Source organism: Dipteris shenzhenensis, chromosome 11 (assembly GCF_047967505.1).
Source record: "Dipteris shenzhenensis isolate YYH24624 ecotype China chromosome 11, Dip_SZ_1.0, whole genome shotgun sequence".
Classification (NCBI taxonomy): Eukaryota; Viridiplantae; Streptophyta; class Polypodiopsida; order Gleicheniales; family Dipteridaceae; genus Dipteris; species Dipteris shenzhenensis.
Window position 1 is genome coordinate 55,450,967 of NC_141606.1, and position 144,179 is coordinate 55,595,145.

A 144,179-nucleotide genomic window follows, 5' to 3' on the forward strand; every position below is an offset into this window, starting at 1 on the left:
CCCTCCCTTCTAGCTATGTGTTTTTCCATCACCCTCCCTTCTAGCTGGGTGGTTAGCCCCCTTTGTCCTCTTCAATGCTGCTTGCAGCATAGGCCTGGGGTAGACAGCCCATTGTTAGGCCAATTTTTGTACATGGTCTCTTTTTTTTTTCTCAGGGCTGATCACACTCTTAATATATTCGACATTAAAAAAAAAACACTTGTACTTTTTACAAGTAAGTGATTTGCTACTCATAAATCAATTTGGAGTGTTCTTTATCTTTTGTATTGTCAACACCCACCCATGAGCATTGATGAGCACTAATTTCGATGCATAGAAACTAGCTTGGCGCCTCTTTATGAGTCTCTTTCTTTTTGTAAGGTGGTTGTACTAGTAAAGTGTAGATTGAGTTGATGGGAAGATGTAGCAAGGTTATGATGACAATCCATTGGAAGCCATGCAAAGAGAGATGTGTTATTAAAGCGTGAATCTAGGTTCACATGACTTTTTCTTGGTTGTTGACATTTTTAAAGCGAGCCGACTCTTGGACATTAGGCATTTGCAATTAACCTTAGTGTCATTCTTGATACTTGAGGTTGAGTGGACAACAAATACAACGAAAGAAAGAAAAATTATACTCCGAGAGACCAGTCTTCCTCCTGCCATCACAGCTGCTTATGGGGAGCATGGACGCGCCACAGCTTTTGCAACAGGACGCGGCACGTTGGAGCGGCATTAGAATGCATCAGAACGGCTTTCCAGCACCCAGTCTGCGTCTGCCAACGGGTGTGTTTCAGTCCTAACAGCACTTTAATTTCTTCTTCCGTTCATTTGTTGTTTTGGGGTTCGCATCACACGCGATGTTTTATCGTTGCTGGGGCCTGTTTGGGTCGTCTAAACTCAGTGCGCCGTGTGTGGTCGGTGCAAGGGATGTTCTTTCTGTGGTCTGCCTTCGGTTGCATGCTCCGTATTCCATTATTTGGGGCAGAAATGAAGAATCTTTGATGGTGGGTTTTGGAGTGAAGATCGATGACAATGTGGGACTTCGCATTGTGTAATGTGAGGGGCGAGAGGCAGTATTTGGGACTCTTGAAGGGAATAGGGAACCCTGGAAGGTTATGATGCCTGCTATGGCACGAGTAACCGATCTGATGCTTCTCCCGAGGTAGTAAAGGGACTGTGGGAGGGCTTTGCACTGATGTCTTCTTCATTTGCACTTTAAAATGGGACAAGAACTGCATTTGACTGCCACTTGGGGTTTTCACAAAATGTAACTGCTATAGCATATAAACTTCTGTAGTTAAGGATGAGGCCCCGTTGGAACCTTCTTCAATCGTAAATCACTACCCTGCACTAACGGCTTCATGAGGGAGATCATCTATTGTCCATGCGTTGGCTGATATTGAACCTGTTCCTCAGTAGATACAAGCAGCCATTACTTGGAGATGTTTTGAAGCACATATATGTTCATTGCAGTTGTTTGGCTGCTGGCTTTTGGACTGTTGTTACAGTTTTATTTTAGCAGGGATTTTTATTGTAGATAGCTCTAGGATGTTCAACCATGTATTCCAAACACCACGGCTTTGGATATGTTGGAAAGGTCACCTCCTCATCTGTAAGCCCCCATATGAGGAGAGCATGGGGGAGGTGGACCTGGGTCCTGAGAGAAGGCCACATGGGCAGCACTATGGCTGCCATGGGGTCGGAGAGAAAAAGGCCAAGCACCCGGAGCTCTAGAGGCTGCATCAGATGGCGCCTTTGTGCAGAGAAGGTGGCAGGGGCATCATGCCCTGGATCTGACCTGGCAGGAGGCTACTGATGAGCAGCAAGATGGCTGGGCATCCTGGGGGAAAGGCGCCTACAAGATGGAGCTGTTAGAGCAGGTTCTGAGGGCTGGAACAGGCCTGAACAGGGGCAGGACCAGCAGGACAGAAGGGGAAGAGAAAGGAGCAAAGGGGGACTGGTCCCTTGCCCTGTTATAGGGGCTGGTTGGGCTGAGCCAACCAGGTCGGTTGGGCTAGCCAAGCAAGTTGGCCCAACAGACCAGCAAAGGGGCTGGGCCTCTGCATAGAAAAGAGGGCCTAAGGCCCGGTTTTGAGTGCCCTTAAGGGCGGGACCTGCAGCACACTGGTCGGGCAGAATGAGGCTGACTGTTGGTATTTTGGCAGCCCCTCAGGGGCCTGTAAAAGGAGGGCCTTTGTGCCCTCATAACTCATCTTCTGGAGCAGCCTTCACACAAGCAGCAAGGAGCAGACTTCCACCCATCTTGGAGCCTATACCCTGGAGGACCAAGAGACCTGGAGCTGCAGACTAAGCTAGAAGGGTTGCCCACCTAGGCTGATATATAGACAGCAAGGTGGAGAGGACCATTCTGGACAGAGAGTCCACATAAGCTCGAGGTGGAGCACGTGGGCTCAATGTTCCAGAGATATCCAGCAGATAGTGTTCGAAATCGACCAACAGAGGGTACACACAGCAGAAGACTGATAGAATAGTCCAGGAGCTCACACAGTGTGTGTGGGGAGTGGAATCACAAAGTTCTTAAACTTATGTAGCTTGTGGTAAGATCAAAGGACGGGACTTTGGATTTCTTTCTTTTGTATTGTGTCCATAGCTTTGGACGGAAATATATTCTTTTGGTGGTTTCTATATCTGGCTGGATCATTGTCTATTTACTAATCTGCACATCTATTTGATGCACTTCTACTATCTGCCGGATATCTCTAGAACACTGAGCCCGAATGCTCCACCTCGAGCTTATGTGGACTCTCTGTCCTGAATGATCCTCTCCACCTTACTGTCTGTGTAGTTGGGCAGCACCCTTGCTGAGCTGGGTCTGCAGCTCTGCAGCCTGTGTGTCCTTCTGGATGTATGCTCATAGGTTGCTGGTCTGCTGCTCCTTCTGCTTCCTGAATTGCTACTGCAAGTGATAAATGAATGAGGCTTAATGGCCTCTTTATATAGGCCCAAGGCCTGCTCCAAAAAACCGCCTCTGGCCGAGCCAATCAGGCCGACCAGGCCCTGGCCTGGTCTGCTCTATAAATGCCCCTTGGGGACTCTCATTTCTAGGGCCTTTGGCCCACACTTCCAAGCATGGTCTGGGCCTGGTCTGCTCTATAAATGCCCCTTGGGGACTCTCATTTCTAGGGCCTTTGGCCCACACTTCCAAGCATGGTCTGGCCTATATATGCAGGGTCTAGCCCCCCCTTTGTGCAGCCCTGTTAGACTGGCTGTGACCAGCCCTATCATCCTTCCAAACAGCCGACCAAGGTGCTGGCTCCCTTCGCCATTTGTGTGCCACTTCTAGGGCTTGCTGCAGGTCACTTTCCTGCCCACAATCCTTGCCATTTGGCTCACCACCTAGACGCCTACTGCCGAGAGACTCCCTGCCCTGCTGCGCCTCCTGCCAGGCCAGATCCAAGGGCTTTTTCCCTTGCCACCCTTCCTGTACATGGTTGCCATCTGAGATAGCTTCTGGAGCTCCAGGTATCTTTCTATCCTTTCTTTGATTCCTGCCCACATGGCAGTCACTACCCTGCTCATGCATCAGTCTCTCAAACCCTAGGTTCACCCCGCCCATGCTCTTCTCATATGGGGGCTTACAGAGGGGGAGTTAACCTTTCCAACAGATAGTAGAAGTACCTTGTGGTAAGATCAAAGGACCACGCCCTGGTGGGACTTTTGGATCTCTCTCTTTTGTATTGTGTCCATAGCTTTGGACAGAAATATATTCTTTTGGTGCTGGATCATTGTCTATTTACTAGTCCACACATCTATTTGATGTGCATAAGTTTAAGAAGTTTGTGATTCCACTCCCACATACACACAGTGTGAGCTCCTGGGCGATGCTTGGGCATTAGTGAGCCCAAAGGGCATTATCAAGTACTTGTCAAGCGTCTTTCAAGCCAAAATGCAGTCCTGCCCCGCCCCCCCCCAAAAAAAAGAAAAGAAGAAGAAGAAGAGTACCATCTAATAAAACCGGATAACAATACAAAGAGTCCGCTGTCCATAAGGTGCTGAGAAAGATGGCTGCCTTGCAGCCTGCTTCTTGTAGTCCCCCCCCCCCCCCATCCTTGCGCTTTCTTTCCCCCCTCGAAAGCAATACAAAGAGCCAGCATTCCATAAGTCGCTGAGAAAGACTAGCTGTTGAAATAAGGGCAGCATCCATGGGGTAGAGAAGGAACGGTTTATTAACCCAAGGGGAACCCTCAAGTATGCATCCAATTGGATTTAGCTGAAGATCTTCCCTCTGCACTTGTCCTACGCTCTGGGAATGGACAAATGTTTCGGGAGCAACCTCTATCTACAAAAACTAACTCTGCCTTTCCAGCCACATAGTCAAAAAGTGTGCAGGGAGCAATCTTGCTGAAAATCTTCCCTCTTCATTTCTCATATGCTGTAGCAAGGGCCTTAGCGCGCCCTTTGCTCTAGCCCTTTGTGGCTTGTATGAGTTTTTCCCTTTTGGTGTACTTTGCACTTTGTCCCATAGGCCTCCTGCGGACATTTCTATATCTTTCTTTTCTTTCTTTCTAGGAAGGGACAAGTGTGTAGGGAGCTTTCTAGGAATGGACAAGTGTGTAGGGAGCCTACAAAGACTAACTCTGCCTTTCCAGCCACATAGTCAAAAAATGTACACAAAAAAGGACTAAGCCAATGCCTGCCTAGCCCCAAACGGCCCAGAAGAAGCATTGGGCCCCTGAAAACTCTCAGAGTCAAATCTAAATATTTATATTTAGATGCTCGTTTGGGAGAGACTAAAATGAAATCGTTTAGACTTGACAAGCAGTTGTAGCTTGAATGAAGAGATTTGGACTACTTTTTCATTAGCCTTCTCCTTTAGTGCTAGCCTTCATCATGGCTGAGTTTGCCCTTCACCTCCGGAGTGTCGACAGAACTCAGTACGAAGACTTTGTATGAATGGATGCTCAAGTATGTGTGGGTGTGTGGATTTGTATGTGAGAGATCATACTTTTATACTATGGTCTACACCCATTGTTGGGCGCTGATGACGTCAGTGGGGATGTCATAGTAGCTAGTCCCTGCTATGCGTGATGGAGTGTATGGTTTTCAATCTTATGAGTGACTCTCGTGAGATTGAAACTGCACTATGTTGTGTTTTTAGAGGATGAGTTTGGGAATGTTCCTGGATTCATCTAGGTATATGGTTCTGCCGTATTAGCGGACATGCAAATTTCACCTTGTGAAGTTTTCGTCCAAGTTGCGGCCTGTTGGTATTGCGATAATTCTTTCTATCTTAAATGGTGCGTCGCCCTACCAGCTAGATTTATATTTAGATGCTCGTTTGGGAGAGACTAAAATGAAATCGTTTAGACTTCACAAGCAGTTGTAGCTTGAATGAAGAGATTTGGACTACTTTTTGATTAGCCTTCTCCTTTAGTGCTAGCCTTCATCATGGCTGAGCTTGCCCTTCACCTCCGGAGTGCCGACAAAAACTCAGTACGAAGACTTTGTATAAATGGATGCTCAAGTATGTGTGGGTGTGTGGATTTGTATGTGTGAGAGCATACTTTTATACTATGGTCTACACCCATTGTTGGGCGCTGATGACGTCGGTGGGGATGTCATAGTAGCTAGTCCTTGCTATGCGTGATGGAGTTTATGGTTTTCAATCTTATGAGTGACTCTCGTGAGATTGAAACTGCACTATGTTGTGTTTTTAGAGGATGAGTTTATAAAGAAAATACTTGGAGACAAATAAAACAATACTGAAGACAATCAATGGCTGAAGAAGATATATATATCACAAACGGAACTTAGTACAAGTGAAGAGAAGCTCTGGAGGAAACAAACTTCAGTCCTGACAACTGTAGTGGACTTCTGCACTAGCTCCACAAGTTGGAACTGAACCAAATCTGAGACAGCAAACTAATGAAGGGGTTGCTGCAGATTTGGAATACAAAGAACAGAATCTGGAGCGGAAGTTGTAGGTAGATCTGTAGCAGAAGTTGAGGGCAGATCTTGGAGCAGAAGTTGGAGCTGATCTGATGCAGAAAGGAGAGCAGAACTGAAGCAGAAAGGAAGGCTGTTCTGGAGCAGAAAAGAGGGCAGATCTGGAGCTGAAAAAGGGGACAGATCTGGAGCAGAAAGGAGGACAGATCTGAGCAGAAAGGAGGGGCAGATCTGGGGCAGAAAAGAGGGCAGATCTGGAGCTGTAAAAGGGGACAGATCTGGAGCAGAAAGGAGGACAGATCTGAGCAGAAAGAAGGGGCAGATCTGGGGCAGAAAAGAGGGCAGCAGAGGAGGCAGCCAGGAGGCAGAAGTGGCTCAGGGTGTGTAGGAACCTCTGGAGCTGGAGGAGAGATAATATGTGAATACCTAGCCCCCCCCCCCCTTTAAATAGGAAGGGGCAGAAAAAGTCGGTCAACCTGCAGGTTGACCGATCTGGTCAGATTTGACCGACCAGGTCAATCTGGTCGGCCAGATCTGGTCAGGCCAGAAAAAAAACATTTTTTAAATAATTTTTTTATTTTGTTTCTCCTCTGCACCGGGGCTTTTGACATTTCTTTGGTTGTGGTTTTGGCCTCCGATTCGGGGTTTCTTTGACAGGATTTGGAGAGGCACCAGTGGTGTTTGTAACTATTTATCTGGTCCTGGAGAATTGGAGATTGCCTAGCTTAACACCCCCTCTCAATGTCCAATGCAGACAGGAGAAGCAAAGAGGTGTTCCATGAGTGATCTATCATCTTCATCAGCCTTCTTTTTAAAAAAAATAAAAAAAATAAAGGGGTTTTCATTTAGATGGAGATGCCTACAGAGTAGGTTTTCATCTTCATCTAAATGCCCAGATGATGGTACAAAAAAGAAAGAAAGACTTGAAGGAGTGCCGTCGCAGGGGATTTGTTCACTTCCTTAAGTACACAAAGAGAAAAAAAAACTGTTAAAGAGGAGGAGGTAAACCAATCCCCAACCGTGGGCAGAGATGCTCAAGAGTAGGACGATTAACCGGCTTGGTAAGAATATCAGCATGATTATCGGCAGCTGGAACATAGATCAACCGAATAGTACCTAATTTCACTTGCTCGCGAGTAAAATGAAAGTGAACACCGACATGTTTGGTGCGGTTGGAAAAAATGGGATTGCCTGCGAGAGCAATGGCACTTTTGTTGTCGACGTAGAGGATCGTGGGTTCAGTACAAGGAAAGTGCAATTCTGCCAAAAACTGTCGGAGATATATGGCCTCTGTGGTACAATCATACAAGGCCCGGTATTCAGCCTCAGTAGAAGAACCAGCAACAGTCTCTTGTTTACGGCTAGACCAAGGAACAGGTGCCGAGCCAAACGAGAAAATATAGCCGCCATGAGAACGACGATTGTCCGGGTCACCAGCCCAATCGGAATCAGTGTATCCCTGTAGGGTTAGTCCTGGTCTGAAATGTAAACCATAAGAGTAAGTACCACGAATGAACCGCAAGATACGAATACATGCATGCCAATGAGTGAGCTTGGGTTCATTAAAATACTGACTGAGAATAGAGACGGAGTAAGCAAGATCAGGACGAGTGTGAAGGAGCCAGAGGAGTTTGCCAACAACCTGGCGATAGAGATGTTCATCAAAGGGAGGAGACTCCAAGTCTTTTGAGAGCTTTACGGTGGGATCTAAGGGAGTGGCAGCCAGCTTAGGCTCATGAGGAATGATTTGATCAAGGAGTTGAAGAGCATATTTCTGTTGAGAAACAAAAATACCACCAGAATGTTGTACAACTTCCATGCCTAAGAAATAGGAGAGCCGACCAAGATCAGTCATTTCAAAAGTGATGCTGAGTTGAGTTTTAATGTACTGAAGTGTAGTGGGAGTGGAGCCTAAAAGCAAAAGATCATCGACATAGAGTAAAATAAAGCAGACCCCCTCTGACGAATGATGGATATATAAATTTGGATCAAAGGGAGTAGAATGAAAACCATTAGTTTTGAGGAAGGTGTCTATCCGGTGGAACCATGATCGAGGTGCTTGTTTGAGACCATAAAGAGCTTTGCGGAGACGGAAAACCTTATTTTCATGGCCAGGAGGAGAAAAACCTGGTGGGGGAGTCACATAGACTTCTTCATCAAGGTAGCCATTGAGAAAGGCACTCTTGACATCCATTTGATAGATAGTCCAGTGGTGATGAGCAGCTAAGGCAAGAAGAAGACGAAAGGAAGTTAACCGAGCAGTAGGGGCAAAGGTTTCCTCATAATCGATACCATGTTTTTGGCGGAATCCTTGCACTACTAAGCGGGCTTTGTATTTGTCCAGGGTGCCATCGGCTTTGAGTTTTGTTCGGCCACTTGGTTCCGATGACCTTTTTGTGAGTGGGTCGATTGACCAAGATCCAGGTCTGATTGCGATCAATACTTTCAAGCTCCTGTTCCATAGCACGATGCCACGCAGGATTTTTAACTGCTTCCTGCCAAGTGGCAGGTTCAGAATGTATGATATAGGCCGTGGTAAAAAAAGAGGCAGTGGCAGTAGAAGAAGTTATTCGAGTAGAGCGGCGAGGACCAGAAGGAGGAAGTTCGACAGGAATAATCCCGGAATCCTTCATAGTTTGACGATACCAGCGTGGCAGTGGGTCGTGAGGAGAAGCAATGGGTGGGGGGAGAGATGTTTCGGGAGGAGAGGAAGGAATTTCGGGTGGAGAATTGTCGGAGGGAACTGGAGTGGAGACGTCATCAGTAGAGAGAATAGAGGAATTTTTAAGCACTGCTCTTTCATCGAAGACCACATCTCGGCGAACCAAAACTTTGTTTGTACGAGGATCAAATAATCGATAAGCTTTGGCTTCTGCCGAGTAGCCAACTAGAAGACAAAGTTCAGCACGAGGTTCGAGTTTACCGCGAGTATCATTGGGAGTATGAGTGTACGCGCGGCAACCAAAGATTCGAAGATGAGAAATAGAAGGACGATAGCCATAAAAGGCCTCAAAAGGCGTCATGTTCAGGATGGGTTGAGTAGGACAGCGATTAAGTATATAGACAGAAGTATTGACGGCTTCAGGCCAGAGACGTTCAGGCAACTCGGCTGCAAAAAGCATGGAACGGGCCATGTTCATGACAGTACGTTGTCGCCGTTCGACACGAGCATTTTGGGAAGGCGAATTTGGAGATGTAAGATGGCGTTGGATGCCATGCTCTTGAAGGAATTGAGTGAATTCATGGGAAATGAATTCACCACCATTATCACTACGAGCAATCCCAATAGACTTGCCTGTTTGGTTCATAACCAAGCGAGCCCAAGTAGCAAAGAAAGAAAAAGTGTCGGATTTCTCTTTCATGAAAAACACCCATTGATAGCGAGAGTAATCATCCACAATTAAGAGAAATAATGTGAACCATTGAGGGAAGGAACAGGAGATTTGCCACTAATATCGAGATGAATTAGACGCAAAATCTCACTGGCTCGAGAAGTGGAATGAGAAGGAAAAGGAGTGCGGCTTTGTTTACCTAATTGACAGGGATGACAAATATCTTTAGCGCGCGATAATTTAGGTAAGCCATCAACTAGATGATCCCGAGACATTTCATATAAAGAGTCATAGGACAAATGTCCCAGACGATAATGCCATAATCGTTCTGTGTCAGTTGGATCTTTTAGGGTAGCATTACCGTAAAGCCGATGAAACTCAGAACCGCAAGGGGAGGGAGTCGCAAGAAATTGATTTATAAAGTACAGACCATTAGGCTGAGCATCACCTCGAGCTAGAAGGAGTCCCGAGGACTCATCTATGATGTCAACATGCATCTTTGTAAATAGCACTGTGCGACTAAGGAGGCAAAGTTGATGAACAGAAAGAAGATTGACCCCTAATTGGGGCACATAAAACACTTGATCCAATTGAGCAAGTTTGGGACCTTTGTCAGTATCAAAAGTTATTGAACCAACACCATGAATAGTAGCAACAGAGTTATTGCCACAACGAACTCCCCCTGTTGCCGGTTGGCGAGAAATGAAGAGATCAGGATGAGGGGTCATATGATGAGTGGCTCCACTATCCACAATCCAAGAAGATTTAGAGTCACATGAAAGAGTATGAAAAGCTGACCCAGATAAGGAAGAGGAGGAGTCAAGCTCGGTGATATGGATCAAGGCTTGAGAAGTGAAGTCTAGAGAATCTCCGGTGGACCAGTCAGACAGACCTTCAGGAGTTATAAAGGGAGGAGAAGGAGTGAAGTGATTAGTGACATGGCCCTGGGGTCTCCAGAGACCAGTGTTCGAAGGAGGAGGAGGAGGACCACCCCTAGGACGCCAACGAGGTGGCTGAGGAGTCGTGGTAGGGGGCTGTGGAGTCCAACGGGGTGGTTGAGGAGTCATGGTGGGAGGCTGAGGAAGAAGGCCTTTGGCTTTGGAGCGACATTCATCGTCAATATGCCCAACTCTCTGGCAATGCTGACAAAACCTATTCTTTTTGGGAAGGGAGTGCCAGGCGGGTTTACTACTAGAGGGGTTAGGAGTAGGAGAGGGCTTTCCGGAGCTAGGTTGATCTTTTGGAATCCCGGAGAGAAGAGCCCCCTCTGAAGCATGAATGCTATGTTTTTGGTGGACCTGAGAGTAAAGACGAGCATAACGCAAAAGTTGACATTCAAACTCATAAAAAGTAGGAAGAGAAGGTTGAGAAATGATTTGTTGCATAAAACTGAAATACTTGGGCGGAAGTTTATTTAAAAAGAAAGTAACTTGGTCATCCTCGGATTTGGGAGGACCAGTTGTGGCAAATTCAGCAACTAACCGCCGGTAATCGGCTAGTTTAACCTTGAGATCATCGTCAGCAAGAATCTAGAATTGTTGGAGATCATGGTCAAGATTGATACGACGAGTACGATCTCGAGCTGCATAGCGGTCAGTGAGATGTGCCCATCGCTCAGAGGCAAGATCAAAATGCTGTAATTGAGAGTGAAATTCAGGTAAAAGACCTTGCATAATTTCAACAATGGCAGTGGCATTACGATGTCGCCACGAACGAACTACCTGAGGAGGATAAACATGAGGATCAGGTGGCGATTCGGTACCTTGAACGAGTTCCCATAGGTCTTGAGAATCAAGCACATGGCGCATAAGATTTGACCATGTGGTATAATTAGACCCATTAAAACGAGTCATATCAGTGAAAGCATGTTTGGCTGTTGCAGAGACAAGGTGAGGGGAAGAAATAGAATGATAGGGAGAAGCAACCGGTGGAGGCAGAAGAGAATTGGGAATAGTAGCAGAGTGAGAAGAAGGGAGAGGTGGCATCACCGGAGGAATAAAGGAATTTGAAAAAGGTCCTGAGGGGGAGGGATGAATATGAGAGGCGGGATAAGACATGAGAGGTGAAAAAGAGGCAGCGGGAGAGATAGAGGGAAATAAACTATAGGAATCCAGTGGCATGGGAGAAGGAGGAGGATGAGAAACCACTGGAGGAAAGATGGCAGCGGAAGAGATGAGAGGGAAGGGAGGGAGGGAGGGATGTGAACCGAAAGCAAACTCATTGTCAGACGCATTTCTCCCTTCTCGTCTGCGAGTGTTCACATGCATGTATGGATCTGTGTCCTCGTGATTACTTGTTCCTATGCCTTGCATAACAGAAGGAGTTGCACTAAGGGAATAGGGCATCATACCTTGCACTGATTCTTGTGGAATAGGCACTGTCGAATAATCCAATGTTCTCATGCCGGCCTGTCCTCTTTCGTCAGGGGATACTTGTTCTTCGTTGGCACCGAACTTGAGATGTTGCTCAGCTTCTTCTGAGTTGAATAGAGGTCCTTGTTGACGTATTGGAGAGAACCGTGGAGAGGTAGAGGCACGAGGTGTGCGGGTACCTGCTTCAAGTTCCTTCCATTTCTGGAATTCAGCAAATTCTTTAAAGAGTTTGGAGAGGTATTCATCACCTTCAATCCTAGCAGACTCTCTCTCGACATATGTCGAAGGTGATGGTTGAATAGAGGTTAATTCAGGCTGAGATCGCTTCGGAGAAGAGGGAGAAGACATCTTCAGGTGATGATTTATCTTCCAAGCTTTCCAGATCAAGGCTCAGGTGTCGATTGGCACACCTGGCTCTGATACCATATAAAGAAAATACTTGGAGACAAATAAAACAATACTGAAGACAATCAATGGCTGAAGAAGATATATATATCACAAACGGAACTTAGTACAAGTGAAGAGAAGCTCTGGAGGAAACAAACTTCAGTCCTGACAACTGTAGTGGACTTCTGCACTAGCTCCACAAGTTGGAACTGAACCAAATCTGAGACAGCAAACTAATGAAGGGGTTGCTGCAGATTTGGAATAGAAAGAACAGAATCTGGAGCGGAAGTTGGAGGTAGATCTGGAGCAGAAGTTGAGGGCAGATCTTGGAGCAGAAGTTGGAGCTGATCTGATGCAGAAAGGAGAGCAGAACTCAAGCAGAAAGGAAGGCTGTTCTGGAGCAGAGGGCAGATCTGGAGCTGAAAAAGGGGACAGATCTGGAGCAGAAAGGAGGACAGATCTGAGCAGAAAGGAGGGGCAGATCTGGGGCAGAAAAGAGGGCAGATCTGGAGCTGTAAAAGGGGACAGATCTGGAGCAGAAAGGAGGACAGATCTGAGCAGAAAGAAGGGGCAGATCTGGGGCAGAAAAGAGGGCAGCAGAGGAGGCAGCCAGGAGGCAGAAGTTGAGGCAGCAGAGGAGGCAGCCAGGAGGCAGAAGTGGCTCAGGGTGTGCAGGAACCTCTGGAGCTGGAGGAGAGATAATATGTGAATACCTAGCCCCCCCCCCCCTTTAAATAGGAAGGGGCAGAAAAAGGGTTGACCGACCTGGTCAGATTTGACCGACCAGGTCAATCTGGTTGGCCAGATCTGGTCGGCCAGATCTGGTCAGACCAGAAAAAAAACATTTTTTAAATAATTTTTTTATTTTGTTTCTCCTCTGCACCGGGGCTTTTGACATTTCTTTGGTTGTGGTTTTGGCCTCCGATTCGGGGTTTCTTTGACAGGATTTGGAGAGGCACCAGTGGTGTTTGTACCTGTTTATCTGGTCCTGGAGAATTGGAGATTGCCTGGCTTAACAGAGTTTGGGAATGTTCCTGGATTCATCTAGGTATATGGTTTTGCCGTAGTAGCGGACATGCTAATTTCACCTTGTGAAGTTTTCGTCCAAGTTGCGGCTTGCTAGTGTTGCGATAATTCTTTCTATCTTAAATGGTGCGTTGCCCTACCAGCTAGATTTATATTTAGATGCTCGTTTAGGAGAGACTAAAATGAAATCGTTTAGACTTATGAGTGACTCTCGTGAGATTGAAACTGCACTATGTTGTGTTTTTAGGGGATGAGTTTGGGAATCTAGGTATATAAAATCTTATTAAGGAGACTGCACAAGCAAGGAATGACTTAGGTTCTCCGTAGAAATTTGCTTCCTAGAGAGAATTGACAAGATAGTCTCTAGAAATGCCTTTGATGTGTAGAATAGTGTGCATAAAGAAACAGAGGAATGGCGTCAAGCCGCTTTGAACAAAGAGGAGGTCTTAGCTTTCAAGAGGGGTGGTCAAAGGAGTTTGAGATGATATCGACAAAGAAGCATCATATGAGAGGATTTGAGGCGGAGGACTTGTCCAATTGTCTTCTAGATGCCAAAGACTTCCCTGTTTTATATAAAGTAGAAGTTAGCTTGCAGAACAAGAGAAGATGGGGACACCAATTCAAGTGGCAAGTCCTAGAAAGAAGAAGAAAAAGAATGATAAGTAAAGGTATAGCATGCTTGACCTTTAATGTTTGTGGGCTAATGGATCCTAGTAGAAGCTTGGAGCTTGCGAGTTGGCTAACAAGCAACACACTATCTCTTACTTTCTTAGCGCTTCAAGAAGTTAAACGTAAGGATGATGTGTTGATTCAGAGACTAAGGAATGTAGATGGAAGAAGGAAATGGTTTTTTACTAATCATGAGGAAGGAAAGGGAGGTATCTCATAGGTATTCTCCTGCCAATCCGTGTGGTGTAGGAAAAGAAGGGCACCTCGTCGACTTGCTCGGCAAGGTTGCCCCTGGAGGGCCAGAACCACTCTCCTGGATCCCACTGAACCTCCCTCAAGGGCCTACCCTCCCAAAGCCAGAGGCGCCATCTAGGGCCAGCTTGCTCTGGGATACTGGGAGGATCAATGTGCCACTCCTTCCCCAAACGCTCCACCACTCTGATCATCTACCAATGAATCCCATCGAGACTCCCATCCATCTATGGGTCTCTCTCAGTGAGTGCTTGGAGTAGGCCTCCAGGTCCTACACGAAAAAAACTAGGCTACGTGCTGCCTCGCTACATCATCATCCTCAAGGGGACACCGGTCCGAGAAAACTGACCCAACCATCTGCTGTCCATCCACACGCAAAGTCCCTTCCACTAGGACCCAGGGATGGCTAGGTCAATCTCTCTCATCCACTGCCCTGCCCCTCGCAAATGCTCTAAGGCGCTGCCGCTGCCTCCATGGGTAATCTGCTCCATTTGCCAAAGGAGCCGGTGTCCACTGTCCCAATGTGCCCAACCAATGTGAGCCTGCTACCCGAGCATGCGCCCATCCTGATCCTTGATCTCCGAGTGCCAAACAAGGGGCTGATGCTCGAACTCCTCTCTGCATCGGGACGGAGCATGAATGAGACCCCCTGCTAATCTTTGCCAGACCCTATGGAGGCTTCTCATCAAGGGGGAACCCTTCCCCGTAAGGGGGGCCTTTGAGAGGATCCATCTATGTGAATGCTGCTACAGCCCCCTAGTGTGTGGGGTGGTCCTGAGAAGCCCTCGTTGTAAGAGGAGCTTCCGAGGCTTTGCACTTGGGGTGAGGCCGCGCACAACCAACTTGCCTAAGAGGTCTGTGCTCTGCATTTCCGGATCAATGATATCGAAGCCTCCCAATGCCTGCAGCATGATCACCGTTTGCCAAGCGACCTAGGCTCTAGTATTCCTCGTGCCGTCCGATCCTGCCCAAAGGAAGTTCCGAACCAACCGTCGGAGCTGCCTAATGCACCCTTTCTGTTTGAGAGTTGTTCAAAAATTAAATTTATAGTGTAGAAATCAAGGGGAGTCTGAAAGAAGGCAGCCTCTCTAACATCATGCCCTCTTCTAGCTGTGATTGGTGCTGGAAGTGAATGGCAGAGTATTGAATAGCTGGAATGAGTGAGATATGATGGTGGAAGCATTTATTGGAATAACAGGGAAAGGAATGGAGATGGATGTACAGGGAGACTTAAGGAGGCAAAGGGCTGCCGATTTGACGTTGATAGTGTCTGATGGAAGGACAGCTCCCATATTTTCAGATGTCTGCTTGAGTGTCTTCTATCTTGGGAGGTGAGAGAGGCAGGGTTGTGGTTGGGTTAGGGTGTGCTGCACATGGATTGGTGGAGATGGAGGAATGGGTGTGGCTAGTGATCTTCTTGTGGATGCATCTTGTTTGATCTCATGTGTTGCGGACTGTGTATTGTGCATATGGATTTGAGAGAGTGATTCATTTGGAATGTCTTTAGTTCATTGAATTTTTGTGTGCATGTGGGGAAGAATGAGTGGAATGGACTTATTCTAGTCTTACAAAGGTATATAAGGATGAGTGGAATGTTGGCTTGCTGCCATTTCTAATGCATGCCGCATGTTTTTTTTGGCTGCAGGTGCATAGGAAGGCTTGCAGGGATTTTGTTTGCAGATGCGTACATTTGCTATCTTTTACAGCCTGCTCCTTGGCGATTGATGCTCGGAGGCTGGTGTTGTGTTCTGTAGCCACCAAGTTGAATGCCCCACACCCGCTGCCAAGTTGTGGCTTAAAATTTGCAGGCGTGCGGCTATCGTCCCCTTATCCTAATGAACAGTGTTCTTCAGTGGCAGGGAGTTATAGACAGAGGATAGGGCTGTGGATATGAAGAGCATAGAAGTGCTAAGAGAAAGCTTTTCTTCAGGTACGTACACACACACATACGCGTGCACACACTCTTTTTTTAAATAAAAAATTTGGGGTGAAAATTTTGATGCTTTATATTACAAAATAGATTCCCCTGATAAGGGGAAATCAAGAGTACATCAGCTGAAAATTTCAGTATATGACAAGTATACATTGTAATCTACGTAATGAATTTGCAGGCAATCAAAGAGAGATTGCTGCAAAGATCATCAGAAAAAAAGAAAAGTAGAAAAGGTAGGATCACCAAAGACTCTGTGGTCTCTATCTTTCCAGAGAGTGCAGAGTGCCCAGTAGGGAACCCATGAAAATAACAACTCAAACTCCGCTTGGCAAGGATAACCCCGAAAGGCCAAAAAGACTTGCCAAAGGTAGCATGAGGAATTCTCAATCGCAACCGTTGCCAAAGAAGGCCCAAGAAGTCACGGGTGGCGGGTAAGTGCCAAGAAATACGAGACACAGACTCCCTCGGAGCCAAACAACGACGACACTTTGTTGGAGCAATACGTCGGCATGCTAGACCCCAAGAGAATGCGCCAAAAAAAGACCTGTTGTCAAAGAGAGGCCTTGGAATGCCACATCTGCCTCAATCTTTTCTGCCACCATTTGGCCGGACGATCCAAACGCCAAATCTGATTTGCCTGAGCTACAGCCCATGGTGGAGGCAATAGAACTTTATATAGAGAGGACCCTGTAATATTGGATAGCTTCAAAGGACGAATGGCCGAGTGTGATGAAAGAAGAGTCCAATCCTGAAGCCGGCCCTGAAGCCCTAGAGGCGGTACCGGCTGAAAAAGCAAGAGCATACGAGTAATAGCCTCCCATACAGGGCGATGGTGCATCTCTAAACCATACTTTCCAGCAGCCAAAGGAAAGGAAAGGAGAGTGCCATCATCATGAATGACATCAGCCACATAATAGATCCCTTTGGAATTAAGGAAATATGAACGTCGAGGCTCTTGCAAGGCCAACGGTGGGGAAAAAACCCACGACTAGTGGATGCTCTTAGCTCTCAAAGAGTTGGCCTGCAACAACCAAATGTAAAAGAATATGCTTGCATTCTGAAAACATTCGAGAAACAAGAGGGCAACATTTGACCTTGCCTTCAATATGACCTAGAAGAAAGTCCCATTGAGTAGGCCGCCGGCAACCAAAAGGAGGGGTGGTGATTTGTAGAAGCAAAAAGCGCATCATAGCAGCCCAAGGGTGATCACCATGTAAGAATTGTAGCATCCATTTCCCCTTTATGAGCAAGAATATGCACGTGAATATTAAGAATATTCAGCCCCCCATGCATCTTTGGCGAACCTAACTGCTTTACTGGAAGCATGTGCAAGCTTTTCCTGCCATGTTTGGAACGCCAAAAAATTTCCATGATGATGGAGATAAAGGAGGAAATTGTTAGAATTATTGTTATAATTTAGCAGTGACCAATGTAATGTAATAAGTAGGTTAGGGGCACTTTTCCCTCACTTAGAGGTTTTTCCCCCTAAGCACAGTTAGTTCACTAACTACGGTTAGTGAAGTATAAGGTTTTGTCACTTAGACAAAACCTATCACTCTCTTCAGTTGTAACACTCTTCTATTGCAACTATCGTTTTCAGCTCTCACTCTCTTGCTCTCTCCCTTTCACTCACATTTGGTATTAGAGCGGGTTGACTCTGCTCCGTGCTTTCTTGCTCGCAATCTCCCTGCTCCAAGCTCAACAGCTTGCTGCCCATCCTTACCAGCTCCTGCACCGTGCAGCTTCTGTCCGTACAACCGTACAGTTCGTCGCTAGCCCATACAGACGCCGTACCATTCCGTACAGTTGCCCGTGAATAAGTCCGTATAGCCATCGTTGGCTGTTTCGTACGTCCGTACCAGCTCGTCGTTAGCTCGTATAGTTCGCCGTACAGCCCCAGCCCATACAGCTTCCGTACATTTCGTCAGCCCGTCCAGCTGTCGTACGCTTGTCCGTACTTGCACGTGTTGATAGCGCCATTCGTACCTGCACGTGATCCGTACATTCGCACGGATCTGAGGCGGCGTCCGTACAATTTGCCAGTCCGTACCCCGTCGTACAGTTCGTAGACGGTACAACCGTACAACTCGTCCGTACAGCTGTCAGATCCGTGCATTCGTCAGATCCGTACACCATACTGTACGCAACCTGTCCGTACAGCCTGATTGTACATTCCGTACAGTTCCGTACATTTGTACGGAGTGTGTTGTTCGAGGTAGATTTTTGCTTTGCAGGCCATTTTGTGGGCAGATTTGGACACATTTTGTGTATTGGGAATTTTGTCAAATTTGCGGCTTTTGCATTTGTTATAGAGATTGCAAAAATTTGGGGCTTTTGCAATCACACTGCAATTTTGCAGTGAAATTTGCGGCTTTTGCAGGCACAGAGTAATTTGTGCAACATTTGGGGCTTTCAGACCATTTGCCCCTTTCTGGTTGCAATTTCAAGCCACAAATTGGGGCTTTTGTGTTGGGAGAGCAATTTTGCAGGTTTCAGTTCACACTACCTTTCTGTAAGTGTTTTGAAGCACTTTTGGCAGGTTTTGGGAGAGATTGGATGCTCTGGCAGATTTTTGACAAAGACATTACAGAGATTTGAGTTGCATTTTTAGCCAGTGTTTGGCTGTATTTTTTGGGAATTGTGCACTCCATTCCCAGCAAGGGAATTCAGATTTGCATTTGCTGTATTTTCTTTCTCAGACATGGCCCATCAAAATTAGAATGATTCCCAGTTCAGTGGTCTCACAAGAGGATAAGCTGGATGGTACTAACTACTCCCTCTGGAGTTTTATGGTACGCAATATTCTGATTTCTCGTAATTTGTGGGACTATGTAAATGGGGATGAGATCCGGCCAGCAAATGTGGCACCTAATACCCCTCCCCAGCAAGGAGGAGGCAGAGGTCGTGCACAGGGTACAGCTGCAGCACAAGTTATTGGTGCAGTTATACCTAACACTCCAGAGCAAAAGAGATGGGATTCACGTGATGCTTTAGCTTTGTCATGTATTTCTCTTTCAGTTAAAAGATTCATCATTCCGCATATCTGGTCGTGTAAGACCTCAAAGGCAGCATGGGATATTTTGGAGAGCATGTATGCAGCTCGGAATGATGCCAGGGTGTCTTTTTTGAAAAGAGAATTGTCTCATACACATATGGAAGAGGGTGACTCCATGTCAGTGCACCTCACAAAGCTACAGGATTTACGAGAGCAATGATGCCAGGGTGTCTTTTTTGAAAAGACCATTGTCTCATACACATATGGAAGAGGGTGACTCCATGTCAGTGCACCTCACAAAGCTACAGGATTTACGAGAGCAATTGCTGAATATAGATGAGATCATTCCTGATTCACAGATGATTACCACTACTTTGAATTCTCTTCCTCAGTCTTATCTCAGCTTTCATACCTCGCTGAATTTGTCATTGAGGGGGGGTGCAAATTCTCTCAATTTTCACGAGTTGATAGGACTTCTGTTGCAGGAAGAGCAGACCAGGAAAAACATGGCTTCACAAGCAGGTGAACATGCCATGCTTTCAAAATTCAAGCCTAAAGTAAAGGGACAGGCAAAGACATCAGCAAATCAGCCTTCCAGTGGTTCAGGACAGCCTTCTCAAAAGGCTAAGGGTGATGTAGGTAAACCCAAGAAGAGGGGAATATGTCATTACTGCAAAAAGCCAGGTCACTACATTGGAGAAAGCAAGAAAAGGCTTGCAAAAGAAAAGAAAAACAGCTCCGGTATGGCTGTTTCAGATTCAGCTCCTCATGCATCTAACAATGAGCAAGCTACAGCCAACTTTGTGGAGCACGACTATGCCTTCTTGTCTTGCATTTCAGACTCTCAGTTGGCTGCTCCGGATAGTACAGCCACTTGTAATGATGACTCTTATGCTTTTCTGACATGCAGTTATGATTCTTCCAAGGATGCATCAGCTTTCAGTGTCAATGAGACACAAAATACATGGTATTTTGATAGCGGTGCCTCAAAGCATATCACTTCCAGGAAGTGTCTTTTTAGATCTCTGCATCCACCACCCGTTGGTAAAAAGGTCACATGTGCCAACAAGTCCTCCTATTCAGTTCGTGGTACAGGAGAAGTTGAACTTACAGCCATTGATGGCTCAATATTGAAAATTTCTGATGTCTTGTATGTGCCTGGTATAACAAAAAATCTACTTGCAGTGTCCACTCTTAACAGAGCTGGATTTCAGGTCATTTTTGAAGATGACAAGTGTGCAGTCCATGACAGAGAGCATGACTATGCCTCGAGATTGTCTAGCACTTTGTTATGTGGTCTTTTTCAGCTTGACATGTATGATAGAAGACCAGCAGATGCTCTTGCAGTTTCCACTCCTATTGCTGCTATGCAGAATGCAGAGTGATGGCATGCCAAATATGGACACATGCATTATGGCAGCTTGATGACGCTTCAAAAACATGCTATGGTTGATGCCTTGCCCCCTCTTGAAACACCTCCTCCACATGCCTGTGAAGGGTGCATTCTTGGTAAAATGCATAGATTTCTTTTCAAGAAGGATGGATCAGCATAGATTTCTTTTCAAGAAGGATGGATCAGTAAAAGCTGTTCAAAAATTACCTTCCGTTATTTGTAAGGTACCAAGTCTTTTGGCTTGATGTTTCCCAGGGGGGGGTGACTTGCACATGCATGCCTACAGTGACTCAGATTCGGTTGGAGACTATGACACTAGGCAGTCCACAAGTGGCAATTGTTTCTTTTTGGGCAAAGCTTGTATTTCTTGGTTAAGCAAGAAACAATATAGTGGCTACCTCTTCATGTGAAGCTGAGTACAGAATTTGAAATAAAGTACAAGGTAAAGCAAATGGCCCAAGAGAAGACACCAAGACCTGACACGTTCCCTGTGGAATTCTTTCAACATTAGTCACTCATAAGGTTGAAAACCATAAACTCCATCACGCATAGCAGGGAGTAGCTACTATGACATCCCCACTGAGGTCATCAGCGCCCAACAGTGGGTGTAGACCATAGTATAAAAATATGCTCTTGTTAGAATTATTGCTATAATTTAGCAGTGACCAATGTAATGTAATAAGTAGGTTAGGGGCACTTTTCCCTCACTTAGAGGTTTTTCCCCCTAACCACAGTTAGTTCACTAACTATGGTTAGTGAAGGATAAGGTTTTGTCACTTAGACAAAACCTTAAGTGACAAAACCTATCACTCCATTCAGTTGTAATACACTCTCATCTAATTGCAACTACGTTTTCAACTCTCACACTCTCCTGCTCTTGTTCTCACCTTTGCTCTCTCTCTCCCATTCTCACATTTGGTATCAGAGCAGGTTGACCCTGCTCTCTGCTTCCTGCTTCCAGCTCTAGCACGCAAGCTCCATCTGTTCACCTTCCGTACAGATTGTCCGTACAATTCGTACGGACTAATACCGTACATTCCGTACTGTACCTATGACGCCTATACCAGCACCTCCTGCATCATCGCCGGACAACCTCTACGTGCATACCCGTTCCGTACAGACCTGCGTCGTACTGCAATTCCTACGCAGTATTTGTCCGTACGTTCGTCGTACATTCCGTACAGCTCGAAACAATCCGTGGAGCACCATCCGTACCAACGCTCCGTACGCTGTATCGTCGTACCTGCTCTGCTCGTCATCCGTACCTTGTACGGATTTCATACGCTGTCGTACAACTCTATGCACTAGCTCCGTACTGGTTCGCCGTACAGTCCGTATAGCTCGTTCAGCCTCTTTTGTATAATACATCGTCGCCAGCCGTACATCGTCCGTACCGCACGTGTGGCGCCGTACATACCGTACAACCTACAGCAGACATATCGTCCGTACAGTACGATCATCCGTACTTCTATCGTGCAGTCACCGTACCAGCAGGGCCTTCTTCAGCAGAGGATTCTTTGCAAGGGCCACTTTGCAAGCGTAGTTTGCACTTTGCATTTTGTGGATTGGACAAATATTCCAGGAAGATTGCAAATTTATCAAGGTTTTGGGGCTTTTGTAAAAATTTTGGCACACATTGCAAGCAAATTGCAAAGATTGGCCAAGAAATTGGGGCTTTTGCAGGAGATTAACTATTTGGGTGAAATTTGGCTCAATTTCAACTCCAAATTTAGGGCTTTTGTTCAGAAATTGCAGATTTGGGGCTTTATGTAAATTTGCTTATTTTTGGTTGCAATTTCAAGCCACAAATTGGGGCTTTTGTGTTGGGAGAGCAATTTGACAGGTTTCAGTTCACTCTGCCTTTCTGTACTTTGAAGCGCTTTTGGCAGGTTTTGGGAGAGATTGGATGCTTTGGCAGATTTTTTGATAGAGACATTACAGAGATTTGAGTTGCATTTTTAGCCAGTGTTTGGCTGTATTTTTTTGGGATTTGTGCACTCCATTCCCAGCAAGGGAATTCAGATTTGCATTTGCTGTATTTTCTTTCTTAGACATGGCCTAGCAAAATCAGAATGATTTCGGTTTCAGTGGTCTCTCACAAGAGGATAAGCTGGATGGTACCAACTACTCCCTCTGGAGTTTTATGGTACGCAATATTCTGATTTCTCGTAATTTATGGGACTATGTAAGTGGGGATGAGTTCCGGCCAGCAAATGTGGCACCTAATACCCCTCCCCAACAAGGAGGAGGCAGAGGTCGTGCACAGGGTACAGCTGCAACACAAGTTATTGGTGCAGTTATACCTACCACTCCAGAGCAGAAGAGATGGGATTCACGTGATGCTTTAGCTTTGTTGTGTATTTCTCTTTCAGTGAAAAGATTCATCATTCCACATATCCGGTCGTGTAAGACCTCAAAGGTAGCATGGGATATTTTGGAGAGCATGTATGCAGCTCGGAATGATGCCAGGGTGTCTTTTTTGAAAAGAGAATTGTCTCATACACATATGGAAGAGGGTGACTCCATGTCAGTGCACCTCACAAAGCTACAGGACTTACGAGAGCAGTTGCTGAATATTGATGAGATCATTCCTGATTTAGAGATGATAACCACTACTCTGAATTCTCTTCATGAGTCTTATCTCAGTTTTCATACCTCGCTAAATTTGTCTTTGAGGGGGGGTGCAAATCCTCTCACTTTTCAGGAGTTGATAGGACTTCTGCTGCAGCAAGAGCAGACCAGGAAAAAAATGGCTTCACGAGCAGGTGAACATGCTATGCTCTCAAAATTCAAGCCTAAAGTAAAGGGACAGGCAAAGACTTCAGCAAATCAGCCTTCCAGTGGTTCAGGACAGCCTTCTCAAAAGGCTAAGGGTGATGCAGGTAAACCAAAGAAGAAGGGAATATGTCATTACTGCAAAAAGCCAGGTCACTACATTGGAGAATGCAAGAAAAGGCTTGCAAAAGAAAAGAAAAACAGCTCCAGTATGGCTGTCTCAGATTCAGCTCCTCATGCATCTGACAATGAGCAAGCTACAGCCAATTTTGTGGAGCACGACTATGCCTTCCTGTCTTGCATTTCAGACTCTCAGTTGGCTGCTCGGGATAGTACAGCCAATTGTAATGATGACACTTATGCTTTTCTGACATGCAGTTATGATTCTTCCAAGGATGCATCAGCTTTCAGTGTCAATGAGACACATAATACATGGTATTTTGACAGCGGTGCCTCAAAGCATATCACTTCCAGGAATTGTCTCTTCACATCTCTGCAACCACCACCTGTTGGTAAAAAGGTCACATGTGCCAACAAGTCCTCCTATTCAGTTCGTGGTACAGGAGAAGTTGAACTTACAGCCATTGATGGCTCAACATTCAGAATTTATGATGTCTTGTATGTGCCTGGTATCACAAAAAATCTACTCTCAATGTCCACTCTTAACAGAGCTGGATTTCAGGTCATTTTTGAAGATGACAAGTGTGCAGTCCATGATAGAGAGCATGACTATGCCTTGAGATTGTCTGGCACTCTGTTGCGTGGTCTTTTTCAGCTTGACATGTATGAGAAAAGACCAGCACATGCTCTTACAGTTTCCACTCCTACTGCTGCTATGCAGAATGCGGAGTTATGGCACGCGAGATATGGACACATGCATTATGGCAGCTTGATGACGCTTCAAAAACATGCCATGGTTGATGCGTTGCCTCCTCTTGAAACACCTCCTCCACATGCCTGTGAAGGGTGCATTCTTGGTAAAATGCACAGATCTCCTTTTAAGAAGGATGGATTAGTAAAAGTTGTTCGAAAATTACAGCTTATACATAGTGATGTCTGTGGTCCCATGAGGACTCCATCATTGGGTGGTCATCTTTACTTTGTCACTTTTATAGATGACTACTCCAACTACACTTGGGTTTATGGGCTGAAACGCAAATCAGAAGTGTTTATGGTCTTCAAACACTTTGCAGCCATGGTTGAGAATGAATCCGGACTCAAGATACAGACATTACGCAGAAATAGAGGAGGGGAGTACTTGTCTGTAGATTTTGATGCTTTTTTGAAAGACAAGGGCATTGTACATCAGCTTACAGTGAGGCTAACTCCTCAGCAAAATGGGAAAGCTGACAGAAAGAATCGTACTCTTATGGAGATGGATAGATGTATGCTCAAAAGCAAAAAATTGCCTCACAAATTTTGGCTTGAAGGTCTCATGTGTGGCAATTATGTTTTGAATCGGGCACCCACAAAAGCTTTGAAGACCAAGACTCCCTATGAAGTTTGGCAAGGGAGAAAGCCTTTTGTGGATCATTTCCGTGTCTTTGGATGCCCTGCATATGCTCATGTGCCTGTTGAGTTCCGGCATAAATTGTCTGATAAGGCAATCAAATGCATTTTTGTTGGGTATAGTGCAGAGAGCAAGGGCTACCGTCTCTACAATCCTGTCACACGCAAGATCATTGTCAGTGGAGATGTAATATTTTGAGAAAATTCAGCTCACACTCAAGCTGAATTTGATATGCCTTCTTCTTCCGGTGATGTCTTTGAGGGGTTACTATCCATTGCCTTGGGTTCCCCTACTGATATATCTGATGAAAATCAGAATTTTCAGATATCTCCACATGCTCCGATTCAGCCACAGGATGCCATACCACCTCCACAAGCTGTGGAAGAGGTTGTTCAGCAAGAAATTGTAGATATACATGCAGCAAAAACAGTCCCAAATTGGCTGTTACAGACTCCCATGGAGAGTAAAATTGATGCTCCATTACCTGGCAGAACTCAGAGTGCAGTAAGGCATGGGGGAGGTGCTCTTTCAGTTGAATCATCTTATGCAGGTACTCTTCTTGATGAAGAGGAACTTGAGACATTTGAAGAGGCACAGGATAATGTGCATTGGATGAATGCCATGCACGATGAGTTGCAGTCCATTAAGAAAAATCAGACATGGGAAGTTATCGATTTGCCACCAGGTAAACATGCCATAGGTACACGGTGGGTTTTCTAAGTTAAAAGAAAGCCAGTTGGCATTATTGATAGGTACAAGGCAAGCCTGGTCGCAAAAGCATATGCTCAGAAAAAGGGCATAGACTATGAGGAGACTTTTGCTCCTACATCCAGAATGACAACCATCCGGTTAGTTATTGCAATGGTTGCAAATTTTCAGTGGAATGTTCATCAGTTGGACATAAAAACAGCCTTCCTTAATGGAGACTTGTTGGAAGAGGTTTATGTCAAACAACCTCCAGGCTTTGAAATTTCAGGAAATGCACTTTAGGTATGCAAGCTAAATAAAGCTTTGTATGGGCTGAAACAGGCCCCACGTGCATGGTATGCAAAGATTCATGCCTTTCTGACCAGCAAGGGGCTGCACAACAGTCCAACTGAAAGCACCCTCTACATCAAGAAGGATGGGGGGGATATTTTAGTCATCATTCTTTATGTAGATGACTTACTGCTCACAGGGTCAAATGAAGATAATATTGCAGATTTTAAAGCTGAATTGCAGACCACTTTTGACATGTCAGATTTGGGGCTGCTACACTTTTATTTGGGGATCCAGTTCACTCAAGAGCAAAGTGGCATCGGTATGTCTCAATCCAAGTATGTGCAAAAACTCTTGGAGAGATTCAACATGCAGGATTGTAAGCCCATAGCTACTCCCATGGAGCCGGGGCTGAAGCTTACAATGCATGAAGCAGGTGAATCATTTGATGTCACACTCTACAGTCAGGCTGTTGGATGCCTCATTTATCTCTGCAATACACGACCTGATATTCAGTTTGCAGTTTCTCAGGTGAGCAGATATATGCACAGCCCAAAGACTATGCATTGGCAGGCTGTAAAACGCATCTTCCGTTATTTGCAAGGTACCAAGTCTTTTGGCTTGATGTTTCCTAGGAGGGGTGACTTGCAGATGCATGCCTACAGTGACTCAAATTGGGTTGGAGATTATGACACTAGGCAGTCCACAAGTGGCAATTGTTTCTTTTTGGGCAAAGCTTGTATTTCTTGGTTGAGCAAGAAACAATCTACAGTGGCTACCTCTTCATGTGAAGCTGAGTACAGGGCAGCTTTCACAGCGACAGTTGAATGTGTTTGGCTGCGTCGTTTATTTGCTGATCTTCATCTTTCATTGGAGGGTCCTTCTCCAATTCTCACTGATAGTCAGAGTGCTATTGTAGTGGCAAAGAATCCTGTGTTTCATGCTCGCACGAAGCACATTGAGGTTCACTATCACTACATCAGAGAGAAGTTGCATGCAGGAGAGATCAGTATGATCTATGTGTCAACACATGACAATGTTGCAGACATTTTCACCAAAGCACTTCCACGTGAAAAGTTTGAGGCATTTCGGAGTGCCCTGAACTTATCTCCTTTTGGTGATTGATCATTTCCTTGTACATGACATTGGCATTGCAGGGGGGTGTTAGAATTATTGTTATAATCTAGCAGGGACCAATGTAATGTAATAAGTAGGTTAGGGGCACTTTTTTCTCACTTAGAGGTTTTTCCTCCTAACCACAGTTAGTTCACTAACTATGGTTAGTGAAGGATAAGGTTTTGTCACTTAGACAAAACTTATCACTCTCTTCAGTTGTAACAGACACCTCTGCAATCCAAGGCACCTTGCGTAATCTTACAGCTGATGCCTCGGGACCCGGATGATGGAATTCATCACGCCTACGTCTTGGACTAGCGCCAATCTGAATTTGAATTGGCCCTTCTCTTCTGTGATCTCTCAACGAGTAGAAATCTTCGTCAGAGGTGTCCTGCGCTGGTCACTGCAATGAGGCACCAGGCCTACTAGCCAACACTTCTTGTGCCCACGTCATTGCCATCATACACTAGAGATTTGCTCGTGATTCCAGAGAGGAAAAATCCCGCACAATTGAAATACCAATTGATGCTCACGTTGCTCCCACAAGAAACACCAAAGATACACCTTTGAACTTCCATGCAACTTACTTGATCGTCATAGCTTCAGAAAACTGTGAAGCCATGCTCTGATACCGATTGAAACCTTTCTCATTATTGCAACCTTCCTTTACTGCTAAACAGCTCTCTATCTCTCGCTTCCTTCACTCTCTCACACAGCATGCTAGGGTGCAGGACAACTGTCGGGTTGGACCCCCCCAAAGGACTTTATTAGTTGAAAAATTTTGAGTACAGAGAGTTTAGCGTAGAGCTGTTGTTACAAAATTCAAAATGTGAATACTTCTACAAAGAGCTCAAGGCTCATTCATTTGGCAAGTTGCTACTTCCTCCTCCTTTAGTTCCTTTAACTTCCTCAGTTCCAAGAGGTTTTGCTTCTCGAGACTATAAAAGAAGACTACTCTACCTAGATAGATTAATGTCACTAGGTCTTTTTTCAATAAAAGTTTTTGAAAAATATAATGTCAAAGTTCTTTTTAAACTTCAATACACCTTGGAAAACTTCTCTTTTGAGGATTTGAATCTAAATAAGCTCCATTATATACAACTTAAAACTTCGTTGGATCGCTTCTTAAAAGTAAAAGCTTCCTTTCAAAGCAAAGAAGTCTATCTAAATAATGAACTCTTGATTTGTATTTTTACTTCTCCCTCACTTGACAAGATAGGCTTAAACTCCATTTTGAAGTCTCCTGAAGTAATGGATTCTCTCCCTCATTTTGTGAGAAGAATTTGGAAGCATCCAGTAGTAGCTTGGAAGTATGTAAAAACTTTAGGACAAAAGGCTTTCAACTATGGAGAGATAGGTAAAAGGCTTTCAGAGCATTCAAAATCTTCTATCCTTAAAGAACCTTGTTGTTGCAAAAGTAAGAGATTACAAAGCTTTATTGATGCTGATTTAGGACATGTAGTCACAGCTGATACCTCAGTTTTGCTTTCTAGTAACCTAAGAGACCTTTTCATGAAAGGCACAAAATTTCGATTGTACTCTTTTAAAGAGTCTTGCCTTTTAAAAGCTATCGATAAGGGAATCTCAAAGTTTGTTTTGCAATTAGAAGAATGTTTAGGAGTTAAAAATATCTTATCAGAATGGAAAGGGAAGATTTTGAAGAAAGTTGCTTTGAAACTAGAAGGAGTCCCTTCGGTTAATTGCTCAAAGAAAAGTAACCATCTTTCTAAAGAAGATGAAACTCTTCTTTGAAAACTCCATAGGAATTTTGTCATTTCTTATGTGGACAAATGTTCCAATAACTTTGTTTTTATTTGCAAAAGTTTTACTTAGATGACTTTTGAGAGAAGGGAACTCGTCTGCCAAAACTTACGCCCCTGCCTTAGTTTCTCAAAAGGATTTGATCTCAAAACATCAAAGTTTTTGCAAGTCTTTTGGGTTTGTTTGCAATCCAAGCATACCTTTTCTTTGTGCTGCTTGGAAGTTTCACAAAACTCCAAAAAAGCCAAGATTTATTGCAGCTGCTTGTGAGACTACTTTGACGGATGTCTCTAAATGGCTAAGCTACTGCTTTAAAGCCATGTTGCCTAGTGTCCATGAACTTTGGAGGGACTTATTAAAAGAGGCAGATGTCCCCTCGCACTCAAGCTGGATTTTAGATGACTCTGTAGGAGTCATTCCTGACGTAAAATTTTTTAATTCCTCTCGAAGCATTTAAAAAAGAGAGTCTTCTATTCTCCTTCAAACCTATGATTTTACCACTCTTTACACAAAGATCGAGCTGGAAGACCTGAAGTTTAGAATTAAAAAGCTAGTGGCTGAAGTTTTCAAGCTGAGATTTGACAAAGATAGATGCAACGTGCTAAAAGTTGAGAAAACAGCCTTATGCTTTGACTTTTTGTGGCTAAAAAATAAAGATCATGACATAGGTTCTAAAAAGAAAAGTTACACAAAGGTAGTAAGTGTGGAAGATGTTTGCTCTTGGATAGATTTTCTTTTAGATAATCTTTACATCACAATAGGTGATTCTTTGTTTCAACAAGTTATAGGAATCCCCATGGGCACTAATTGTGCCGTCTTTTTAGCAAACTTTTATCTTTTCACTTATGAATTTGAGTTTATGCAACGTCTTATTTCTATCAATACCTGCCCTATCATTTTACATAAGCTTAGTCAAGTTAGGCGTTTTATAGATGATTTATTTGTACCAGATGTTCCTAACTTTCAAGACTTTATGTACAAAGACGCTAGAGCTTTTGGAGAAGGAATCTATCCTCGTGACTCTTGTGAACTGAACTGCACTTCAAGAGGGGATTCTTGTGTTTTCTTAGATCTTAGACTTTCTCAATCTACCATAGGATTAGAGGTTGATATATATGATAAACGTGAACAACGTGAATATAGTGGTTTACACATTATAAAAATGCCTTACATTGACTCAAACATTTCTGATTTGGCAAAATATGGAGTCATTTCTTCCCAATTCCATAGATTTTCTCGCCTTTGTACAACTAAGGAGTCTTTTATCACTCAATATAGTAATTTGATCACTTTACTATTACACAAGAGGTATAATCCAAGGAAAATAAGGAAAAAAGTTCGCACATTCTTAGATATGAAGTCTTTTATCTATGGTGTATCGGCCTTAGGTATGTTTAGAATGATTCAACATAAGCTGAAAACAAAAAGCGGGGAGCTGAATAGCCCGTTTTTCTTTTAGTTTTAAAAGAGAGTTTGTTTGAGTATGCTTGTGCTTTCTAAGTTAGAAATGCATTTTTGCCTCTTTGTAGAAACGATACATAAGTGTAAAGGGCCATTTAGCTTTTTATGTTTTAAATAAGAGAGAGAGTTTCTAGTTTTTTGGAAGATTTTGTTTCTTGACTTGCTTGTTTATTTTTGCTTAGTCACTTGCTTCGTTTTCTCTTTATTTCTTGTTTTCATTCTCTTTTGTTTATTTGACGTATTTTAGTAAGCACTGGGTTTGCCCAAGAGACTCTGCGGGTCTTTAGAATAGCTGCTTATGCTTGGGCACTGACGACGACATAAGTGTTGCTTTGCTTGCTAAGTATGTCTTCCTTTTGTTTTTCATAAAAGTTTTTGTTTACCTCTTTTTTCTTCTCTTTCATTTTCTCTTTTATATTCTTTGTAGATTTTTGATCTTTAGAACAACAAAAATTCTAAATTTGTATGATTGGACTTATTCTAGTCTTACAAAGGTATATATAGTTCTAATCCCATGTCCATGGGTAAGGTCTTCTGGGGTCGTCTTTGCACTGGGTCACATGAATAGCTCCTAGTTGCTCGCGAGGCTTTCGAATGCCCAAATCTAGAACCTTTCTTATACCTGCAACAATTAAATAAAGCGCATAACCATGGCACCCATTAATTGTTAGCGCTTCGCATGCAAAATAATAATCTTTGGACTAATCCTAGTCACTATGGGCGTCCCCATTGAACACATGTGCACACATAACAAATATATATATATGTGTGTGTGTGTGTGTGTGTGTGTGTGTGTGTGTGTGTGGATAGCATGCTTCTCTCTGTGCAGGCTGAAGATTTATGGCTTCTTCTACAAGGGTCAGTGCCCGGATATACTTTCCATCATAATGCATTTACCACATACTGGGCAAGGCTTGACAGATGGTATCTGTTCTATCCACAACAATATGCAGATTTCAGCCTTCATCTCCTCATAGATTTCTCATTGGGATTGTCAGATCATGCCCCATTATGGTTAAATTTGCAATTTGGTATGCCACTGGATGATTTGCCGACTCTCTCCAGCAGATTACTGCATGTTAATCAGGCTTATTTTCGACATCAATATTTCCAGCAAATGATCAGAGTTGCAATTCATCCCTTGCTTTTGCATGCTCAGGAGGACATGAATTATGCTTGGGACAGCTTTGTCTCTCGTATACAGAATGTCATTAGGGACTATGGAAAATGGCACATGGCTACATGGAGGAATGAGGTCAAATGGGCAAAAAGGACAGCACAACAGCTGACTGAATTTTCACATTTAAGGCCTCTTTCTGAATCAGAAAATGATTCCCTCTCACAAGCCCGGATTAAACTGACTGACAATGATCAGCAGAAATTGAACAAATGGCAGATTAGAGCAAGAATGAAACCCCTCATGGATAAGGGCTGCTCATCAAAAGCCTTCTTCAAGGGCCTGCATGCCACTCGAAAGAAAAACTCATGTCTAAGGGTCAGGAAACTAGATGGATCTTGGACGCACTCTTTCTCTGATCTCCAAGATGAATGCCAAAATTACTTCCAGACACTGTTCTCTACCCCTGGATCCCCATCAAATCAAATGATTGATGCAAGGACTGAATTTCTTCAATATGTTTTTGGGATAGTGAAAATGGATGATGCTCTATTATTTGACAGATCTTTTACTGACACGGAACTTGAGAATGCATTGTCCCATCTCGGCAAATACAAGTCCCCTGGCTGGGACGGTCTTACGGTGGAATTTTATATTTCTTTTTGGGATGATTTGAAAGATGTTCTCTTACAAATGATCAATGTTGCCTGGCAAGAAAATCAATTGCCGCACCTCTGGAAGCATGGCATAATCAAACTTGTGCCAAAAAAAAATCTTTGTGATCATATGTCAGATTGGAGGCCTATTACTTTGATGCCTGTAGTTTACAAACTCATTGCCAAAATGATTGTGTATAGGCTTCAAGGGACTCTGAATGCGGGCCTTCATCCTCATCAGTATGGATTTGTGCCGCGAAGACAAATTCATGACAATATCTCCAATGCATTGACTGCAATTGAATATGCTAAATACTCGAATCAAGATGTGCTCATATTGCAGGTAGATATCGCTAAGGCATTTGATACTGTACAATGGGATTTTATCTCTCAAACCATGACAAAGTTGGGATTTGGTCCCAAGATTGCAAATGCAATTTATTGGCTTTATTCTGGCTCTACTTCTCAGTGCATTCTCGGAAGCCATCTATCTCGGTCATGGACATTGGGTAGATCAGTCAGACAGGGCTGCCCCCTTAGTGCTCTTTTCTATGCCATTGCGACTCATCCCCTCCTGATGTATCTTGATCACCTTACAAGCATAGGACAGATGACTGGTCTTAAAATCCCTGGGGCTGCATCCTTTTTGGCACATGCATATGCTGATGATTCCTTTTTTATGCCACAGAACTCTCCTCGGAAAGTCCGCATGCTTATGGCTACATTATCATTGTATGGATTAGCAGCGGGATTGCATATCAATTTTGACAAATCTAAATTGCTTCCACTGAAACAATGTGACTGGCATTCTATTCTCTGGCCTGGTCAGATAGTGCATTCCAAAGAGGTTGTCAGGCATTTGGGATATCCTATAGGATGGCATATCACCAGGAAGCAGCAGCTAAAATGGATCTTCCAAAGACTTCAACATAAATTGGACTATTGGAAAATTTCTACTTGGCCACTTCATGTTAGGCTCAGAATAGTCCAGTCTATTGTAATGTCTTATGTTCAGTTCTTCTTGCCTTTACTACATTGGTCCTTTAGAGATATCTCAGCTTTTATGTCTCAAGCTATGGAGCTGTTATGGAAGACAAAAACTGCTGTGAAAGCATTGAGACTGCTGAAGATGGAAATGGTGTGCTCCCCTAAGATGCATGGAGGACTTAATGTTCTAAATATCAGATATCATGTACTTGCAAGGAAGGCGACTATGCTCAATACCTTTTTCCGTTAAAAACAGCCATGGACTTGTATGATAGCATCCATGTGTGTCAACATGAGGACAAATGCTTATGGCCATTGGACTACTGATCATTGGGAGATTTGTAGGGAAGATTTCTGGATGCCCTTTCTCTACTGCTCTGATACTAGACTGGAAACAAGTGCTTTCTAAAGTCAAATGGACTCCTGATAATCATTCGGGGACAAACTCAATGCGGAAAGAAAGTATTCATTGGAGTGCCATCTTTGACACTCCACTTGCTTTACAGGAACCGGTTAGGGCATATAATCTCATGAAATCGGGAATCAGATACATCAATGACGTGGTAGATGATCATGGCCATATTTTATCTTTTCCTCAGGCCTCTGCCACTTATGCATTGGGAATGCACCACAGGTTGATATGGAAGAAAATTGCTGATCTCTTGCATCCTTTCCTACCTATTCCCCCTGTGGCTGACACAGACAGGCTTATGGATTGGAAATTGTACCCCACTGCTACATGCTCTCGTCCTATTCCTCTGTCCGTTTTGACCTCCATCAAAGTCTACAAGCTTCTTCAGCCTGCCCCTTGGATTCAATATGCTAATACTCTGTGGCATATCAGACGGCCTCTTTCATGGTGGCGGAAGAATCTCCGACTAATATGGAGGTGTAAAATGCCTTTGAAACAAAGACTTTTTCTTTGGAGATGCTTGACTGGCACACTGTCAGTGGGAATCACACTTGCTAAACGTCACATTGCTTCACCCACTTGCCTACGGTGTCACGCTCCTTCAGAGACTGTCCTTCATCTACTTTGGCATTGTCAGTCTACTCGGAACATCGTGGGGGAAATTTCAGATCATCTTCGCCTCCGTTTCCCGAGTCACATATTTGGGAAACTTTTTTGGTTATTTGGCAGATTTAGGACGTCTTTATCTCAATACTCACTCTTTTTCTCATGGGTGAGATATTGGGCTCTTTGGACAATCTGGGAAGAACATAATTTGGCATATTTGGGCCGTCAGTTTCAAAAGTCATATGAATCCTTTAGAGCCTCATTACGGCAATCTTTATATGATGCCTGCCATGAGGGTGATATACATGCATCTTGCATTGAGCTTTTCTTTTTATGCTTCTGATCTGTGGAATACTCTCTATCTTGGAGACTTTCCCTCTTGTAAAGTTATGACATTATAAATACACAGCATTGGATTTTACTTAAAAAAAAAGTGTGTGTGTGTATGTTTGTGTATGTGTATATATATGTATATATATATTCTCTGGTTGAGCGGAGTCAACGCTCTTGATGATAATCAAGGGGACTTTGACCAATAGTGGTGGAGGCGCCTTAATTATGGCCAAGTCTCTCCAACCGAAGTTGGCACATCTCTCCAACCGAAGTTGGCACAACTCGCTTAATTGTAGTTAACCCTCTTGGCACATGCCAAGTCTCGTTGACCGAAGTCAACCCTGTTTGACCGTAGTCAACTTTGTGGTTCTCTGGTTAATCGTAGTTACCCCTTCGGTAATAAACTAAGTCTCCCTGACCGAAATCAGACTTACTTGACCAGAGTCAAGTATCTTTGACCATTAAAGGAACTCTTTGACCATAATTAACGCAAATGGAAAACTATTTAATTATGATCAAATAAATGGTTAACTCAATACTTTGACTTAGGATATTTACAGCTTGGTGACATAGTGCTTCTCTGTCCTTCCTTCACGTCCCCTCTTTCATAGATGCATTGTAATGTGGTTGAGGCCTTCTTTTTCCTGTTTCTTGCAACTTGAGGTGCTTTCTTGGAGCAAATGGATCGAGGTGTGGAGGTGCAGTGAATGGCGGAGTGAGCCGAGGATCTGGGGAGCTGTCTGAGGGTTGGTGGAGGTGGCAAATGGCTAGCGGGGTGGATTGAGGGGGTAGCGGAGTGGAGAGGTAAGCTGAGGCGGAAAGGCAAGGCAGGGCGGGGAGGCAAGGCGAAGGGGGGCAGAAAGAGAGAGCGGAGCAGCAAGGAACGGCCGCGGTGTAGCAAGGTGCAACGGTGGAGCAGAGGCAGAGTAGTGAGTTGGGGTAGCGGAGTAGCAACTAGGAGCAGCGGGACAATGGCGCATCAGAGAGGGGCAACAGCGTCGAGTGGGGCAGAGAGAGAGAGAGAGAGAGAGAGAGAGAGAGATTAACGTCTGTGGAATGCCTCACGGGCCTATGAGCGAGGCAGCAGCAGCGTCGAGCGGAGTAGCAACGTACAGAGAGAGAGAGAGAGAGAGAGAGAGAGAGAGAGAGAGAGAGAGAGAGAGAGAGAGAGAGAGAGATTAATGTCTGCAAGAGGCCTCACGGGCCTATGAGACAAAGTACGAATCCAAGAAGTACAAGCCACTGAGGGCTGAAGCAAAGGGTTCACTAAGACCCTTGCTAAGAACTAAAAGCTGAAAAACTGAAAGCAAAAGCTAAAATGCTAACATGCTCAGCTAGTGAACAAAATACTAGAGTGGCAAAGTAACATGAGCGTGTCAGGCGCTCAGGGCTAGCACTCGTAGTGCGTGCTCAGGTTCCATATATCCAAGTAACTTGGTGGCACTTTGATGAGATTTGAGAAGCTCTCGTATCTGTGTTTGTCGAGTTGTCTCACGACGTGGGGGAGGGCGTGGTCTCCTCGATCTCTGAATCTGGTGTGCTACGTCAAGGGTGATGCCTCGTCTCTGGCGGTCACCTCTGAGAAGGGATGAGATAGACCAGACCTCGATCGTGTGTACTCTGGGCTCTTTGCGTGTCGCACGTGGAGTGTGTGTCCCTCATTCACCTCTACCGCTGATCCATGATGCTCTCATCTTATCAAGCTCCTCTCCCTCGGCTAAGCTGGCAGCTGACTCAGATGCAGAGAGAGAGAGAGAGAGAGAGAGAGAGAGAGAGAGAGAGAGAGAGAAGTAGAAGTAGAGTCTATTAACGTCCTCAGGGGGCCAAAAATGACCCATGGGACCCGTCTCAATACAATGTAAAATAGAGTGTCCTCAAGGAGAGGGGTCAGGAGTCTATGAGTTCCTGACGCCAGGTAAAAAGACGAGTGATAAAAGATCCCAATGCTGTCGGAGAGGCAGTAGAGAGAACTGATGTCAGCTGAGCGGAGTCCTTCAGTATCTGTTGGTAGTCCTCCCTGATATGTGCATATCGAGGGCACTGTAGAGCCACATGTGCCTCCGTCTCAACTGTCTGCATGTCACAAAGGGTACAGTCTCTAGCATGTTTGGGCTGATGCATCCAAGCTCCCTTCTCAGTTGCAAATGTATGAGATCTGGTACGAAACCTGGCTATGTTTTGCGATATAGAAGGGGGATAGGTGTGCTAATATAAGGCTGAGCATGAGTTTCTTCGGACATGTATGTAGACCAACATGTGGGATTTATATTGTCTTGGTAATATTCCAGCTTTACCCTCTTTTCACTTGTCAGCCAGTGAGTTTGCAAAGTGCTCAGTAAAGACAGTTGAAACTCTTGCATGGTGACCTTTTTTGGCGGCGTGGTCAAATATGCTTCCACTTTCCATCTGCTGAACCATTTTCTTATGTCGGTTGGCCATCTTGTACAGATGATCTTACTTTTGTGGTTATTTTGAAGCTTTGTGCTGGCATTCCATGCTTTATGAGGCAACCTATCAGGTTGCATTTGCTGCACCTCTATTAGGTATTGCATAACTCTGATCAGTGCATGAAATTCAATCGGCCTCCTTCCCGTTTCCAACCAAAGTAATGAGTATGGAGTAGTGGGTTTGACACCAAGGTGTCGCCGTAAGAAAGCCTTTTGCATTTTCTCAATATCATTCCATGTAGAGGCTGAAATACTGCCTCCCCATACTTCCACTCCATATAATACTGTCTGTACTACATATGCATCAAACAATACATTTCGAATTTTCCAGTTCCTGGTGTCAGTGTGCCTGTAGTCATTCTCAAACTGGTAGTACCTCCCCCAGCCAGTGTCCATCCTTCTGTGTATACATTGCTACCATGTGTGATCTGCCGGAATATCAACCCCTAAGTATTTGAGGGTGCTGACATCCTCAATAATGTCCATCAAAGGTGATCTCAAGGGGATATTCTGGCTGATTGGTACAGACTGCCATCATCTTTGTTTTTTCGACATTCACTTGCAGCCCACTTTCCCTACAGGATGTCTTGAGCACTTGTAAAAGTTTGTGCATAGAGTCCGGATCGTATGCAAAAAGAACTACATCATCTGCGTATAGCAACAATAGCACTGTCCATAGTCCCAATTGCGGTCCTTGCAACCCTTCCTCTGTTGCAAATTCATTGACGAGTTCCTCCAGTTGATCAATGCATATTCCAAACAAGGTAGGTGATAGAGGGCAGCCTTGTTTCACTCCCATATTGTTCTCAAACACATCTGACATACCCTGTGCTTGTTTGAGTCGGCATAATACCTTTTCATAGATACGAGAGATGCCTACTCTCAAGGCCAATGGGACTCCTATTGCTTGCATTCTCTTCCATAGTCCTCCTCTTGGAACTGTGTCAAATGCTTTCTTGAAATCCACAAAGCAACAAAATAAAGTGCGTCCTCTCAATCTGCACTCATCCATGAGGACTCTCAAGGTAATAAGGTGGTCGGCTGTCCTGTGCTCCTTGCGAAAGCCTGCTTGTCCAGTGGCCCTTTTTCTGGGCCTCTTCTGCCCATGAGCTGATTTTCATTTCAAGCACCATACTAAAGAGCTTGGCCAATGTAGAGCTGACCATTATAGTTCTGTAATTTATGTCTGAATTTTTGTCTCCACCCTTGTGTAAAGGCTGGACCCAATTTTCTTGCCATTCCTGAGGAAAACCATGGTGTAGAGTATGTGTTAGGATGTGTGAGAGCCATGTTCTTGCTCGGTCTCCTGTCCATTTCACAAATTTAGCTTGTATCTTCATGTGATCGGAGGCTTTGCCATTATGTCTCAGGATCTTTGTCTGTCATGTCTTTTGTCTTGTCTCTCAGTCTATCAGTCTTTATGTCTGTCTTCTAGTCTTGTCTTTCTGTCTTACTCCTAGTGTCCACTTAAGGAGGGTGTTGGAGATAAGTGCACACTAAGTGTACTATTTCCCTAGTCTACATTTGTCTAGTCTAGTCTAGTCTTTGTGTCTTGAGTGTGTGCCATGTGGCACCTCTACAATTATCCCATAAGCACTCTTGCTTTATGTCTTGTACTTTGGCCCATATATTCATGGGTCACATCATTGCAATCAATCTAGCTTGTCTCTTGTCTACACTCATCTACAAGGTAACTCTTTGTCTGTCTTTCAATCTTGTTCTTATTTTACTTCTAGTTTTCTAGTTTCTAGTTCTTTCTTTTATATTCCTACATGGTATACAGAGCTAGGTTGATCCCTCTTCTCTCCCAAGTCTGCTGTAGCCATAGCCGCCTCTTCTCAGATTTCTGCCCCGCTCAGCTGGTCGCCATCTCCATCTTCTGCCCGTCTTCTCCACGCTGCTGCCGTTCCTGTTCAGGTTGCCGCTGCAGATCTGCCCGCCTCTTTCTGCCCTGCCATCTCTCTGCCAGATCTGCGCCACCACATCATGCCACCGCTTCTCTCTGCCAGATCTGCGCGCCAGATCTGCATGCCATTGCGCTGCCAGATCTGCTGCGCACCATCTCTGCCAGATCTGCGCGCCATTGCTGCGCAGTTCCGCTCTCTGCCAGATCTGCACGTCCATCAGCTCTTGGCCCTGCTGTAGCTCCCGCTCCTGCTGTCGCTCCTGCACCTGCATCAACGTACGTACAACTCGAAGTACAGCCAAGACTGTCCGTACAGTCCGTATGACTGTACGGAATCTGTACCTGCACGTACCATCGCTGTTTGTATCTGCAACAGGCTGCACCTCTCCAGCTGCTGTTCGTGATCTGCGCCATCTTCTCCTTTGATGCTCAAAGTCTTGCCGCTGCGAACCACGATTTTCTGAAGCTGCTGCCCGTACCTTTTCTGTTCGAAACAAAGGAGGAGCTGAAGCTGTTCTATCTCTGCCCAACCTGCATTCAGTTATCTTGAAGAGTCTACAAGGTACTGTGCATTGTCTCTTTCAGTTTGCTGAGCAATCTTTTTTTATCCTCATATCTGCAAACTGCTTATTGGAGAGAGAGCCGGCTTCTTGGATCTCCTCTTTCATTTCTGCAATCTTGTAAGGGAATAGACACTGCCCTTGCATCTTAGCAAGAGGTAAGACCTTCCCACATGGGCTCTTCTACTCATTCTCTCATGTCTATTGACAAATTTAATGGGTCCAACTTTCATACTTGGCAAATCAAAATCAAGTGCCATCTTATGAAAGAAGGTCTTTGGGACATTGTTCACCGTGCTGCTCCCGGAGACCCCGACATTGAGCAAGTTGTTACTGCCAAGAACGACAAAGCCTATGCTATCATCTTGCTCGGTCTTGGAGATGATTACATTCATCACATCTCCGACATACAGTTTGCTCCTCAAGCATGGATCACTTTGGATACCCTTTTTGGACCCCGATCTAAAAACTCTAAGATTGCACTTATGATCTCATTCTTTGATTTACATATGCAGGAAGGAGCTACTATAGCCTCTCATATCAATTATCTTCGTAGTCTTATGGTTCAGCTTGCATCAGTAAAGTCTCCCATCTCCGAAGATATTGCTATTGCTGTGCTTCTCAAAAGCTTACCTGACACCTATGCTACTCTTGTCACTACCTTCAAGTATCACAATAATCCTTCTCTTGAAGGTATCATCAATGCTCTCCAAGAGGAAGAAAGAACTCAACGACGAAAGGTAACTGACACTGCATTTTTAGCAAAGAAAGGAAGTTCTAAGGTAAGAAAGCCTTGCACCCATCGTGGCAAAACTAATCATATGGAGAAGGACTGTTTCAAGGCTCATCCTTGCACCATTTGTGGCCGTGATAATCACCGGGAGAGGGACTGCTACTCCAAACCCTCTACATCAGCCCCTGCATCTACCTCAGCCCATGTTGATGCAACATCTCCATAAGCAGATCCTGCTGTTCCTTTCTCATATGATGAGAAGTGGGCTTTCTGATTACTTCATATTTCTTGTCTACCACTTTGACCACCGATGATGTAGGTCAAGGGGTTCTAGTGTCTTACTCATTCTGCTTGTGGACCTGAAGAGGGAATGTCTCCAAGGTTTATCTGTTTGTCTACAGTCAGTCTTCTGTCTATCTAGTCTTGTTTGTCTATTTGTCTATCAATCTGACTGTGTTTTGTTTTAAGATCCATCTTGTCCCTACCCTTGTGGACCCATATGAGGATATCACTTGAGGAGGGGTGTCTCAGGATCTTTGTCTGTCATGTCTTTTGTCTTGTCTCTCAGTCTATCAGTCTTTATGTCTGTCTTCTAGTCTTGTCTTTGTGTCTTACTCCTAGTGTCCACTTAAGGAGGGTGTTGGAGATAAGTGCACACTAAGTGTACTATTTTCCTAGTCTACATTTGTTTAGTCTAGTCTAGTCTTTGTGTCTTGAGTGTGTGCCGTGTGGCACCTCTACAATTATCCCATAAGCACTCTTGCTTTATGTCTCGTACTTTGGCCCATATATTCATGGGTCACATCATTGCAATCAATCTAGCTTGTGTCTTGTCTACATTCATCTACAAGGTAACTCTTTGTCTGTCTTTCAATCTTGTTCTTATTTTACTTCTAGTTTTCTAGTTTCTAGTTCTTCCTTTTATATTCCTACATGGTATCAGAGCCAGGTTGATCCCTCTTCTCTCCCAAGTCTGCAATGGCGTGCAGATCTGGCAGAGAGAAGCGGTGGCGTGATGTGGTGGCGCACATCTGGCAGAGAGATGGTGGGGCAGATCTGCAGCGGCAACCTGAACAGGAACGGCAGCAGCGTGGAGAAGACGGGCAGAAGATGGAGATGGCGATCATTTGAGCGGGGCAAAAATGTGAGAAGAGGCGGCTATGGCTACAGCAGACTTGGGAGAGAAGAGGGATCAACCTGGCTCTGATACCATGTAAGAATATAAAAGGAAGAACTAGAAACTAGAAAACTAGAAGTAAAATAAGAACAAGATTGAAAGACAGACAAAGAGTTACCTTGTAGATGAGTGTAGACAAGACACAAGCTAGATTGATTGCAATGATGTGACCCATGAATATATGGGCCAAAGTACAAGACATAAAGCAAGAGTGCTTATGGGATAATTGTAGAGGTGCCACATGGCACACACTCAAGACACAAAGACTAGACTAGACTAGACAAATGTAGACTAGGGAAATAGTACACTTAGTGTGTGCACTTATCTCCAACACATTAGCCATCTTCTTTAGTCCAGCTTCAATGTCTTCAAAGGTAAAAGGACTAGTACATGTGACCGACAGATCCTCCTTCCCCATTTCAGTGGCATGTGCATGATTGTACAACTTGGTAACATAATCAAGCATGGTTGCATCTGATATATCCCGTGTTACCTGTTTCCGTCAGCCTTTCACTTGTTTCCAGCCCTTTCTTGGATTTTTTATGAAAGTAATCAAATCAGATTTCTCTCTTTCTAGAATGTCTTCTTGTGCTTTCCATACGTGGTGGGCTGCATATTCAGTCACTTCAGGCATTGCAAAGTGTTCTGAAAAAAATTCAGTCACCTCTTTGGCTAGAGCCAGAGGGGTTTCCTTTTCCATCTCCGGTAGACCACGGATAACAATGTTCTGAGACCTCCTATCTCTTTCTCTCTGTTCATGGGCATCCTCTTGATTTGGGATTGAGGGACGACCTCTTATCTCTTTCTCTCTGTTCATGGGCATCCTCTTGATTTGAGATTGAGGGATGCGGCGGTACTTGAGCTGATTTCGATGGCTCTTCAACATGTTCTGCACTGGCATCTTTCTTGGAGACTATTTCAGTCCACTTCTTCCCTTCTTGCAGATTCTTTGCATCTCGTTCGACAGGCGTGGTTTGCATAAACTTTTGCATCTGTTGGCATCCATTATCCATTGTGTTCTCTAGGGCATCCACTCTTCTTTGGAGTTGCATGACAGTTTTTTGGAGCTGGAAATTCTCAGCTTGTAACTCGATCAACATATTCATGAGCATGTTTAATTTCTTGCTGTTCTTCGTGCCATACACTTTCCCAAAAGGAGTATTTAGGCCTGGGTGTTTGTTCAACTTGAAAGGGGTCTGAAATGATCCCATGTTTCCTGCGCTTCTTGAAGTTCTGTGTGGATGTAAATGCTTGTCCTCGGCACTGGAATCTTGACTGCACGCAGGTGACGAAGAAGAGGTTCGTTGATGATTGTCAGGTACGTTTCTTGGTTTACGAATTATTGTAGTCGGACTGGTTCTCAAGCAGGTGTTCAGTTGTCTCAGGTGTAGGCATGGGGGCCGCGTGATTGTCTCTGAGGCTGGGCGTGGGGTCGCGTAGGTGTCTTTGAGGTTGATTGTGATGTCACACAGGTGTCTCGAGGCTGCACACGGGGGTCACATGATTGTCTCTGAGGCTGGACGTGAGGTTGTCTCTGAGGCTGGACGTGAGGTCTCGTACGTGTCTCTGAGGACTGAATGTGATGCTGCGCAGATGTATCCAGGGTTGAGCGTAAGGGCAAGGATGAGATGTAGTGTCTCACTTGCTGCTACACGCAGGTGTCTCGAGGCTACACACGGGGTTGCGAGGCAGATACGCGCAGGGGCTGTGCAAACCATGTGCTGGCAGCGAGGAGCTGCAAAGCACGAGCACGATCACGAAGCTATGAAAGGGGGCAGCGAGGAGCTGCCGGCAGAGAGAGAGAGAGAGAGAGAGAAGAAGAAGAAGAATGTATTACCGTCCTCTGGGGGCCGAGAAACCGACCCATGGGACCCATGAAAATCACAATACAAGTGTCTCCCTTCTTTTATGGAAGGGGTAGGAAAACAACTATTCTGAAATACATTGAGTAATACAACATTCCCGATATTGAAGAATCTTGGCAATAAAATTGCCCAGAGTGGCTATATGGGTATGTGAAAGCAAGCTTGCGAGGGTGTCGTGTTCCTTTGTAATGTTGTTAAAGTCCCTCCTTATGCATGCATATCGTGGGCATGTAAGGAGGACATGTGCCTCTGTCTCTACTTGTTCTTGGTCACATAACTTGCAAAATCTTTGTTCCCTTGAGACATCTCCCCAAGCACCTTTCTCTACCTCCAAAGTGTGTGATCGGGTGCGGATGAGTGCAATACTTCTTCTTGCATTTGCAGGTATGGGTATAGTTATGTACTTTTGTGCATTATCTTCCTCCTTGGAGTAGGTGTCCCAATAGATGGGATTGATATGTGTACAATAGTACTCATACTTAGCCCTTTTCTCAGCTGATTGCCATTTTTGTTGCAATATTCCCAACAAAGCTTTATGAAATGCCTTCTCATCCATTTCCCCGGATGACATCTCAAGGTAGGATGTTACTCTCCATCTTTGGAACCATCTTTGAATGTCTTCGGAAGACCGATGGGTCTATGAGACTGAAAGAAAACCTGATACAAATCACAGAGAGAGAGGGAGGGAGGGAGGGAGGGAAGGAGGGAGAGTTTGAAAACTTCTATTGAAAATGTTGTAGGTTTTCCTCAGCCTACTGGCCTCATTGAGGAAGCATCTTTATACTTTGCAAAAGTCTCTTCCTCTCCAAGGTATGATTCACGGTGGGCTTCTGCAGAACTGAGGACTGCAGAACTTCTCTCTCGCATCCAACCAAATGGACACTCGGAAAAACGAAGAAGAGCAGTAGCTGATTATGTCAAGAGGCTCATCCACAGATGTTTTGATTGTCAGGTAAGATCTTTGTATACTTCAAAAACTGCAGGAATCAATAGTAAATGTTATTTGTAACAGGATTCTTTTTCGCTTCTCTATGGGAGATTCTTTTTAGGCTTCAAAGCTTCCATTGGATTTTGCCCCATGTTATTAAAGGAGTCGTTTCAAGTTTCTTAGAGGAGACTTTTGTTTTGCTTCCAATTTATGCTTGGCTTCGTTTTATCTTATGACATTACTTTTAGGGTCTGTTTCGTGCTTAACTAGAATAGAACTCCATATGAAGACAACAAGTGTGTATTGTGGTTGAGTTCTATGCTTTCAATTGGATTATATCTTTGAAGGAAGTTTGTTTTCCATCTATTATATAATAGCTCATAACACAAGTGTGGTTTTGTTTCCTCTAAGATCTGACTTTCTTATGGTGTCGGGATGTTGGAAAGGTCACCTCCCCATCTGTAAGTCCCCGAATGAGGAGAGCGTGGGGGAGGGAGACCTAGGGCAGAACATGCCCAGAAAAGAGAGAGAGGGGGTTGCCACATTGGCAGCACCTCACAGGAGATGAAGCAACAGATGGTGCCTGAGATAATGCAGAAGGCGGGGTATCCAAGGGATGGAACGGGCCTGCAAAAGGGCAGATCTGGAGCAGCAGGTAAGCACCTATCGGCAGGTGAAAGGCCTGCAGGAGGGCCTGGCAGCAGCACAGCAGATGGCAAGGGAAGGGAGGGACTGCAGTGGGCAGCACCCTGCCCTTATATAGAGCCAAGGAGCTGGCCTTTCGGCCATATGGCCCAGCACACAGTCCCAGGAGGGGGCCAGCCACCAGCCAGTCGGCTGGCACACACAACAGAGGGGGGGCTGGGCCCCTACTTATAAGCAATAGGAGTGGTCGGCTGAGGGCCTGATAGGTATTTTGAGGGCCCTAGAGGCATATAAAAGGAGCCCAAAGCAGGGCATTCAACTATCCAGCAAACCAGCAAGTGTTGGAGAAGCGGTTCACACATCCTCAGGTCTACTTCTAGGAGGCAGAGGAGTACAAGAGAGGCTGCAGACTGAGCTCTACTTGGGCTGGTACCTTGGCTGTCTCCTAGGGCAGCAAGAAGCTGAGGTCAAAAGGACAGAGAGTCTACATACGCTCGAGGTGGAGCACGCGGGTGCAAGTTCTAGAGATAGCCGGCAGATACAGGACAGAGGACCAAAACCTCAGACTTTTGAGGAGTTGGGTCTAGTACTGCTGCAAGAAGAAGCTCTACAACAATGACAACGATGACAAGGTGTTGTTGGCAAAGGATAACACTGGCAAAGGAAAGGGCAAGCCTAAAGGTGGCAAGCCCAAGAAGTATGACTCTGGAGATGACGAGGACACTTCCAAGAAGAAGAAGCGAAAGAAAAAGTGTTTCGATTGTGACACACCAGGCCATTTTGCGAATGATTGTTGAAAGAAGAAGGCAGATCAGAAGCACAAGGAGTCCAACTAAGATTCAGATGGTGACACAAAAGCCAAAGCTAATGTGGTAATGGAGAATTGTTCTTGGTGACATCCCCATGTGTTACCGAGGTAAGATATGCCAACCTAGAAGCCATAGTAAAGATGTCTGAAATTGAGATGTGGGCCGACGGGGAGTCAGAGATCTTTGTGAAGGTGAAGGACAGCATGGAGTGCTTGGAATCTTCCAGGTGTGTGGCTGTTGATATTGACACGAGGGTGGATTCCATGGAGTGTCCTAGGGTTTCATGTGCAGATTGTTGCTGTAATTGAGAAGGGAGCATTATAGGATTATACAAGTTATTGGTATGTGCCTCCATGAGGTGCATGGTTTGCGTTCACAGCAAGCACATAGGCAGTACGAGGTTCTGGTATGTACTTGATTTATGCCTTTATAGCATGCTATTGAGAGAATCTGCTCTTCATATATTTCAAGTAATGCGGGATTGGAAGGAATGGGCCTTCTTTGAAGGCAGAAGGCGGAGTGTGGGTGCTTCTTCAAATCTCGGACGCAGGTTGCTGGAAGGTGATTATGGACAAGGTGTACTAAAGCCAAAAGAGAACTTGCTTGAGAGCTCAGTAAGAGTTCGTGGTCCAGGTTATTTGGAAATATTCTTGGGATTTCATTGGAAACCACAGCATGCCACACCTGTTGACAGATGTTAGCGTCCCATCACAAGTTTTATGCCATCACAGCAGGTAACGCACCCCTAATTTGGGGCTGTGTGCTGGGCCATATGGCCGACCAACCAGCTCCTTGGCCCTATATAAGGGCAGGGTGCTGCTCACCGCAGCCCCTCCCTTCCATTGCCATCTATAGTGTTGCGGCGCAGCCCTCTTGCAGGCCTTTCACCTGCCCATAGACCTGTTCTTACCTGCTGCTCCAGATCTGCCCTTTTGCAGGCCCGTTCCTTCCCTTGGATGCCCTATGCCCTGCCTTCTACACTGTCTCTCTCGCCATCTGTTGCAGCCTTCGTCTCATGTGAGGTGCTGCCCATGTAGCAGCCCCATCTCTTTCTCTTTTTTGGGCATGTTCTGCCCTAGACCTCCCTCCCCCACGCTCTCCTTATTTGGGGGCTTACAAATGGGGAGGTGAGCTTTCCAACACCCCCTCTCATCGACACATCTTGGCCCAATGCCAACACATCGATGACATTGCTCCAGCAGCTCCCAACATGGAATACTTTGGAACAATTCGGTGTCGATTCCGGTTCCTGGCTTTTCAACCAGTCGCTCCTACTCCTCTAGGTCCGGTCCTGCACAAGCAAACCATCCCGGTACACAGGTCCATCCTCGGTAGCACCAAATGGCACCACAACTTCAGTCACATTTTAGATTTCTAACTCGAGCAATCCAGATGCCTCAATCTTCCAGTTGTCCCCCTCATAATGAGTGAACAACCTTGAGTCTTGTAGGCACCGTGCTCTGAGGGTCTGTTTCAACCTGTGCTTCCTCTGGCAAGATCCGCAACAAAAGAATCATCTCGAGGTGGCTATGGCCCTGAGGTGAGCAAGCACCACTGTCACCCCTATGGGTCGTGTCTCCGGTCTAGTGAGCATGGAGGGAAGGTCTCCTAATACGATCCATATCTCAATTTGCTGACGAGTCTGTCACATCTTGGGCTTGGGTCCTTGCGTCCGCCGTTTCCGTAAGTCTTGGTGGTTGGCTCCATATGGCTAGTAAAACTGAGTGATCATGCTTTGAGAGGAGTTTGGTTGTACCTTGATCTCTCCTACGTGTCCGGAGCAACGACTCCCTGGCTTCATGAATGAAGGATGCCAAGCATATCAGGTCTTGGTAGGAGAGGAGTTTGGATAGCGGTCCGAAACCATCCCTTAGAGGTAGTGATAATGACCTCTGATCTGATAGTACATGGGGAATCTAAAGGCAAGGTGCTCCTCTGAATTAATCTCCCAGTGATCGCATAGGGTGCAGAGGCGACCCTCTTTGGGTATGCCCTCTGCCCGACAACTCTCAATGCGGGGGCAGTGTGATGAGATGCGGAAATGTCGGATCGATATCCTCAAGGAGTGGAGGAGTTGGATCCGTGTATATCTTGGTGGATTGGATGAAATCCCTCATCTGTACCGAGGTGCTAACCAAGTCTTAAAATTTTTTTGGAAGCAGGCTTCCAAAAAACCATATGTTGCATTTCTCTAGGATAAAAATACTTGATTAGACCCTTCTTGTGTCGTAGTTAGGTTGTACTAGTGTTAATAAGGATAATAAATATTAAGGGTAACTTAAACCCAACCTTAATGTTGGTCCTAAATAATTTTGTTATATCCTCTCAAACGACTTGGTTCACCTCGTGATATGTAAGCGGGATAGAAGGGGCCTCGATGATGTACGGGAAGGGAGGTCACCTGTCTAAGTGTAGCCCCAACCTCTCAAACCATTTGCATGTGCGTGCATACCAACACCTCTGGTCACCCTTTGACGCTTGTGCCATGGATGAGGACAAGGCCAGCCAAGGAAGTCTATGCGCTCTGTGGTGCAGGAGCATGTTGTCTAATACGGTAGAGATACGTGATAACTTGAAACGCTACATCGAGCTATAGTGAGGATGCTTTGAACCCAGCCAAGACTATTTGAGTCCACAACAAGGGCTGCCATACGTGCGTGCTGGTCTTCAAAAGACTGAAGGGTCTTTGGGATGAAAAAAACCATATACAATGAGCTTAACAGGTGGAGCCACTACAAGTATGAATCCTAAATATCTAAACCCATGGGGGAAAATCTGTAGGCCATTCTATGGGCTATCCATGGGTGCCACTAATTCCTTGGTATGTGCCTTGTAGGCCTAGTTATAGTCAATCAGGTTAGTTGGTATAGTTAGTACATGTATCACTTAGGACAGTTAGGCTTACTCAGAGGATTTGGAACTTATTTTGTGAACTTTCCTTGTTGAAGGTCAGTGTAGTTGTTTCAGGACATGAAGAATTTGCTACTAACACGTTGTTGGAGTTTTTTGGCTCCTCTCGCTAGAGGTTGGTCTTTGGTAATAGACAGTGTACCGATGCACAAGAACTCTCGAAGCTTTTATTTGAACTTTTCCACCTACGAATGGTTCTAAACTTTTTATTTGCAACTTACGAGATTGAAAGTATTGTGAGATATAATTTTTGAGAAATATTGAGCATGAAATGACAGTTCTATCTGTTTCCTCCCCCTTCTACAACTCCAGTATTGAGATTCAATGGTTGATTAAATAACGGCTATGAAGTCACAGAACTTAAAAACTGTCCGATCCCGAGGCTTCCTTACCAATATTCTGTGCACACATAATAAATGCTTTTCTTTGTACATATGCATAACAAGGTAATTTAACAATTGCAATGCCGAAGCTTTTTTCATCTTAAGACTAAATTGTTTGGTTGGATGAAGGTTTATTTGTTTTTCACATAGAAGCACTTTTTGCAAGGCACCTGTTTATCTGTTATTTGAATTACTTTATATCACTCATTGAATGCGCACACACAATTGATATTGTATGCATAAATTCTATTTCAGGTCTTCACTTTTGGTTCAGTGCCACTCAAAACTTATCTTCCGGATGGAGACATTGACGTGACAGCGTTTAGCAGACATCAGCGTCTCAAAGACACATGGGCAAATGATGTGCAATCCATCCTTGAGCATGAAGAACAGAGGAAAGATGCAGAGTTTTGTGTTAGGGAAGTGCAATGCATTTATGCAGAGGTGCCGGATTTTCTTTCTCTCATTTATAAAGGATGCTTGTACTCATCATAAACAATCATGAGTCGTCCTTAAATTTGCGGCCGCATCTTTTTGCTCTTCATTCTGTTTCGGTTTCTGACCTTCACAGACCCATTTTTTCTGCCATAGCTGTAAATCTCTTTATCTCACTGCAACATATTTATCATAGATAATAGAAGCATACATGCACAAGCTTTGGTGCATTTTATATCATGCACACAATTTAACCACAGTAAGGACGGATCCCTGACCAAAGTAATGTCTTGCCCTTATTTTTGGACAATTAGAACCAGGGAAGATTGGTCGAAACCTGGATGGCTGCAATGTGTATCAGATCAACAAAGAAATTCGATTGGCTGGTTTATTAAGGCAAAATCAAGTTTCCATTGCTACGAAATGATTGTGTAAAACACAGCAAGTTGTATGTGATTGAATAAGTAATTTTGGGAATTGCAGAGTCACAAAATAGAAATTACTCTAAATTGGCCCTCCAATGGGAGAAGAGCGAATTCCTGAGGTAATTTGTTGCTCCATTGCTATGGAATGATCTTGTAAACCACAGAAAATGTGTATGTGATTGAATGGAGAGTGGTGCCAAGCAAATCGGGGATCCCTGTACAGAATCTGGGCAGTTTTGATGGTGAATAATTGGATCACAAAAACACCACATCTACAGATTCCACCTCTTGGATATGACCAGGCCTGCGTGGACCCCATCTTGGATCTTATATGGAGGCACCAATGACTGCTTTGCCACTTAGCCGGATAGTACGGTTTGCTGAATTTACTTGGGAGATTGAGATGCAAGAGGTTGGAGAATTCATCATTCAAGGCCGCTGCCATTGAAGCTCCTTTGACCAGATCCCTAGGGCTCACCTGTCTAATTATCTTGATAACTTTTTTTTTACAAAAGAAAGGAACCTTCTATAAATGCTTGAAAGATTTCATACAAGACAGCAGCCCCGAAGGTGCTGAGTATGGGAAAAAACCGGAAAAGGCTGAAAGAAAAACCGGCCTGTTCCTGAGAAACCCCAGCTCACTGCCTAGGGGATCTCTGGAACTGGGGCTAACAGCCAACTGGGGGGACTATACAGCCAGCAAATCCCTCGCGGAGTGAAGATGTAGAAAACACCTGTAGGCCAAGCCTTGCAGAGACGAGCACACCTCTCGATAGTCGCCTTGGATCCTGGAGTCCCGTGCTCCCTGGTGGATCGTAGAGTGTGGATGATATCTTGCCATATGGCAACTAGGGTAGCCGCACGTGGAACCGGGTGCTCACCCATCACAAGACTGCAGTGAGCGACCCAAATGTTCCAAGCCGTGATGCTGGCTACCACCTCCCAAACACTGTCCTCCTTAGGAGGAGGAGGAGCTAGACTGTCAGGGGGGGCTGCCTCGTGGAGTGCGATCCTCTGGATGTTCTGACCCTGTATCCGGTAGGTTGGGGAGATCTCATCAATCTGAAACGCGTGTCCTCCCTCTGTCAACCAAGCCACCATCCCCTAGTTATAGTCTCTATGAAGAAGTGTGCCCAACCAATGTGAGTCCGCTGTCCGAGCATACAGCCCTCTTGATCTCTGATCTCTGGGTGCCACATAAGGGGCTGGTGCTCAAACTCCTCTCTGTACTGGGCGGAGCACAGATGAGACCCCCTGCCAGTCTCTGCCATACTATGTGAAGACTCCTCATCAGGGGGGAGCCCTTCCCCGTAAGGGGGGCCTCTGAGAAGATCCATCGATGTGAAGGCTGCCAATGTCCCCCAGTGCGTGGGGTGTTCCTCAGAAGCCCTCACTGTAAGAGGAGCTTCCAAGGCTCTGTACCGGGGGTGAGGCCACGAACCACAAACTTGCCCAGAAGGGCCTTGCTCTGCATCTCGGGATCAATGACACCCAAGCCTCCTAGTGCCTGTGGCATGATCACTGTTTGCCAAGTTACTCGGGCCCTAGTGTTCTTGGTGCCATCTGAACCTGCCCAAAGGAAGTTCCGTACCAACCGTCGGAGCTGCCCAATGCAACCTCTCTGAAAGCACTAGCAGGAGGTGATATACCAGGCCGTGGCAAGGACCTGATTTGCCACTAAGGTGTGATCTGCTAAGGAGAGTTTGGTCGAGCTCCAATAGAGAAGCTTGCGCCGAACACTCTCAAGGATCAGGGCAATCTGCTGCTCTGCTGTAATGTGAATACCGACCTGGCATCCGAGGTCTCTCACTGTCTGGCCCCGCGGTATCCATCTGAAGCCAAAGTCACTCCCCCACTCACGGATCTCCTGTGTCTCCTCAAAGCCTGTGAAGAAACCTATAGATTTCGTCCAGTTGATTCGTGCTCCCGAGGCCTCACAATAAATAGCTAGGGCGCCCCTGACTCTCTCCAGACTCGCTGTGGTGCCCTCAACATACAAGGCCGTGTCGTCTGCAAACTCCGAGTCAAGTAGCTCCTCCTCTTGTCTGATTGGGAGCTTCAACCCTGTGAGACCTGCCACCTGTGATCTCAAATAGTAGCCCAAAGCCTTCGCCACAAACAAGAAGAGGAAGGGAGCGAGTGGGCAGGCGGACTGAGCGAGAGAGAGGAAAGGCCTCGCCTGTGTGTCCTCCGATAAGCATTTGGCTAGAGCTCCCTGCATATAGCGCTGAAACTCCTCTGACCCATCTGTCTGAGAAACCCAATCTTCTCATAGTGCCCTCCAAGAAAGACCACTCCACCCTGTTGTAGGCCTTCTCAAAGTCCAAGAGAAGGATGGCCAACGGCTGTGACTCCTCCCTGGACCAATCCAGTGCCTCCCAGAAGGTGAAGATGTTGTACAGGATGCTACGCTCTTGGACAAACCCAGTCTGTGTGTCATGGATGATGTCGGTAAGATGGGGCCGTAATCGCAAACTCAAGACCTTGGCGAGGATCTTGTGTGTAGTATCAAGCAGTGATCGGCCTCCACTGTCGGATGTCTGACCTATCTCCCCCTTTCGGGAACAAACAAATCCACCCCCTGCTTAAAGACTGAGGGAGAAGGCCTGTGTCAAAAATATCCTGGCAAGCTAGACGGAAAGGGGTGGAGATAATCTCCCAGAAGTTCTGGAAGAAGGCCGGAGTCAAGCCATCCCCACCCGGACACTTCTGGGTCGGGAAAGCCTTGAGGGCTTCCTAGAGCTCCTCATCTGTGAAAGGCTCCTCAAGTCTGATGCATAAGTCCAGTGAGACTACTGGCGGGACGTGATTTCAAACTAGCTCTCGGCTCCCAACCACCTTTGTAAAGAAAATTTACTTAAAAAAAAAAATCCTCGCCATCTTAGCCTCTCCTCCTTTCCACCTCTTGGCTGCCTCTCCACTTCAGGCTTCCGCACTACCTCTCCACCACCTCGCACTGGACGTGCCTCCCATTATGGGGGGGGAACCGGTGCTCCCGCTCCCGGCTGAACATTAACACTAAGATCTGCACCCACACCCCAAGAGAATGGGGGACAAAGCCAAGAAAGACGAAAATAACAACAAAAAAAAGCAAACGACACAACTGAATTTGGGGGATGTGAACACACGTTACAACCGAAGTGGACTCGGGGTAAACATCAAGGCAAAGGTAGGACCCGCCTCAGCTTCTTCAGCATTTATCTCTACCTCAACCTCAACCTCAACTCCCGCTACAGTGTCAGTTTCGTTTTCAGCTCCAACCTCAGCTCCCTCTATCTCTATCTCTACTTCGACTTCAGTCCCCGCTTCAGGCCGAGCTCTAGTTCGAGTCTCAGCTCCATCTACATCTACGATCAGTGACATACTCATGCCCATGGCGCCGGTTGTTGTTCCCTTTCCCTCTTCTCCTGTTACAGCTCTCGCACAGCTTATGACACCTACTTCGGAGGTGTCATACACTGTGCCGCATTACGCTTCACTCTCCCCTCTCCCTCTCAGTCAGCCCACCCTCCCACACCCCGTTGGGACTGCCTCATCCATTCCACTGTCATCTCCGTTCCTCACTCAGCCACCGTCCAGTTTTCGGACTCAATCCCACTCTTTCATGCCACAGTCACCACAGTTTTAGCATGGACATGGGTGGACTGACATACCAGAGGCCCGTGAGACCCTACTCATGGAGATACATAGTTTTCGTGAGCGTGAGATGGAGCTGGCTCGCTTCACACGGGAACAGGTCCACTTCAACCAGGAGCAGAGCCGCATCATACAGGAGCAGGCTAGGGCCATTTGGGAGCAGGCGGGTCTTATTCAGGGAGTCAGACATGATATCATGCAGCTCCGACAGGAGGTCACAGCCATACACACTGCCCCAAGGAGTACCCTGGTGGTCGAGGCATAGATTGCGAGCATGCAATCTGCTATTGAGGAGACTTCCATATGGGTTGATGTGGCCAAACGGGAACCCGCAAGGGTCACCGTTTCGGCTACCCTCATGGAGCAGCAACAGAGAGCCAGTAAGGCTCTCAACATCAGAGTACGCGGGATCCCATGCACTGAGGCTACACCGATGGTAGATGCGACTGCGTTCGTGACTGCTACCCTGGGTGTGGCTGAGCACAGGATAGAGAGGGCATGGCGGGTGGGGAGAGATCCCAACCGAGAGCAACCGCTGATCATACGATTTCATGACACTCAGGCACGATTTTCAGCTCTACAATGGAGGTCAGTCCTTCGAGATCAGCCAGTGATCTCTATGGATGAGGACCTCACACCTCTACAGGTTGAGGAGAGGCGCTCTTTGCTGCAGCAGCGGGATCATGCTCGAAAGGAGGGGAAGTGGGCAGTGGTACGAGAGGGACGACTTCTTACAGGCCCCCGTAGGACACCTGGCTCCTCCCCTACATATGGGAAGCGGGGCCTAAGAGACTCAGATATCCGAGACCCTGTCCTGCACCATTTGGAACTGTAATGGTACCTTATGGTCAGAACTAGGGAACTTCTCGGAATCCTATACAGGCCACGTCATAGTCTTCTATACAGAGACACATCAGAGTTCAGAGCGCCCTCTCCCAATAGTCAGCGGATATACATGGGAGTCTGCCTATAGAGATGAGACGAGGGATACAGGAGGAGTTCGAGGTTCAGGTGGAGTTGCAGTCCTTTTCAGATCCACACTTCGGGGGATCATTTCAGTAGAGCAGAGAGATACACATTCGAGATTTCTTTGGATCCGGATACGACACATGGACAGCCAAGATCTGTTTGTCGCAGTTTGCTACTTTCCCCCAGAGACCTTCCACTTTGCCAGAGATATTCGAGGTGATGATGAGCAGTCCAGATGGGTCCATGGCTGCCAGAGAGCTACACAAAGCCCACCCCGCTCCGAATCCCCAACACAGAGACGCAATCAAAAGTGGTGAAGGAAGAGCTGTAAGAGCCTCTATTAGCCTTGCCTCCAAGCAGTCACACAGTCAAGGTGGCGAAGGAGGAACCGTACGAGCTGATAAAGCAAGAACCAATGGAGACGGAGCAAACACAAATGGCAATGGTCTGCCCTCAGCCAGTGGAGGCTCTTCAAGTAAAAACCAACGAGGAGATAGGAGAGATATTAGGAATACTCTGGGAGATTCAAGGCTACCAATGACCTGCGAGGAAGAGACTGAGGACATCCTGTTGGGATATCTCAAGGTGTATGCCTCAGGCACACTTTGGTTTCTATGTGTGAGTGCTAGAGGCACAGTTAGGTGGTGGTAAGCCACATAGGATGATTGAGAGAATCTAGGAGCAGATTGAGGAGATGATTGTGGAGCTCTGAAGTCATCAGTGAGCATGTAAGAGGTGCCTACATAAGGACCTCAGTCTTCTTCATTCTATATGCAAGTATTCTAAGTTTATGTTCACTCTATTCTTTCTTTTCAGTCTACCAACATGGTATCAGAGCCCTTTGATCCCCCTTGATCCCATTTCTGTCACATCATCATCTTCTTCTTCATCTTCTTCTTCACCATCTCTTCCCCTTCTTCCCAAATCTTGCTAAAGCCTGTTCTCCTCCGTTTCTCTGCCATTCTCGAAGCCCTTCCTGCTGGAGATACATCTCAAAGGGGCGAACCTCTGCCTGCAACGAATTGAAGTTTCATCGCCTCTGCTCGACGACATTGCATGAAATCGGCGACTCTCTTTCCTGCGTTTTCTCCGATACTGCTTCATATTTCTCTAATCCCTTTCAGAGGGAGCTTCTCCATCCTTGAGCTATCATGTGCTGAAATCTGACCAGCAATGGTTGCATATTTTTTCTAGCCGCGGAGAAGTCCTAGTACCACTTCTTGATTTCAGAGATGATTCCACTCTACTAGCAGATGTTGACCTTCAGGAGGCAGGTATGCTATGAGTTTTGGCTGACAGGCGAGGTCCACTCTCATCCTATGGACAGGCCCTATTAGACCTAGGCAGAATACATGATCTCATTATCTATAATGGTCTTGATAGATGGCCTGCTTCAGGTGGTTTCACATGCTTTCCACATGGGGGGGGCTCCAGTGGTGTTGATTACATCATGGGATCCCCTGTCTTCACATCTTGCATTACTGACTTCACTGTAGCACCTCTCGCCCCAGGGGCTGATCATACATACCTTTTCTTTCGCATCTCCACTTCCCTTCGCACAGCACCTTCCACCCCACTCAGTGCTTACTCCACCTACCATGATATACGCTTTGATCGAGATCACTCACCTTCTTACTCTAGCCGTTTGTACATACTTCTCGCTTATATTGACTTCATACCCCTTTTAGAGGATCGTGCTGCCCTTGTCACCCGCTCACTATACACGAGGCTACCATTCACGCTTTTTTCCGCTCCACCCACCCACCAACCCCTGGAACCGTACCCTGTAATACTTGGTACGATGATGAGTGTAAGGCCTTACGCCGTCAACTCAGATTCGAAACCAAAAACAGTCTTCCGAGCGCACCAGATACGCTACGTGAATACCGTGGATTGGTACGGAGGAAGAAACTAGACTTCGTTCGTCGAAACGAGGAGGAGCTATTGAACATTTTGTTTAGTAACAACTCTAAGGACTTCTGGCGGAGATTTCTAGAAGGACGGTCCCCTCCGCCACTCACTAACACCCAGATCTGGTTTGATTATGCACGCATTGTTGGGGGTAAAGGCACATTGCCAACCCTTAATTAAAGAATTAAAGATAGGACACCTATGACTGTCTTAAGACAGTCATAGGGTAAACCTAATCCTAATAAAAACATAAGTGAGTTTGTGGTGTGGCTTACTATCACTTCACACCTGCACTACTGTGTCACTCTCTCTCACTCTCACTCTCTTGCTCCCTTCCACTACTCTTCCCCCTCTCAACTGGTATCAGAGCTTCCTCTCCCAAGCCCCCTCTTCCTTGCCTATCCCTTTCCGTACGGACGTACGGCCAGATCCGTACGGCCGTACGTCGTCCGTACAACTGTACGGACTGACTGTGACAGCGCAGGCGGCGACGGACGGCGACAGCGCAGGCGCGGGTCAGATCGACGTTGCGGGCGTGGTCACGGCGGTGGTCGCTGGTCGCGGGTATTCGTGCACAGGAGCTGCTAGCTGCAGCTCGAGGCACCGCATCCAGCAAGCAGCCAGCAGCTGCATAGCAGCTGCTACTAGCTGCTAGGCCTTTCGAGGCATTGTGAGGGCGCAGGGCAGCAGATCAGGGCGTCATCGGGTCGCAAGACTGCATCAGTCCGCTCCATAGCTGTGGGCGCAGCTACTCGACGTCATCTGTACGGACTGCCCGTACAGTCGTACGGACAGCCGTACCACTGTACGGACGACAGTCCTTCACAGCAGGGTACGGACGACAGTCCATCTGCAGGTACACTAGGTTGGCGTCGACAGCAGGGTACAGAAGTACAGCAGGACTTGTTTGTTTTGCTGCAAAGTCTCAACTCGTTTTTTTTTGGGGGGAAGCGTGCTGCTGCGAGGACAGAAGTACAGCAGGAGCTTCTATGCATTTACTGAGTGCAATTCTCAGTTTTGGGTGACCTTATCAAAGGGCTTTTGCCTGGATGTGTTTGCAGTATATGCCTTGAGGCAGTGTGTAGCCAGGGAGCACACATTTGCTTTATTTCCGCAGTGCATTTGGTGACATTTGTTGCAGGTCACATTCTTTGTACGCACTTTGAAAATCTCAGTTGAGCCACGCTTGGTCAGGGCGCATCGAGTTTACTCGGTCCCTAACTGCCCATCGTTGACAGTGCTCAAAAGATTTTCTTCTTGGTGTCTGTACGTTGTGATTTGTGTTGTTACTGAGTACACAGGGGCAGTCTATGCATTGCACATTGTCAGGTACAAGTGTCAGAGAGATTTCATATTGCATGCTACCTCAGTGTTGAGGTGTTCTCCACTTGATTCAGGTGTCAGATCAAGGGGCTTTTGCCCAGACTTTGTTTGATAGCACTTGGGTTACCGACAGAGATCTTCAGATGCATTTTCTCCCCTTGGTCTAAGGGTGATTGCTTGGGATTTATCCCATTTACTGTTGCAGGTTTTGTGACAGGCTGAAGGGTCATTTACTGTTTTTTGGGGTGTTTGTCAAGTGGTTTCTGCAATTTAACTCAGTGCCATACCTCATCTGAGGTGGGAGAAGTGATCAGTGCAATTTAACTCAGTGCCATACCTCATCTGAGGTGGGAGAAGTGATCAGTACAGTCAGTACAGCAGTGTTTACAGCAGTGTTGGTGGTTTTGTCAGATGATTGTGCACTGTTAAGCACTTGTTGAGCAGCAACAGCAGTCTGAAATCACTGTTTTTATGCCTTTTTGAGCTCAGAACAGTTTGTCAGAAGGTACAGTATTTGCAGGGACATTTACTGTTTTGCTGCAGATTTTACTGACAGTAAAAACAGCACCATTGAGAGTGCTTCTGGCTCTTGAATAGAGCAGGCTTTTCTGAGAAATCAGAACTTTTATTCAGTCTTTTTACTTCCAGGGAGTCAGGTACTTTCCTCATCTGATATGGCATCAGGAGGAGGTGATTCTCCAATTCTGAACATAAAGAAACTGGAAGGAGCACATAACTATGCATTATGGGCAGAACAGTGCTTGAATGTACTTCTGTTAAAGAAGATTGCTAAGCCCATAAGGGTAAAGGGTGTCAAGCCATCTGATATGGCAGCTGATGACTGGGAAGAGCTTGATTTGTCCGCGAGGGCAGCTATCATGCTCACTATTTCAGACACTCTTGTGTTCAATGTACAGGCTGAAAAGACCTCTTATGGTCTATGGCAAAGACTAGAAGAATTATATGCCCAAAAGAGCTCAGCCAGTAAGGTTTATTGGCTGAAGAAGCTGGTTGATCTTCGCATGAAGGAAGGTACAGCTATGACCTCACACTTGAGTGAGTTCAATGCTATCTTTACACAGCTGATTGCACAGGGGTTGAACCTTGATGAGGAGTTCAAGGCTACTTTCTTGCTGTGTACCCTCCCTGAGAGTTGGGACACTTTCAAGACCACCCTGTCAAACTCAAATGACACTCTTATTTATGCTGATGTAGAGAGCTCTCTCCTTATGGAGGAGATGAGCAGGAAGAATAATGCGGGCAGCAAGTCTTCAAATGCTTTGCAGGTCCAGGACAGAGGCAGGACTCAGCAGAAGGGGAGATCTGCTAGTAAGTCCAAATCCCGCAGTCAGTCCCGTGGCAAAAAGGACATTGAATGCTTTTCTTGTGGCAAGAAGGGACATGTGAAGTCGAAGTGCTTCAAGTTCATACGGGATCAGAAAGCCAAGAAGGCTGAAACAAAGGATGCAGGAAATGCAAGCAAAGGCAAAGGCAAGGCCAAGGCAGATGACTTGGATGCAGTGAATGTTGCAGCAGAGGACAGTGACAGTGACATACATGATGTTTTATGCTCTTCTGCTGTAATAGCACATGCTTTGGTTATTGATGGCCATGACATGCACACCTGGCTCTTGGATTCAGGTGCCTTTTTTCATGTTACTCCTCATAGGGAGTGGTTTACTTCCTACACAGGTACTCATGGAGTTGTTCATCTTGGGAACAACTATGCATGTCAGATTGCAGGGATTGGCAGCATACAGATAGTATTTCCTGATGGACAGTCATTTATGCTTGATGGTGTTCGCCATGTGCCGCAAATCAAGAAAAATCTGATTAGCACTGGCTTATTAGATGACAGTGGTTACCACACCACATTTGGGGATTCCAAATGGGTGATTACTGATGGCCAGACTGTAGTGGCTGAGGGTTTTAAGAGTGATACCTTGTACCCTCTTTATGTTTCCAGTGTGGGTAATCATGTTGTTGCCATAACCGAGCTGCCAAAGGTTTCATTGTGGCATAGCCGGTTGGGACACATGTCTGTTAAAGGAATGCAAGAACTGTCACGTTTGGGTTATCTGCCACCTCTCTCTTTTTCAGATTTGCCTACTTGTGATCATTGTATTTTTGGCAAGCATTCTGTGACTCCTCATAAGAGGAGATCTCCCCAGAATAGAGCACCACTTGATCTAGTGCACACTGATTTGTGTGAGATGCCACAGTTATCACTAGGGGGTGCAAAATATTTTATTACTTTCATTGATGATGCCACACGTAAGGTGTGGGTCTATTTCTTGAAGCATAAGGGAGATGCCCTAGATGCTTTCAAGAGGTTTGTCGCTCAGGTTGAGAATCGGACAGGTCGTAGGCTGAAATGCCTCAGATCCGATAATGGGGGTGAGTATGTGTCACATGCTTTTGTGCAGTTTTGCCAAGCTAAGGGCATCAAACAGGAACTCACAGCCCCTCATAATGCATCTCAAAATGGTGCAAGTGAGCGGATGAATCGAACTATTCAGGAGAAGGTTCGATGTATGTTGTCTTATGCTGCATTACCCCATGGCTTTTGGGCAGAAGCCGTGCAAACAGCAGTTCACATTATTAACAGGTCACCAAATAAGGCTTTGGAGTTGAAAGTGCCAGAGGAGGTGTGGTCTGGCAAGCCTCCCTCATATAAGCACTTACGTGTATTTGGCTGCGAGTGCTTTGCTCATGTACGCAAAGATCTACGCACCAAACTGGATCCAAAGTCTATCAGATGCATCTTTATGGGATATGGTGACGAAGGTGAAATGGGGTACAGGTTATGGGATCCCGTTAAACGGAAGATTATACGCAGCAATGATGTCATCTTTAAAGAAGATAGTGTACACAAGGAACCCGTGCAACCTGTGGAATATAGGAGGGTTATTTATGATGATGTTGGACAGCAAAGAATGCCCATTTATATGCAGCAGCAGCCTGCTGCAGATCACCCTGTTCAAGAGGGTATACAGGCTGAAAATCAGCCAGATAATTTTGCCAATGATGCACCACTGGATGTGCCAACAGATGGGGCTGTAGAACAGCCAGATATGGTGGTACAGCCACCCGTCATGCATGAAGAACAGGCTGGACAGCAGCCTAATCCGGAACATTTTGTGAGGAGGATCACCCGTGCACAACGGCCTCCTGCCAGGTTCGTTCCAGGAGCCAATAATGTGGCTGATTTTATCATGCTGACAGATTGTGGTGAGCCTTCCAGCTTCAAGGAAGCTATGGGAAGAACAGAGAAAAAGAAGTGGGAGAAAGCCATGCAGTCAGAAATGGACTCCCTACTTCAGAATGATACATGGGACTTGGTGCAGTTACCTGCAGGCAGAAAGGTTTTGCCATGCAAGTGGGTTTACAAAGTCAAAGTGGATTCAAATGCTTTACCTCGGTATAAGGCCAGATTGGTTGCCAAGGGATTTAAGCAGGAAAAGGGCATTGACTTTGATGAGATTTTTTCCCCTGTAGTCAAGATGACTACTTTGAGAGCAGTGTTAGCTCTTGTTGCTCATGATGACATGGATTTATGTCAGATGGATGTGAAGACAGCTTTTCTTCACGGAGATCTTCATGATGAGATCTATATGAGTCAGCCAGAGGGATATGCTGTTAAAGGGAAAGAACAGCTTGTGTGTAAGCTCAAGAGGAGCTTGTATGGACTCAAGCAGGCGCCAAGGGAATGGTACAAGAAGTTTGATGCCTTCATGCAGTCCCAAGGGTATCATCGGTGTGAGACCGATCATTGCTTGTACACCAAACGGGCAAAGGATGGCAGTTTGATGCTACTCATTCTATATGTGGATGACATGCTTATTGCCAGTAAATCTCAGCATGAGATTAGTGCTTTGAAGAAACAACTGCATAAGTCTTTTGACATGAAAGACTTGGGTGATGCAAATCATATTCTTGGCATGCGTATTACTCGTGACAGGTCCAAGGGACTTTTGTTTCTGTCACAGAAAGAGTATATTGACAAAGTACTGCAGAGGTTTAAAATGGAGGGGGGGAAGTCCATTAGTACCCCGTTGCCTCCACATTTAAAACTCAGCAGTAAGGACAGCCCCAGATCAGATGATGATAAGGCTGAAATGGCCAAAGTTCCGTATGCATCTGCAGTTGGATCTTTGATGTATGCCATGGTTGCCGCTCGTCCGGATATTGCTTTTGCGGTGGGAGTCATCAGCAGGTATATGGCAAATCCAGGCAAGCGGCATTGGGTAGCAGTGAAAGGTGTCTTGAGATATCTCAAAGGTACCAAAGACTTGTGCATATGCTATGGTAGGCAGGATGCATTGGTGCATGGTTTTACAGATTCAGACTATGCAGGGAATGCAGATAACCGGAAGTCTACTACCGGTTATATTTTCACATTTGCAGGAGGTGCTATATCATGGGTGTCTCGGTTGCAGAAATGCGTTGCATTGTCAACCACAGAAGCTGAATATGTTGCAGCCACTGAGGCTTGCAAGGAAGCAATATGGCTTACTCGGCTGGTGGGAGATTTGGGCATTACAGGAGATATGCCAGTTTTGCATTGTGATAGTCAGAGTGCTATCATGTTGGCAAAGAATCCGGTCTTTCATCAGAAGACCAAGCACATAGAAGTGAAATATCATTTCATCAGGGAGGTATTGGAAGACAAGCGACTTGAGCTTGTGAAAGTGCACACTGATGATAATCCTGCAGATTTGCTCACTAAGAGCTTGCCTACAGAGCGGTTTGCACATTGCCGCCACATCATGGGATTAGGATGAGACCATTCTTACTTTATGGTCTTGTATACAGTAACTGTATATTGCTGTAATTTTTTATTCTTTTCTCCCCTTTAGGCACATTGGCCTTTAGGTGGGAGGTTGTTGGGGGTAAAGGCACATTGCCAACCCTTAATTAAAGAATTAAAGATAGGACACCTATGACTGTCTTAAGACAGTCATAGGGTAAACCTAATCCTAATAAAAACATAAGTGAGTTTGTGGTGTGGCTTACTATCACTTCACACCCGCACTAGTGTGTCACTCTCTCTCACTCTCACTCTCACTCTCTTGCTCCCTTCCACTACTCTTCCCCCTCTCACGCATACTTTATGACATCCCAAATCAGCCAGTCCCTAGCCTCTCACACATGCCTCGTCCCACATCTTGCACCCTCTTCACTAGAGGAGGGGTAAAGGATGCTGTAATGAAACTTCATAATGGCCGAGCGAAGGATCATGAGGGACTATGCACTGAGTTCATTGCATATGGGATTAACCTCCTAGCCCCAATCTTAGCAAAGCTTTTTAATAAAGCAATTTGTTTGGGATTTCCACACACTTGGACCATTAACACTATCTCACCCATCCACAAGGCAGGGGATCCCATGAGCCCGGAGAACTACAAGACCGTCATGTCATGTCCAAGATTTATGCATCAGTACTTGACTCTGAGGTTAGCAGACTTGCAGAGTGTCGAGGACTCAGAGCAGCAGGACAGGCCAGATTTCGGCGTGATCATGGAACCATGGACCACATTTTGACGCTCAGATGTATCATTGAGGAGGCGAGGTCACGGAAGCAGAGGGTTTATTGTTGCTTTGTGGATTTTCGCAAGGCATTTGACACGGTCCCGAGAGCCCGCCTCATACGGCGCCTACAAGACTTGGGTTATGATCAGGAGATCATTTGGGCTATCATGGCACTTTACGAGAGAGTTTCTGGTAGAGTTCGGGTAGGATCTGGGTGGACAGACAAGATCATGAATATCATCGGGGTCAAACAAGGGTGTCCTTTGTCGCCTACCTTGTTTGGACTCTACATTGACGAGCTTGAGATAGTGATGCAGACAGAGGGGGATGTAGGTTGCTCTCTTGCGGGCACGCTGATCTAGATTTTGCTCTATGTAGATGACGTGGCTCTCTTGTCTTCCTCAGCAGAGGAGCTTCAGAGACACCTAGATGCACTACAGTCCTTTTGTGAGTCTCATGATTTGAAGGTCAACCTGGTTAAAACCAAGGTCATGATCTTCAATACATCTCGAGCCATCATGCGTCAGGAGCAGTTCACATTTGCGGGGTCATCTGCTGAGATAGTTTCATCATACACTTATCTTGGGGTTATCTTCTCCGGACCGAGCTTCACTATGAGACCCGCGATGTAGGCACGCTTGAGTAGAGGGTATGCCTCATTGGCCAGGCTAGAGAGGCAGTGCTTCCGCTCACACTTTCAAGATCCACGCACCAAGGGGTTGCTTTTTGACTCCTTGGCTCGCTGGGCGGGGATGTACGGCAGTCCTTGTTGGGGTCAGACTTGTCGGATACAGAGTGGGCCCGTGTGGAGCGGCTACAGGCTCTCATGCTATCACGGATGACTCGTGGTAAGTCATCCGTTCCTCACCAGATCATTCAGGCTGAGTTTGGGTCACCCCCTTTACAGCTAGATGCTGCATTTTAGGTCATCACATATCTGTACCGAGTTAGGGAATATGGGGATTATACCTCGGGGCGTAACAGGCTACCATGGATAGCTCTATCCTCTTCTATGGCACTTGCAGCAGGAGGAGATCAGAGGTGCTGGTATGCACGTACAGAGAGATGGTTTGAGCGACTGGGGCTCCTCATGGATAGACTACCTCCCTTCCAGTATAGCATGGATGCTCCGTTCTCTCCCCTCTTATCACACGAGGTCAACCAGGTTATCTGTGAGGATCTACTACAGCTATACACTTTTCGGAGCTAGTTGGAACCGAGTGAACTCCCAGTGAAGCTTAGCTTCTACAGAGATCACTTCTTACATATCACAGCAGAGGGTTTCATTGACCCACCAGGATACACACAGATTCACCTACCCCACTCGATGAGGATCTCTCTTGGGCAGTTCCGGGTCTCTTCACACAGACTTCGCATCGAGATCGGCAGAGCAGAGCTACTAACTAGGAAGCAGCGCATATGCACTCTATGTGACATACATGAGGTTGAGACAAAGGAGCATTTCATCTTCAGGTGTCCTGTGTACTATGAGATCCGAGGACCTTTCCACTGCCTCTTCAGAGATAGTTATGGGATTTTAGCCCATTTCCTCTCCTACCCAGACCATCGGTGTTTGGCAGGTTTCATTCATGAGGCACTTAGACACCGCGAGAGGATACTCCGAGCACGGAGATAGGAGCAGACTTCTTCCTCGGTTGATCCCTCTCAGAGCTCTATCACGGTGTTCTTTCAGCTAGATCACATGGACCCCAACGAGACGAGGCCTCGACATCACCGTGACCTGGAGCCCGTGACCCGACAGCTCAGACAGAGGGTCGACACACAGATCACACTTGGAGACATCCCCTCCTTGTTTAGAGTTGGAGCCCGACCGACAGGGGTCACAGCAGTCTTGGTTAGACGCAGAGCTACGACCAGGAGACGTGCTAGGACCGCACCTCTGAGTGGCCGACAGCACTCTATTGCCGACTTCATGCCTCCACTGCCTCATCCATCCTGATATCTTGCTGTTGCTGGGGATGATGATGATATTGATGATGATGCTGAGATTGATATATAGTCGACCATCGACATGACTATGTTGTACTTAGGACTTAGTACTGCCATTCTGCATTTTTTGCATTTTTTGCAATTTATATTTTGCATTGGTATGGGACGCTCGTTTAGTAGCTCCACTACCATAGCTCGTTGTATCAGGATTTTCACAGTCTCATAGACCCATCGGTCTTCCGAAGACTTTAATAAACTTTCTTTCTTTTCTTTCTCCGTCTGAAAGAGCTGGCTGTTAAAACCAGTGGTCATGTCCAGAATCTCCTGCGGGTCAGTGTGCATGATGGCCTGCGAGTCCCTGAGACGCTGTAGCTGTGTGCCTGTCGATCGGGGCCTAGTGGTCTAAAAGAATTGCTTTGTCATCTTGTCCCCCTGCTGCATCCATCGGGCCCGGGAGGAATGATAGGAGAACTCAGCCCGCCGCACCTCCGTGTCCTGGAGCTTGATACGAGCACTCTCGAATCTATCACTAAGCCACTGAGACACTGGGTCCTACTCTCGGAGCCTCTCGATGGAGGCGAGGTCTCTCCTCAAAGCCCGCTCACGCAAGTGCTACGCTCTGCTGCTGGCATCTCAGGAAAAGAGGCTCTGCCCTACTTGTCTTCCCCAAACTCCAAGTTGTTGAAGTCACCTCCAACAATCCAGGAGTCTACATCCGGAAGACACTCTGATAGCCTCCTCCAAAAGGCCTGGCGGTGCTGTCTTCACGCTAGGGCATACACGTTCAGGATCCCGATCCTGGACTCTCCCGTCCGAACTCCCATCTAAATTGCCCGTCCTGGAATGAGCTCGCCCTGATTGTAGACCTCTGGGGCCAAAGTCTGTGAGATTGAGATGCAGACCCCTCCACTCCGTCCTACCACAGGGAACCACTCCTCTGGACCTCTCCCTGGGAGAAGGTGGTGTCGTCGTCTGATGTCTGAAGCTGAAAACATGTGCTCCTGAATCATAAGGATGTCCACTGTCAGCCCTACCATTGCCCTTTGCAACTCTTGCCGGAGTATCAGGTACTGCGGCTGGCTATGAACACGGTCGACCGTGTACATTCCAACTCACTATGGTTCAACTCATGAGGACAGGGGAGTCGGGAACAAGGCTCTTTTGTGAGTGGGTGCCTGTCCTAGAACGACTGCTTTGTGTGATTTTTTCGGGGGTTTAGAGGGTGAGTAGTCAGTATCTATGCGACGTCGTACTAGTGTGGATATCGGCTCAATACCGATTTTTCGTGCCCACTTCATCATGAAGGAGGCTTCCACCCCGAATAGCTCTGCATACTTCTGGAGGGGCCAGAAGTGTGCATGCTCCACCTTTGCCTCCAACGGCGATCTGATAACTCATGTCGCCAAACCACACACCGGCTCCTCACGCGTGAAGCTCAACTGAAAGTTCACCTCCGCATCATGGGCGTACCAAAGGTCTAATCCATGTGGCCCCATCCACTCATCCATCATGAGTGTAATTTGATTCCCCAAAATAGCATCGAACACCTCCGGGGACCATTTCTCCAACCTTGTGGTGGCAAACGGAAATCTCCAAATGGGGTGTGTCGGAGATCCCACTGCACTGATCAAACCCCCCTTTCGAGGATGAAGGACCATGAGCGTCACCTCCAATGGTAGAGGATAAGAGTCCAGAATCTCCAGATAGTTCTAGGGTCCTAACCTCCAGAAGTCTCGCGGTAAGGGACGCCCAGGGTGGAGGTTGGGAGCTGCTGACTGGGAAGACGAGCCTCGTCCCTCAAGATCCCTCCCTGAACGGACCTGCTACTGCGATGAGGAAGCAAAAGGGGGCATCATCGTTCCCCTGCCAGTTGGTAGGGTGTCGAAGCGGAAGAACTTGCTGTTGAAGTGGAGAGGGGGGCAGTAGGAGAGGGAGCGATAGGGATGTGGGGGATAGAGGGAGGGGGGCGGGTGGTGAGAGTGACTATAGAAGGGGGGGGGGAGGGGGCAGGGGGAACCTTGGAGGGAGAGGGGGAAGTGAGGAGAAAGAGGGAAAGGGTCTGGGGGGGGAGGGGGAGGAGGGGGGACAAGGACCACATGGTCCCCCCTGGATCATCGGCTCCTCCGCGGCCCCCATCAGGTTAGCATCTGCGACTTCCGCCATCGTCGCATCTAGAGCTCCTGGGGCTCGCTGTTGCTGCAAGGGTGGATTCGAAGGCTAAACCTTCGAAGTTGGAGGACCGTCTGAATGGGCGGTGGCCCGTCCAAATGGCATCTGGAGGACCGTCTGGATGGGCGGTGGCCCCTGCCGTTGGAGGAGGTGGCTCTTGTTGTTCCTCCTTTGGGGCCTCTCGGTCAATCCTGTCCCTCTGTCTGCGGTGCTTGCGGGTCTGCTTGCTTGTTTTCTTTTTCTTTTTAACTTGGGTCCCGAGGGGGTAACCCAAGGGGTCTGAGACTACTGCTGCTCTGCCTGAGAGACCATTGGGCTCGGGCCTGCTGACTCTGTCTACTCTGCCGAGGGGGGGGTGCAAGAGGGAGGCCACGGGGGCAATCTCTGGCGAGGTGACCCATTTGTCTGCATCGAAGACACTGGTCTGGTAACCCATAAATCTCCACCCTCTGGCGAAGTGTGCCCTGTCAGGGGTCTTGAGAAGGAGGGACTCTGGACTCTCAACCACCACTCTGATCCTGGGGACTCCATCATCCTGCTAAAATTGAGGCGGTCGATTCTGGCGGGGACTCGAGCACTGTGCCAAATGCTTGACCAATGGAAGGGAGGATGGCTCGATACTCCTTGGGGAGCCTTGGGAAGCGAAGTATAACCGGGAAGCGTGGAACATGGTGTGTCGTATCCATGTCCTCCACTGTGAACCCATGATACCAAGGAAAGAGGTAAACAAGATGTGGGCCGAGGAGGATGGGGTTCTGCTCCACAAGTGTCGAGGCAATGTCGGGGGAGCTCAGCTGGATGAGGAAAACGTCTCGTCCATAGATGGTGACCTCTTGGATGTGGTCTCCTTCTAATGCCAAGCTTGCTTGGATCCACTCTCGCACCTGTCTTCGTGTAGGCGTGAGGCCCACAATTCTGCCCACAAGCGCCTTGTCCTGGAGGGACTGGGTTGCCTGATGTACCTGTTGCTTGTAAGATGGGGAAAGAAGAACCTTAACGGCCGTGGGATTCGAGGGTGTTGCTATAGAGCCCCTCTAGCCAGACCAAGGGTCACCACCAAGGTTTTCGTTCGCCTTAACAAGCATAAATGCTCTCGCTGCAGGAAGGAAGAAGAGAAAGGGGAGAAAAGCGTCAAAGGGGGAGGCGGAGATGAGGCGGAGTGAGGGGGGGTAAGGACGGAAGAGGAAAGAGGAAGGCAAGGAGGACGGAAGGCGAAGAAGGAGGGGGGGGGGACGAGAAGGGAGGAGGGAGAGAAGGCGAGGGCAAGAGGCGAAGAGGAGGCGGGAGAAGGAAGCTGGCGGGGGGGGGAGGAGGCGGAGAAGGCGGAGGGGGGAGGAGGTGGGGGCGGCAAGAGGCGGAGAAGGCGGAGGGGGGAGGTGGTAGAGGCAGCGGAAGGAGGCTGGAAGGGGCAGCGAGGGAGGCAGGAGGAGCAATGGGGAGGGGAGGAGGAGGGGGAGCGGGGAAGCGGAGAGGGGAGGTGGGGGGGCAGCGCGGGGAGACGAGGCGGGAGAGGCGAGGGGAGGCGGGAAGAGGGGGCGAAGAGGTAGCGGAGGAGGTTGAGGGAGGAGGCGGCGAGGGGGAGTGAGGCAGAAGGGGTTGCGGGAAGGAGGAGATGGCGGGAGGGAGGCAGTGGGAGCAGCCAGGTGCATGAGCTTTTTCCACCGTCACTCCTCTTAGCTCATCAAGTGGATCATTCACACCTTATCTTGATAACTTAATTGGCTTAATCAATTTTGATTCTTGTAAGGATTACGAAATGAACTGAAATCACAAGCCTATCAACTATAGAATCGGTGGTTGATCAAATGACTCAATAGCTTCCATATAAATATTTTAAAACACTCACACACACAGAGCTCATCCCTACGGAGCTTTTGGCTCTTTACAACTCAATGAGATAGGCCACAAAGGCACCGCTACAAAGGCTCTACACTCCATAGAACACAACACACTACTCACACTCTTCTCCACTACTATATCGCTGATGACACCGCCTGTGTGCCGCCTCACGTGGTTGCCAACAACTCTCAAGTGTGTGCAAGAGGTAAGAGTCGCGCTCCCTCTCTGAGATCTCGGAGGTCGACCCTCATCACCGCGAAACAGTATACTCTAGAACCTTTTACTACGTGGTTCCTCCCATGCATGGAATCCACGTGGACACGTAAGCCTCATGAGGATGAGGTAACTAACCCAACATATCTAATCGGAGTCCTTTGAGGTGCATAGTGCTGGCAACTCAAGGAAGGAGAAAAATTTACAGGGATAGGCAAGAGGGAGAAGTGAAGAAAGAAAAAGAGGCAACAATTTACCTTTTTAGGAACATTCAATTAGTGATTTTATATAGCAAGACCCAAGTGTGTTTTGCAAGAGGGATAGATTATACACTAGGGTGGGTTGAGATATTGTGGCAGCCCATGGAGGAAGATAAAGAATGCCCGCGAGGTGTGGTGGTTCACACGACCTCATGGCCATTTCTTATGTAGTAAGCTACCATCCAATGTCATCGGTGGTTGATTGGTGTAATGGCTGAAGGGGAGCATTTGGGTCGATTGACGTGGGTTCTCGAGCGGTTGATTGGTGTAATGGCTGAAGGGGAACATTTGGGTCGATTGAGGTGGGTTCGAGAACCACTGAGCGTTTTGTATTTGGAAGGCCGCAAGGTGTAAAGGTCATCCCTTTGGGCCATCTAGGAAGGCATCCCTTCACATGACATTTCTTGGAGGATTTCGACTGTGAGGGTACCACAGCGAGCTTGGAGAGAGTCAGGGGAGCCCTGGCTATCTACTATGAGGCCTCGAGTGCACGGATCAGCTGGACAAAATCCATAGGTTTCTTCTTACGCTGTGAGGAGACACAGGAGATTCGAGATTAGGGGAGCGACTTTGGCTTCCATTGGATACCACCGGGCCAGACAGCGAGATACCTCGGATGCCAGGTGGGTATTCATATTACAGCAGAGTAGCAGATTGCCCCGGTCCTCGAGAGTGTTCCGCGCAAGCTTCTCTATTGGAGCTCGGCCAAACTCTTCCTAGCAGGCCGTGCCTTAGTGGCAAACCAGGTCCTTCTTGCCACAAGCTCGTATATCGCCTCCTGCTGGTGCTTCCACAGAGGGTGCATTGGGTAGCTCTGACGGTTAATTTAGAACTTCCTTGTAGTCTCGGACGGCACACGGAATACTAGAGCCCGGGTTGCTTGGCAGACAATGATCATGCCGCAGGCATTGGGAGGCTTGGGTATCATTAATCTGAACATGCAGAGCAAAGCCCTCTTGGTGCACGGCCTTACCTCGGGTGTAGAGCCTTGGAAGCTCCTGTTACAACGAAGGCTTCTCAAGAACACCCCACGCACTGGGGGGCAGTGGCAGCAGTCACATAGATGGATCTTCTCAGACCCCCCCTCATGGGGAAGGGGTCTCCCTTGATGAGGAGCCTCCATAGGGTCTGGCAGAGATTGGCAGAGGGCCTCATTCACACTTAGCCCCGTTACCCCTCGTCTGGCACCCGGAGATTAGGGATCAAGATGGGCGTATGCTCAAGCAGCGGACTCACATTGGTTGGGCACAGTGGGACAAAGATATGTTTGTTAGAATTATTATCATATTCTAGGTAGTGGCCAATGGAATGTAATAAGTGGGTTAGGGGCACTTTTCCCTCATAGAGGTTTTTTCCTCTAATAACAGTCTAATCCCTAAGTACGGTTAGTGGATAAGATAGGGTTTTGTCACTTAGACAAAACCCCTCACTTCTCTTTTTGTCTACACTTCATTTCAGTCCACTATTCAGTAGACCTACGTTTAGCTCTCACTCTTGCTCACTCTTGCTCTCTTTGTTCTCACATTTGGTATCTGAGCAATTCAAGCTCTTGGACCTGCTCCTAGCTCCCGGATCTGCTCCTAGCTTCTTGCTCTCAGCTAGCTCCCATCCGTAGAGCTTCCACGCGTGCAGCTCCCCTCCGTACGGCTTGTGACCGTACTGCTCCATCTACCCGTACACACGTACGGATCTTAAGTGGCACCGTACACTGCTCTCGTGAGCAATCCGAAATCTGCACGCTGGTCTTCTGCCGCCATTCGTACAGCGTCCTGATCACCTGCATTCAGTACTGTCCGTACCCGATAGCTCCCCTCCCGTGAGACGCCGCCTCTGTCCATACAACACCGTACCTAGATACTCTACTTGCGCCGTACAATTTCGTACATTTGCATCATACGTGCATACAGCTCATGCGCTATTTTGTCCGTATTGTGTATGGATTTTCGTACAGCAGCACCATAGCTATTCCGTACTAGCTTTCTGTGCAGGTTCCTTTCTATGCAGGCATTCTTGCAGGTGGTCTTTGGCAGGCATTCTTGCAGATAGCCATTGTTTGGCTTGCAATCTGGGAGCACATTTGAGGCATATTGTTTTGTTGCAGGCATTGCAGTCAGGTTGCAGAACCTGCTCTAGAAATTTGGGGCTTTTTGGTTCTGCTTGCAATCTTGTGCAGTTTTTTCAGATATTTGCAAAATTTGGGGCTTTTAGTTCATTTGTCCCTTTCAGGTGCAATTTCTTGCAGAAATCTGGGGCTTTTGCACTGTGGATGCAATTTGGCAGTTGAAAGAGCATTTTGGAGGTTTGCAAGCAGTTTTGGACTCAGAGTGAGTCAATTTGCAGACTTTTGCCACTTTTTGCAGATATTATTTGCAGATTTTTGGGCAATTAGCAGAGCATTATGGTGCATTTTGAGCCTTTGATAGGCTGTGACAGTATTTGTCACCGCGGGCAGATTTTCTTTGGTAGATTTTACTTGTGTATTTGGCATCCCAGGAAAGGATTTTACTTGTTCAGTTTGCTGTATATTTTAGTTTATCTGGATTCTAGCAAAAATGGCTCAAAACAACCCCAATGAGGTGTTTGGAGTCTTCGCACAGGAGGATAAGTTGGATGGCACCAACTGCTCCTTGTGTTGTATGGTTCGCAACATCTTGGTTAGTATACAGCTTTGGGATTATGTCAATGGAGATGAAGCAAGGCCAATTTCTGTGGCTACACCTGTCACTCCTACAACTGGAGGCAGGGTAGAGGGTAAAATGCAGCACAAGTAATTAGAGTTGCTGCTCAAGTGGCTCCCACAGCAGAGTAGAAAAGATGGGATTCTAGGGATGCACAAGCTCTATCAATGGTTTCTCTTTCTGTCAAGAGGTTCATTATCCTCACATTTGGTCATGCAAGACCTCAAAGGCAGCTTGGGAGATACTAGAGAGTATGTTTGCAGCAAGAAATGATGCCAGAGTTTCCTTCCTGAAGAGAGAGCTTTCTCATACCCATGGATGAGGGAGATTCCATGAATACTCACCTCACAAAGCTTCAGGAATTGAGGGAGCAATTGCTGAATATTGATGAAGTTATTCGGGATTCAGAGATGATTACCACCACTCTGAATTCTCTTCCCGAGTCCTATCTTGGTTTCCACACCTCGCTGAATTTGTCATTGAGGGGGGATAGCAATCCTCTCTTTTCACGAGTTGGTAGGACTTTTGTTGCAGGAAGAGCAGACACGAAGAAATATGGCAACACGGGCTGGCAAGCATGCCATGCTTTCTAAGTTTAAGCCCAAGGGAAAAGGGCAGCAAAAGCAACATGCCAATCAGCCTGCACATCAGCATAAACCTGATTCAGGACAGCCCTATTATAAGTCTAAGGGTGATGCAGATAAGCCTAAAAAGAAGTGCATTTGTCACTACTGCAAGAAGCCAGGTCATTATATTGGTAAATGCAAGAAGCGCATAGCCAAAGAAAATAAAATGGATTCAGGTATGGCTGTGTCAAATGCATCAGCTCCTCATGCACATGATGGGGGAGATGCTACAACCAACTTTGTGGAAGAGAACTATGCATTTTTGTCTTGCATTTCAGATTTTTCAGTGGGTAGTTCAGATGCTACAACCACTATTGAGGATGATCCTTATGCGTTCTTGACTTGCAGTTATGATCCTTCAAAGGATGCATGCTCTCTCAGTGTCAATGAGACACTGAATGCTTGGTATTTTGATAGTGGTGCTTCTAAGCACATCACTTCTAAGAAGAGCGTTTTTGCATCTCTGCATCCTCCACCTCTACTAAAAAGAAGGTGACTTGCGCAAATAATTCCTCTTATTCAGTGTGTGGAGTGGGGGACATTATTCTCACATCCACTGATGGCACAGATTGCAGAATTTCAAATGTTCTCTATGTGCTAGGGATAAAGAAGAATTTGCTTTCAATGTCCTCTCTTAATAGAGGAGGATTTCAGGTTGTATTTGATGATGCTAAGTGTGCAGTCAAAGACAAAGAGAATGACTATGCTTTTATGTTGTCTGGCACTTTGTATCGGGGTCTTTTTCAGCTTGATATATATGAGAAAAGATCCGGTCTTGCATTATCAGTGAACACTTCCACTGCTGTGATGTAGAATGTGGAGTTATGGCATGCCAGGTATGGGCACATGAGCTATGGCAGCTTAATGACACTTCAGAAGCGTGCTATGGTTGATGCATTGCCTCCTTTAGAGTCACCTCCTCCTCATGCATGTGAGGGTTGCATCCTTGGCAAGATGCATAGATTTCCTTTCAAGCAGGATGGTGCAGTGAGAGCTATACGTAAAAATTACAGCTTATTCACAGTGATGTCTGTGGTCCCATGAGGACACCTGCTTTTGGGGGTTATCTCTATTATGCTACATTCATAGATGACTACACCAACTACACTTGGGTCTATGGTCTTAAGGAAAAATCAGAAGTGTTTATGCATTTCAAACACTTTGTGGCTATGGTTGAGAATGAGACAGGACTCAAGGTGAAGACACTTTGCACAAATAGAGGGGGGGAGTATGTCTCATGAGTTTGAGGCATTTTTGAAGAAGAAAGGCATCACGCATCAGTTTATAGTGAGGCTTACACCTCAACAAAATGGCAAGAATCGCACTCTTATGGAGATGGATAGATGCATGCTTACTAGTAAAAAGTTACCTCGTAAGTTTTGGCTCGAAGGCCTCATGGGTGCAAACTATGTTTTGAATCGGGCTCCCACAAAGGCTTTGAAGACAATCACTCTTATGAGGCATGGCATGGGAGAAAGCCTTCAGTGGATCACTTCAGAGTTTTTGGTTGTGTTGCATATGCCCACATGCCTGTGGAGTTTTGACACAAGTTGTCAGATAAGGCACTTAAATGCATTTTTGTTGGGTACAGTGTACAAAGCAAAGACTATCGTCTCTACAATCTTGCTTCACGCAAGATTTTTGTTAGTACAGATGTTATATTGTCAGAGAATTCAGCACATACACATGCTGAATTTAATATTCCAGCTTGTTCAGATGATGTTTTTGAGGGGATGCTTCCTATAGCATTTGGTTTCCCAATTGAGGTTCATGCTGAAATTCAGAATTTACAGCAACCTCCTCCTGATCCACATGCCCCGATTCAGCCACCGGTTAATTTTGTACCTCCATAGGGTGTGGATGAAGTTGTCAGGCAAGAGATTCAAGAGATACACGCAGCCAAAACAGTCCCGAATTGGTTGCTACAGACTCTCAGCGAGAGTAGGCTTGAGGCCCCATTGCATGGCAGGACTTGTAGTGCAGTAAGGCACGCAGGGGGGGCTCTTTCAGTTGAGACAACTTATGCAGGGACTTGATGAAGAAGAACCTAACTCTTTTGAAGAAGCAAAGGATAATGTGCATTGGATGCATGCCATGCACAATGAATTGCAGTCCATTGAGAAAAATCAGACTTGGGATGTTGTGGATTTGCCACTAGGTAAGCATGCCATTAGTATCAAGTGGGTTTTCAAGGTGAAAAGGAAGCCAGATGGGTCCATAGAGAGGTACAAGTCAAGGCTGGTTGCCAAAGGCTCTGCACAAATAAAGGGCATAGATTATGAGGAGACTTTTGCTCCTACATCCCGGATGACCACCATACAGTCAGTTATTGCCATGGTTGCAAATTTTGTTTGGAATGTCCATTAGTTGGACATGAAAACAGCTTTCCTTAATGGGGACTTGCAAGAAGAGGTTTATGTCAAACAACCTCCTAGATTTGAACTTTCTGGCAATGTACTTCAAGTTTGCAAAGTTAACAAAGCTTTATATGGGCTGAAACAAGCCCCATGTGCACGGTATGCCAAGATTGATGCATTCCTGGCAAGTAAGGGGTTAATAATAGTCCCACGGAAAGCACCCTCTACATCAAGAAGGATGGGGGGGATATTTTAGTCATCATTCTTTATGTAGATGACATGCTCCTCACATGGTCAAATTAGGAAATAATTGCAGATTTCAAAGCTGAGTTGAAAGCTGAATTTGACATGACAGATTTAGGCATGTTAATTTTTTATTTGGGGATCTAGTTTATACAAGACAAGCGTGTCATCGTTATGTCTCAATCCAAGTATGTGCAGAAGCTCTTGGATAGGTTCAACATGCATGATTGTAAGCCTATAGCCACTCCCATGGAGCCGGGGCTGAAGCTTACTATGTATGATGCAGGTGAATCAGTGGATGTCACACTTTACAGCTAGGTTGTTGGATGCCTCATTTCTTTGTGCAATACTAGGCCCGATTTTCAGTATGCAGTATCTCAGGTGAGCAGGTATATGCACAGCCCAAAGACAACACAATGGTAGGCTGTAAAACGCATCTTCCATTATTTGCAAGACACAAAGTCTTTTGGCTTGATGTTTCCCAAGGGGGGTGACTTGTAGATGTATCATTTCTTGGCTGAGCAAGAAGCAATCTACAGTGGCTACTTCCTCATGTGAAGCTGAGTACATGGTAGCTTTCACAGCGACAGTTGAATGTGTTTGGCTGCGACGTTGATTCGCTGATCTTCGTCTCTTATTGGAGGATCCATCTCCAATTCTCACTGATAGTCAGAGTGCTATAGCAGTGGCAAAGAATCTTGTGTTTTATGCTCGCACGAAGCACATTGAGGTTCATTATCATTATGTCAGAGAGAAGTTGCATTGAGGGGAGATCAGTATGATTTATGTGAAAGCACATGACAATGTTGCAGACATCTTCACCAAAGCACTTTCATGCGAGAAGTTTGAGGCATTTCGCAGTGCCCTAAACTTATCTCCTTCTGGTGATTGTTCACTACCTTGTACACCACGTTGGCACTGCAAGGGGGTGTTAGAATTATTATCATATTCTAGGCAGTGGCCAATGTAATGTAGAAAGTCGGTTAGGGGCACTTTTCCCTCATAGAGGTCTTTCCGTCTAACCACAATCTAATCGCTAAACTACGGTTAGTGGATAAGATAGGGTTTGGTCACTTAGACAAAACCCCTTACTTCTCTTTTTGTAAACACTTCATTTCAGTCCACTATTCAGTAGACCTACGTTCAGCTCTCACTCTTGCTCACTCTTGCTCCACTCGCCTCTACCCTCCTCTATCCTACTCTCCACTCTCCTACTCTCCTGTATCCTCCACTCTCCTACCTCTCCTCCACCCTCCACTCTCTTATACCCTCTCCACTACCCTCTTCACTCTCCTCGTCCTCCTACTCCCTTCGACCTCCCTAAGGAGTCCTCTCTCTATCCTCACTCTCCTCCTACTCCTCCTACTCCCTCCGACCTCCTTGAGGAGTCCTCCTCTACCCTCTCTCTCTCCTCTATAAGCACTATATTCATAATTGTATTATGTATACAAGTTTAATTTTTACACATAAATTGTACTAAATTGCCGTTTTCGTTTCGCCATTTCGGCTCAGGCCGGAAACTCGATTTCTAGTGTTTCCGTTTTGGTTGGCAACTATGGCTGGTGCTGTACGAAGAGCTGACTCTGCAGTTGGACAATGCAGGAACAATGTACGGTAGTTGCATGGGCTATGAACATCTCTTACGACTATTGTATGTCGAACAAATAGTTGATGCTGCAAGTTGTACGTCGTGATGTAGCACGTAGTACGATCGATTAGTGCAGCTTGCACTTGTATGGGGCTGTTCAGTGTGATTGTACGATGGAGAACCTTGCAGGTTTGCCAATTGAATGGCATGACTGTACAACAAATGATGATTGGGCAGCAGATAGCACTGCTGGCGCATATGTGTACAGAGGCAGCATTGGACGACAATGTTGTTCCAATGTGAAGTGTAGGAGCAACAAGATGTGCATGGGTTGAGGAGGATGGGAGGAGCAGGCACCAGGAGCTCTAATACCACTGCTGGGTGCGGGGAGCAATGAAATGGAGACGAAATGCAAGGGATCAAACAACAAGCTGAGGAAACAAAAGTACTTGCAAATGGATAATGAGAAAGTACAAGTGGTGGCCAATATAGGTCCCAAAGTCAACCACAAGTGTTGACTAATGAAGTCAACCTGAGGGTTGACTGATCCTAACTGGCCTACAAGGCCATACCAAGACTAAGTGCTAACAAGCCTATGGAGTATTCACAGCTATTTCCAGCTGCTGTTCTCCCCTAGTGGGCACATTCTTATGCATCCCTCACCTGTTCTGAACGTTTGATTAAAAACGTTATGACATGGGCATTAAGCAGTAAAATAAGCAGGTAGGCATGGATGTGTTTTAGTGAAGATATACTTTTTCATTTTGGGTTATAGTGAGCCTAATTTGCAAAGAATTGAAGCTCTAGGAAGGTGGGATGGTGTTAGTTTTAATTGCATTTAGATTTATGTCATTTGGAGGGTCTTTAGACGATCATTCTCTGAAGGATTTGATAATTGCAGGTAAAAATTGTCAAATGTCTTGTGGAAAATATTGTGGTGGACATATCTTTTAATCAGCTTGGTGGACTGTGCACCCTCTGTTTCCTTGAAGAGGTAATGGGTGGCAAGGTTTTCATAGCATCTTCTCTCACTCACTAGCTGAGAAGTACTTGTATTCTGTAACTAGAACGAGGGGTTTTTATCTGTCTCGTTTTTCCACCATAACAAATAAATGTGCATTTTCATCTAGGTGGATCGCCTGATTGAAAGAGATCACCTCTTCAAGCGCAGTATTATACTTGTTAAGGCCTGGTGCTACTATGAAAGCAGGTTATTAGGTGCCCATCATGGTCTTATCTCCACCTATGCTTTGGAGACCCTTGTATTATATATTTTCAATGTGTTTCATACTTCTTTACGAGGTCCTTTTGAGGTAAGATTCGTTGTTCGAAGTCTCTTCTGTTTGGTTAAAAGCAGCTTTTGGAACTTCATCCTCATCTTGCTGTTGAGGTTGTTATTTTCTCCAGTTATCTTGGTTGTGCAGGTTTTGTTCACATTTCTTGATTATTTCAGTAATTTTGATTGGGACAAATATTGTGTCAGTCTATGGGGCCCGGTTCCTTTGTTATCTATTCCAGATCTTACTGGTAATTGACCACAAACTTTTTTAATTCTTGACATCAAGATAAATATGAACAGTTCAGTTTATGTTGATTTCTGTTTGTGCTTGCAGCTGAACCACCCCTCAAAGGTGGAGGCAATTTGCTTCTCAGCAAGGGTTTTTTGGAAGCTTGCAGTGAAATGTATGGTGTTTTTCCCAAGGGTCAAGATACTCAGTCTCGAAGCTTTGTAGAGAAATACCTTAATGTGGTTGATCCACTAAGGACAAATAATAATCTTGGCCGCAGTGTTAGCAGAGGTTTGTGCGAATGTCTTGAAGTTTTTAGTCAGTAATGATTTGAATGGAAGAATTATTTGAACTTTATGAATGACTGTTTGGATAAATTGTGCAAAAATATCTAATGAATTCAGTAGAGTTGGTTTTCAGTATTTTATGTGCTTGCACTAAGCTATGTCAAGATATGTTAAGGTTGTCAGTAGATTATGCCCTCACTTTGAGAATGAATGGATTATTCATATCAATTTTCCCACGACTCGCTTTCTATTCTGAGCTAGCCTGAGGCCTATGCCGTTTTATTGTTAGTGCTTCCTTTTGTCCAGCACGTCCCTAGCTTAGAGCACTATCAGGCCATGCTCTAATGGAATGGCTTGTTGATGTAGGTGACTAATATATAAGTTGTTCCAACCGATTGACCTCAACCTTGCTGAGAATATTGAATGTTTCTGATATGGTGCTTTCTACACCGTGGCACATTATTATGTAGTATTTACTTTTAATTGTAGCAGTGATGAACAAAGGTTTAGGTTGGGTGGGTCCCCCCCCCCCTTCCCTTCCCCTTGTTGTGGTTTGGGGGTGGAGCGTGGCAAGGAAATACTTTGTAAGGAAACATGGATTGATGCCAAAGGGAGGCTGATCCCTCCACCAAAAGCACAGCGCGTTCTTCTCTTGCAAAGTACTTACCTGGTTGCTCATCAAAATGAAAAGAGACTCATTTTATGATAACTATTGCCTTTTGTGAGCTCAATATGCTTCTCTTCCAATTGAAGCTTTTGAGGTATCTTTGATGACGATCCAGTGTTGAATGCCCAGAAAGCATAGAAGATGGGAACTCTAGCCTCTTCTATCTCTTCCAGTGCTTGCTCCCATGTCATATTCCTCACATAGCATGAGTTTCAGTCCTCTCACACTCTCAGGGATGTAGTGGTTTTCTTCCTCCACTATCCAGTGGCTTTGTCTGTCTTGATTCTTTGGCGGGAAGGGAAGTGTCCCATGCTTCTTGCAAGGATTCTGTTTTGAAAGTATTTTGATCTGCAATTCTGGCTTGAAGTTTTCAAACGTCTTGAACACCTCTGGGGTTCTTGTCAGTCCAACGTGTGATCTCTAACCTGAATTAACCTATATAGTGACTGTTTTTCTGGTCCCACGTCCTTTGTCTTCTGTGAGGCAGCTTGACATCAATATGCCTGAATGATTGTACTCCGAATGGGTCGGGTGCTTTGTCTAGTGTCCTATTGGCCTTGAAGACTACTTAGAAGTGATCTCCTATTGTCAAGGGCTGTGAAATGCGGTGGTCTTATGAGTCTAGGGGTGGCCTTGTGTAGGAAGGGTGGGGCACATCTTTGATCTGGCTGGTTGATGCCTCTGCTCATATCGGTGTATCCATGAGTGAAAATGCAATGACACCATCCCTCGGATTTAGTATCTGGGCAAGGCGTCAAAAGACATGCGGATCACTGCATGTGAGGTGTTGAAGACCATAACCTTGGTCTTCCCAAGGTTGACAGTCAGGTCTCTCTCTAGAGAACACCTCTAGGGCCTCCAAATGTCTCTGCAGTCCCTCTGCAGAAAGAAAGAAAGATGTATTGACGTCCACAAGAGGCCTCGCGGGTCTATGGGACAAAATAAACAGAAAAGCGAACTCATACAAGCCTCAGTGGGCTGAAACAAAGGGCGCGCTAGGGCCCTTGCTGAGTACTAATCTATGTTAACAAAATCATAATCATCATAAGCATGAACAGAGATAGTCAACTGCAACTGCATAGTGGACCAGGTCAATCTATCCAATATCAAGTAGAAACTGAAAAACAAGTCAGTCTCGGAGCTGGGATCAGAAACCGAAGCCTGGCACAGTGATGGCTCTCTGGTGAGCTGCAAAGATATCTCGTATTTGCGTCTAGCAATATTTGTAATATGAGATCAGCCAGTGGTGATGCTTCGCCTCCTAGGCTATGAAGGAATTGATCTTATCAATGTAAAGCCCGAAGACAGCTTCACTCTGATCGTACTTTCGACTCAATCCGATAGACCACCTGGGGCGCTAACTCTGTCTTTGACTGACTCATACAGGCTCATGAGTGTCTTTGGAATTTGTAGCTTCTGTAGTCTCCTAATCAGGCAGGACTGTGGGACTGTGTCAAAAGCCTTCCGAAGAAAGTCTACAAAGCATGTGTAGACCTTATGGTGTCTGGACCTCGCCTCCTCAATGATAGCCCTCAGAGTGAAAATGTGATCTAGGGTAGAATGCTATCTCCGAAATCCTGCTTGCCCTAGTGCCCACTGCGTCCGAGCCTCTATATGACTACTGAGCTCCCTCTCTAGAACTGATCCATAAATGAGGGTACGGTAGTTCCCAGTCTCCATAGGGTCTCCGGCTTTGTGTATCGGTACAATAGTGGTAGTGCTCCAAGCCAGTGGGAAGCCGTGGCACACAGCCCGCTTGAACATTGGTGCTAGGACCTCCTGTCCATGTGCAGAGTGCTCAGTCCGTAGGCCCTCATGGTCCCGCGTTCTATGATTGTGTAATTGTCAAAGCGTAGCCCGTACATTCTGTGTGGTGAACAAGTGGCAAGTGGTGGGCTTGGGCATAGACGACGTATTTGGTGGTGTCTATATCTGGGCATCATAGAGGGAGTATGCATACGTGTGTCACGCATTTGGGTCGGTGATGGGAATAGGTGCCACACATTTGGGTTGGCTTCCCCTCTGATAGAAACCCCCATCCAGTGGTGGTCAGGTCTCCTCTTTGAAAAGCTCTAACAATCTTGTCTCTCCTATGTGTGAGGAAGGTTCGCCTCTTACGACCTGTCAACCGTCAAAAGATCCTCTGTGCCTTAGGTGACGTGAGATGACCCAAAGCCCACTCCTGTGTCAGATGGGCTCTCGCCTCTCTACACTCATGGTCAAACCAAGGGTTTTGGGGCATCTTCCCATTTCAGATCCGCATGGGTCGGGTCGTGGGAAAGGATCTGATAGTAGCATCCTCTACCACAGAGACCAAGGTGTCGGAGGCACTGGCAAGGTCTATATCATCTCCAAGGAGAGTTGGGAGCTCCTTGGCCAAGTGACTCACGTACACTGGGTCAAGTGCACGGTCAATGTGGATCTAGATGCGTGCAGGCGCGGGGGGGCTCTCCCTGTGGTTGGCATAGTGGCAGAGATATGGAAGGCCAAGTATGAGTGGTAAGCTCGGAGGAGGTATGGCAAAGTTCTGTATCTATGAGACAAAGTCTAGTGGAGCTAGTAGATAGTCCACTGTACTATATCTGCCACCATGTGGGAAGCAGGTGAGTCTTCCCTAAGATGGCCATCTATGGAGACCATTATAGGTGATCAAGTCATGGATTGCCCCCAGCTCAAGCAGATATCGTCCATAAGGTGTCACCTGTGGGGCATCTGCAGATTGCCTCAATATCCCAAGCTAAGCTGCATCTAGCTCCGAGACTATGTGTGGATCCTTGTTATTTGTGAAGTCAAGCAAGCTCACCTGTCTATTTCCTGTCCGTGCATTGAAATCCCCCAGTAGGAGTGTGTCTCCATGTCTGGAGAATCCCATGATGTCATCATGGATCGTCTCATATGGGTTGTGTCCATATGTAGTGACCTCTCGTGCATAGGATGATGTGTCTGGGGGAAGTAGCACACGGCAATGAAGGTAGGTCGAGCATCTGGAAGCTGAACTCATATCCACGTGTCGTGCATGCTCCTCTCTCCAGACCACAGATATGAGCGGTCTCACATGTGATTTGAAAAGGACAGCCACTCCCCCAGAGCCTCATACTCTGCTATCTTCCTCAGCTCCCTCCTATGAGTTGACTCCCATATGTATTATTGTGGGCAGCCCTCTCTCTGGACTCTCGTGCGTCTCGGTGTAGAAGATTACATTTCTATCATTATGTCTCCAAGAAACAATCTTGGGTCTCGGAATATAGTGTGCCATTACAATTCCATACTGCTATTTTCAGTCCGGTGTGTGCACACATCCCATGGGCTCGACACTGTCATAATTCTCCCTCTACCTTGTCTTCCTCATCCTCATTGTCTCCTCTTTCTAGGATGATACCCTACTGTCCCTATATGCTGCCCATTTCCTTGCTTCTTTCACTGCCATTACTCGTACCATACCTTCCCTTTGATGCTCCTATTGTTGAAGTGTGAGATCATCATCCATGTAGATCCTGGTTCCCTTCAAAGTCGTTCTTGTGCTCATGAGGGTTTTTTTGTCCATGGCTGTCCGGAATTTCAGCACTAGTGGTTTTGTGATCGCCTCAGGTTTACCCACTCTCCAGGCTGTCTCACAAGTGAGATTGACCCCTATTTTGGTGAACTCTATCTTGGCATGTGCCGTTGGAGTGTCTCCCGTTGGTGGGCCCCTCACCAAGACATTTAGCGCTTTGCTGGTCCTTCTCTTTTCCTCCTCATATTATCTCCTTTTTAGGGGCAGGTGTGCCTTTCTTGACCACATCCCTTCATTCCAACATCTTGGCTTCCCCCATGCTGATTTGCTGTTTCAGTTCAGCGTGTTTCCCTTGCATTGTCTGCATAGGTGCATTATCTTTCTTGAGGTTGGCATTCTCTGCTTTGAGCTCTTCCATTGCCTTGCATGTCTCTACCGCAGCCCCATTCATATCTTTTATTTGCTGTATTTCAATTTCCAATGCACGTACTTAACCTTGGAGGCTGGTGTTGGCAGCTACCCATTCGAGCTTGTCTTGTTCCCATTACTCTCTTTTGGATTTCTCCAATCTTTTTCTTTTCATTGTTACACTCAGATGTATTTGATTATGTATGATCAGACTTAGGATTCAGCAGGGGTGATGATGCTCGTTTCAGTAGCTCCACCCTTACTGTGATTTGTATCAGGTTTTCTTCTAGTCTCATAGACCCGTCGGTCTTCCGAAGACTCTAACAAAAATTCTCTCTTTCTTTCTTTCTTCGTGCATCTTCCCACCATGTTTCTTGATTTTACTGAGTACCTTATCCACTAGTGCTTTCTCAGCCAATAAGGCTACATTTGTAGCTTTCAGGTTATCTATATTCTCAATGAGAGGGATGCGCAGGGGCTGGGGGCTGGGGGAGAGATGTGCAGGGATTGAGGGCTAGGAGAGGGAAGCGGGTTGCTGGGAGAGGGAGACACTTATTGATTTATTTTGTAACACCACACACATGTCCAAATCTCACTCGGCAAAAGACTTTACGATGGAAAAGAAGGGAGGAAAGCCCAAGCATCTCATAGGGAAGTTTCAACACGCTAAAGCAAGAAAATTGTCTTAAAATATAGACATCATCTTAGGGCCAATCCTTTGGGTAAACGAAGACCTCACAAAGAGCCAATACTCTTGAGATATGCAAAATGACCTACCAGCTCACACAATCTACAAGTGAAAAGCGGCAATTGGAAAAGGCCAAAGCTTGCACACGAAGACAGAACATGCAAGGTGTGTCCAATACGTGAAGGAGAAAGTTGGAGCACATACTTCTCTGTTGTCAAGCTCATGAGAGCACAGTATGATAACTTATCATTCAGTAACCTATAACGTCTTTTTGGTCAACTAGCCAAATATCTAGGATCATATTTGAAGGCTTTTTTGGGGCACCAAAACAATATTTTGGACATGGCACACAAGTTAGCTAGACAATACAAGTCAGATAGACAGTCCTAGCACATTCTTTTGAAATGTTTGGACATATATCTAAGAATTATTTTGTGAGCGTTTATCAACAACAGATGGTAGTAAATCATTACATCTGTCCGATAGATCTAGTTGGGTCTCCAATGGACCCGAGTCAGATAGTTTGGCTGCACAGACATTGGTTAGGAAAGACTACCCTGAAGGGACCCTTTCATCATCTATGCAGCTCGCAACCGAGGGAAACAAGCTGTGTTTCTACGCATGAGAATCCAAATGGTTCCAATCAGGAAGCCCTGCCTATCAATCGATACCAGCATACCAGTATTCACTCGATACCCATGTCTTGCACCTGTGATAGCAAGAGATTCATGAGATCATCCGGGACAACCTATGGCAGGTATACATCCATAGGACACGGGTATCCCTGCCATGGCCACATGCAACCAAGATGGCCTTCTAGAATCTCCTCCACCTGGGTAAGAAGGGCTTTATCTGTGCACCCAGATAATTGCAGATCCAATTCTCCCATGCTATACCTGTCAGTGTTGGCCAGCTCAAGACCTCATCCCAAAGATTCCACATCGAGGGAGGACGTGAGGTTGCAACCACACGACATCATACGGATTTGAGGCTGTACGATTTTTGTGAAACACTTGAGGTGGGGAGCGAGAAGCTTCACTTATCGAGACGAGATAGTGCAGTCCCACACCTATTTGGGAGCAGCCTTTACATGACCGCTTTTCACTATGACACGTGCAGCCCATGCACGACTCACACAGGAGCGGGGTGCTTTAGCCCCATTGGAGAGACAGTGCTTTCAGGCACACTTTCAGGATCCGCCGACGAAGTGTTGGCTCTTCGATACGCTATTGCAACCGATTGCCATGTATGCAGCACACTTCTGGGGATGTGACCTACTGATAGCAAAGTGGAGGAGATTTAAGCGGCTACAGGTGACTATGGGATCTAGGATGATTCAAAGCAAGCCCTCAGTCCCGCATGAGATAGTACATGAAAGTTTGCCATGATACCACTACAGATTGATGCCATCTTCCAGATAGTGACATTCATTCATCAAGTCTGGGATTACCCCAGTAGAGACTACCAAGGTTGGCTTTGGAGGAGCGGACACATGGTATGCGCGTATATCCACATGGTTTGTTAGACACGGGATTCAGATGGACAGGATGTCTCCCTTTCAGTACAGTATGTTTCCATCCCCAAGTTGATCCTGCGAGCTGAGATTAAGCATATCATACAATTAGACCTCCTCCAGCTCTACACAGCTCAGACTTGGGGGGGAGATCAGAAGGTTCCCACCAAGACCCAGTTATACAGTGGACTACTTCCTAAGAGTCTCGGAGGTGGGATTCATTATCAGACCCCATTATCTCGAGGATAAAGGAGTCTCACACGCACTGAGGATCGCCATTGGGCAGATGCGGGTTTCATCCCACCAGCAGTTGAGGATTGAGACAGGGAGAGCAGCTTGAATACCCAGAGAGCAGCGGATCTGTATGCTATGCACACTAGAAGTGATTGAGACAGAGGAGCACTTTCTATGCGCTTGCCTAGTCTACTACGAGATCAGGGGGCGATACCACTGTCTCTATCAGGATTTGAGTGGGTTTGGACCACTGTCACGATTGATCCACGTCCATGACCAGGTCTTCATTGAGCTCTACCTGCTTGAGATGCGCCGACATAAGGAGGCTCTTCTACGACAGATGAGAGAGTAGTAGGGGGTGACCACACCACAGGACTCAGAGGCTGACCAGACACAATGGCATGTCACAGATTTCTATGCATTTGAGTCAGCTCCAAGACACAATGGAGTGGAAGAGGAGGAGCTAGCTGATATGCGGGCAGTATGAATTGCTGAGAGAGGATTGCAGAGGCCACCCATGGCACGGAGACCGACCAGAGCACACTCGATTGAGGTCCGACCTATCACAACTTTCTGTAAGGAGATCGCATGAGATGAGGGGTCACTTTGAACATAGCTCAACGGGTTTAGAGATCGAGGAGACCATGTCCCCCCCGCCACCATAGCATGAGAGAGCCAGGCAGACGCAGATCCGAGACATTTTTATCCCTCATAGATGAGCCATCACAATGCTGGGTTTCGGATTCTGAGTCCTAGTTCTAGTTCCAGCTCATATACTACTTCGGATAGTACATGATACGATATGATATGACATGTTTTGTACTTGATTTTGCTTGAGCTATTTAGCTCTTTATTTCAGCATAGTATTCAGCAAGGGCCATAGCACGCCCTTTGCTCCAACCCTTTGTGGCTTGTATGAGTTTTTTCCTTTTGGTGTATTCCGCACTTTGTGCCATAGGCCCATGAGGCCTCCTGCAGACGTTAATATATCTTTCTTTCTCTCAGTGCCAGCGCCTCCCTCTCCCAGCCCCAACCCCTCCTCAAGCCTGCGCTTCTGCTAATAGCACCCTTGCACTGCTATTCCCAGGCCCCTTGGCTCAGCTCCCAAACGTCCTTCGTTGCTCCCCAGCCCCTCGCATCTCTTCCAGCTCCAATGCCTCTGCGCCAGTCTCTCCACTGAGTCACTCTATTGTTGCGGTTCTTGGTGCCACCTCCCTGTTGAACCTGCCTCCACTGCAGCTTCCTTATACCGCTTTTATAGCCTCCTCCGTTGGCTCGCAGTACTGCCCCATACAGCCACATTCTCCCTCTCCTACATTCTCCCGCCTTATCTTCGATTAGGACTGATTTGATTATGTTCTCGTTGTGAATGATGATGCCCGATTAGAGGCTCTTCCCTTTTAGTTTCATTGTTTAAGGTTTCTTTCTCATAGACCCTTCAGCCTTTAGAAGACTTCTAATACACTTTTTTCTTTCTTTCTTTCTCATGGGTTCACATCCCGTAGCGTTCGCTACCCAATTCTCCCTATTGAGATTAAACCTAAGAGGCAAGAGACATACGTGGATTTGGTGAGGTTGCAGTTTGTACCGATCATCTCTCACATGGATGAATACCTGTGGACAGACATGGCCCACATGTCAAATTCCTTTGGGTTCAGATCAGGAGCACATCATCGAGGGAGACTTTCATTGCAGTCTGCTACTTCTCCCCTAGAGACCTCACATCTTGCCAGGGAGTTCTTGGTGGAGGGAGAGGCATCTCCATATATCATGGACTTTTCGAGTCGCGGGGAAGATCTCCTTCTTGGAGACTTCAACGCCAGGACGGTTGACAGTCAAGTATTAGTCATTGATTTTTCAGCATGACTTGATTATGTTATCTGACATTGATTTGCATGAGGATTTGTAGGCCACTCTATGGGCTATCCATAGGTGCCATGCATTCCTTGGTGTTGGCCTTGTAGGCCTAGATATATGTAGTTAGGACATATGTTACACTTAGTACATGTACCAGCTAGTACACTAGGTACTACCGGGACACCTTGTTCTAGGGTTTTATTTTATTGGGTGTACTTTGTACTAGTTCAATTATTGTAGCAATTCATCACAACACTACGGTTTCTCTCTATTGCTTCCACCTCCATTGCTTCATTGCTTGCGCTAGTCTACAGTAGTATCAAACGAGGTCAGGGTCACACCCCTCAGCCATTTCCAGCCACCCCAAGCTCTCTAGACCTGATTGGCGGCTGTTTGGTGTCTTGTTTGTCTACTGGTCGGCACATTACCCGAGGTGCGTTTGCATGTGTGAGCTTCTATGAGCATTTCAGAGTTTCCCATCGCCGGAAATCATCTTACGGGTGCTGTTGCTGCATAGCCGACTACTCCAGAGCTGCATTTCCTATGAGAATGTAGGAGCAGGAAGCAAGAGTGTGCAAGAGCAAAACGTAGAATGCGAGATAAGGTGAGTACAAGTGAGGAGATGGTTTGACAAAACCATACTAACCCACTAACTGTGGTTAAGGGGAAAAACCTCCTAGTGAGGGAAAAGTGCCCCCCAACTCCCTTATGGATTACATTGGCCACTGCTTGAATATGCCATCAAACTAGACAAGTGAAATCCCTTCCTGGGATGTAGGATGCACAACCAAAGTTTGCCAAAATTTCTGCTCAAAATGGCAATTGCTGTCACAGCCTATCAAAGGCTTAGAATGCACCAAAGTGCTCTGCAAATGCCCAAAATCTGCATAATGTATCGACAAAAAAATGGCAAATGTTTGCAATGTGACTCAAACTGTGTCCAAAACTGCTTGCCAAGCTCCCAAATGATGTGTCGATTGCCAAATTGCATCCAAAATGCAAAAGCCCCAAGTTCCTGCAAGAAATTGCAATTGAAAGAGGGCAAATCGACCAAAAGCCCCAAATTTTGCAATTATCTACGAAAGCACAACCAAAAAGCCCCAAATTTTGTTGGAGCAGATTTTGCAACCTGACTGCAATGCCTCCAACAAATAGAATGCCCCAAATGTGCTTAGCCAGCTATCTGCAAAATGCGCCTGCCAACTGCAAGGAAGAACCACTGCGAAAGCCCAATGCGAAAATACAGCCTATACAGACGAAATCCGTATTGATGTACAGACAGAGTGAACGGACGCAGTACAGATGCAGGGCGAGTGGTTTCCGTACAGTCCTACGGACTGCACGGCCGAGCTTCCACGTGCAGTATGGGACTGAAGGTGCAGTGTGTACGGAATGTGCTGACACGTACGGAATGTTGAGGTGCCTGTTGTACGGTCAAAGTTGTACGAACGGGCTTTGTAGGACTGTACGGCACTAGAGCAGGCCATACGGACGGTACGGCAGATGAATGTAGCAGTCGTCTGAAGGAGCAGTAGGAAGAGCACGAGCAGTACGAACTGAAGGAGCTTGTGGGTAAGATGCAAGTCCGGGAGCTCAAGCTGCTATATGAGAATGTAGGAGCAGGAAGCAAGAGTGTGCAAGAGCAAAACGTAGAATGCTATAGAAGAGATAAGGTGAGTACAAGTGAGGAGATGGTTTTGTCCAAGTGACAAAGCCATACTACCCCACTAACTGTGGTTAGGGGGAAAAACCTCCTAGTGAGGGAAAAGTACCCTAACTCACTTATGGATTACATTGGCCACTGCCTAGAATATGCCAATAATTCTAACATTTCCAGCATTTCGAAGCATTTCCAGCCACCTTCGAGTAGTTCAACACCTACAACTGTCTTAGGCCAGCCGACTTTCACATTTGTGGCCTGTTGCTGCATTTCGGAGGGCCCTGGGTCAGCCGCCTTGCTGTCCTATGCTGTTTCTTCATATCGGGTTGAGAACAAGTCACCTCTGGCTGCTGCTGCACTCATCTTAAGGTCTTCTCTTGCTGGTCTTCACTTGTGGAAGCCTCCATACAGGCTCGTGACTGTTGTGGAGCATATACTCTTGCTGTAACATCATATTCCAGCTTCTCTTGGCTCCCTCAGCTGCCATTTGTTGTCCATTTCGCCTCTCCTACAAGGGTGGCTACCTTTCTTCAAGTTTGGAGCATTTTTCCTTCCTGTAATCTTGGTGGCTGCCACAATTCGAGGTGCCCTAGGTCAGCTGCCTTGCTGTCCTATGCTGTTTCTTCATATCGGGTTGAGAGCAAGTCACCTCTGGCTGCTGCTGCACTCATCTTGAGGTCTTCTCTTGCTGGTCTTCACTTGTGGAAGCCTCCATACAAGCTCGTGACTGTTGTGGAGCATATACTCTTGCCGTAACATCATATTCCAGCTTCTCTTGGCTCCCTCAGCTGCCATTTGTTGTCCATTTCACCTCTTCTACAAGGATGGCTACCTTTCTTCAAGTTTGGAGCATTTTTCCTTCTTGTAATCTTGGTCAAAGTCACTTTGTAAGCTTCTACTGCATTGACTTCTTTTATTTCCAGCAAAACAGTCCTTCCTTTGGTTCCTTGGAATTGTGGAAAGGCCCCGTGTTGCCTTTGGAGGTCTTTTTGCAGCAAGTACACTTTGTGATAGCCACACATTTGCAGTGAAAAAGATTTGAAGCTTGTGCAGTAAATTGCCTTTGGATTTGGGAGATTGCATTTCAGCCATAGCTACTTGTGGATATGAGGTTCTTTTTTATGGTGTTAGGTGTGCAGTGTATGATGTTACACATGCCTTTACCATGGTGTTGACTGCAACCTTCTACCATGGCAGAGACTCATTTATGGCATGAGAGGTTTGGACACCTCAACTTTGGAGCTTTGGTAAAGTTGCATAAAGAAGATATGGTTGTTGATCTTCCTAAGATGCATATGCCTTCAAAGCATGTCTATGAAGTATGTTTACTTGGAAAAATACAATAAAAAAATAATCGATCTTGGAGGAGCTTCTGTCTTCTACTGCCCGCCACCGCCCGTCGCCATCACCCAGCCCTTGGCCGCACCCTGCCCCCTTGGCCGCGCCCTGCTCCCTTGGCCGTGCAGGCTCCCTTGGCAGCGCCCTGCTCAGGTCGCCCCCCTTCAGCCCTCTCGCGTCGCGCCCCCCTTCAGCCCGCTCGGTCGCGCCTCCCCTTCAGCCCGTCTGGCTGCTGCAGGTCGTGCCCTGTTGGTCGAGCCCCCCCTTCAGCCCGCTCGACTGGCTGCTGCTGGTCGCACCCTGCTGGTCGAGCTCCCCTTGCCCTTCAGGTCGCCCCTTCAGGCTGCCATCTAGGCCGCCCTTCAGGCCACCAGTAGCTGTTGTCTGCCCCTCCCTTGCGCTTCAGGCTGGGCTGCTTCAGGGCCCTCTCCGGGGCTGTTCTGCTCATGTTCCGGGGAGCTGAGTTCCTGCTCTGCTTCCAGGCATTGGCGGAGCTTTCTGCTTCAGCATTGAGCGGCCTGTTTTCATTCCATGCAAGCTGAAGTTTGGGCATTCTTTAACCAAGGGTTTTTTGGGGATTCTAGAGGTTGGTTGCGAGTTCTTGGTGGGTATTTTCAGCAGAGGTAGCTCCTCCCCTCAAGACAGCGCAAGCTGAGACAATGGAGGACACTAATGCCACTCCCGTCGCCGAACGTGAGGAGATTGAAGTCACAGTTTCTTTTCCTCCAGACATTGTGCAGATGATTGAGGTAGCAGAGGAGGGTTTTCGTTTGACGCACATCATTGGCTTTCTACCCGGTAGAGGCCAACAGTTACGTGATTGGGTGTACACCAGCATGGCCTCATTGGGTGTCTCAGTTACGGTTTTCCGATTGCTTGGCAGAGGGTACTTTTCTTTTGGCCTTCAGTCTACAGAGCAGGCTCAAAGAGTACTTATGAGCTCACCAATTCAGTTTCAGAGCAGAGTCATCCATTTGTGGCCTTGGGGGAAGCACTTCAGTACTACTTCCCCAAGACCGCATCAGGTCTCTTTTTGGATGCTTTTCCCTGGACTTCCGGATGAGGTCAGCTCTTGTCGTAGAGCTGTAGAGCATATGGCTAGTGTGGCAAGTACAGTCATCCCATCAGGTGCTAGACTTTCCTATGCTCAGTCACTTGCTGGTACAGGTGTTACGAGGGTCAGACTCACTTCAGAGTTCCCCCCTCCTCGACCTTTGCCTACTTTGATTTCGTACTCCACGGGAGATGGGGTCCAGATGCAGCAGAGGGTTTTCTACGAGGGGCTTCCTGATCAGTGTCTTTTTTGTCGGAAGAGAGGTCACTTTATTAGGGATTGCCCCAGTCGTCGGCCTCGATCAAAGACTCCGGATCCTTCTCATCCTACGAGTGACCCAGAGCCTACAGTTCAGCCTCCAGGGGTCTCTGAGCCTGCTTCGACTCATTCAGCAGAACGAGAGGAGACTCCTCTGGGGGAGCCTCCAGTGGACTCAGAGAACCTGGAGGTGCCTCCAGTGGAACAGCTTTCACGGAGAGCTCGGAGGAGACGGAGACAGAGGGAGAGCCAGCAGTACAAGCAGCCCCAGGTACGAGCTCACAGATGGCAGAGAGTTGAGACACATGTGCAGGAGACCCCGGAAAGGGGAGATGCAGAGGACCATCCGTAGGCAGGTACGAGCTCACAGATGGCAGAGAGTTGAGACCCATGTGCAGGAGACCTCGGAAAGGGGAGATGCAGAGGACCATCCGCAAGCAGGTCTTGACACTGTGCAGGAGACGGTAGCTCAGGGAGTCGAGACACAAGTGCAGGAGACCCCGGAAAGGGGAGATGCAGAGGACCATCCGCAGGCAGGTCTTGACACTGTGCAGGAGACGGTAGCTCAGGGAGTCGAGACACATGTGCAGGAGACCCCGAAAAGGGGAGATGCGGAGGACCATCCATAGGCAGGTCTTCACACTGTGCAGGAGACAGTAGCTCAGGATTTGATGACTCTAGACACTACTACCCCGGAGGTTCAGATATTGGTTACGGAGACAATTATTCAGCAGGAGACTGCTCAGGCTGCAGTTACTGTGATGGATGCCTTTCCCCAGCAGTCCATTGAGAGAGTGGTTTTTTACGACAGGTCAGAGTCAGAGCGCGTCCCAGGATCTCATGTGCCTGTACGAGGTTCCCTCAAGATCCCTTTCACAGCCCCGTCGCACAGTACCTTCCTTTGTTGCTATGCGGAGCGTCCTTTTAGACACCCCTCCCAGTACAGCCTTGTCCTCGCAGCTTTTCACTCCTAGTTTATCCAAATCTTTTGCGAGTGCAGTCACAGATTTTGCTCAGTACTCAGACAGGCGTGAGGATTGGGAGATCCTAGCAGACGAGATCGAGCGAGATTATCAGTCACCCACGCGGACAGGCATCTCGTCGCAGATTCTTCCTCTCCCTCTCACCTATTCCGGGAGCAGGACGGCTCAGTCCCTTTTCAGCTCTTCTGACTCCTAGACCTGACCCCAGGATGGCTGACAGAGATCTGCCCGTTGAGTTTTTGCCCTTTTTGGCTCGAGGGGCTATCACAGACTCCCTCACTCGATTGGAACTTCTACTGGTGTTTTGCCGATGGTCAGAGGAGGTAGAGGAGTACTTGGGATCTGTTACTCTCTCCAGAGAGGGGCACGTTCTTCGTTTCTCCGCAAGTAGCTTTCGATCTCGAGGGAGCGAAAGTTGGTCAGCTGAGTTACTTGACAGCGAGATTGCTAGACAGCTCATGAGCATGACTCTGTTTTCATCGGTTCACCGTATTGTCGGCTCGCAGATTCATTCTTGCCCTAGGACTCTTCGACCTGGCTTCGGTGGCAGGGCCTTTCTGTTTCTGTTCTTTGAGATTCAGGGAGACTTTGATTTTCCCAGGAGTGCTGGTTGGTTTGACTTTCAGCTCCTCAGTTCACGCCAGAGTAGTATTCCCTTGGATGGAGCCATTTTACATGAGTTGGGGCAGATTTGGAGTTTGATCAGAGACCGACTTTGGATCGCGCCGTCAGAGAGAGAGTTTTGTGCAATTGCCACTGGCACCCCCTCACTTCCATCCGATGTCTAGGTTGTCCATCATTTCTTGGAATGTGAGAGGACTGAACGGCCGCAAATTAACCTCAGTTGCAGATGGTCGTAGATTGGGAGTTCCTAGATTGTAGTTGCTTAGGGACTCCCTTCGGTTTATTTCCTTAGGGTCCCCTCCAGACATTGTGCTTATCCAGGAGCATAAGCTCTCCCAGGACAGGATTGACAGATGCAGATCCTCACTCAGAGGAAAGAGCCGGACATATGGGAGCCCAGCGGATGGCACGAGGGGAGGAGTTTGCATTTCAGTTTCAGCTAGGTGGGCCTCAGAGATCACCCAAGAGGGTACACTAGTGGAGAGCAGAGCATGCTATGTTATTCTTCAGATTGAGAGCACAGCAGTTGGTGTTCTCAATGTGTATGCTCCCACGGATCCAGCCCACAGACGTGCTTTTTGGAGACAGCTCAGAGAGTCCCTTCCTCAGGCAGACACCTGGATTGTTGGAGGAGATTTCAACATGGTTGAATTCTCTGAAGACAAGTCGGGTCAAATAGAGGGTGGCCTTTCTGATAGAGAGAGAGTGGAGTGGGATAGTTTTGTTTTGCATGCTGGACTTCATGATGCAGCTCGATTGGACGACTTTCGTCACTTGGCTGACAGTCTTCAGTTCTCTTGGTCCGGGGTTTTCCATGGCTCTCTTTCTTTGGTCAGACTTGACAGGTTTTATATTGGCCAATGGGGCCAGACCACAGGAGGACAGATTGGGATCCGCCCGGGTTATGTTTTATCTGACCATGCTCCAGTCCTATTATAGATTCTTCCTACCTCTCGATTGGAGAGCACAGGCTCTGTGAGAGTTCCGGACTTTGTTTTTCAGGACACAGAGTTCATGGAACGGTTGAGAGAGGCTTGGTTGTCAGAGGACACTCCTGTGGATCAGGGCTGGTTGATGTGAGTAGAGGGGGCTTTGGCTAGAGTCAGCATCGCCTGCCAGTTGAGGGCAAAAGAGAAGGAAAAACTCAAAATCAGAGATCGGAACGCAAGAGCAGAGGTATCCAGACTTTAGAGATTGATTCAAAGTTTTCCTCATTCTCTTTTCATCAGAGGGCAGCTTTCGGAGGCTCAGGAGAGACTAGAGGAGATTCAAGGCAGGAGGGCCCAGTTCAGGTTTTACTCCCAGCAGACTTTCTGGATTCAGAAGGGGGATAGATGCTCTAGAGAGTTCTTCAGGGCAGTGGGTTAGAGATACTCTTCGGACAGTCTTCGTAGACTTGTGGATGAGGCCGGGTCTCTTCAGAGGGTCCCTCACCGTCTTGTTGAGATCACTTCTTATTTCTATTCCACTCTTTACATCGCCGATCCAGTCACCGAGGAGATGATCAGAGCCAGAGAGGAGATTTGGATCCATGTTCCTCTGATGGTCTCAGACAGGATGAGTCATGTTTTGGATAGCCCACTATCACTCCTGGAGATCACGAACGCATTACATGAGCTGCCCAAAGACAGATGCCCGAGGGAGGGCGGTTTGTCGCCACTTCTTTTTAGAGCTCTTTGGGATACGACTGGGCCTCATCTACTCTCTGCCTTTTTAGAGGCTCTCGATACAGGATCTTTGGGCAAGACATTATGCACAAGTATGATTTGTCTCATCCCAAAAGGGGGAGACAAGACAATCCTACGTAATTGGAGACCCATTACACTTCTAGGAACAGCCTACGAGATCCTAGCGAAGACCATGGATCTTCGCCTAAAGCCTATGCTGCCAGATATCATCAGAGCTACTCAGACAGGATTTGTCTAAGATCGGAGTATCTTGGATAACATCTTCACTTTTTGGGAGGCCACTCACTGGGCGAAGGAGAGCCAGCAGGAGATTGCAGTTCTTCTCGATTTTGAGAAGGCTTATGATAGGGTGGACTGGGGTTTCTTGGAGGGCACTGTGAGGAGGCTAGGCTTCAGTGATAGATGGATTTCTTGGGTCTCCTCACTTTACTCCCACTCTTCTAGTAGGATGGTGGTCTGTGGAGGCAGAGGACCGGCTTTTCAGCTATCCAAATCGGTACGACAGGGATGCCCGCTTGCACCTTACCTTTTCCTTTTCGTAGCGGAGGCTATGGGATACTTTATGCAGGCTACCAGTCATGGCACTTTGGGCCTCCATCTTCCTATCCGGCAGGAGCAGGAGCTTCTGGACACTGAGTTTGCTGACGACACAGCACTGACAGTCAGAGGAGATGCATATAGTCTTGCTACTGCTGCGGATTCAATTGACAAGTTCTGCCTAGCCTCAGGGGACTTGTCAATTGGAACAAATCAAAAGGCATCTGGACTGGAGCTCAGCAGGATACCCCAGCATGGGGAGGAGACAGAGGCTTTGTATGGATTCCCAGAGGCACCTCCACGAGATATCTAGGCTTCCAGGTTGGCATTGAGGTGTCCCCGACGCAGCAGTTTGCCCCAGTTCTTGAGAGCATCCGGAGAAAGCTAGCCTATTGGAGTACGGCTAGACTTTCTTTGGCCGGAAGAGCGCTGGTACTCAACCAGGTTCTACTAGCGACTATGTGGTACGTTGCGTCATGTTGGTGCTTTCATGCTGACTCGATCCGTCAGGTGAGGAGATTGCTCCGAAACTTTCTGTGGAGTGGTGGCGACGGTTCTGAGGACACTAGGGCCAGGGTTTCATGGGATACTATCACTTTACCCTTCTCGCAAGGAGGACTTGGGGTTCTTGATCCTGAGATGCAAAGCAGAGCCCTTTTAGTCAAACTTCTTGTTAGAGATTTGACTCCAAGAGATCAGCCGTGGAAGCAGTTCCTACTGCATGGGATTCACGAGTGCACCGTCAGAGCAGCAGGCCAGTGGGCAGGTAGAGTCAATTGGATCTTCCTGACGGACCAGCATTCTCAGCCTTGCTCACCACTTGTGAAAAAGCTTATTTAGATTTGGGATCATTTTCGACAGCACCTCATCAGAGCAGTTCCCTCCTCCAGAGAGAAAATTGCCCAACAACCACTTTATCATAACCCCCTAGTTCGGTATCAGGGATCTTCCCTTGGTACAGAACTTAGGACTCCCTTGGCCAGATGGCATGCTCAGAGGGTTGTGACAGTCGAAGATTGGTTCAAGGGAGGTATGGAGATGTCAGAGGAGGAGATCAGAGATAGACACAGGCCACTTGGACAGATTGCTACCACCAGATTACTGATCATGAGAGCTATTCCTCAGGAGTGGAGGGATATGCTTACAGATCCAGCCTATGTTCATCCCATCTCTACTTGGTCAGGTTGTTTTAGTGAGGCAGGGCTATGCATTGGAGTTCGTTTAGGACCGGCACCGTTTACTTATTTTGAGACGGACTCCTCTCACAGATTGTATCCCACTCAGCCCGTGGATCGACAGGAGCTCCTTTGGCAGAGAGTCAGGGTCATTGGTTGCCTAAGTAAGGAATGGGCCACAGATCCTTCCAGGTTGACCATTGCAGAGGATCCTAGATGGAGACTTTGGATTTTTCAGGGTTGACCTCTTGCGGAGCTCGACTAGGACCGAGGTGAGTGGGCGTGGCCTGCTCCGGTGGCAGGCGTTCGTCCTCTTTCCTTTTTCGAATACTCGACGAGGGCAGGTTACAGGCTTCAGCAGAGAGACTCTCATCACCTACCATCTACCTCACAGCATTGGCACACACAGGGACTTACTGCAGAGCTCTTGCTGAGCTACTGGACTCACTTTTGGGGCATCAGTAGAGGCAGGAAAGTCTCCTACTTTCTTTGGCTCACTATACATAGGGGTATACCTGTGGGTACTTGGCTTCAGCAGATGGGTAGACCCTCCTTGTGTATGCGGTTTCAGCTTGCAGAGGAATCTAGTAAGCATTGTTTATGGAGCTGCCCCAGCTCTAGAGTAGTATGGACAGGTATCTTCAGGTTGTTCTCATATGTTACATCTGAGTCCTTTCTGATGACATGGGGCGCTGCCCTTTGGGGGAGAGGATCTGGAGCCTTTACTCTCTTTGAGTCAAAGCCAAGAGATCATGGTTTCCTCATGCAGCGTCGCCAGAGATGGGGTCCCACAGAGGTCAGCATCATGGAGCCGCAGGATTTACTTTTGGTACCTGTACTAGCTCAGGATTCCATGCCTACTTCACATGCAGGGTCAGCCTGGGAGGTGATTTCCAGCATTACCCTATGGCAGATATGGTGTTCGTGATGTTCTTTTGTCCTTGGGGGCGATTTATGCACGGAGGCTAACACTCTCGCTTCCATTTGGGCGGAGATTATCTTCACTCTCAGGAGTCAGTGAGAGCGGTGTACAGGCACCTCTTTGGCAGCTCGTGGGAGACTGTTATCCTTCATGAGGACATGGGACTGCTCATTATTTTTTCATTTGACCCCTTTTGGGATGTCGTGGCATTTTAGACCACCACCATGGCTTTTTTGCCACATTGTTGAGGCTAGGGATAGAGTACTTTCTCTCCCACCTGTTGTATGATTCGTTTTGAATGGAATATATCACTTTTTTATAAAATGCACTGTTTTGCATTTCCGAAGGATGGGAGAGTTGGTGCACCTCACAAATTGTATTCGCTTCATAGTGATGTTTGTGGTTCCATGCGGGTTACAGCTATTGGAGGATTTTACTATTTTGTTACTTTCAGTTATGACTTTACTAGATACACTTGGATTTCTGCTTTGAAATCCAAATATGAAGCTTTTGAGTTTTTGCATGTTTCAGACATTTCATTTCCTTGGTAGAGAGAATGAAAGTCAAAAGGATTTGCTGATTATTTTGCCTCACGAGACATACATGATCAATGCACTGTGCCTTACACTTCTGAGCAGAATCTCGTGGCTGAAATGAAGAATAGATCAGTGATGGAGATGGCCAGGTATATGCTCAAAGCAAAGAACTTGCCTAACAAATTGTGGTTGGATGCAGTCATGTGTGCAAATTATATTTTGAATAGATGCCCAACCAAGGCATGGAAAACCATCACACCTTATGAGGCTTGGACATGCCATAAGCCCCGAGTTTCTCACATGAGGACTTTTGGTCACTTGGCATATGCACATGTGCCTTCACAAACACGGACAAAGTTGGATGACAAAGATGTAAAATGCATTTATATTGGGTACAACTCAGAAAGCAAGGGCTATAAGCTCTATCAGCCTGTAAACTACTCGGTGCTTTCTATCAATTTAGACAACGGATTTTGCAAAGGCGTTTGAATGAGATGATTGCGAGTTGCCAAACACATATACTTGAACTTAAGAGTTTGCAATTAAGCTGGAACTAAGACTTATACAGCTTAAACACAAAGTGACATCATTGGAAAATGCAATATGATTGAGGGGCCAAGACGCCGCCCCCCCCCCTTATCCAGGCTCACTTTATTCTTGAAAATGGAGATACAAGACCAAGGTGCAATGCACCTTCCAAACTGATGAACTCAGTGAAAACCTAGGACCTAGATACAAGACTCAAGAGCATATGTACAAGGTCGACAACAAAAAGGTGGACTCCAAGCTCAGGTTTCAACTCTTGACTTGCCCAATCCACAAGGAAGAAGCCTGCAACATTCACCACTTACATCCAACATTAGAGACAAGCACTAGTTTCTAGAAAGATAGTAGAAACAACATGAAATAGTGCTGTAAATGAGATAAACTTGACAATACACGCTCCCTTCGTGACTTGACCCTTTTGTAGATGAAGTCCTTGATGCCTCTGAAGCTACCTTGGGTGAGGAGAGTGTGGAAATGGGGCTGGAATGAGAACAGCTTAGAAAAACAGCCTGTAGGCTAGAGAGAGAAATCTTTTATGGAGTGATAGCTGTAGAGAGAGAGTGCCAATGCTGATCCCAAGGGTGTAGATGTAAGAGAGGAGCTCCTGCTGTTCCAGAGGTGCACAGAAAGGCAGATTTCTGCAAGGGAAATGGGCTGGAACAGTAGAGAGAGAAATTCTGCAGTAGAGAGAGAAAGACTGCAGCAGGAGAGAGAAAGGGGCTGTGGCTGCTCCAGGCTAGGAGGAGGAGAGAGGATGCTGCTGCTGTTCCAGAAGAGCTGAGAGGGGGCAGATTTTTGGAAAGGAGGGGCTGGAACTGTAGAGAGAGAATGTGCTGTTGTAGAGAGAGAAAGTGCTGTTGAGGTGAGAGAATGGCATGGGAAGAAGCTGGCTGCACCCAAGGAGCTGGAGAGGTTCTGCTGCATCATCCAAAAGGAGGGAGAAGGAAAGTGACGAAATTTTCATGTAGGAATGAAGGGGAGAGGCCTTCTTTTAAAGGCTCAGCCCCCACCCTAGGCCTAGAGTGGAAGGTGGACACTTGTCCCAGATTTTTGGTGGGCTGCAGTCCCAAAGAGGACAGCCCACAACCTGCCCCAAATCTACCAGATTTGGGGCCAAACACTTGCCCTGCATGCCCTGCCACTTGCCATGCATGCTGCCACATGTGTGGGACAGGTGGACTGACCTGCCAGCTCAGATTCCATGTGGCAGTCTGCCACATGTCACTCCCAAAAACCCTAAAATTTCAAAGTTGTCAAAATTTAATTCTGATCGCACCCACGAGTTCCTTACAGCTTAGACTATCTATTGACGTACTCTAAGGTCATAATTGAGCCATACTGAGCTCATTTGTTTGTCGTCTTATCTTGTATCTCCATTACTCTTGGCATGCTGCCAAGCCCACACCCAAAGCTCAGGGAACATTCTCTTGAATGGTTTCTAGGTCGGTATGCAATCTGTGCATTTGATTGGTCCCATGTTTGGGTACTCAGGTGGGGTGTGGTTTCCAGATGTCCCTCTCAAAGAGAGGCCATCACTCTTGTGGGTCACTAATGCCCATAACCCCAAGCAAGGGGGTCCACCCTCAAATGCTAGACCTAGTCCCCATTGTCCGTAACTGAACAGTAGGAAAACATTTCATTTCTTAATAAGCATACTATTGAAAAACAAAAAGAAATAGTACCAAGCAAGTGGATACATGTTGAAGCAAGATGACATTTCCTCCGTCTTTCATGCGGTTGTCCTCAACGGAAATGCTTTCTCATAAGCATCCAGGATTTCAGGACACTCCTAAAATGTAGCTCTGTCCACCCATTGGGCATCGGTGGATGGGAGCCCTCTGGACTTCAAAAGGTACATTTTGCGAGTCGTGTCGCGACGTCCCGTAGTGAAGTTATGCAAAATAATTTGCTATGGGATCAACAAGATCTCAGTGTCCTCTACTTCAGGTGCATCGTCCAGTGTGGGCTCTTGAGGTGGTTCCCCAATGAAGGGTTTCACCAAGCTTACGTGGAAGACATTGTGGATCTTCCAATGCTCTGGAAGTCTCAATCGGACTGAGACATCATTTATTACCTGCAGCACCTGAAAAGGACCGTAATATCGAAAGGATAGCTTGAAGTAGATGCGCTTTTTGCCCACTTTGGTTTTTAACCGGGCTTTCTCAAATTTCAATAAGACCCATTGGCCTTCTTTCACTGCAAACGCCCTCCGTCTTTTGAATGGCTGCTCGAATGACTTTCTCTTCTTGGCGTTGGCGGAGGATGTCCCACTGCACCATTGTATCTCTCTTAAACTCCTTAGGCAGGAAGTGCCTCATCAAGTTCTTCTTGAAGCGCTTCCAGGTGTGGGCTTGCTATCCAGTGTTGACCATAGCTGCCCACCAGAGTGAAGCACGGTCTTGCATGTGCAGGACGGCAAACCGGATCTTCGCCTTGTCTTCGTACTCGTCCCCCTCAAAGAAATACTCCAGGTCTCGGATCCAGGCTAGCAAGACCTCGGGCTTGTCCTCTCCCTTGTACTTGGTAAACTTGAAGAGCTTATCTCCAAGAGGTACCTTATGCTTTGCATACCTTCGTCTCCGTGGACGTCTCGAAGGAGATGGACTCCGATGACGCCGTCTACCTCGAGGAGGGGAAGAAGAGGATGATCTTCCCTCCTTGTTGGAGTTGGTGTTGTCCGCACGGCCTCTTCCTTGGGATTGGGGCCCTATGTCATGAGTTCCTGCTTGGCTGCTTTCCAACACTTGAACCTGTTGAGCAATGTTTGCCAAGAGAGCACTCAACTCATGCAGGTTAGGAGGAGGGTTAGGTCCATTGGTTGCCATGATGACAAGATGACTCAATGAAGGAGAGACTCAACAAGAGAAAGCACAGAGTACAGGATCACTGCCTAAGCTCTGATACCAATGTAAACTACTCGGTGCTTTCTATCAATTCAGACAACGGATTTTGCAAAGGCGTTTGAATGAGATGATTGCGAGTTGCCAAACACATATACTTGAACTTAAGAGTTTGCAATTAAGCTGGAACTAAGACTTATACAGCTTAAACACAAAGTGACATCATTGGAAAATGCAATATGATTGAGGGGCCAAGACGGCCCCCCCCCTTATCCAGGCTCACTTTATTCTTGAAAATGGAGATACAAGACCAAGGTGCAATGCACCTTCCAAACTAATGAACTCAGTGAAAACCTAGGACCTAGATACAAGACTCAAGAGCATATGTACAAGGTAGACAACAAAAAGGTGGACTCCAAGCTCAGGTTTCAACTCTTGACTTGCCCAATCCACAAGGAAGAAGCCTGCAGCATTCACCACTTACATCCAACATTAGAGACAAGCACTAGGTTCTAGAAAGATAGTAGAAACAACATGAAATAGTGCTGTAAATGAGATAAACTTGACAATACAGGCTCCCTTCGTGACTTAACCCTTTTGTAGATGAAGTCCTTGATGCCTTTGAAGCTACCTTGGGTGAGGAGAGTGTGGAAATGGGGCTGGAATGAGAACAGCTTAGAAAAACAGCCTGTAGGCTAGAGAGAGAAATCTTTTATGGAGTGATAGCTGTAGAGAGAGAGTGCCAATGCTGATCCCAAGGGAGTAGATGTAAGAGAGGAGCTGCTGCTGTTCCAGAGGTGCACAGAAAGGCAGATTTCTGCAAGGGAAATGAGCTGGAACAGTAGAGAGAGAAATTCTGCAGTAGAGAGAGAAAGACTGCAGCAGGAGAGGGAAAGGGGCTGTGGCTGCTCCAGGCTAGGAGAAGGAGAGAGGATGCTGCTGCTGTTCCAGAAGAGCTGAGAGGGGGCAGATTTCTGGAGAGGAGGGGCTGGAACTGTAGAGAGAGAATGTGCTGTTGTAGAGAGAGAAAGTGCTGTTGAGGTGAGAGAATGGCTTGGGGAGAAGCTGGCTGCACCCAAGGAGCTGGAGAGGTTCTGCTGCATCATCCAAAAGGAGGGAGAAGAAAAGTGACGAAATTTTCATGTAGGAATGAAGGGGAGAGGCCTTCTTTTAAAGGCTCAGCCCCCCCCTAGGCCTAGAGTGGATGGTGGACACTTGTCCCAGATTTTTGGTGGGCTGCAGTCCCAAAGAGGACAGCCCACAACCTGCCCCAAATCTACCAGATTTGGGGCCAAACACTTGCCCTGCATGCCCTGCCACTTGCCATGCATGCTGCCACATGTGTGGGACAGGTGGACTGACCTGCCAGCTCAGATTCCATGTGGCAGTCTGCCACGTGTCACTCCCAAAAACCCTAAAATTTCAAAGTTGTCAGAATTTAATTCTGATCACATCCACGGTTTCCTAACAGCTTAGACTATCTATTGACGTACTCTAAGGTCATAATTGAGCCATACTGAGCTCATTTGTTTGTCGTCTTATCTTGTATCTCCATTACTCTTGGCATGCTGCCAGGCCCACACCCAAAGCTCAGGGAACATTCTCTTGAATGGTTCCTAGGTCGGTATGCAATCTGTGCATTTGATTGGTCCCATGTTTGGGTACTCAGGTGGGGTGTGGTTTCGAGATGTCCCTCTCAAAGAGAGGCCATCACTCTTGTGGGTCACTAATGCCCATAACCCCAAGCAAGGGGGTCCACCCTCAAATGCTAGACCGAGTCCCCATTGTCCGTAACTGAACAGTAGGAAAACATTTCATTTCTTAATAAGCATACTATTGAAAAACAAAAAGAAATAGTACCAAGCAAGTGGATACATGTTGAAGCAGGATGACACAGTCCCACACGGGCAAAGTTTATGTTAGTAGAGATGTTGTTTTTGATGAGTCATCATCCATGCCTTTGCCGGACAGTTAAAAAGAGCCCACACTTGATGCATCAGATATCTTAAACAGCTTGGTGCCTTTGTTTCAGTCAAACCCCCATAATAATGCTACATCTGAGGTTCCTCCTCCTTCTAATGGTCATTTACAGCCACTTGTGCAGTCGGAAAATCAGCAAGATTTACAGCTTGATATGCCTCCCATTGATCAGGATATTATGCACATGGCAATTGACCAAGAGAGAGCTGAAATTCAGGAGCCTAAAAGACTTCCCGCTGGTTGTTAGACTCTCAAAGACAGCAAACAAGATGCTCCTCTGCCAGCCCGTACGAGAGCAACTATAAGGAAAGAACATGCTTATTTGGTTTCTTTTGCATTGGTTGCTACAGCATGCAATGAAGAGCCATTATGCCATAAGGATACCTTTTGAAAATGATTGTTGGTTGCATACCATGAAAGCTAAATTGGATTCAATACATCAAAATGACACTTGGGAATTGTGTGATTTGCCTCCTGGCAAGAATGCCATTGGAACTAAGTGGGTATACAAGGTCAAATGGAAAGCTGATGGTTCAGTGGACCGTTACAAAGCTTGTCTTGTTGCGAAAAGAAACTTTTACTCCCCCTTCCAGAATCTCCACTATCAGGATTGCTATTGCCTTTGCTGCCCACTTTCATTGGGAGGTCCATCAACTTGATATTAAGACATCATTTCTTCATGGGCGCTTGCAAGAGGAAGTCTATGTTACCCAACCTCCTGGCTTTGAGGTTGAAGGTTCTGAAGGGAAGGTATGCCAGTTGAAGAAAGCCCTTTATGGACTGAACTAGGAACCCTGGGCTTGGTATTTAAGGATACATGGTCATTTACTAAGTCTTGGCTTTCAGAACAGCCCTACAAAGGCTACCCTTTACATCCATAAGACTGGGACAGATTTGCTGATTTTATTATTCTATGTGGATGACATGCTTGTTACTCGGACACATGCTGAGCAAATTGCAGCTTTTAAGCTTCACTTGCAGAAGACATTTGCTATGTTAGGTCCTAGTCCTTTGCATTATTATCTGGGCATTCAATTTGCTAGTAGTGAGGGGGATATTTTGATGTCACAATCCAAGTACATTGGACAGCTTTTGCAACGTTTTCATTTTGAGGATTGCAAGCCAGTATCCACACCATTAGAGCCTGGTTTTCATTTCGCATCTAAGGATGGCAATGGTGCATGTGATATCACACTCTATCAACAGGCAGTTGGTTGTTTGATTTATTCATGCCATACCAGGCCAGATCTTCAGTATGCTGTCTCACAATTGAGTAGAAATATGCACGTCCCCTCTACATGCCATTGGTAGGCCACGAAGCGTGTCTCCAGGTATCTCAAAGACACTCAGCATTTAGGCCTTCTCTTCAAGGTCAATTTTGCACTTGTCATGCATGGATTTATTGATAGTGGTTGTTCTGACACTAGTGTGTCACATAGTGACAGCTGTGGTACTTCATGTATCTCTTGGTTCAGAAAGAAGCAAACTACAGTTGCTACTTCTGTGAGGCTGAGTACAGAGCAGCTTTTACAACTACAATGGAGTGTGTTTGGCTCAGAAGTTACTGCGAGATCTTCATGTATGTTAGTTAGCTCCTGCCATCATCTTCATTGTTTGATAGTCAGAGTGCTTTGGCTGTTGCACGGAATCCAATTTTCCATGCCTGTCCAAAGCATATTGAGGTTCATTATCACTATGTCAGAGAGAGATTGTCAGAAGGTGATATTTAGTTGTCTTATGTTTCCACTGAAGACAACTTCGCAGATCTCTTCAGAAGCTCTTCCTCGACCTAAGTTTGAAGCTTTCCGAGAAGCTTTCAACTTAGTACCTTTTGTAACTTGATCTGTTATGCTCTGTACAATCATAGGTTGCTATATCCATACAAGATTAACATCTACAACCATAACAATAGTTCTTCAGATATTCTGAGACGTGTCTAGGATACTTCAGCCCATACCATGGAGGCGGGTTCGTAGGCCATTCTATGGGCTATCCATAGGTGCCACTCATTCCTTGGTATGTTCCTTGTAGGCCTAGATCTAGCAGCTAGGACATACGGTACACTTAGTACATGTACCAATTAGTACACTAGGTACTACTAAGGCATCTTGTCCTAGGGTTTTGTTATATTGGGTGTACTTTGTATTGGTTCAATTATTGCAGCAATTCATTACAGCACTAGGGTTTCTCTCTATTGCTTCCACCTCCCTTGCTTCATTGCTTGCCCTAGTCTACATGAGGCAAGCTCTCACATATCACAGATTTGCAGTTAGTGCATATGGGCATGCCTTCATAGATATGGGCAGGGTCCATGACCTGATCATATATAATGTTCTGGAGAGATGACCCTCTTTCGATAGGCTCGTTGGTTTCCTATATAGAGGAGGGATCAGCTAGTTGACTATCTTGTGGTATGCCCTGCCTTTGCCTCACACATCACAGACTTCTCTATTTCTCGCACCCTCTTGGAGCTGATCATACATACATTTTCTTTCGCTCATCCATTCCACTCCCACCACAAAGCACATCCCACCCAGCTTACACCTCTTTCTATGAGATTCACTTTGACCACACAGTAGCCCCTATCTATTTCGTCTACCTCACCAGTATGCTTGAGAATCTTGATGGTATCCCCTACTAGAGGATAGACCCACTCCCGGCTTGATGTAACCTTTCAGGTTGTGACTTATCTCCATAGAGTCAAAGACAACCAAGGTGGCTTGGTTTCCCATGGCCTTAACTGATGAAGCGTCTGAATGGTACCTAGACCTTCTCGTGGAAGAGCGCGCCACATGGGACTTACTTCAAACGGAATTTAAAAGACGCTTTCAAACGGAGAGGCTACAAGATGATCCCGCTCTCCAACTAAGCAAGATCGAATAAGGCTGGCCTTTGACACCATGACATCTGCACGGCACAGATTGCCATGGCTGGGCTTGACTTTATCTATCGCACTGGAGGCAAAGGGGGATCAGCGGAGCTGGTATGCTCGGACGATGGCTTAGAAGCTTGGGACAACATATGGCACAGACTGCCATCATTGAAGTATAGCCTTGAGGCTCCATCTATTGCGCTCACCTATCACGAGGTGAATCAATTCATCAGAGAGCACTTATCATAGCTCCACACGTATAAGATTTGGCTAGCGACTTTTGAGCTTGTGGTAAAATTCAGCTTGTACAAAGATCATTGCTTGTGAATCTTAGAAAGAAAGAAAGAAAGAAAATTTATTAAAGTCTTCGGAAGACCGATGGGTCTACTAAACCAGTGGGCTACACTTGTTGAAGTTGAGAGTTGTGTTACATCCTCACGGCGGGATGGGGGGGGCTTAGCATATGGATTGAGAAGAGGTTGAAGCTCCTTGAATCATATAAGGTGTGCATGAGTGAGTTGATTGGCTTGGAGAGAAGTCGCTTGAAAAGCGTTCATAGTTTTGGTCTGTGATTGGACCATGCACGTGTTCGAGAGCTGCCCTATGCATGCAAAAGACATTTGGCGTCGGTGGTTCAAGCTACTTCGTGGCTCCTACTAAAATGGTGTGATGGTGGTTATGGTCTTCTCTTTTCAGGCCGCGATTATCAGATAGATGCTTCGATGAGAGTCATGATACAATATATGTGCTCATAATGTAGTCGCAAGCTTCCTAGTCTGGTCCATAGGGTCCTTAGAAGGTCGAGTCATATATATTAATACCCTGCAACAAACCCGGTCAGGGTGAGCATGATGCTGCAGTTCATATTTCATGTCTGAGCATAGTCATTAAAAAGTTTGTTGTCTACTTATTTCTTTGCAATTTCTCATGCAATAGTCTAAAGTTTGAGTTAAGTGATTTCGATTGAAATTCCCTCTTTTGCGGTCGAGTGCAGCTAGATTCGGATCAACTTGTAAAACTGCCTCAATGAATCTTCCAACTTACCTGTCTGAGCAACTGTGTCTTTTTTACCAATTGATCGGCTCTGTTGGCACCAAGGCTACCACCATGAATAACCACATTTTGACAGTGTATAGACCCTCCATTGAAAAGTGGGTGGATCCTCCATCCAATGTGCATCGTTAATAGCGGCGTTTCAAGGATACGGCTTGATACCGACAAGAGTTAAGCTAGGTAGTACTGGGATGGATTAGAGTATGGTGCAACTATCCAAAGCCAGCACCAATCGACATTAATGGCATTCACCGTGGCCACAACAACCATCAATGCCATCATCATCTATGCCGAGAGAAACTCAATCTCCAGGACAAGCTATGCTCATCAATATCTCGGAATTAGTGCGTAGATCATTCGTAACAGCTGTCATTAGACAACCTTGGTTGACTCGGCAGCAAGAAAACCCAGTGTCTAAATGCACAAGACTTAATTTCTTGGCCTTACAGACAATGCTCCACTAGTGCACCACCAACATTCGGAGCAGCACCTTGAGAGGGTGCCTAGAGAGTTGAGGTCACAGCGGAAAGTTGATGCAAATGTTAACCCTTGGTTAGCACGGCAACTTGGGTCAGGTCATGGCGACTCCAATTAGGCCAGTTCAAATCGGAGACCATTCAAGCGAGCAAGATTGGGTTTTGTCCAAGACCAACAACCAAGCAGTGTGTATCCAAGTTATCAGGAAGAGCAAGGGTCGAGAGCATCACGGGTCAATACAAAACAAGGATTTAGTAGATTCGTATGAACGGCATAGTTTAACCATCTGAGTGTGAATCTGAGGTCTAATATATAGGAAATGCCAGCAGATTGTAACGGCTCTTTGCCATGATAGTTATGTGCATAGGCTAGAAGGATTGAGTCGAGCTGAGTCTAGTGCCTCAAGCCAGAGAAGTGTCTGAGTACTAGTTCTATGCCTATGGCCGTTTGTAATTAACAAACCTTATCGATAAATACAAGTGTGTGTTTGCATAATTGAGTTGTTATGTCTTGTATTCTAAGCAATACTTGTATTCTGATTGAGTGCTTAATCACCCGTCTTCATAAGGTTTCGCCCACATAGTACAAATCCCGATTGTTAGGATTTCTTGTTGATATTTAAGAGATGTTCCAAATGATGCTCTTCTTCGTTGGGGAGGCAGTCCAAGCTCATGATGAATGAGATACAGGCTTGAGGCTCCCCATGCTACTTCTATACATGCATCTCCTCCAGAGGCTAGGACTGCTAGTGCAGGTCTTTCCTTGAGCGTCACATGTGGACCACTTCCAGTGCTTTCACCATCTTCCACTTTCATGCCTACAGAAGAGTGTACTTGCATCTGTGCCTTCACTACAGCTATGTGTGCAGCCCTACCAAAGCCACCAAGATGGACAAGTAGAGCACCACGTAGGGCTCGATCTGGTTGGGTTGCAGCTTTATCCAAAGATGCTCGCAAGGCATGTCGAAAGTTCTTCTACGAATATCTTCTCCCCTTCAATATTGCTCGTACTCATAATGTCACAGGTTTTTCTACGAGTGTGATCTCCCCTTTAATATTTGCTCGTCTCGTGCATTTTTTGAGTTTGTGGTAGTCGTAGGAGATGTAGGTTCCTCATTCAAGCCTCTATCTTCAGAGACATTGTGTATGCGAGACCTACAGCAGAGATATTTGAGTTAGAGAAAGAGCTTCAGCCTATTAAGGGTCATGGATTAGATATGATGGGCGGTGAGGTTCAAAGAGGAGGCCTCTCATTAATTGCCTAGATTCTGTGTTTCTTAGGTCAATTGATGCATCCAATGGGTCTCATACAGGCGATTATATCTACACTTCATATTAAGGAGGCCCATCTTGAGGATGGGGACCTCAAAAGTAGGTCATCGTTGACAATGCTAATAACTGTCTATGCATGGGTGCACTAATAGAGAGTGAGTATAGTCACATTTTCTGGACACGTGGTGGTACACATAGTTTGGATCTTGTTATTGAGGACATCGGCAAGCTTTCATGGGTAGCCACAGTGGTTGACAAGACGTGAACTTTAGTGACTTTCTTGGCCCAAAAGCATAGATCCCTTGCCATTTTCAGGTATCACAGCACATCTAAAACTTGCTTTGCCTATCTTTTCATTATCTTGCCACACTTGGTAGCGAAGGGCAATTTGTGACACATGGTGGTGATTGAGGAGTGGGTTAGGATGGGATAAGTACAGGAAACCAAAGGCACGGTCGTTTGAGGACATCCTCTTTGATAGAGACTTTTGACCTGGGGCAGAGCAGATCAGTGGTGTTGTGCAGTTCTCTACTACCCTTCGTCTCATTGACAAAAAGGGTCGCACTATAGGACTGGTGTATGAGTTCATGGAGAAGGTTGGAGAGGCAATGAAAGGCTGCACCTAGCTGCCCAGAGACAGATTATTCCAGGCTTTAGCTTTTGAATCCTAATTGTCTTTTCGATTTCTAGTTTCGAGCTCGAATTTGAAACTCTTGACTCAAGTCTTATTTTAAATTTTACAGATTTGACAATTCTTGGAAGTTAAGCCTTGCACATCTCTGTTGTGTACATCTATGATGGCGGATTACGAGAGGTTATGGACGTATGGAAGTCCAATTGGAGTTTTTTAGGCCAATCGGTGCAGTCATATTTTGTACTTTCTATGGAGGAGGGAGGGCCAAAGCAACGATGATGAGTTGTCACAGGGGTGGACAAATTTTCTAAGAGGGCATATCCAGATGCAGGGCAGAAAAACTCCATGGAGGATCAACTGCTCGCATGCGGAAACTCATTTGAGGAGTTTGGCACAGCTCGTGCATGCATCCGTGAGGCCCAGTTGAGTTCTGTTTCTTGGTGGAAGAAGTATGGCAAGAGCATGCCAGACTTGAGGCAGTTTGCTGCCAGAAGTTTCTTCCAAGATTAGGACTGTATAATTTTTAGGATCTGCTCTTGTTAGGCAAAGGAATTGTTGTTTATTGTGTCTCACCAAGCATTGCTACTCTGCCTGTGTTGCTTATCAGGATGTTTTTGCATAGTTTCAGAGTGCAAGTGTTGGCTAAGCGCTTTGCACTCATCATCATATCAGCTATTCTCAAGAACAGATCCCTCATTTGGCTTGTGGACTTGACATGTAGGGAGGAGTGTTGTGTAGCGAGGTGGATGGGCTCTGTGAGGAGCAGGGGCTTGGCATCAAGTATCTATGCTCCTAGTCAAGTGTCGATTGCATAAGCGTGTTTTGGAATCATGTGACCTCTGACAGAGAGAGGGTGGCCCACTACTGGTCTCCACTCATGTCCTAAAACCCATGCTCAAAGAGACAATAAAATCTCCCATGGAACTTATAGTATTGAGGGCGTCTCATAAGCATGTGCTCCTCTGGTCTCCTCCTCTTGCATGTTGCATTAGGATGGTGTCATGTGGCTTAAACCTCTTGTCCAGTCTTGATGTGAAATCTGCAAGATGATATTCGGAGCTGGTTCATAGCTATATTACTGATGTTAAATGCATTAGTAAGCATCTTGGGGGCTGAATAAATCCATCCTCAACAAGATGGAGGAAATGCGGCCGGCCATCTTAGTAGCATGTGACTGCATCAGGGGTACCGAACTCATTTCAAGGACCAATTCATCGTCAATGGAAATTGATCACAATTAGTTTGACATGTAAAACAAGCCTTGGAAGTAGTAGATAGAAGATGTGTTGGACTTGTATCTCTGGCTGTTTCCATTGTGTTTTGTATGTTTTCAAAGATGAGCTAATGCATGTATGCTGATGATTGCAGCAAATTTCTTCAGAATCCGTAGCGCATTCAACATGGGTGCTAGAAAAATGACACAAGTTTTTGAGTCTTCTGATGAGGACTTTGCCATACATTTGGATAGTTTTTTTTCAAATACATGGGGAAGGCACCAAAGTGGTGTGCGGCCTGATGCTCCCCTTTCAACCTTTCCGCCCATTCTGTGTTTTGATCCTAAAGCTCAGGGTTTGCACAACTCATGTGGGGACTTATCAGATACCTTGGATGGTTTGGATGATCATAAAATAGCTGATGAGTCTGAGTCCACAAACAAACTAGGTATTTTCAAGGAAAAATCCCCAGAGCTTGCAGAAATCGTCCCCTCGCTGTCTATGACAAACAGGGTCGTGGAAGGTATTGGTGGAGAAAGTAAAATCCAGAATTCTAGCTCAGATGTACAGTCCCTAGATTCTAGCTCCTATGTTGAAGAGGTGCTAAGTTTCTCAGAAAGTTATTCTAGCCATGAAAATCATGTACATGACAGCAAGCAAGATAAACCCAGGAAGGAGATGACTTCTACCCATATTATTCACCACCAAACTAAAAGTATTCCCTTGAGGAGCAAGAGTTTGGGAAAGGGGCTATGCATGATACAAAAGTTTGACTCCATGCGAAGGTCAACTTCTGATTGTAGGCTTGAGCAGCTTTGTGGCAACCAAGCAGCGAATAACAGCAGGGTCCTCGAGGATGTACAAGATCGTATTATTCAGCAAATGCAATCAGCTACTTTAGATGATGAGTCAATTAAAAATATCGGACAGCCTCCTGGTTTGGGGGAGGGCCCAAAATTGATGGACGGTACATATTCTAGAAAAACAGGCATTGACAAATTTGACATTGTAGCAGATAGGTCTATGGTCTTGGGAAAATCTGTTGATGTATCAGACAAGGTTTCAAAAAGGAGTAAGCATGGATACATTAGGAGCAGCATTGAAAAAGATTGGTCAGATTCTGATTTCCATGCTGCTCATAGGTCTAGAAATGAGACTTTGCATGAAAGTTGGGTGGAAGGTCAAGGCTCTGTCTTTCAGAGCACTGCAAGTGACTTAAGCTCCTCAACTTTTTTTGAGGTATCCACAAGCAGCAATCCAGGTGCAAGAGTGTCAGCCAATTTAAAATTAACAGAGCCACATGATCAAGTACATGCATCATATCCTCCTTTCATTTTGCCTCCCTATATGCCTTTATCAGGCACGTCAATGTACATGCCTTCTCCTGCATTTGTAGGCCCTCCATTAGGATTGAACACAGGCAAGGCCATTCCTGATCCTCCACTTAATACAGGAGTGGTTCCTCTCTCTCCCCCCATTGTGGCCATGCAGATTCCACAGGGTCCAATGGCAATGCAAATTCCACGAGTTCACAGTGTTGCACTTCCTCCAACTTTCCATAGCAATATGGACATCCAGGAAACACCCTTTCATTCTGAGAGTTTTGAAGACCTGGAGCAACAGCCGCATTTCTGGCAACACGAGCAGGATCAGTTGCAGCAGATCGGAAGTAGCCAGCCTTGGTCTTATGGAAACACAAGTGCAGTGCTGCACCTGCTTCAGGTATCATACATCGAAGCTATTTGAAGACTCACAGATCGTGAATTTTAACATATTTAAGACTTCTTTTGTTTGCTGATTCTAAGATGTGGATGTTCTACAGGAAACTGGGGAGCATAATGGTCGTGAGGTTGACATTACTGCAGAAGAAAGCAGGGAATTAAAGTCAGTAAAGGGAAAGCCAAGCTCTATGGCTTTAAAAAATAAAGGGTCTTCAGCCAATTTAAGTACTTCTGATCAGGAGAATCTTTTAGAATGTATAAGAGCTGACAATGCGGTTTCACTATCAGCAGATGGAACTGCAGCTTCTAGAATTGTTTTGGGACATGAAGACAAATCCTTTGAAGGAACTGTGAGCATCATGCAACCCTTGCCTGCCCTGGCACCAGGTCACGTGTTTTATCCCAGCCCTGTACCTCATACTCCTCAGCAATCTGTGAAGACAGACAGAATTGCAGTTGTGCCATCTGCAGTTCCCTTTCAAGCTACCAACCAAACTGCAGTGTCTCCCCCTGGACCACATTTACCTGTCGGGCAACTTAATACTCTCCAGTCTTCTATACTTGGAGAAGATCCTTCTCAGGAGGGAATTATTGGCAACCATCTGGTCCCAGGGGCTTCCACTGTGTACTTTTCCACAAATGGTTCCTTTCCCACTTTTCCTTACTACACCCCTTTTTATGCAGCTGCTCAAATTTCAGGTCATGGATTTGGAATAGATGCAAGTGATATGGGTCCATACGTCTTACAAGAAGATGACACTGACTCTGCAGCGGAAGGGGATTACCAAATGAACCCACCTGTCCAGGTCTGCTTAGATGCAGGAGAAATGATAAATGCATCTACCTTGAGAAGTGGATCAGTATTTGCGAGTGCTGCAGAATTAGCTACTTCAGAACCATCAAGGGACTTACTAAGCAGTGATTTTATGAACCATCGGCAGAATTTGGCATTTGGGAGGTGGTGTCAAGACCCAGGAATGTATTCCTTTGCATTTGCACCCTCTATATTGCAGGCTCCAAACTATGTTCAGGGTCCCCTCTTCTGGGATTGTTCTCATAGACCTTTCTATGGGAATGTACACATGATTGCTGGTAATGTGCAAGCTTCGATTCCTGGGTCCACTTTAGTGCAAGACCTGGGTCACATGACTGGGAGTCTGCCTAGTAGTTTGTCTGGACATGTTGCCTTTGGGATTGGGAATGCACGGAAACCACAGACAGGAACAGGCACTTACCTTCCCTTGGTAAGCTTTATCATTAGATCGCTATGCATATTAATTTTTAAATAGGATTTTAAAATGTTGAGCGGTATTCAATATGAATGGTTGCAGAGGCACAGTTTGTACAGAGATGTGCAGCCTTCAAGTGGTAGAAACCAAATGGGAGAATACAACCAAGTTCAAGGACGCCCAGGGAATATGGGAATCGCTTCAAGGCAACGAACCAGGGGTAGGGGACTAAATAGTACAGATGGTAATCCTCAGGCTTATTCAGTCAGTGTGGACAGGCGTACTAGTGAAGGGCAACTTGGGGGGAGAAACACTTGGCGGCAGTCACACCATCCTGCATCGGTGTACTCACCTGTTGCTACTCCAAGTTCGGCTACAACCTCGTCACCTTGTGATCCTTTTAGCAGATTTCCACTTGGGAATTTCGCTGTCAGGCCTGGACATGAACCAGGTAGCATAGCCACTCTTTCACCCTCGTACTCAGCAGGTGATGTTGTACCTCTTGTAGCTGGACAACTGGAATTTGGTTCACTCGGACCAGTCCAGGTTGGAACTGTTCTAGGTGAATCTAGCCTAAGCCAGAGGGTTGGGGCTCCAGCATACTGCAGGTCTACTACCGGTGAGACAGGTGCAGATGCTTTTCCATCATTTACCGATAGAGACAGGAAGCAAACATCACTGACAAGTCAACAAAGGTAAGGAGTGGTTGCCTTGGATTTTATTCTAAAGTTGCTGATGTTGACAGTCTTTCACCTTCTTTCCTTTCAGTGGTTAAATTAAAAAGTATGGACTTTATTTATTTTGTTTCTCCCACCCTGGATGGGTTCCTTAAACTTGCCCACTGTAGAAACATAATGTGCATGATATTTATTGCTCAGACTGCAATGTAATATGATTTGACAGAAAAACTCCAGGCACTTACCAGATGAGGGAAGATGACTTCCCACCACTGCAGTTACATGGCCAGCAGCGTGGCAGCTCAGTCGTATCAAATGGAAATAATCAAGTTTCCCATTAGGAGATTGTGAGACTCATTACCACTTTATATTCTAGTGCTGCCTTCCGGCTCTCAAAGTGATGAGTCTCAAGTAGCTGTAAAATCATTCAATTTTTCATTTATCTAAGCTTTTTGAGATGTAAAATACTTCCGGTCTTCTTGGATGTTGTATACTCAATTTGTGTATTTGGCCCCAGAGATTGGAAGGGCCATCCAAAATCTGTGTAATATAAACAATCCTAAGATGTCATTTAGTGTAGACTCTGGTATATACATAACGTCTGTAACAAATTACTTTTCGGGAGATAGTTTGAGTTTACCAGAGTGGATCAAAGAGTGTCATAGGTAATGATCTGGTGGAGCTCCAACTTAGATCTCACCAACAATTACGTGTTTTCTGGTTTGTCACTTCTTTACTGCGCGTAGATTCACTTCTTAAATGTACATAGGTCTTGCGTCCCCAGTCCCCCTTTTCAGGCCGAATAGAAGGATTTTGTACCATCCAAATTCACACAATACATGCATGCCATTTGTATAAGGTATTCATAGTGCAACAACTTGCAAGAGCTTGATTCTTTTGTTCTGTCTCCTTAGCTTTCCAAGCTTTCTTCTTTCCTTGCATTAATGGATTTTGTAGTATCTGGCCATGCCTCTCTGAGTATGGGTAATTGGTTAGAATCCCAAATTTTACCTTTTGGTTGGATGTTGTGGCTATTTGAGCCAGGGTGGTGGTTGGAACCGGGGAATTGATCAGATTGTTCCCTTTGTTGGCGAAGGCTTCTATCTGGAATTTAGTGAGCTTGATGCCCAATACAGTAAGGATATGGCAAGCATAATATTTGATTATTTCACACCTGAATAACTAACAAAAACCGCCATTAAAAATCTTACACAATCATCGACAGCCTTACAGTTCTACCCACAACATGAAATGTTTGAGGCACAGAAATTGAAATAGCATCTAGAAGCAGACTGCGATGCTGTAGACATGCTTAGAACAATTGAAAACCGTCTGAGGCTATCTAGAGGCGAAGGAGAACTAAAGCACAGGTAAGAGTAGGTCCTCACCAAAAGAATATAAACTGAGAATAGTCTTTTCCACGGCATTAAAATTCACATCCAGCTCATGGCTAGGTTCTGGTTATGTTTAAATGAGCTTAAGTTCGGGTTTTGCTTTTTATTGTGATTAGCTTCAAATTTGTTCAAATTCAATTCTAATTCTGTTCATTCGCAACTCTATATATGCCTACTAGTTCTGACACAAACTAGAACTTTTTTTCATGCTAGATGTGCATGAGATTAATGTGGAAAATGCCCTATCACTCCAATAGTAGAAGCTTGCCTTTGCCTTTAATGTGCACTTTCTTGGTGTTGTTAGGATGGAGATTATTTTGAGTTACCCATAGAACGATGCAATAATGTTGAATTTTGAAAAAGAAACAAAAAAGCTACATGAATGCCTTGACTTTCATTGTTGATTGATAAAAGATCATACTTTCAACTGAATATCATTTGAGGCTGTTTGCTTCAATGAAAAGTAGAGGTCCTAGTGTTGAAAGTGTTGATTTTGGTAAGGACAAAAAAGAAAGTTTACAGTGCTATAGAGATGATGCCCAAACTATAAGAGAAGCCATACCTTAAGCTTATATAACTCAAAGGTCCTATATCCCTTCAGAGGATAAGGCTCCTCCAAATAGTTGGGTAACCGATGGTAACTAAGTTGTCCATCTAGTTAAGTTTTAAGTTGTCCATCTAGTTAAGTTTAGAATTTCAAAGGTCCCAAATCCCTTTGGACAACAAGGCTTGTGGAGATACTTGAGCTTGGTAGCAAATAAATTGTAAGCCCAAATTTGCCTTGTTGCTTTATTTATTCCTATGTTAAAAAGAAACATTGATCTACTAATAACTAAATCCATTGGTCGATAGGCCTCACTTGTATCTATCAAGGAATCATGCGAGTATGAGAGAAGAGGTGGCATTCTTCCTCGTTGAAAACTTATAAAGTTGAGAACAATCTTTTTCCTTGCATTTCAGATTTCAAGGGTAGGCTTAGGTCATGCTTGAATTAGCTTATGTTTAGTTTTAGCTTCCAATCGCCTTAGCCTCAAATTTGAAATTAAATTTTAATTTTAATCATATTCATTTACAACTTTGAACGTGTCTACTAGTTTTGAACAAAATTGTAGTAGGAGCTTTGTTTTTTCTTCATGCCAGATGTGCGTAAAATTAATGTGGAAATGCCCTATTATTTGAATAGCAAAAGTCTCAAAATGCATTTGCCTTCAATGTGCACTTTCTTAGTGTTCAAATCTAGATTGCTCCTTCGTAATGCTGAACCACTTTGAAATTATTATAATTTATTTAGAAATGAAATAATGAAAGCTAGATGAATATTTGGTCTTGTTGATTGATCAAGATATCATAATTCAAATGAAAGATCAATCTAGATTGCATTTTGTATCTTATTAGTCAACGTAAGCATGTAACATCACTTTCAAATGAATACCATCGAGGGAATACTTTAATGAGGTCTCAATGTCAAAAGTGGGGATGTTGGCAAGCACAAAAAGGAAAAGTTGATCAACATACAAGAAAGCCAGGTTTTCGTAACAAGAGCCTACGTACATAGCTACTTGGTTGGCCATGTAGTTAAGGTGAGATAGCTCCAAGGTCCTCAAAAGGCTTAGTATTGTAGGAAAAACAAGGCTTCTTGAGATAGTTGTGTACTAACAAGCACAAATTTACCTTTTTGAAACAAGCTAGAAACTATTTGGAGGATATTATTTGCTCTTGCAAATGAGCCAAGAGATTGTTGTAGTATAGAAACAAATCGGAGGTTTGAAATAGAAGTTATGCAGAATAGGCACAAATAAAGAAATAAACCTCTTAGTTAAGACTCTACAAGACACAAAAATCAACACTACCAAGAGAAAATGTTCTCAAGTGGTTGTAAAAACTAGACATTTGCTAGAAAATGTGATTCCAAAAGCTCTTTTCATTTGTGGTCACTTTTGTTCAGGATGATTTTGTTGTGACCACTTTCTCATATATTTTAGACTATATTTTTGCAAACTTCTTTAGCCTATTATGGATTGCCATGTGACTTCATGAAAAACCAAGGATCTTATTTCTTCCTCAAGGCAACCTTGTTTATTTAATTAGCATAGGTAACTAAGATTTTTAGATTTGGACAGGAATTTTGAAAGGACCATGTAAGTTAAGGCCACACATCTTCATATTAAAGTGTCTAGAATTATCTTGTAGTGTGAGAAATTGGAAATCAAACAAGGGTAAGAAGGAACATGGGACATACTTGAGTCCCTATGGACCCAATCTTCCAAGGAGAGTACATGTATTTACCAAGAAAATGAAGACAAAGTGTGCGTATTGGTTTGAATTGGAATCATATTGTTAACTCTGGGTTAAAAGGTAGCTTGGATTAGGTCATAGCTTGGGTTGCATTGGCTCAGGTGGGAAGGATTTATTGACGTTGCTGAGCAAAGTAGTGTACCTCCAAACATCATGGAGGGACAAGGAGCATGAATCATAGTGTTAACTCTGGGTTAATAGGTAGCTTGGGTCAGGTCATAACTTGGGTTGCATCGGCTCAGGTGGGAAGGATTTGTTGACGTTGCTGAGCAAAGTAGTGTACCTCCAAACATCATGGAGGGACCCAGGGCCAAGGAGCGCCAATGGGCCAATCAGTAGAAGTAGTCCAGCAATCAAGGAGTACGAGCTAGCAAGGTGGCTAACTCAATTGCTTCAATTCAAGCGATGAGTCTAAGTACATAGGAAGTAGAGAGTGAGTCATAAGCGATTCTGATCCCCACTAGTCTTATGTGTATGGATAGTCTAGAAGAGACAGAGTCTGAGCTACTAGTTCGTAGAGCCCTGAGTCTTAGCCAAGGCAAGCAAGAGTCAGTATATATGTGTGTGTGTGTGTGTGTCTATATATACACACACACACACACACACACACACAGTTTATTAAAGTCTATGAAAGATCGAGGGGTCTATGAGACTGGTAGAAACCTAATACAATAAGCAAAAGCGTGGAGCTACTAAGCAAGCATCAGCACCCATGCTAAGTGCTAAGTCCTAAAAAGATACATATTCATATATCATCAATAGTGGCCTCATCATCCTCCTCATCATTACAGTGCAGTCTCATAATGGTGTAGGTGTCAGGGGGAGCTAAGGGGGGAGGGTGAGGTGACTTGACCTCCTGTCAATCACATAGCGTGCATATGCGACACTCTCTGGGTATCCCCTTAGCTCCGTCCACTCTCAATATGGAGTCGATGTGACGACACTCGAAACTTTCCAATGGCGATCCTCAATCAGTACGTTAGGTGGATCCGCATTGACTCTAGGGGGATAATGATACCCTCCTCCGAGATGTGAAAGCAGTGGTCTTTGTAGAAGCTGAGCTTCACTAGAAGCTCCCTCAGCTCCAACCATGTCCTGAAAGTGTGTAGCTGTAAGAGATCCTCTCTAACTTGGTTCACCTTGTGGTATCCAAATGGGATCGATGGAGCGTCTCTAGGCTATACTGAGAAGGAGGCAATCCATAAATGTGGAGCCCCAATCTCTTGAACCACTTACGTGTCTATGCATACCAACCTCTCTAGTCTCCTCCATCTGCAAGACCCATGGATGAGGCCATAGCCCAACCAAGGCAACTTACATCGCCCCGATGTGCAAGACCTGTACTGTCTGACTTGGTGTAGTAGACAAGTGATAGTCTGGAAGGTTGCATCTAGTTGTAACGGGAAAGCGTTGAATTCGGCGTGAATGATATGGTGCGGCACCAATGGCTTGGTCCCAGATCATCCACAAGAGTAAGAGAATTTGTAGTCACTCTACTTGAGCCCACTCTGTGTCTGAGAGGTCTGGCCCCCAACAAGGGCTACCATACATGCTTGCAGATCAAACCAAGGAATCAAATAGAAGATCCTTGGTCTAAGGATCCTGAAAGTGTGAGAGGAAGCATTATCTCTCCAGCCGGGCAAGTGAGGCGTAGCCCCTACTCAAACGCGCCTTCATCGTTGGTCTCATCATGAAGATCGGGCTAGAGAAAACAACACCCAAGTAGGTATATGAGGAGATGATCTCAACCGCGATGTCCAATCAAATGTGAATTACTCCCTGTGCATGGCTGATCGAGATGTGTTAAAGATCATAACTTTGGTCATGCAAAGGTTGGCCTTCAAATCGTGTGACTCACAAAAGGTATGCAATGTGTCCAAGTGTCTCTGGAGACCTTGGGAGAAGAGGACATCAATACCACGTCATTTGCGTATAAGAGGATCTAAACCAAGGTATCGTCAAGAGAGCAACCAGCCCCCCCTAATGCCCTCATGAAGGTCTCAAGCTCATCCATGTAGAGGCCAAACAAGGTTGGTGACAACAGGCAACCTTGTTTGACCCCAATTGTGCTCATAATCTCCTTTGTCCAGCTAGCACCTATCCGAACTCAACTTGAGACTCTCATATACTGCCATAACAACCCAAACGATCTCCTTGGTCATACCCCAACTCTTACAGGTGCCTAATGAGGCGGGCCAGTGGGACTGTGTCAAAGGCTTTTCGGAAGTCCACAAAGCAACAGTAAACCCTTGGCTTCTGTGCTCTGGCCTCCTCTATGATGCTTCAGAGGTGTGAGTACATGATCCATGGTCCCATGATCCCGTCAGAACCCTGCCTGCCCTGAGTCCTTGCATCTCTACGAATCGGCGGCTGACCTTCATGTCAAATACTGATGTATAGATCTTGGATGTGACATGTCCAATCATAATGGTCCTATAGTTTTCTAGTTTCATGGGATGCCTTCCCTTGTGAATAGGAGTGATATGTTAAGGGAAAATGCATGTGGGAAGCCAAGGCAAACTGCGTCATTGAATAGCTTAGTTAGGATTGGAGATGCAACAAATTCAATGCAAAGCCCTTCGTGATCTTTCGCTCAACCATCATGCAAGCTGGTGGGGGACATCATAAAGGTTGTGTGCATATGTGTGCCACACTTGGGTGTCAGTGAGAGAGAGTCTATTAAAGTCTTCGGATGACCAAAAAGGGTCTATGAGACTAAAGGAAGCCGATACAATGAATTGATGGGTGGAGCTACTTGTCAACAATGTCTAGTTGAAAAAACTGGGTGATCATGCTCTGAGTGGAGTCTAGATGTCTCTCATGATATCCCCTACATGCACTGAGCAATCACTCACTGTGCCATATAGCCTCATGAATGAAAGGTGCCAAACATCTCTAGTCTAGGTAGGATAGGAAGCTCAGTAGGGAGCCGAAGCCATATCTAAAAAGGCAATGGTATCAACCTCTAATTTCATAGTACAGCGGACACTTGGAAATGAAATGCTCCTCTGACTCAACCGCTCAAGAATCACACAGGGTATAGATTTAGCCCTCTCTAGGTATGCCTTCCGCTCGACCACTCTCTATATGGAGGTAGTGTGAGGAGACCCGGTACAGCCCAATCAAGATCCTCATGGGGTGGGGGAGGTGAATCCACATGTTTCTTGGTTGGTCGATGAAGCCCTCCTCTGAAATTTGTAGTCATGAGAGAGAGAGAGAGAGAGAGAGAGAGAGAGAGATAGAGAGAGATATTAACGCCTACAGAAGACCTCACGGGTATATGAGACAAAGTACAACCTCAAAAGTGACTCATCTAGAAAACCAAAGAATCGGGGAAGTATACAAGGCTCGATTCCTCCTGAGTTATTATAAAGCATAACTACATACTAATGATATCATATGGTGGCCTTTATAACATTAGTTTAAGACTAAGGGTCTTTGGGTTTAGATTTTAAATCCCTAATCAGTGCTTGCCCATCTCGATAAACTGCCCATTTGCCTGCTTTGCATGCTTCCTTTACTTTGGTGAGTTCACTATGTCTTTGTTTGAGCTGGTTTGGAGTGAGCTCCTTATATATCCAAATCTTTGTGCCCTTCAATTCAAGATCTTAACTCTTGTTGCTGCCCTACCTCTGAAGTAGACTTGTGCTTGAGTGCCACTTTGATAAAATATTGCATACATCATTCTCGTCCCATCGTTCTAAAGCCATATGATTATATCATCTATATCTTTCTAATCATCATCATGAAGGCATCCATCTTTCAAACCCCCAACGCATATGATCATTCTATTATTTATCCTAGATTCTTGTTCTTTCACTTTCTTGTAAAGATCAACTTTGTTGACTTTGCTATTTACATAAACAATCATCTCTTGCTTCGTAGATTTCACTTGAGAGGTTACCATGTCCTGCACTTTAGAAACCAATTACGGTGTCGGCAAAGATGCATTACATTTTTATATTGCCTCATGGATTACTTCTTACTTTCCATTACTCTCCATATCATGAACTCTCCTTTCTAGAGCTGTAAGCCGAATTTTGAGCTCTCAAACTTCAAGCTCTAGATAATAGATGCGCTGATGTGGATTTGAAATGGTCTTAATGTGGTGATATGTCTTTGCACTAGGACTTGGGGTGAAAGCGGCAATAGTTGAGTCAGAGATTTTGCTAGCCAAGGTCGAGGTAGTGGGTGCAAATAGAGAAACCTCTCAAAAAGTTCAGACAAGATATCAATGAGGAAGATGTCCGCACCAAGCGCAATGACTTGAAGAAAAAGGAGCACAAGTCTGCTCAGGATTTTGTGCTTAGAATGTGGGCTCTTATTAATCAACTCAATACACCACCAGATGACAAGTCATTATTGCATGTGTGGTTGCTTATGACTTGTACTCAAATCAACCCCAGGTCTCTAAAAATAGTCATCCTAATGAAGACATATGAAGAATTGTTGAATTGAGTTGTTGCATTGGAAAAGAGCGGACTTGCCAAGACCTAGAAAAAGACAAAGGTGAGCAATGAAGAGGATGCCTCCACAAAGCCAAATAATTGAAATCAGTGGTACAATAAAAGTGCTCCAAAAATGAAAACACAAAAAATGATGTAGAACAAAGTATTATAAGACCTGTGCCAAGTATCATCATGATGAGTCAAACTACTGGTATGCTAAAAAATGAACTTTGGATAGGTCAAACCCAAGTCTAAGGCTAAAGAGTCATGACCGCCAAAACCCAAGCAAGGTCAATGTAAAGGTAAGAATGGTAAGGATGAGAATCAAGGTCCTTCACAGATCCATCAAAACTATTTCTGCAATGGTAATCATACAAGGCTGAGTGGCAAGAACATCTGAAATTGCTCAAAAATAATATGGAAAGATGGGAAGTGGATCTTGGATGCCAAGTCATATTAGCAGAACTCCCAACTTAATGGATGCTAATGTAGTAACTTGGTATCTAGTATAATCCTACCCCTTCTATAGGAGATTTCAATTGGAAAACATAGAAACAACTTGCCTCTTGAATATCTCAGAAAGTTAAGGGCAAAGCACTAGATATGGATCTACCACATGACCTGAGTGTGGTTCCACCAATTAATATCTCAGTTGAGGCCTCCACCAGTAAGTCTCAAGATGAACCAAGTTCTGAGGGAGAACCAATCCCAAAAATGGCAAAGGCATGGGAGAACTTTCAGATATGAAGGTCAGCTTGACAGTAAAATTGCACCATATTGTAGAGATTTTCTTCTACATCAACTTTAGAATGAAGAAAAGCACATTAAGACTGTTGACTCCCTTGTAACAATTCCAGTCTCATCAACACTCCAATAGTGGATGAAGTACCAGTCACATCGATGTAAAGATCAAGAAACAAAATGTGTCAGGTGTAATTGCGGATGGAGGTTTTGAAGTAAACATCATTTCATTGTGGACAAAGGCTAAAGATTAAGAATTTAAAGCCTTCTCCATTCCAAGTCCAAATGATGGGCCAACGACTAGTTGCACCCATAGGTATGCTTTATGATGTTGTGCTTACCATTGGTGAAATTTACTACACAATAAGTCTATTGGTAACCCCTATGGAAGAAATGCTTACTCAATTTTGCTTGGGGGACTCTGATTAAAAAGTACAAAGGTATTGTGTGATTGGGGTTTTGAGTTAATAGAAATTAAGATTAGGGATAAGGAAATGCACATACCTACTAATCCAAGCGAGGTACCAAAGAGTTGTAGACCAAAGGATTTGGAAGTCTGAGATCAATTTGCACAAGACGTTGAACCTCGGCTGATGGAACCTCAAATCCTTCCATTTGGAGAGCTAAGGTGATAGAGGTGTAACCACTAACTTGTTACTAGATGCCCATTTGTTTGCAGTTGATTGTACTAAAATAGAGTTTGATGAAATGCTACATTACCTATCATGGGGCACTTTTCCTGAGCATATGCACAAGGATAAGTGCAGGCAGTTGGCCATGAAAGCTTGGAAGTATTGTTTAAAGGTGGACATTTATGTTGTCAGGGTATAGATGGTATCCTATGAAGATGGGTTTTGCCGCATGAACAATCTATCGTACTTAATGAAGCTCATAAGGGGCCTATTAAAGATTAATTTTTTGGTGACCTCACTGTTTGAAAAGTATCACATGCTAGATTATGATGGATTACTATGTTGAGAGATGCACATGCCCATTGTGATCCTTGTAAGTGCAAAGGTCAAATGATTCCCCCTGGTCATATGCCTCTACAACCAAGTCAACCATGGGAAGCTTTTCAGTGATAGAACATTGACTTTATGGGTCCTTTCCAAGAATACACCTAATCAGAACAATACATCATTGAAGCTCCATGCCTCAAAATGGACTGAAGCTAAATCTATTAGAGATAACTCGGCTCGAAGTACAGCCAGGTTCCTTTTATCTGTAGGTATGGATGCCCAATTGAATTTGTCAATGATTAAGGAGCTCATTTTCTGAATGCAGTATTTGAATTACTCACCAAAGAGTTTATGGTGGTATATCGAGTGGCTATGCCATATTATTGATGGTGTAATGACGAGTCCACCAATAAAACTCTAAAATTGGTGCTTACTAAAACTGTGAGTTCAAATTGGTAGGATTGGGATGCAAAACTACCTGCCGCATTGTGGGCTTAAAGAACTGCATACAAAGTTATGCCAAATCTTACTCCATTTTGTATGGAATTTGGGTTAGAAGTTGTAGTTCTAGTCGAATTTCTAGTTGAGACTTTATGCATTGCCATCGATCATCACCTCGATGAACCTAGAGTGGTAAGTAAGGATTGTAGCATTAGCTCAATGAGCTGGATTAGCTCCACATATGAGCTATATGGAGAAAATAAGTAATCCAAAGGTAAAGGAAGCCTTGGCACAACCTTACATTGTGCAGAAGAATTTGAATAATGGCATGTCGGTATTACTATACAATTCAAAGGAAGGATAGTTGAAGACAACCTTAAATTTGGGTGGAATGGTCCATATAGGTTCATTAAGTTCATGATAATGGCACAATTTGATTGGCTGACTTGGAGGGACATGCAATTCTTGAGTAGCTCAACAAAATTTGAGTTAAATTATACAGAACTCCTACAACAAGTTTGGTGATAGTAATCAGCTCACTTTGGCCTAGGCGCATGAAATTTTGTGATGCTTTGTTTGAGAACTTTCAACTTGGCATTTGGTCAACAACTATGCACAAGAATGCAACGGCAATCATCAAGTGTCTACAATCATCAAGTGTCTATAGTCAAGTGTTTACAGTATCATCTAGGAGAGAAATTACATTTTTCCATGATGTGGAGCTATGAAAAATGCTACATATATCAAGGTAAAAGATATATAGATCGAGACCATATAAGATGGGAGTAGATGCAATGTTCCAGTCCTCTAACACTTGTTTAGAATCTATGGGTTGGTATTTGCAAATGTGAGCTACTTCCCTTCTTGCTTTTTTGGATGTAGCTGTGTGTGAGGTGATACACTTTGATAGATATGGTCAACAACTAGTAGAATATGGGCACCCTTTGTATCCTCATCGCATGACTATAATTCTTGAATAGAATACAATCAACAGTGAGGGAGAGCATGACACCTCTTCAACCAAATCCAACATGAAAGGTGATTAGCACAAAGAGGGTGTGATGCATAGTTTTAAAGCCCCATCCACCACAGAATTCCCATCTATATGTATTTCTCATTATTTACCTATTTATTTAAGTACATAGGAAGTGTCAAAGTTGAGGAGAATTACTCATGTTTTTACTTTAAAAGACATGGAAGCCATGCATAGTGCTCAACAATTGGGATATGATAAACCATTCAGCTGCAACAAAGCATTACATAGGACAACTCCAAAGCTTCTATTTTCAAAAATGATTAATGTAATATATTAAAGTGTGTTGTATTGTGGAACTTCTACAATGCATCATTTTAGTACAATAACATATTATCTTGTGTTTAGTCTCTAGAATTTTTATTCCAATCTTGTATTTGTGATTTTTACTAGATTAGAAGACAAAAAAGGAGAAGTGTGTGTGCTCTGCAAATATACTAGTGATCACAATGAGTTCAAATGCTCCACCTTACCACCCGAGCTCATTAGCAATTCTATGTGAGAGTGATTTCCTTCATGATTGATGATTTAATGATTACAAGAGCTAGACTTGGATTATTTGCACTCAAAACCATAGAGATTGGAAAAATAATTCTAAAAGATAGAGGATCAAAGTACAAATATTCTAGTCAAAGGACTCTATATTTGTTAAACCATTGATAATTAAAACACACTATTGTTGAGGATCCACAGGTTGATGGTAAAGAGTTGGTGATGTACATGATGGTAATGTGGGAGGCTACATAAATGTCTATGGAGATTGCACAGAATATGAAAACGTATGCTATGTGTACTTATCCACCATAAAACCATGCTATCCTTATGAGTTTGATAGTGATGTTGCATATCACTATACAAACAACTCGTGATATCAGCACAAGGGAGAAACTATTTGCAAACCATGACTTCTAATTGATATATTTTTACTGTCATAAATTTGACGAATCATTCCTTTAGCTCTTTTTAATTGTAAAGATGTGACATCAATTAGGAATGAATTGTGAGATTTGCATTGTTTCTAAACACCACTTTTAATGAGTCACTCCTTTCATTTTTTAAGTGTTTTGAGATCAAGTAACATCTTCATATTTAATAACACAATGCTTAACATAGTAACATTTATACACTACCACTTATCCACTACCACTTAGTGCATGGAGTTTGACATGTAAGATTTGATTTGACCACGTTGTATAGCTTTACCTTACATGCAAATGGAAATTCACTACATTTCTCCATTATATCCATAAGATGTGCAAAATTTCTAAGTACATTGTTGGAGGCTATTGATTGATTTACTACTTTATTTTATGTTTTGTATCTTTTGTATGGGAAAAGACTATATTGGGAAATTTGGGTAATCTAAAATGGTACTAAGGAGATTCCCAAGTTTCCAAATATGGTGTTAAGTTTGGCATGACTATTTTAGTATATTTGGCTACACAATCTATGCATATGTGCCTAATCAGTTGAGAATTAGGTCAATGATAAGGCTACTGATTGTATTTTTGCAGGCTATAGCAGTGAAAGTAAAGCTTAGTGTCTCTAGAACCGTGAAACTAAGAAGACTTTTGTCAATAGAGATGAGAGTTTTGCAAAAAAATTAGATTAATGCATGATAAGTTTGATAGACATTTGCATACACAATTCTTAGAATGTGTTTGAGTACTAGCTATTTTAAGCTGATCAATCCATGATCAATTTGATAAACAGTTGCATACACAATTCTTAGTATGTGTTTGAGTATTGGCTATTGAAGAAAACTCAAAATACTGAGTAGCAGTTCAACAAGTATAGCAAGTACACGATGATGCACAATAGCCTCAAAATAGAGGTACTTCATAGAAAGCTAGAATAGTCCCTAGATTGATGATTCAAACTCAAAAGGACAGTAGACCTTTAGCCCCTCACTCTAATGGGACAAGGGCTAGTCTAAGAGGAACAATAAGAGCAAGCTATGATGAGAAAACATTAATGAGTTCATTGTGATATATAAGAACCTAACAATTTTGAGGATGCTCAAGGTAGTGAACATTAGATAAGCCTATATGTTCAGAAGGACAAAATTAGATAAGAACCTAACAATTTTGAGGATGCTCGAGGTAGTGAACATTAGATAAGCCTATTTGTTGATTTTCATCCTCTATGTGGATGATTGTTAACCCTATGGCAACAAGGACTAGAAGTGCACTCTAGGACAACAACGATGAGAGCATTGTGTGTGTAGAGTAGCGGCGGCAAAGCTCCGCTTGTAATATCTTGAACTTGAAAGATGGTATGATGAATCTTAAGGGATGAGGGTAGCCAAAATCCTCTCTAGAAAAGATCCAATCATACTTGCAAAATTAGGATCTAGAGAGAGAAACACTAAATCTAGAGGGAGAGAGAAAGACTAAAAGCCTACACTTTTTGAGGTCCCCCCACTTTGTGTAAAGACCCAAAAGGTCCCCCCACTTTGTGTAGAGACTCAAAGGGCCCCCCACTTTGTGTAGAGGCCCAAAAGGTCCCCCCACTTTGTGTAGAGACCCAAAAGCTCCCCCCCGAAAGTCAAGGGACTCTTGTCCAAAAGGTCTCCTACAAAAGAGGTCCCACCACGGAGGTACCTACGCATTGTGTAGAGACCAACATGGATAAATATCTCTCAATGGAAGCAAGCTCCCACTCTTTGGGGGTTCAATGTTCAAGCTCACTATTGTGCTCATGTGATTGATCTCCATTGCATCCATGCTCTCTTAACTATCGTGTTCTAGCATGCCCTTACCCTTGCACTCTCTACCCTTGTACTCCCTCCTCCTCCTCCTCCTCCTTCCTCCTCCCTCCTCCTCCTCCTCCTCCTCCTTCCTCCTCCTCCTCCCTCCTCCTCCTCCACTCTCCTCCCTCTTTCTCCTCCTTCCTTGTCCCTCCTCCTCAACCCTTATCCCTCAAATCCGCGAAGGAGACTAACTCTCCACTCCTCAACCTTGAACTCCTCCTAAACCCTGGAACTCCTAGTTAGCTCTCTCAACCCTATCCCCCTTTCGAACCCTGAAATCCCCTTCTAAACCCTTGAACTCCCTTGGAGGTGAGAGCCTCCACCAATCGTTATGATCAAGCCCTCTTTCTCACCCACACATGCATGAGACCTGCTTTCCTGGCTTTAGCCTATACCTCTCACCGGAATACGACTCAAGGACCTATACTACATTTGTGAACATCTATGCTACAAGGAGCAATGACACGACTATAGGTGACCAACACCCTCAAAAACCTGCACTTGGGAGAATCAGTTGTTGGGGAGGTTAGTGCCTGAAGCAAAAGTGGAGCATGTGTTTGCATGTGTGAAAAAGAAACCATTCAAGATACATCCCTCAAGAAAAAGGAGTGAAAAAATGCTTCCAAATGGTGCAAAAGGATAATGTTGACTTACAAATCACATTAATACACTAAACACCCAAAATTAACCCTTAATCCCCGACATCCTATAAAAGCAACACCACCCCCCCTCACTTCTTTCCCCGCACTTTTCCAAGCCACTTCCTTCTTCAAATTCTATTAAGCCTACATATATTTGTCTGTCTCTATTTTCCATCCACCATTTCCACCACCACCATCACCACTTTTTCTGTCAACCCCCCCCCCTCAACCAGCACTTTTTCCATTAGCCCCCCTTCCATTTCCATCCCCACCTCCCATCATCTTTCTCCACCACCTCCACTTTTTCCGTCCATCCCCCATCTCCCCCACTCAAGGTAACCATTCTTTCCCCCTCCACCACACTCTACCATCTCTCTACCTCTCTCCCACCCCCCTCTCTTTCACCTCCAACCCCCCCTCTACCACACCTCCACCCACCCACCCCCTCTTCCACCTCCACTACCCCTCTCCCCCCCCTTCCCCCCCTCCCTCTTCCACCTCCACCCCCCCCCCCTCCTCCCTCTTCTACCTCCCCCCCCCCCAACTCCTCCCCCCCACCTCCAAACCCCCCCCTCCTCCCGCCCCCTTCCCTCCCCACCTCCACCCCCCCTCTCAACCCCCCTAACATTTTTACCCCTTCTCTTTGGGGACCCGTATCTTGACCGTTTGAAGACCAAATCGCACTGTGAAGATTCATGCATACAAAGTCCAATATCAAACAAGAATTTTCAAGTCTTTTTACCATCGTTTTTAGTCTTAATAGTCGCCATTACATACACACATATTTTGACCCATTGAATGCATGTTTTTTGCCATTATCGGACTACCAAGGTCGAAATCAATTGTAGATTTCAAAGTCAAATGCACTCACTTCAAAGATCCAATTAAGCATTGTGTATGCACCTTAGATATGGATGAAGACTATCACCTGCATACTTTCACGAGCTTTCTTCGATGCTCTCTAAGAATTCAACCTCACCATCGACAAGTAGCATGGAGGACCTAAGGGTTGAAGAAGAAATAGGTAATGATGATCTGCATCCTGCAAATTACTTTGGTGAACAACGCAACCACAACAACAATGGTGGAAGATGACACTTTGGTAAATTGGAAATGCCAAAGTACAATGTATGAGGGGATCTCGCCAGGTTCCTTTAACTCTTCGACGCAGCATGTTGTGCTAGAGGCGATCAGTCAAATGAAACCAAAGCCATCTGGTTCCCACTGGCCCTAACCGATGAGGCTTCAAAATGGTACCTCGACCTTCTCTATAGAGAAAAGAGCCACATGGGCACTGTTATCTGAGTAGTTTAGAACAAGATTCCAAACAAAAAGGCTACAAGATGACCCCGCATTACAACTAGGCAATATAGCAATGTGCAAGAAATAAAAGGTTAAAACATACTTACGGAGAATGAAAATATTAATAGCAAAGTGTGTTTCCTGTCCGGACAACAAGTACCTCATAGCATGGTTTATCTCTGGCTTGAAAAAATCCATTCGGAAGGACATGAAAAAAGTCAGCAGCTATGCACATTTCAACAATGCTCATGAAGCTGCAATTGACATTGAGGATGACATGACCAATTTTGACAGCGACAATGATGGCTATAAATCAAGTCATCGCGACAAGAAATATTTGAAGAAGGGAAGCACTTCCAACAAAGATCGCACCACCGAGGATAGAGTGGAAGCCATGGCCCTAAGAGTAAAAGATGAAATGATGCAGGCCATTAAGCAAAAGTTGCGTGTCTCGCAGCCACCACAATACCCACCACGGAGAGAAAACATTTGGTGTCCACACTGTATGGCCAACCATATAGCCAATGAATGCCCAATCCTGAGGAACATACTAAGCCCACCAGAAGTGGCTCATCCCCCATGGTTATGGTGTCCCGTTTGCAATGTTACAAGGCATGATGTAAATACATGTTTCTATAATATGAGGGTAGCACAACACCGGCCCCAACAATACCAACAGCCACCAATCCCAATGTACAGGTAGCTGGCATTGGCACCTAATCACAAGTGCCACGTCTCAACCCACTCCCAGTGAGAACACAAGTGCCTCAACTAATGAGAAATCCTAATCCTCCACAATATCCTCAGGCTCGCAATCTTTCTCCAATAGTTTCGGTGCAACAACTCCAACCTGAAGAACTGGAACCTCACCATGAGTATGAAATAGAATATCCTATGTACTACATGGATGGTGCCGAACGACTCATCCCGGTGTATTCTAATCAAGTAAGACCCACCACATATGGAACACCCATCAAGTGTTTCAGTTATTGAGAAAACCACCGCATAGCAGAATGCCCACACAAGGGTAACCTCATTACATTCCAACCTGTGTGCAAGGAATGTGGAGTTGGGCATGCCTGCATGGATTGCCCACTAAGAACAAAGTCTTAACCAACCACAAAAGTAAAATCTGATGTACCCCTGGGGATGATAAGTGTGGAAAATCACAGTGTGGCAACACAAAGTGTGGCATCACAGCCAGTCTTGATCATAACAAGACAACAGAATGAAGCAGCACGGCAAAAACTCCTTTTCACTCAAAAATCAATAAGACCATGCCTAGCACATCCACGGAAAGTGCCACCCAGAGAGCCAAGGAAGCATACCCAAATGCTGAAATTGAGAAGGCTTGTTACCAAGACTTGAAGCGATGGGTGCAACAGGAGCAAGAAAAATTTGAGACAGACAGGATGGCAGTAGCAGAGGTTAGAGCACCATCATCACCCAGCATTGACACAGTGATTGATCCCAACAACTTCCAATGGGTAATAGAGCAACATGCAAAACATCCCCAATTGGATGGCACCATACTAGCAAGCTTGATAAGCTGCCCAGTCACGATGCCAATTGGGACCTTATTAAGAAATTCTATACAATGTGGGAGAGTTTCAAGGGATGGATCAAATCTTCACAATACTTCCCCCCACCTAAAGAAGAGGAAAAGTAATTTCAGTAAAATTTGGTGCTAGGGATGAGATAAAAAATGTAACCATCCCACTAAAGTACAAAGCCTTTGGCCAATACCCTGTAATAGTGGACAGCGGAGCTAGAGTAAACATTCTAGCAAGAGAGCTATATGAAGAATAGGGCCTACCTCTGATGCAGAAGGCCACATTCAACATCTGCCTAGCCGACCACACTAAAATGAAGCCATTGGGTATTGTTGACAATGTGTCAACAAAAAATGTTGGAGTCAGGTTCACTCTCCAGTTTACTATCTTGGATCTTCCCAAGGGAGCCACAGCATACCAAATATTGTTGGGAAGACCATGGCTTCGGGAAGCATCGGTACTCCATGATTGGGGCACTGATATAATTACGTTCCAAAACTAAGAAACCATTGTCAATATAAATTTGGGGACAGGGGAAATCAAACCCACTATTCCTAGAAATGTTAAAGGCACTTCCTGCACTATAGCCACCATTCATGCATCCCCTATACCTACCAATGTACTAAAACCCATAGAAGGGCATACACAAAGTGACATCAATAATTGGATACAGGTGTTGGCTGCAATAGATAACTGTAAAACAACACATCCAATGTTGCCAAATGTGGATGCCCAAATGATACAACTAGAAGCACCAATCTAGGATGATGAATCAAAAGTAGTGGAAATGCCATTCTTCATGGCAAGCGTCGAGTGGGACAGTGATCCTGAAGAGGCCATAATAGAAGGCTACAGTGTAGACATTGATTGGGATATAGAAACAGAAGCTGATAATGCCACCTTGGAAGGCCAAGTATTCGACAATGACTTGACCATTCTACAGGCACTCATGTCCATAGAATACCCCAAGATCCGACCCTCTAGCACTAGTCAATAGAAATTGGTCCAGGAAAAAGAAGGAGGGTGTACAATTCCAAAAAACCAAGATAGAGCACTTCAACCAATTCGAAAGAATGCAGACCGAAGTGGTGGAATTATACTTGACTAAGCCCACAAAAGCACCTAAGTCCCCAGATTTTGAATGGGATCCTAAAGGGCTTGAAGGTGTTTGTATGGCCAAAGAACCACTCCTTGGAAGTGTGACTCCTACTGAAAATCCATCACTAGTCTCACAAAGAAAAAAGCTTAGAAAGTTCAAACCCAATGTGAGAATGAAGAATGAAATGGTGAATAGTAACAAAAAAGAAGAACAAGGGAACACAGGTGAATTGGACCAAATATCTTCCAATGGATCTAACAGCCAAGCAAGCTTCACAAAGCTCTATGAAGACCTAAGGGAAGTTCTTGATTACTTCAAAAACTACACCATGGGAGAAGAAATAATAGTAATGCCTAGGCATGCCTAGGCCAGTCAGGGAATCAGAGCTCACAAAAATAGAGAATATTAAGGATACCCTGGTTTATAAAGGACCAGCCAAGACAAGGAAACTAAATCTTGCCTTGGACAGAGAAGAAGAAAAACATGTATGCATCAGCAAACAGCTCACTCTAGAAGAAGAAAAAGAATTAAAAGCATTGCTAATGGAATATAGAGATTGCATGGTTTGGTCCTACAAAGAAATGAAAGGGATTTCCCCTGAAGTTGCAATACATACCATACCAATAAGGGAAGGATCCAAACCAAAGGTATGTAGACCTTACAGGACAAATCCCAAGTATGGCACCCATGTCTATGAAGAACTAGAAAAATTACTGTATGCTGGTTTCATTTATGAGATCGAGCATAGCCAGTAGTCGAATTCCTTCATAACTCCTCCATTGAAGCTCGGATCTCCACCAAACTTTGAGGGCAGACGCTGGAGCTTAGTGCGATCAGTTCAAGCCATATCTGACTTAATTTGGTGCAATGAAGCATCAAATCGTTAATTTCTTCACATTCTTGCATGAGAGAGAAAAAACCCTCAATGTTCAAGTTCTTGTGGTGTTGCCTTTGGAGTTTGCACTGTATTCTTTTGGATCCCCAGGTCACCTTCCTTGATATCTTTGTCTTTGAGATTTCTGTCAACCATGCCTTCCTTCTTCGTTTTTCTATTGTCATGGCATGGTAGGCAACTAATCTGGTCTCTGTATGCTTCTCTAATTGGTAGAGTCTTTCTCTCAGCGATGCATGATCTCCCATACATTCTTGTACTGCTATGCATAGACTAGGTATTACAAATTCCAGTGGAACCATAGCTTTAAGGCCATACACCAATTGAAAAAGTGTATTTCATGTATTGACCTTGAGTGTGGTTCGGTATGCCCATAAGGCTACATATAGTTTCTCTGCCCAATTAGAATGCTTTGGTTCTACTACCTTAGTGAGGACAATGCATAATATTTTGTTGGTGGATTTGGCTTGTCCATTCCCTTAGGGGTGGTAAGGTGTGCTCTTTCTATGCATCACCATAAAGCTAGACAAGAGTTCTTGGATGACCTCATTGACAAAATGTGTGCCTCTATCTGACATAATTTCAATGGGACATCCAAATCTGGTGATCAAATTCTCGTACAAGAAGCTTGCTGTGCTTCTAGCATCTACCTTTCTGACTGCTTTAGCTTCATCCCATTTGGTAAAGTAATCACTGGCCACAATGATGTAGTGTGCATGTGTTCCCTTTGCTGTGCTGCTGGATGGATGGGACCCACAAAATCAATCCCCCATTTTTCAAATTATTTTTGTGCAATGACTATTGTTAGGGTATTGAAGTCCTTGTGTTGTGGTTTAGTAGTCGATTGGCATCATAGCTTTTGACATACTCATAGGCATCTACCTAAAGTGTTGGCCACCACCAGTATCATGTGAGAATGACTTTTCTTACTGTTGCTTCCCCCTTGAAATGTCCACTCACAATGCCTTCATGGGCTTCACTAAGGATTGGCATAATCTCATGTGGCATTACACATCTCCTTAAAACCTGGTCCTTGCCCATCTTGTATAGTTACCTTGCAATGAGCTGATAGGGTGCAGCTTTTAGAATTAGTTTCCTAGCATCCAATGCTTTCATTTTAAGAGGTGGTCTTCCTGCCATTAAGTACCCAATGATGTTTGCACACCAATCAGGCACAATTTCTATTTGAAATAATACAACATCTAGTAGGTCATCTTCTATTCCTTCCAGCTCTTCTCCTATCCTTAATCGTGACATGTGATCAACAATGTTGAGCTCCTTTTCTCACCACAATTTTGAAATTGAATTCTTGTAGCAAGAGAAGCCATCAAGTGATTGGGCTTGTGGTACATGGCTAATTCACAAGATATGATAAGGCTTGATGATCTATATAGAAGATAAAGTCAGTAGTCAATAGATAGTGTCAAAATTCCTTAGTGCTATAAATGATTGTGCCAAGACTTCTCTTCGTGTTGTGGTGTAATTCACCTGCACATCATTTATCTATCTACTTGCAAAGTATACTAGGTAGTATTTGTTATGTTTGCCAGGTTGACATAACACACTTCCTATTGCATAATTGGAACCATCAATATGTACATGAAATTCTATGTCCCAATTTTGTGCCATTAGAATAGGGGCTGTGATCAATCTCCACTTGAGGGTTTCGAATGCTTGTTCGCATTTGTCTGTCCAAATGAAGTTGACTAAGAGCTTATATACTTGCAATCATGGAATACCTCAGTATGAGCCTTCTATAGTATCCAGCATGGCCCATGAATACTTGGACTCCCTTGGCATTTAGTGGGAGGGGAAGTTCCATGATGATATTTATTTTGTCCATGTCAGGTGCAATCCCATGTAGAGAGACTATGTGTCCCAAGACTACTCCGTGTGTGACCAAGAATTGGCATTTTAGAGGACTCAAAGAGATTCCATACTCCCTACATTTTTTCAGCAGTGTACACACAAGTCATCAAGGAAGACTTGTAGGAACTTGTTGAGAAATTCCTTTAAGGTGGTGTACATGACCCTTTGAAAAGTAGATGGGGCATTGCATAAGCCAAATGGCATGACTCTATATGCAAAAATGCCCCATTCTGTGGCAAATGCTGTCTTTGCCTGATATTGAGGTGCAATTTGTACTTGGTTGTACCCGCTAAACCCATCTAAGAAGCTATACACTTTAGATCCCGCTACCCTTTCTAAAATTGTTTCAATCAATGGTAGGGGATAGTGATCTCTGATTGTTACTGCATTAACATTCTTGAGATTCACACATATTTTGAGCTTCTTATTTTTCTGAGGAACAATCAAAGTTGGTGACACCCACCGCTCAAAGGCCCAGCTTGAAAGGAGAACAAAGATCATTGCAGTTGGTAAACCAATGCCATTGCATGCTTAGCCCCCACGCTACCATCCTCTGCTCAAGAAATCCAAAATCTGCAAGTACAAGATGCTATCCTCTACACCCAACATTAGTTCGATCAAAACACGGGCAAGCTCAAATTTCTAGGTCAAGGACCTTGTAGAGTCAAAAGAATGAACCCCATCGGAGCTGTGCTGCTAGAAACACTCGTTGGAGTCCAATTCACAACAATGATGAATGGGAGCCAATTGAAGCACTACTACCTCAACATGCAAGCCATCCTCGACAATAATGAAGATTTGGAGGCCCCAAGTCTTCCATAGGACTAGATTGTATCAAGAGCACTCACTAGCATATGTACAACTTTGCACATATAGGTAGTTTCAATTGATTTCAACCTATGGCTCAGAGGTAATGATTGAGTCCTATTTGCCCTATGATTCCCTTAGCAAATTAAGCATATAGGAGGAATGCCCATGTCAAAAGTCATGCATAGCTCACCCACACATTTCAAGCACCATGAATAAATTCCACAAATAAAAGCCCCAAGAGATACTTACTTTGATCCACACACATGACTCATCACAAAAAGAGTAAAATGCAATAGCCACTCACAAATGAAACAGTCACTCTTAGCACATGGATCTATATTGGCACTGTCAAATTGGTACTTGATTCGTGTGTGAAATTCCAGGGAGAGGACACTCCACTAAGATGGGAAAAAGGCCTACAATGCCATTAACAAAGCGACACCATGCCAAATGGCCCAAACCTCAACCTCAGTAGCCCTCCTCAAATCACCAACCTGAAGAAGGACAAGATCCAGAATCACCAACCCAGAGGTCAGCACCAAAACGACCATGGCTAGTGGTTCACGATAGTGATACTGATGAGCAAATAAATGCAACATGCTAAGAAGATATGCCACATAACCTAAGGACCCTAGAGTCACGAGAAATTAAAGCAAAGCAATTGCCTATGCAGGATCCAGGTGCAGAACACCTTGATGACCAAACCAACAAAGAGCTAGCAATAGATGACACAATACAACTTGTATGACCACGAGTCTCAACGTTCACCATGTCACCTGATGCATACAACTTCTTGCAATCAAAGGGTCGAGGGAGTCTTTTTTAGAAGCTAAAATCCTTCTTACCAACACTTGCTATGACAGAATACAATTGTCAATTCATAACATCATATAAAAGTAGAGAGTTGGAGAAAGATAAGTACGGCATAGTAACATATAAAGAAAAGCCCTTACAGATCTACCTCAGTAGATCCACTATGCAGGAAGCTTTCTCATTTCTAGAGGCACAAGAAGAATATCCAAAGAAACATTTGGATGCAAGATTCTCTTATTTATTCACACCTAACACAAAGTCACAAAGCAGGGGAATACGCCATGATATGATTCTGGATCCCATATGTAAAAAGGCAGCTAACTTTTTGGCTGAAATTTTCAATCATATAGGAGTGAGAAAAAATTATGTCAGTAAAAACTCTTACACTCCTTTGTAGAGCAAAACTACAAGACTGGGCTCAACACATATCCTTAGTGCTAACCAATTATGTATCCACTACACATAATGGCAAAAGCTACATTGCCCAACTATTGGCCATTATAATTGGGTTTTCAATAGAGCAAGAGGAAGACTCTACACCTCTCTCAACACAAGATATCGAGGACTTTGGAACATTGATATTATCACCAGAATGGGAATTAGAGCCTCCACCTACTCTCCATGAGGATAACATGGATGGATGGCATTTCGAACAGATTCCAGAGAATGACAATGTGAAACTCTGCCAAAGAATTCTGCAACTCAGTTCAGTATTGCTACCACAATAGAAGGACTCAAGCGTGGAAATCCAAGAGGAGACCATGCCACACAATGACTTTGCAAGTGAGTTAAATAGCATGCCTCTTAAAGACTCATAAGTCACCAATGTTGACAAATCCATGACTCAAAAGTCACAACCCCCAAATGTCTCTAGTACCACCATACAATAGGCTGTTGTTCAAGAAATAGATCAAATTTGCACATGGGCACATAAAAGTCAACTTTATGTCCAATACAGTCAAAGCCATAGCACATTCCATATCATACACCATCATAGTCAATAGTTACAACAATGGTCTCAATTATTTTCTACCATGGCATCAGATGAGCAGGAAAGAGAAATGGAAAGGTAGATGCTCCCATCACTCCAAACCAAGTTGCAAAGTGCCGAGACTGAAATTCATAAGCTCAAGGAAAGCATGGGAAAACAAATTCAACGACAACTCTTTGCACAAAATGCTCTAGTAGAAAGTAGAAAGGATGCCCAACAAGCCACGTTTTCTCTCCAATAAAAACACCTATAGCTATCTGATGCCTTGAACAGAAAGGAAGAGGTCGAGTTATCCCTCTCCCAAATGCAAGTCACTTGTGATGATATCAAGAAGTAAATGGTGCACTTAAATGAAAGATTACTACTTAAATAGGATCAACTCCATGCCACAATAGGCACAAACAATGAGTTGCAGAACACCCTCAAAGAAGGTAAACATCAAATTCAAGCACTAGACAAGGAATGCATGGCATTAAGAAAGATACTTGTGAACACCAAAACAGAACTGGATGCTCAAGAGCAAGAGATACTCCAACTCCACATGCTTAATGATCAATTGCCAGTGCATCCAAAAGCATCTCAACAATTCAGTCTAAAGCTTGCATACACCTCCACGCTAGGTAAGTATAAAGACAAGTGCATAGAGTGGCAAAATCAAAAGGCAATAATTTCCAAGTTGGAACTTCAACTACTAGGTCAAGCCGATGACGATGGGGAGCAGTCAGCACAATATCTTTTGCTACAAGGCATCACAACATTATACCAAGAGCTTGTTGCAATTCTCCAGCAAGAGGATCACCTTGAAGGAAGAATACGCATATTGTGGAAACACTTGCAAATCAAGATGTTACATGCAATATCTAGTCTTGAGGACTAGAATAGTAAGTACAAAGACTCTGTGAGATCTATGCTAGTAGATGGATGAAGACAAGAAGAATGTGTTCTATCTCTCAATGCATGCAAATCTCATACAGTTAAAGGCCGATGCAATACTACTATATGAATGCTTGATGGGAAGCCCCCCTCTTTGGGTAGCAGCCAGCCTCCTACCCCTACTATAACAATCACCAACAACTTCCATGGGATATAATTTCCATAAAATTCCAACATTAAAGCTGTAAATGCCTACCAAAAGTGACAAAGATTTGCCAGAGGAATATGTGGTCTACCTTCAATCTAATCTCCCCTATCTTGCCACTTTCTATTTTGATCTACTTACTTTAAGAAAACAATACGTCTGTGCTCAATAGATAACAGGATCTCGTATGCAAGAGAGAAAAGTAGATAGTATGGAGAATCAAAAATTTGATTACTATAAAATGATACAATAGATGGCGCTACCTCCCAACTATGTGCTCTTGTGTGAAAAGCTTCGATGGCATGCTGGAAACAGTAGAGGACGGAGGCTGGATGCTAAGGAATCAGGGTTGCTGCAGCCAGTGATGATTATGGGCTTCACGGGCTTGCTCTTATATAGCCACTAGTCGTAGTCAGTTAGACTCAATTGGGAGACTGACCCAGTCGACCCAAAATGACCGACTGGAGGTCGATCCCGAAATAGGCCACCGACCACACTGGAGGTCGGTCCCAAAATAGGCCATTGACCACACGTTAGAACCGTGGCACAGAATAGAGCAACTAACCTACGATCACCGTTTCATCTGAGATCATCTGGCGCTCCAAATGGGCCCCGTAGTCCGAGAGTGGGCTGCCCCAAGAAATGCTCCATCTACCCTCAGTGCAGTCAGTCATGGGATGCCTTCCTGCACTTGCATGTAGCCTAGTTGGCAGTGTGCCAACTCTATCTAAAGCCGTCCAACCATCAGGCCACACATGGCCCCCATTTGGTGTCCAAACCAAGACCTACTGGATAATCAAGCTACTCAAATGCCTTCTCCTCATAGGGAGGGCTTATAAGTAGAGTTAGCTGGTTACCACGTAGTTACACGAGAGTGGAGCATTGATATCTAACATCCCCCCTCAATGTCCACCCACAAGTGAACTTACTTTTTCAGCCTAATGCCACGTCGATGAAGATGCCTCTCTAGCAAGTGTCTTCCAAGAGCCTTGGTGAAGATGTCCACAGCATTCTCTATAGTCGAACAGCATACCAAGTCGACCTCTCCATCCATGATGAGCTCATGTACAAAGTGATATTGAATCTCAATGTGTTTTGTGTGAGCGTGGAACACAGGGTTCTTTGCAATTACCATGCAACTCTGATTGTCACATGATAACTGCGTAGGCTTGTTCTGCATTGCACCCATGTCCCCTAAAATCCTCCTCAACCACACTGCCTCACAAGAATCAAAACATGCTAATTTGTACTCAACCTCGGTAGAAGAAAGAGCAACTATGGGTTGCTTCTTGCTGACCCATGACATAGCTCCAGATCTAAGTGAGAAATAATAACATGTCACTGATCTCCTACTATCCACATCTCCTGCCCAATCCAAGTCATAGAATTCGGTCAAGATGTTGCCCTTGGTATAGGTGATGCCATAATCAAGTGTGCCTTTGATGTATTTTAGCACCCACATCCCTACCCTCCAATGGTTCTCCCGGGGCTTATTGGAAAACCTGCTTAGTACACTAGTTGCAAAACTGATGTCCGGCCGCATGTTGCACAAGTAAATCAAACTGCCCACAAGCGTTCTGTACTTTGCTTCATCCACCAGTGGTGATGAATCCTCGTTTGAGAGCTTCATGTCAACCTCCATAGGGCCATGCCAGATGCCTTCAGTATCTCTCCAACATACTTCAGCTGTGAGATGAAGATTTATTTTGGCTCTTGCCAAACTTCAATCCCCAAACAGAAATGCATCAGTTTGAGGTCTGGCATTTTAAGCTCTCTTCCTAGCAACTACTTTGTTTGCGAGATCTTTTCTTCATGGTTCTCTGTTATGACAAGGTCGTCCACATAAAGAACCACGATCATACACCTGCCTCCTTCTCTGTAGATATACAAATTTGCATCAGATGGGCACCTCTTGAACCCGTTTTGCAGAAAGTAGGCATCAATCCACTGGTACCACGCTCGTGGGGCCTGTTTCAGCTTGTAAAGTACCTTCTTTAGTGTACAGACTTTACCTTCTGAACCGGGGATCACAAAACCTGGTGGTTGTTCCATGTATACCTCCTCCTTGAGATCTCCATTCAGAAAGGTAGATTTTACATCCATCTGAAACACGGGCCAACTATCCTGTGCTGCTAAAGCCACACCAAAACACTACAAATTGTAGTTAGTCGAGCTGTGGGAGCAAAAGTATCCTGATAATCAAAACCATGTACCTGTGCAAATCCTTTTGCCACGAGCCAAGCCTTGTACTTATCCAATGTGCCGTCGGACTTGTACTTGGTCTTGTACACCCACTTGGTGGTGATTACCTTGCATTTTGGTGGTCGATCCACAAGGTCCCAAGTGTTGTTCTTCATTATGGAGCCATACTCCGACTGCATAGCCTCCATCCACCTATCATCACCCTGTGCCTCTTCAAGATGCTTGGGTTCTTCAGCACGGATCACCTCTATCATCAAAGCGCAATTGACCAAGTGTTCCTACGCCCTTCTTTGCTCCTCTAATAATCTCTTGGACCGGCGGTGTTCGGATGATTCCTCCTCAATGGCTGGAGATTCTCTGCCATCCAAAAGTTGCTTTACCCCACTTCGGGAATGGTCGTTGGGTTCTACAGGCTCTTCTTCCTCTTCTTTATCTTGAATCCTCCCAAGCACCGTTGGGGGAGTTCGGTCTACTGTTGGTGGTTGTACTAGATGGATATCCTAGTCCTGGTTGTCTGGGAAGGAAGCATCCTCCTCCGATTGATGCGGCTGTTTTGACAAGACCACATCGTGACTTACTATTACCTTCTTGGTAACAGGATTATAGAGACAATAACCCTTTGCCTCTTCACTATAGCCCAAGAAAATACACTTCTGGCTCTTCGGTTCCCATTTGGTCCTGTTAGCATCAGGGACATGCATAAAACAGTCACATCCAAAAACTCTGAAATGTGCAGCTGAAGGTTTCTTACCAGAAAAAGGCCTGCAGTGGAGTCATCCCATTCACAGCCTTCATGTAGCTACGATTCAGAATGTAAACTGCCGTGTTACATGCTTGAACCCAGAAAGACTTTGGCAAATCTTTCCCTTTCATCATAGTCCTGCCCATTTCGCAGATGATGTGCATCTTGTGCTCTGCTACTCCATTTTGCTATGGTGTATGTGGCGGGGGTTTCTGCCTCTTGATCCCGTGACTTTTGCAGTAACTTTCGAATTCACTTGATGTGAACTCTCCACCTCTGTCTGATCTCAACTTCTTCACCTTCCTCCCCGTTTCTTTCTCAACCATTACATGCCATTCTTTGAACTTACTAAAAGCCTCATCTTTAGTCTTCAAGAAGTATATCCATATCCTTCTACTGTAGTCATCAATCAATGTCATGAAGTAGTAGGAACCACCCAAAGCTTCCATCTCCATCTTTTTGCAAAGGTCCGTGTGAACGAGCTCTAGAGGAGCCTTTGCCCTGCTGGCCTCTTTAGGAAAGGGCTACCGATGCTACTTGCCCATCATGCAAGCTTCACAAACATCGGGCAGATCTGTAATTTCTGGTAGGTTTGCAATCATTCCACTTTTATGCATCTCCTTTAAAGAACTAAGGTTTAGATGACCAAACCTCTCATGCCACAGCTTAGTGTTGCTCACATCAGTTCGAGCACTGAAAGCTGAGAGTTTGTAGATGTTGTTGCATCGTGTACCTTTACCAATGACCTTCCCTTGAAGATCCAAAATATGTGTGCCATTCTTATCAAATTAAACTTTGAGGTCTCGATCCGTGATCGCAGAAACGGACAAGAAGTTCCTCTTGATATCTGGCACATAAAGAGCATCGGACAACTGTTTTACAACTCCATCTGACTTGAGAGCAATCATACCTTTTCCTTTTGCTGGACATTTTGCATCATTGCCGACTGCTGCCACGATGTCATTCCCTACCGGATGTAGAGAGGTATACCAATCCTTACGACTGGTCATGTGGCGTGATGCACCACTATCAATAATCCAAGGTTCATCCACAGGTACATGAACTACCTCCGTGCAAATCTCCTCAATTGCTACGAACAGCTCTATTGGTACTGCCTGCGCACTATTGCTGGACTCTTTTTTTACTCCATTCTTCTCATCTGCAATCTTCTTCTAGCACTCATTCTGCTTGTGCCATGCCTTGTTCCAATAGAAGCACTTGATCTTCTTCTTTCTCTTTTTATCATCAGAAGAAGATGGGTTACCAGAGTCCTTACCCTTACCTTTCTTTGATCCAGCTGAGAAAGCCGAATCTTCTCCAGTCCTCATCTTTTGATGCATCTCCTCCTCCATAATCATTGCGCTGAAATCCTCAAAGTTGAGGGGCGGATTTCTGTTCTACGTATTCAGCACCGTAACAAGACCATCGTACTTTGGTGGGAGAATCCGTATGCACCTTCGTGCTAGTGATGGTGATGCCAATCGCAGTTATCTGATCGCGTAGATTCTTCACCCTGGTGATGAATTTCTCTGCCGTTTCAGACTTAGATAATTTCTCGTTCGCGAGTTGAGTCTCTAGATTCTGAATTTGTGTCTGATTTGTGGTCTCATATGTATTTTGCAAGACTATCCATGCCTCCTCCACTGTGGTGACATGTTGAATTAACGCCATGATAGAATCACCTACATTGCAGACAATAGAAC

At 45.3% G+C, this 144,179-nt stretch overlaps 1 protein-coding gene across 1 annotated transcript; it reads left to right on the forward strand.

The window, feature by feature from the left end:
* The first annotated feature begins 548 nt into the window (after positions 1–548).
* Positions 549–115,212, forward strand: LOC147897207 (uncharacterized). The gene is made up of 12 exons (XM_087381286.1): positions 549–765; positions 15,573–15,857; positions 43,389–43,600; positions 48,579–48,767; positions 77,379–77,471; positions 77,608–77,790; positions 77,902–78,004; positions 78,091–78,276; positions 110,949–112,516; positions 112,617–113,759; positions 113,847–114,439; positions 114,648–115,212. The coding sequence occupies exons 2-12, from the start codon at positions 15,818–15,820 to the stop codon at positions 114,760–114,762; spliced, it is 4,425 nt and encodes a 1,474-aa protein (XP_087237412.1). The 5' UTR covers positions 549–765; positions 15,573–15,817; the 3' UTR covers positions 114,763–115,212.
* The last annotated feature ends 28,967 nt before the right edge of the window (positions 115,213–144,179 follow it).

Bases quoted from the DNA above. Each gene is read 5' to 3' on its own strand.
- LOC147897207 (XM_087381286.1), top strand. From the start codon at position 15,818: ATGAAGAGCATAGAAGTGCTAAGAGAAAGCTTTTCTTCAG. The intron at 48,768-77,378 runs GTGCCGGATTTT...TGATAATTGCAG, and splicing joins TGCAATGCATTTATGCAGAG to GTAAAAATTGTCAAATGTCT. The intron at 114,440-114,647 runs GTAAGGAGTGGT...ATGATTTGACAG, and splicing joins TCACTGACAAGTCAACAAAG to AAAAACTCCAGGCACTTACC.